This window comes from Pleurodeles waltl, chromosome 1_2 (assembly GCF_031143425.1).
Source record: "Pleurodeles waltl isolate 20211129_DDA chromosome 1_2, aPleWal1.hap1.20221129, whole genome shotgun sequence".
Lineage (NCBI taxonomy): Eukaryota > Metazoa > Chordata > Amphibia > Caudata > Salamandridae > Pleurodeles > Pleurodeles waltl.
Genome location: NC_090437.1, coordinates 1,218,648,787 through 1,218,792,965, shown reverse-complemented (window position 1 = coordinate 1,218,792,965; position 144,179 = coordinate 1,218,648,787).

Sequence of the window (144,179 nt, the reverse complement as noted above, 5' to 3'; positions counted from 1 at the left end):
CCCTAATCAGCACAATGCAGGCCCTATTGTCCCCTAAACACACATAGGCATGAAACAATATACATTACCTCACCTGAAGAGTCCTGATATATCATTGTGTTCATGTTGCTGTAATGTCACTCATACTAAGCATTTGTGTCATCGACAATCATTCCAGCAGTGCTGAATGAGAAACAATGTGTGCAGATGTATGTGTGTTCCTCACACATGTTTTCAACTCCTCCTAGGTACAGACCCTTGTGGCGAGGGAGGGCCCCATTGGTGTACAGACCACTTGTTGATTTGTGGACCATGGTGGAGTGTCACATCATTATCAATTACAGACTCACTCATGCTACTATTCATGAACTTTGTGCATTACTGGATCCAGCACTGAGACCGGCTAATCGGAACCAGTATGCCATCCCTACTGAAGTACAGGTGCTCTCTGCACTCTATTTCCTGGCCACGGGCTCATTTCAAGTGACAGTGGGCATGGGTGCAGGTTTTTCACAGCCAATAATTAGCATTATACTGTCCAGATTCCTGAATGCATTTGTATGACACCTGCAGTCCTCTGTGAGTTTTCCCCACAGTGCTGATCTCCCTGCATAAAGTCGGACTTCTATACCTTTGCCAACATACCCCATGTGATAGGTGCCATCGATGGCACGCCCATAGCTATCATCCTCCCAAGAGTCAGTGAACAGGTGTACAGAAACAGGAAGAACTTTCATTCCATGAACATTCAATTAGTGTGTACTGCAGACCAGTACATCTCACATGTGAATGCCATGTTCCCTGGACCTGGATCAGTCCATGATTCCTTTGTGCTAAGGAACAGTAGTGTGCAACACAAGATGGAACAACTACAAGGGGATAGAGGATGGATCATAGGTAGGTGTTTCTGACACTTATTGCCACATAGCAGACAGCCAGGCTGTCTGCGACTGAGGGTTGTCATTGACAGTCCTGTTTTGCCCCCTTTTTTAGGTGATTCTGGCTATCCCAACATGCGTTGGCTCCTGACACCCGTGAGGAATCCTGGAAAAGATGCAGAGAGGAATTACAATGAGGCCCATGGACGGACTAGGAGGGTGATAGAGCGCACAATAGGTCTCCTGAAGGCTAGATTTTGTTGCCTCAGTATCTCTGGCAGTTCCCTTGCCTATGGGCCTGAAAAGGTGTGTAGAATGGTGGTGGCATGCTGCACAACGTGGCTGTGAGGAATTCTATCCCCCTCTTGGAGGAGGAGGGTGCTGTATATCCAGACCTGCTTCCTCAGAGAGGGGATGAAAGTGATGGTGATGATGAGGAGGGGGAAGATGTACATTCCAGAACCCAACTGATACAACTCTACTTCCAGTATCTATGTGGGACTAATCGATGAGATTGCTGTCTGTGCAGCATACTGTCAGTGAGCCTTTTCATCTAGGGGGGTGTTGTGTCAATAGTCATTGCCACTGTGACCAGGTCTGCATAGGACAGGTAACATTATAGTATAATAGTTTGACACATCTGTAGGCACAACAACATGTTATGTGTGTGGTGCATTTCCTGCTACTCAGATAATAATAAATGATTTATAATACAGTTGCATCCATACTACACTTTGTTTAAACATAATGACATCGGACATTGTAATAGGTGAACAGGTGTTTTATTTGGTGCAGGGACTACATCGTGCAGATTACAGTGATGGGAGTGGGCTACTGGTGGTTGCACAATATGGCAATATGGTTGCAGCATTTGTTGGCAGTAGTGGTATGTCCATCTATGTTTACAAGTGTTTGTTGTTGTTTTCACACGGTTTGGTCGTTGATTCAGTGGGACACTTGGAGGACAGTTCTTGCCAGAGTCACTTCTTTGAGGGGGTCTTGGTCTTGGCAGGTGTTCCAGTGCCATATCTGGGCCTGTGGGACCGTTTGGGTGCCTGGTGTTGGCCTGCACGGGTTGAGATGCATGTCTCCTGTGTGTCCTGAGAGGGTGGAACATGTCCAGTTGCTGCTGATGCTGTTGTTGTCTGGTCTGTAGCTTGGCCTGTAGTAGGGGCTTCCTGGTCTGTGTGGGCCTCAGCCTGTGTTGGGACAAGGTGTAGTAGCGCACCTGCTATGGTGGCCATTGTGGCATTGTGCGGTTTCCATTGCTCCATGGCCTCTTGGTGGTGTGCTAGCTGCATCCTTTGACTATGCTCCAGGATGGATACTATCTGGGCTAGTCTGTCCTGGGTATGATGATATGCTCCCAGGACCTCAGAGATCACGTCCTGGGCTGCAGCATCAATCCTGTGGCCTCCCCCCTGGGCCACTGATGCCCTCCCACTGCGCCTAGCCCCCTGTGCCTGTGTCCCCTGCACAGGTCGGGCGGTACCACTTGTACTGGGGCCATCGTCTTCCTGCCTGTTGGCAGGGGGTGACTGTGGCCTCTGTCCATGTGTTCCACCAGTCTGTGGCCTGGATACACAGGTGTATGGATGGTTGCCCTGAGCTGATGTTGTTGGCTGGGTGGTAGGGGTGTCAGTGGTGTCCTGGGTGGGGCTGCTGGATGATGACAGTCCAGGACTGTGTGAGGAGCCAGGGTGATCATCAATGTCCAGGGTTCCATCTCCAGTGTCCTGGGCGGTGCCTCTGTCTCTCTGTGGGGCACTGCCACTCCTTGTCGTGTCCGTCAGGTGGCATGGGTGGTGGTGCCTGATGGGGGGAATGGACATGTCTGTTACAATTGCATGATCGGATGGGGTGCAGAGGACTGGGCAGATTTGCGCAGGTTTTCATACTTTGGGGCCATGCAGGGTGCTTTTGTGAGGGTTGCATTGCATTTTGCTTTGGATGTGGAGGTGCATTGTGGGTGCAGAAGGCCATTGTGATTCCTTCCAAGGGTAGGTGGCTGTACAAAGGGAGAGGGATGTGGTCCTGTTAGTGGGTTTGTGGGCATGCATGGGGACTGGATGTAGTGATTGTGGCCTGGGTGGGGTAGTGGTCCTGGTGGGTGTTGGAGGGGTGGGGTGGTGCATGCATTACAGGTGTGATGGATATGGGGTAAATGTAGATGACTTAACCAAGTCCATTCCTCCAGTGAGTCCAGTGAGTCCCACAGGGTGCAGGATGGCCAGTACCTTTTCCTCCCAGTCAGTGTAGTCGGGTGGTGTTGGTGGTGGTCCTCCCCCAGTCTTCTGGACTGCAATGTGGTGCCTGAATGCCATGGACCTGACCTTCCCAGGCAGGTCATTCCATCTCTTGCGGATATCGTCCCTGGTGCATGGATGGTGTCCCACTGCATTGACCTTGTTGACTATTGTCTGCTATAGCTCCATCTTCCTGGCGATGGGTGTGTGCTAGACCTGTGCCCCGAATAATTGTGGCTCGACCTTCAGCATCTCGTCCACCATGGTCTCTAGCTCCCTTTCTGTGAAGCGTGGGTGTTTGGGGGGTGCCATGGTGTGTGTTGTGAATGGTGTATTGGGTGGCTCAAGGTGAGGGTGTTCTTGTGTGGTTGGGTGTGTAAGTCGTGTGATGTGGCGTTCAGTGTCTGCCTGTAGTGTTGTCCATCTGGCTTCTCCTATTGGCGATGCAAAGGATTGTGGGGTGTGTCTGTGAGTGTTTTATAGTGTTGTGGATGTGTGTTAGGTATGTGGGTTTCAAACTTGCCAATGTATGCATTTCTTACTGTTGGGTCCACTTGCCGGCAGTGGCGGTCTGTACCGCCAATGGTCGTTCGGCTTCCACTGAATGCCACAGTGATTTGTGCTTCATTATTTGGAGGGCAGGGTGTTTGTGTGCTCGGTGGTGGCAGGGTGGGAGGTCCAGCATTTCCGCAGACATGGTCCTGGCGGTGACTGGTGGCAGGGAGATTTTTGTTGGTTTCAGATTTTTCCATCATTATATGGCGGGTTTCTGGTCACAGCCAATGGCGGTCTTCTGTTCGCCGTCACCACGGCTGTCGACGGTGTTTACCGCCATGTTCATAATGAGGGCCTAAGTGTGAAAGGGCCAACCACCTTCGGGCAAAATCACCCATCAGGTCCCAAATTTTGCAAATCATAAAAATCAAGTTTACAAATTAGTTGAAATACCTTCCCTTACTGTCTTCCACCACATGAATCATCAATCATCACTCACAATCATTCAATAATATATCAATTATTGGTGCAATAAATACCTGTTCCAATCCAATCACAGTGGTACACACTTGTATCTCGTCTTTTGATAGAAGCACTACATTGGCATTCTTGTAAATCAAATGATCTTTACTGGGAAACTCTGCAGGGGAATGAAAAAAAGAAAGATAGGCATGGGACAGAGGTAGGCATTGTCTTCAAAGTCTTTGAAGGGGAGGCTACTTTACTGCACATTGGTCCAACTGCAATTCAGCCATACATGGGCGTAAAATGACAAGGCTACCATAATAGACAGGGTAACCCAATATTCCCCCAAGAATTGGGTGCTTGGAATTCGAATGTAACAAATGTTCAAGGAGGACTCATTTTGCTAATTAACTCAATATAGATGAATAACAACATTTAGGTGGTCATTACAACCCTGGCGGTCGGTGTTAAAGCAGCGGTAAGACTGCCAACAGGCCGGCGGTAAACATTTTGCAATTACGACTGTGGCGGAAACCGCCAACAAAGACAGCCACTTTAACACTCAGACCGCCACAGCGGTACAAACAAACAGCTTGGCGGTCACCGCCAACAGACAGGCGGGAGACAATGTACCGCCCACACCATTATGACAGGTCAATTTGCCACCGAAGGGAAAACGCTCACCTCTACACACCCCACGAGGACGCCATGGACCCGGAACTCCAAATTCTACCTGCAATAGGCTTCCTGCTCCTCTACCAGGAGCACGAACGCCGGCGGCGAAGACCACGGTGAGTACTGCAGCTACGACACAGGGGAGGGGGGATGGAAAAAACAGTGACACACACATGCAACACGCAACACCCCCACCCACTACAACACACACACTAATGCATATCAATACATCACAGTTACACCCCCAAACCCCCTGGAAGAATGCAAAGACAATAGAAAATGAGTGTAACCATTGTAATATATTAAAAACAAGTAGGCAGAAATATATATGTACACCATGTACATAATATATACCAAGCATATATATCCTATCCAGGTCAATGGCCTCCTCACTGAGGGCAACAGGGGTGACTGGGGCAGGGCCTGAGGTGCCTGGGGCGAAGGTGATGCCCACCCTCCTGGGTGAGCGGGCACGGGGCAAAGGCTGAGGGGCTGCTGGGGGGGCGGTGCTGGTAGGGTGGGTGGCGGCTGTACTTGTAGATGCAGGGGGCAAAGATGTTTCCGCCACCACAAGGGAGCTCCCATCAGAGGGCGAGTCCGTGCCGCTGGTGTCAGCTCCTGTCCCCTCCGTGGAGCTCCCCTCACCCTCCGTCCCACTGGTGAACTCTGAGTCCGTAGTCTCTCCCTCCAGGGCCATGTGGGATGCAGCTCCCGCGTGCTCCGCTGCTACTGCTCCTCCGCCTGATGATGCTAATTCACACAAGAACAGGGAGACCACAAAAAGGGGGGGGACAGAAGAAAGACATGTTGAGTGCATGCATTACCGATACCGTTGGCAGACACAACAGACACAGAAGCCCCCTGCACTACGCCACGCTCTTAGGCTCCACTGTTCTATTCCTGGGAAATGGCCTACAAGGCTATGGACGACATCTAGACACATAGATGACACAGGGGCATGACTAGGTGTATTTGGCACTCTACAGAGATGGGGTGGGGTGCCACATGGCCTGTCTTACGGAGGGGCCTTGCCTACGGAAGCCGCCCTGGCCTAGGGAAACCCACAGCCCACCTCCCCCACCCAGACACCTCAACTGCGCGCAAAGTCAGCAGAATGAGAGTGTACTCACCCCCTTGTGTCTGGTGTGATGCCCTCAAGCGCCCATCCAACTCCGGGTCGGCCACCGCCAGGATCCTGAACATCAGGGGGGTCATGGTGCGATGGGCACTCCTCCCACATTGGGAGGCCATCCCCATCTGAGCCTCCGCCGTCTTCTTGCTCCAGCGGCGAATGTCCTCCCATCTTTTCCGGCAGTGGGCGCTCTGTCTGTGATAGACCCCCAGGGTCCGGATATCCTTGGCGATGGCACGGCAAATATCTTTTTTCTGGTGGGCGCTGACCTACATGAAATGTACAGGGGAAAAAGAGAAGTTATTACCAAGTGCACCGTCACACTGATTGGCCCCCATCGCTACCCTTGCCATGTGGCACATGCATTCACAGTCTTTCATGCACGCAGAACTCTCCCCCCTTCCTTCTTATATCCAGCCCTCTCCACACAGGCATAGCCCATATAACATGCTCCCTGTGTACTTACCTGTTTGTCTGGAGGACCGTAGAGTAGCGTGTACTGGGGAGGACCCCATCCACGAGTTTCTCCAACTCCTCCGATGTGAAGGCAGGGGCCCTTTCCCCAGACACTCGAGCAATTGTCTCTTCCAGACCGAGGTCACAGCAGCACTTGCAGTGTGGGTCCTCTCCTGTCGAAGATCAGGTATTGAGTGATTGAACAGATAGAAAATGGCCGTCACGTCTGCGGCGGTGCATACCGTCACCGCGGGCGTACATCGTCATTGGCTCCTAGGACCCATAGGGTCCAATGTTAACCAATGCAGCATTGCGTCACGGTCTTCGACCGCCTACCGCTACGGTGTACAACGCCAGCGCAGTTACCTCACATCTCATTGTTCCACTTTAGAGGTCAGGCAGCCGCCATTTCAAGGGCCCACATGGCTTAATTTTTAACTGCGTCACACATACCTAGGCCTAGCCTCAACACACATACAGGCCACTTTTCGGATTATGATTCGTGTACTGTGTAAGCTGTGTGTACGTACCTCTAAGTTGTTTGACTCTGTGCTCGCTGTTGTCCTTCATAGGCACCGTCCGCTGGGACATGTGAGGAGATGGCGGCATTCTCCGGTGTACCGACCGTTGGTGGACCTGTCGACAATGGAGGAGCGACATGTGATTATCACATACAGGCTTGACCATGCCACAATCCAGGAACTGTGTACCCAGTTGGAGCAGACCTGATGTCAGCAATCCGCCATCCCACAAGAATCCCCCCTCAAGTGCAGGTGCTGTCAGTGCTCCATTTCCTTGCAAGTGGGTCTTTTCAAACAACAGTGGCCATTGCATCAGGGATGTCCCAGCCTATGTTTACCAACGCATTGTCCAGAGTGTTGTCTGCCCTTCTGAAACACATGCGGAGCTACATCGTTTTTCCTCAGGTGGAGGATTTGCCTACAGTGAAAGGTGATTTCTATGCCCTGGGAAACATCCCCAACATCATAGGTGCCATTGATGGGACCCATGTGGCTTTGGTCCCCCCCCACAGGAGTGAACAGGTGTACCGAAACCGGAAGAGTTATCATTCCATGAATGTACAGATGGTATGTTTGGCAGACCAGTACATCTCCCATGTGAATGCCATCCCTGGCTCAGTGCATGACGCCTACATCCTGCGGAATAGCAGCATCCCTTATGTGATGGGTCAACTCCAGAGGCACTGTGTGTGGCTATTAGGTGAGCACCTGAAAGAAAGACAGTGGGAATGGTTGTCTGGGTCTGGGGATATCCCTCCAGGTTAGTGCGTGTCTAACAGTTGTCCCTCACCATTTGCAGGTGACTCTGGTTACCCCAACCTGTCATGGCTACTGACCCCAGTGAGGAATCCCAGGACAAAGGCAGAGGAATGCTACAATAAGGCCCATGGGCGAACTAGGAGGGTGATCAAGCGGACCTTCGGCCTCCTGAAGGCCAGGTTCCGGTGCCTCCATATGACAGGTGGATCCCTATTCTACTCACCAAAGAAGGTGTGCCAGATCATTGTGGCCTGCTGTATGCTTCACAACTTGGCTTTGCGACGACAGGTGCCTTTTCTGCAGGAGGATGGTCCAGATGGCGGTGTTGTGGCAGCTGTGGAGCCTGTGGACAGTGAAGAGGAGGAAGCAGAGGAAGAATACATGAACAACAGGGACTCAGTGATCCAGCAATATTTCCAGTGAGACACAGGTAAGAGTACAGATCTGCCTACTACATGTACTTTAACACTACTACCTCTCTCCTGTCTGTCGTTTTCACCCAGTGTATGGTCACTGAGTTGTCACTTTCTCTTACGATTTCACAGATGTGGGTCCCACTGTGTGACATCTGCTTAGATTCCTCATGGACTAGAGCTGTGTGACATAGGTATGTTGACATTACTATTTAAAAAACATTTTGTCACTGTAATTGCTAATACACTATTTCGAAATCACAGACAGACTCCAGATTGTTTTGTGCTTTAAGTGTGTTTATTTAAGTCCTCAATTTTGGAATGGGTAGTGAAATGGTGAGGGGTGATGGCGAAGGAATGTCCATGGCAGAGTCCAGTCTATTAGTCTCACAAGTGCATTGCCCAATGGGCATAGGAAGTGGAGCTGGGGCAGTTTAAGTATGGACAGGGTGACAAAGTGGGACAGTAGGATGACAAACAGGGTGGTCTCATTTCTTGGCGGGGGTCTTGGCATTGTGCTCTGTCTTTGTCCTGGATCTCAGGGACCGTTTGCGTGGTGGTTCTCCCTCTGCAGGGGGTAGGGTGCTGGTGTGGTGGTCCTGTGGCGGGGCGTCCTGTCCACTAGCGCCGGCAGAGGTGGTGGGAAGTTCATCGTCCATGCTAGTGTCAGGGGCCCCTTGTAGTGCAACAGTGTCCCTCCTGGTGTTGAGTACTTCCTTCAGCACCCTTACGATGGTGCCCAGGGTGGAGCTGATGGTTCTGAGTTCCTCCCTGAAGCCCATATACTGTTCCTCCGGCAGGCGCTGGGTCTCCTGAAACTTGGCCAGTACCGTTGCCATCGTCTCCTGGGAGTGGTGGTAGGCTCCCATGATGGAGGAGTGGGCCTCGTGGAGAGTGGGTTCCCTTGGCCTGTCCGCCCCCTGTCGCACAGCAGCCCTCCCAGTTCCCCTGTGTTCCTGGGCCTCCATCCCCTGGACCATGTGCCCACTGCCACTGCCCCCAGGTCCCTGTTGTTGTTGGGGTGGTGGGTTATCCTGGGTTCCCTGTAGTGGTGGACACACAGCTGATTGACGTGTCCTGGGGACGGAGGTATGGGCCCGCTGGGTGGGTGCTGTGCTGGTGTTTCCAGAGGGGGGAAGGTCTGTGGTGGCCTGTGACTGTGTGAGGGGAAAAGACTGTCCAGAGGTCCCCGATGGGCCGGGCTGCTCATCTAGATCCAGTTGGACAGAGGTGCTGACATCACTGTGGGCCTCTTCTGTTGGTGGTGTGGACATGTGTGGACCCTACTGTCCGGTGACGTTGGGTAGGGGTCCTGCAGGGGTATAAAAGGATGGTTATTACGTCTGTGTGTGTCATGGTGTGCAATGGGTGGGTGACCGTGTACCCCAGTGCTTGCATTCCTGTGTGGGACCTTGTGTGATGATGGTTTAGGGGGTTGTATGGGTATGTGCAGTGGGCATGCTTTAGTGATGGGTGTCCCTGCTTTGTTGTTGCATGCAGGGCTTGGTGTTGGGATGTGTGGTTTGTGATGTTGGGACATATGTGAGGAGTTGGGGTACTGGGGGTGAGGGTGAGGGTGGGGGTATGTGCTGGCATGCAGGTAGGGTGGGGGATGTAATAGTTAAGATTTGTCTTACCAGAGTCCATTCCTCCACCTACTCCTGCGAGGCCCTCAGGATGCAGAATCGGCAAGACCTGCTCCTCCAATGTTGTTAGTTGTGGGGGAGGAGATGGGGGTCCGCCGCCAGTCCGCTGAACCGCCTGGTGGTGTCTTGAGACCACGGAACGCACCTTCCCCCATAGGTCGTTCCACCTCTTCCTGATGTCCTCCCGATTTCTTGGGTGCTGTCCCACTGCGTTGACCCTGTCCACTATTCTTCGCCATAGCTCCATCTTCCTTGCTATTGAGGTGTGCTGCACCTGTGCTCCGAATAGCTGTGGCTCTACCCGGACGATTTCCTCCACCATGACCCTGAGCTCTTCCTCCGAGAACCTGGGGTGTCTTTGCCGTGCCATGGGGTGGTGTGGGTGATGTGTGGGGTGGAGTGTGTGGTGATAAGTGTGCTGATCTGTAGTGGTGTGTTGTGTGAGGTGAGTGGAAGTTCTGTGGGTGATGGTGTTTTGTGCCTGTGGATGCTGTTGTTCTTGCTGGTGCTGACTCTCTCTGCCCTTCTTTCTGAATTTTTTGTCATAGGGCTTTGTGGGTGATGTGGGTGTGTGTTTTATATTGTAATGGGAGTGGTGTGTGTATGTGTATCAGGTGTGTGTATTTGGAATTGTCCAATGTGGCTGTGTTTTGTAGGAGTGTGTGTATTTTGAGCGCGACGGTGTGTACCGCCAATGGAATACCGCGGTTGAAAGACCGCCGCGTGGATTCGTGTGTCGTGATAGTGTGGGCGTTATCTGTTGGCGCGACGGTGGAGGTTTTGTTTTCGCCAGTTTATCACTGACCTTTGGTGTGGCGGACTTGTGTGGTTGTCTGAATATTGGCAGATTCCGAAATGTGGGTCGTAATAGCTGTTGTGGTTTTCCACGGCCGCGGCGGTGTGTTGGCGGAATTCTGCACTGCGGTAAGCGGCTTTTATCGCCAATGTTGTAATGACCACCTTAATGTTCTAGTCCAAGCATGTGCTAATTCTATATTTGAATAGACCCACATAAGGCGTGATTTAAGAGGGATGTCAATTTTAGATGATCATCAAGTTTATACAAGAAATTAGAGCAGCAACAACACTGATTAATCATGCATACAAGCACAGGTAACCTACTCCATTCCCACTAACTCCACATCTAGGGGACACAAGGAGGGCACCAAGACACCGAGGTGAGAAGCTGGTCTTTCTGACTGTGCAACTGTGCAAGTTGCACTGAACACATGCTCAGCAGATACATTGGCTAGCCAATTATTTTATTGCCAGCCTGCTGAGCTCTGGCCATTGGCACACCTTCCCATAACAGTAGACTAATTGCTGTTGATTGATAGAGACCTCTTTTAGGTAATTCAGGTAGTGCTGGAAAAACCTCTGAATGGTCATTGGTGCTGCACTTGCTAGACCTCTTTTGCATTTGCATCTGCCCTTGACTTAAGCCCTGCCACTTGAAACCAAGCCATTACAGAGGTTGGATCTAATTCTTGTGTTGCTGTTGTTGTTGCTGGTGTTGTTGTTGCTGATGTTGGCTGCTGTGAGAAAACAGCATTGCCCTCTCGGGATGTTGAAGGCTGCAAACTAAAATTTCTGCACAGCATTCTCATTTTCAGTCATTCTTCTCCAGGTCTCTCGCTTGATCAATAAACCATGTCTTTTTTAGTGAAACATCCCTTCTGAAAAAGGAATGAAAGTGTCCAGCATTTTTTTGTTTCATGGATCAAGTAGTGTGGCACAGATGTACTCTTTGGACAACAAAATGGGCCTCATTATGACTTTGGCGGTCTTTTCGGAAGACCGCCACTGTGTGACTGCCAAAAGACCGCCATGTTGGTGGTAATCCGACTGCCCTATTAAGAGTCAAACACTGAAGATCACCAGAAAACAGCCACAAATCCGACACCACCAGGACACAGGAGGGTGGGAAAGAGGCTGTTCCACCACCAGCACCGCCAGCCCAACACAATTCCACCCACCAGATTACGAGCCACAAATCACCACAGCGGTTCTTTCACAGCGGTAAAACCACTGGTGGTGCGAACGGGCGTGCTCAGAACCCACTACTGTCAGAACACAACACCACATTGGACAGTTTGAATATCCCACACCTGACACACATCCACACCTTCTCACTGCCCTATATAACACACCCCCACAAAATCCACAATCCTTTGCTACAAAATCGATTTTCACATACACCGAGAGCGGGCAAATACACTCATATAGCACCATTACCCCATAGGCATACAAACACATCTCACTCAGCACACACAACACATTTGCACTACCAACACAAAATACAAATAATGATCACACACACACACCAAAAGCATCCATCACTCACAACGCACCACACACCATCAATTACCCTACACTGTACCCTTGCACACACATCACCTCCCCACTCAACAAAACCACTACCATGTCCCCTCAAAAGCACCCACGGTTCACAAAGGAGTAGTTGAGGGTCATGGTGGATGAAATCATCAGGGTAGAGCCACAACTGTTTGGAGCACATGTCCAGCAAACCTCGATAGCCAGAAAAATTGAGTTGTGGCAGAGAATAGTCAACAGGGTCAACTCAGTAGGCAACCATGCACGCACAAGGGAGGACATCAGGAAGAGGTGGAACAACCTTAGGGGGAAGGTGCATTCCATGGCATCATGACAACAGATCGCTGAGCACAAGACTAACGGTGGGGCCCCACCTCCTTCCCCACAGTTTACATCTTGGGAGGAGAGGTTCTTGGACTTTCTGCATCCTGAGGGCCTGACTGGAATACCTGGGGGACTGGGCTCTGGTAAGTACCCACAACTTCCATGACACACAATTGTCATGTCCTGCATGCTTCCTCACCACCCAAATACTCCCCTAGTTACTGTATGTCACACTACACCTACCACCTATTCACCTAATGACCCTCTCCTATGTGCCACACCTCCACCCATCCCAACTGCCCACACAGCCCTTGGCAAAGGCATGGATAGCATTGGCTAATACTATCACTATGACTCCCCAATGCACTAGACCATCTACTTGGAAACCTGGAATGTGTACTTCACATCACATCTCTTGCATGTATGACTATTGGACTACCTATACCAACTAGATGGTACGACTTAGGACCACTATATGGCAATGACAGCAATGTAAACGCATACCACAATAGCAACCAAAGCTAAACACAGCTACAGCACTGTGACTAGTCCGATTGGCCACTAATCAGGATCCACAACCCAGAATTTGACCCACTGTAGTATGGAATGTAAGATGGCAGACTCCATGCAAATGCACAACATGCACAGTCAGGACAATTAACCTTGCATACTCACATAATCTCCTCCCACTGGGGCACCATGCTGCAATGTCCAGCCATTACCTCTCACAACTAGCAAGCCTGAATAGTCACTAGCTAACAGTGCAGAACAGTCATGTGAACTATCAGACAGTACCAGAACCTATCCACAGAGCCAAAGTTACAAAACCTGAATGACACCAACCTAAAGGTAGTATGTTACACATGTCACAGTCTACTATCTACTACCAGTGGTATGCTGTGCAGTATCTGTCATTGTCATTGCTGGGAATTATATCAAGCCACTATATGCATTTGATAAAGAGATAACCAAACACATGTTCAATATTTAACTCTGTCTCTCACTCCATCCACAGGTACCCCTGCCAGTGCCACCATGAATAGGATACCAGAGACTGCAGCCCTCCTCAGGATGAATGCTACTCCTGGATGTCTGGATAATGATAACCTACCTGGCCCATCTGGGACACCTGGTCAGTCTACGACTCCGTGCCTCACCCTGCCCACATTAATCTCCCCCAACCCTGTGGCTTCAACATCACAGCCAATCCTTCGTCCCCAAACCTGTGCCCCAAGGACTGTTCAAACTATTGTGTGCACCCCAGTACAGGCACCCTGAGTTGACCCCTCCCATCCATAATGAAGGTCCTTCAAACATTGGTAGTGGGCACATTGGGCCAGGGGCACAGGCACATGCGGCAGGGGGTGGGGGAGGGAAGGAGTAGGTCAGAGGATGGGGCCCCCAAGGGACTCTACTGACCAAGAAACAATCTCCCTAATTCTGGTGTCGCGTACGCTCTCATTATCCTACTGAGACTACTGGATTTGAGCTACAGAACTGACTGTGGTGTGGGAGACTGAGTCTAACCCACTACAGGTGACACCTGTCGCCCCAATCTGGGTTTCTGGTTCCGGCTAACTAGCAGTGCCTCATCTCTACCCAAGAACAGGGATGATTTGGGAGCGGAACGCATGACACAATTGACTCCTCAGGGAAATCGTAGTCACTCAGATCTCATCCGTTTCACTCAGTTACATTAGTCTCACATATACAAGGACAAGCAGAGGCAGTATATGTTTTAATATGGTTTTAATGAAGCAACTGCATCTTAGATAGTAAAGCATGTCATGCAATAACCAGGACGATAAAACATGGCAGGATTAAAATTGTGACAAGGAGAGTGAAGCATAGAAATAACACTACCATATTGTCACTAGAGCCAATAGACTAATTCCAACCTGGGTGATATTAGAGCACAGCACAGGATGCTAATCTCTAGTTCAGCCCTTCAGGTTCCCCTGGGAAGACATCATCCCTCATTCCTGAGCAAAGGCTTGAAGTCTGCATAAGCATCTGTAGCGAAGCGTTCAGCAATCAGCATACAGTCATGGTCATCTGGCTGGAATCTCACCTCTAACGTGTATGGGACAGGAAAGTGTTTTATAATAAAACAGTTGATGTTCTGAGAAAATGTCCCTACGTAAGGATGTGTATGTTTCTATGAATACCAGAGAAAAAGCGTTCCCACGTTTATCTGCAACCTATCTTACTGCAGCCTTGAGAGAAGCACAGAGTGATCAAAATGTCTTGTTTAAGAAAGCAGTGCTGGCCTAGGCAAAGAACAGCTAGATAGAGAGAAATTAAACAAGACCGCAAAATGTGGCTATTGTTAAAATAATAAACAAAGCTCAATAAAATATATCTAGGTTAAAGTGCACAGCTGCAGGCCTGGTTTTGCTAAAATAACGTGCATGAAGCTATAACTAAAATGGCTACACAACACTGTCCCCTTGCTGGTTTAAAGCCTGATTATGTATAAAAGCTACTAAAACTCAACATAAAATATATATACAAAATGTCAATAATGACAAGTTAAAAAAGACACTTAAGCATAGATAAAAGGACAATTTAAAAATATGAACTTGTGGCGTAAAGAGGCCGAATTTCAAGAGTCAGAGTCATTTTGGAAGTTGCTAATAAAATTCGGGACAATTGAAGACAGGAAATCTTCCACTTCGGCAGGTGGTAAAGTAGGAAACTCGTCGCCAAGAAGTACCAAGGAGCATTCCTGTTCCATAGCTTGAGCTTCAGCCAAGGCAGCAGCATTACGTGGTGTGCCCAATAATAAGTTCAGAGCTGCATCCTCCATAAAGGGCAACTCATAAGCAGCTTCCTGTAGCAAACGCACCCTCAACGCACATGTCTGGTAATGAGCCCTCAGCGAGAACATCAACAGATCAGCGTCCAATGAAAGCAAGCGCTGCGTAGAAAGACAAACTTACAGTGCATGTTCGAACAAGCACTAGAGGTATCGAAACACGGACTTCCCACAATGCAAAACCGGTCTGAATGACAGAGACCAGTCACACTCCAATTGCTCCAGGAGTGTTGCTCCGAAGTACTGCATCATGCGTTCAAGACACAGCTGCACTGGTAGGAGCGCTTTCATTCCTCCTTGTTGCGATGGAACAGCCATTGCGCAGAAAAAGTAGCAATAGCAAAATGCCACCTACTATAGCCAAAGTTATCGGAAATCCACAAAAAATACTGGAGAATATTGAGTGGATGGCTGATGGTATTAAACCGCATACATAGAAGAGGGGGTGTGGACAAAACCAGAAACAACAGCCTTAAATAAACTTGCGATTCCAGTAGTACTGGACGCATTAAATATTCGTCCCACGAGCTCACCAAAGTGTCTCGGAAAGTTGGTACTTAAAAGGGACTGTATCTCTGCTGATGACCTTGCCACCTGAAGTGCGTAGGTCTTGCGTGCAGATTTGAGCGCCACATGTTTTTGGACCAATAAAGCCTTGAGTCTGCTCAACTTGTCAAAATTCACATTTGAAGTAGCAATATGGGGCCAAATGTCAGCTTCTTCTCTTTGTCTTGTGGGAGAAAAAAGTATGTTCCCGCAGCATGTAACAATCTTAGAGACCGAAACAACATAAACTATTCTGGCTCGCATCCCACAACAGTTTTCACTATTGAGGAGAACATAGCTTCCATTTGAAAGCACCTGGAACGCAGGTCTAATTAAAGGGACTGGAACTCCCTTCAGATAACAAGCCAAGTTCGCTGCCAAAGCGTTACACGCCCCATGCAAGGACAGCTGTTTACAAACCATTGAATGACTGACAGAAGTCTTGCATTCACTACCGCTAAGAAAGACCTCTTTCATGCCACTGAGACATCTGTACGAGAAGGGCAGCTCCCTCACCTCATGGATGTAACTATCTCCCAGCCTTTCATATCTGCCTACTGGAATGTGTTTTAAACAGGGCATGATTTGTAGTGTTGAAATAGGCAGATTAATGACCCCATGCATTAACCACTCAGCAGATGGTATTTCAGCCACAGTAAAAGGCAACTTTTTAAACTTTTCGATGTTTAACCTGACATAAGTTGCTTCTTTCTTAGCCATTAGTTGTTGTTGTCGCGTTAAATAAAATGTAGAAAATATATCCCTTGCGCTAACTTGTTGCCAGGGAACGCGACCCGCCTTCAATGTTTGAAGTGTCCAACCCAACTGCATAATGGACCTTAGTGGACTTTATCCATGGTGTAACGAGGAGATATCACTTTGTATTATGTCTACTGCAGAAGAGACGATGTTATTTAGGGTGTATATCCGGTCGGACAGGGTATTAATCCCATTATCTACAACAGCTAATGCCTTCTGTAAGTTTTCCTGGTCTATTTTCCTCAACAGGGCAGCAGCTTCTTGTTGGGAAAGCTTCCAAATTTCATTATATACTGCGTATAAGAAGCGCTTTCTGCATTGTTTTCTGGGGCCTAACAGGAAGTCCTGTAAGTCAGTGTTATTAGACAGGACACTGAGGTGTTCTCTAACAGCATCTAGTGAGGAACTCTTCAACCATTGCTGGCATAGTTTCCCAACACTGTATGTTGTTACTATACCCGCATGTTCGGATGACACATAGCGAGGGTCCGGCCTACTAAGTCTAAAACCCTCTGTGGAGTTTATAAAACGTATATGACACCCATTCGTATCTATTGGCCACAATAACCACCCACCAAGACATGACAGTGAAGCATTAAACGTGCCATTCTGGACCCATTCATTGAGCTGATCTTCTGTTACATTTACATATTTTTGACATTTGTGAAATTTTGCAGGGGCAGGATTGCTGGGCGCATTCAAATCCTTAATCTTTGCTAAGCCTAAACAACTAATTAGTTGTACAGTTTCATTTAAAAATATCATTAGAACAAGCATCAGGCATGCTCTAAATAAAGCTCCCTTGCGCTTTATTTGCCAATTTCGTGTTCCCCACACACTTTTTAAGTCAATCGACTTCAGCCAATATTCATAACCTTCTATAGCCAACCGGGAAACAAAGGAATCCGAATAAATGAATTTCGTGTCTGTCAATAATATATGTGCATCTTCCATTGATGGCAATTTGAAATAATATGACTCAGCATTTTTAACATTGTGCCCAGAAAAATATGCAAACATTTCAGAATACGTTTTAGAACTCCCTTGTGATGGAGTTGGACAATGTTCTTTGGGGTACTTGCTCTATGAATGAAATGGTGCCCATAATAATTATAGCAAAACATATCTCCATAATTCCCTTTAGATTGATAAACATCTTCACTTTCAAATAGAGTATAATACTGCAATTCAGTCATCATGGAATCAACTGTTTTCACATCCCAGTCAACAGAAACAATTCCGGGTATTATTACATTGTTCATTGAAAGTTTAAACACATACGGTATTTGTATGACCTCTGCGGGGCCGTATATATCAAATGTGACTTTATCCCAAACAATCCCATCAAGAATTGGTATAGCGGAAATGCTCACGAAAGACAAGTCTCTGCGGACCTTCTGAGGAGAAAAATGGGTTTTAGGACCTCATCCACCAGTTCAACTGTTGATCTTTCAGGAAGAAAATGACCATGTATTAATAAAAAGAATGTTATGACAAAACCAATCCAAAGGAGGAAAGCTAGTACAGTCAAAGAAAGCCACAGATAGTTCCATGGGAAAATAAAGTAATTTCCTTTAAGCCAGTTTATCAGCTTACGTGTTTATGACAGTTCAGATGTAGAAGAGGCGAATGAGTCTGAGAAGGTGTCGTTGACGTTGGCGAGGTATCCAGAAGCAGCTTGTGCAAAAGCAGGAGCCGTATTTGTAGGAGGCGAACTGGTAGGGGTCTCCTGCGGTGGTTCACAGTAAATGACACCATCCGTCTGTGTTGAAGTAGTGTCAAATGGATTAGTACTTTCAGTATTCTTTGTTGTAACAGATGTTAGTGGAACTAATGCAAGATCATTTTCCACCCTCCCCAAGCTCGGAGAGGTGTCAATGTTGCTGCTCACAACTTGTAGAGGGGCTTCTTGACCAGTAGTGAGAGGGATTCGGGAACTACTGACTGCTCCTCTTGGTCTGCTGTGCAGGATCGGCCACATGGTGTAACTTGACACTGTTGATAGATACAATGCGGTTTTCTTTAGCACCAGCCAACGGTGGTAGAATGACAGTTCTGGTACCGTGTAGTCCCAAGACTGGGACCGGTGCACAATAAGAAGGACCGAACTCCTTTTTTACAGCAACCTTGTCACTTTCCAGATCCCCAACTTTAGGAATCCAGCCGGTAGGTGTTATTGGCACATCCTTAATTCCTGTGGAGGCAGCACTGGCAGAACGTTGTCATCACAGAACTGTTGTAATTCCTGCAGGACAGTGACACGTTCATTTATGTCAAAAGGTGTTTCTGCCGCCTCCACGCCAGGACCATCAAGATGTGGAACATACATTTGAGTTCTGAACAGGCACTCGTATGAAGTACGACCCCCCCCAGGGACCTTCTAGGCAGATTGCTTAGTGCTCTCTGGACTCCATACAGGTGGTTAAGCCAACTACGACCTGTACCTAAGACTCTGGCTGTTAAGGCTTGCTTTAAATCACGGTTTCGTCGCTCCACAACACTATTTCGCTCTGAATGAAATGGAGACGAGTAATGGAGTTGGACCCCTAACGAAGCCATGGTGTCCCTGAATGCCCTGGAGGCGAAAGCAGGGCCCTGGTCCGAGTGGAAGGCCGCAACTTCATATGTACCAATAAAGACTCATAAATCTTTAATAACAGACCGAGCGTCAGCCGAGCATTGTGGCCACACCCATAGAAATCTGGAGCAGGAGCTGACAGCAACTAAAATGTATTTGTATGTACTATGCGGTGTTAGGGGACCACAATGGTCCAAGTACACACATTGCAATGGTCTGTTGGAAATTAGTAGGGGTGTCTGCAATGGGCGTTTGACGGTGGAAGCCTTAACTTGTTGGCAGATGTCACAACAAAGGACATAGTGCCTGGCCTGTTTGTATAGACCTGCCCACCAGTAATGTGCTTGCAACAATGATATTGTAGCCGCCACACCAGCATGGGCAGATGCTACCCCCTTCAAGAGCTGCTTTACTTAACTCTGATCCTATGTCTTGGGAATTACTCTAACCCCCACTCCTGGTATTTTTACTTAGGCGCCTAGGCAGCCTCCCATTCGAATATTTAGCAGGAAATGCTTTTGGGTAGGGCGTGCCTTCAGCCGTGGCTTTCACGGCAGCCCATATATCATCGTCCGGTTTTGCTCCTGAGCGTGTTACTGCAGCAACAGCAACCAGAGCTACTTCTGATTTGGCGGCTTCATCAGCCAGTGTATTTCCAGCAATGTGTATTCCAAGGCGCTGGTGTCCAAGTGTATGTACAACATGGACATTTGGTAGGGTTTCCTTCAGATCCGATACTTTCCCCCACAGAAGTCTGTGTTTGATGGTGTTGCCTTTAGAATCTCTGAACCCATTCTGGTGCCAGTAATGCAGGTATTCATTGAAGGACTGGACCCAGTAGTACGAATCATAAACAATCAATGTTAACTGTGCAGGATCCGTATGTTCTAGTGCCATCACCAGAGCCGTTAGCTCGGCTAATTGTGCTGTGCAATCCCCCAGGAGTTGCGTAAATGTGTGTTGGGGACAAAATTTGTTATCCTCCATATAGCTGCTTAAGACTGCGCAAGCAGCAGACTATTGATGTTTTGTGCCAATTGCAGGTTGCGCTGAGCCATTGGTGTACATGAGTCTTTAATGTTGATCAATAGGCACTGTATTTGCTGGAACTGGGTATTCTAGTTCATATTGCAGAAATTCTTGAGTTTGTAATTTTGGGTAAAAAATATAGTCATCATCAGTGGCTGTCAAAGACGTTGCCCATTGAATCCAACGTAGATGTAATGCTTTAGCGTTTGGAACGCTCGCTTTGGTAACAGCCTCAAGGGCTGGAATTGGAGAAACGACAATAATGCTTTTGCCTTGGGCTAGAGGTCTTAATTTAATGTCGGCCATCTGAACAGCCGTGAGAATTTTCACAGTGAGAGCAAAGCGTTGTTCTGCTGCTGAATACAAGTGTGATTTGTATGCAATCGGGACTGTCTCACCCTCATGGAAAGTTACATAGGTGAAACCAATGGCACCAGCAATTACTCTGATGACCAACTGTGTTTTATTGTCCCTTGTGTGTAGGTGCTGTGCTGAAAGCATGTCTGTTTGCAAAGCTCTGAGAATGCGTAGGTGATCGACTGTTCAAAATGTACTTGAAAAGTCGGGAAGGATTAAGTCGTATGAAGGTTTTATGCGTGATGCATAATCGGGAATGTAAGTTCTGCCAAAATTCAGAAAACCGATTAAGGATTGGAGATTTTTTATAGTATTTGGAGGTTGTAATTGTGCGCATTCCTTTGCTTGATAGCTCATATCCCAGAAACAGGATGCTAAGGAAGACTATTTTCATTTTTTTTAAATTGAATTTGTACAACAATGTGGGCTACCCGTCTTAAATGTTGCAGTAATTTATCATCCGTGAGATAGATATCATCTACATAAGACAATGCTTCAGGGTCTATGTCGTGCAATATTGAAGTCACACGAGCTGCGAACTGTCCTGAACTGTTCTTGTACCCCTAAAGTAAATGACAGAATTTTTTCTGGGAGCATAGTGCTCTGAAATTGGTTAAGTCTCTACTCTCAGGTGCTATATTTTGACAGAAGAAACCATTGGACATGTCCAGTGTTGTTTTGTATTTTTTGCGCACTATGTTGTTCATGAGTGCTGTGCTATATGAGTTTTGTATCGCGTATGTGTGTGTGTGACTGTTTAAATGTCTGTAGTCTAAGACTATTCTGTATGAATGGTTCGGTTTAGCTACTTGGAATAATGGATTATTCATGGGTCAGACACAGGGTTCGATTACGCCCTGGTACTCCAGTTGTGTGAGGATTTCCCTCGGGGGTGCTTTAGCATCAAGTTTTATTGGATACTGAGGTTGTGGTTGGAGTTGATTTTTAATAGGGATTACATGATAGGGGGAATATTTATCCCATCCTACGTGGTTGCGATATATATCGCGGGTGCCTGCGCCAATGCACAATCAATGGCGTAGGATTCTGCGAGCTCCTCGGGAACAAGAGGCGAGAAAGAAGGTTTAATGACATCTTCCCCATATGGGCAGGTATGGACAAATTCAGGTGGCCAATCCCTCTCGGCCAGTAGAATATCATATATGTTGATGACGCGGTCCAAGAAGATTGCGTCGATTATGCGCTCAATGTCTCCTTCTAACTGTAGTGTTACTTTATACACCCTATCAGGCGTGGAGACACGCATGTCCACAGTTTCTACTTGTAGGAATTCATCAGTTGCTTTCACTTCCAGATGCTCTAGAAGATTCCGGCAAACTATTGTGACCTCTGCCGCGCTGTCTAATAGTACTTATGACCACTTCTTGTTCTTCAATAGAGCCCTCTTCTTGAGTGGCATGTCAAACTGCAATTACTGCCACTTTTTCCCTTTTGAATTGTGGTTTTTGTTGGGGAAGTTTCTCTTATTTTTTAACAGAAAGTTCTGTTGAGGGTAGTGATTCCTGTCTTGGGTTCACGTACTCAGTTTTTCGCTCTGACTACCCACCTCTCTCATTGCGTTTTTCCAGCGAGTCCTGAAAGGAACTAGATTGGCGTGTATCAATATATTAATATCTGTCAGGTGTTTTTATGTTATCTCTATTTCTGAGATTATATTTATTCTGTGGGGTTTCCGTATGCGGAGATCCTCCCTTTTCTTTTTTAGGTGTTTGTTGTTTTCTATCCCAGTGTTTCTTAGTACCCTCAGGAGCTTGCTTGGTAGAATCTTTATTAGATGTACCTTGAAATTGTGGTTTTGTTGGTCTGGCCTCCAAACTATCTTGACCGATGCTAGAGTAGGTCTCCGCGATAATCTTTAGCAGCTCACGTTCTTGATCCTGTGGAGGAACGTCCCAGAGCCGCATGCGCACCGTTAATGCGACTGCTTCCCCTTTCAGGTTACTTAATATAATGGAAGATACTGTGGCAAAATTGCTCATTAGTTGCATCCCCAAGTCCAGGGCCGGGGAAGCCCTGTATTCATCTTGAATTTGTTTCAACACTTCTGTTAAGTTGGCAAGTGTCGGCGTGCTGGATGCGGTAGTATAGAGCGTGGCAAATACCGTGCTCCATGTATTAGAATTATCTGCAGTGGGAACCATCCCAAATGCCAAGCACATAGTTAATATTCTGTGTTTATCCTGACTTCCCGTATGGGGAAATACTGCTTCCAGCACATTTATTTCTTGAGCTAACCAAAACAGAATTTCTTCTCGGTTGGCAGGTACTTTACCTATGATCGAATGTACAGTCACAGGGTTAATGCCTGGCGTTACTGCATGTGGTTACGCTGGTTCAACACGTGTTGGGTTTGTGTTTAATGCTTGCATTACAAACTGTACTAATCGTCTGTATATTGCCGGCAGCTCAGCATATAAGCGACGTACTTCAGCTACCGTTTGGTTCGCTGCAGCAGGGTGAGGTGTATAAGTGGCCAATAAAGGCCACATTGGACCATCATTACTTAGAGGACATAACCCAACATGTAAAGTTGTGTAGGGCGCCATCAAGCCAATTATTATGTTCTTGATAAGATAGAGGTATATATAAATATGTATATGCTCTGTATTGTACAGGTACTTTGCAGGTATATAGTGATGAAATGTATTGGCGTTCCCATCAACTGCTGGAAATGTGGCCCAAGAATAAAAAAGTTCTGTTCTATTGGCTGGGTGAGCCTCAACAACAAATGTGACTGGACCCCTCTGGGCCATTAGGCCATGTGCCAGTAAATGTGCAGTAAGGGGTGGTCTCATATTGACTGCAATTGCTACCTGTTGTGGATTCGCCATAATGAATGGTAAGTTTTGTTCAGAGATAAGCACACCAAATGGGGATTATCCTTTTAGAAATCAAGCTTGAACAACCTACAGCATTAGTTAGGTACTCCCTACTTAGCTGAGGAGGAAGTCCTCAATACCATGGACGTCTCTGTATATAGTACTGAGGTGTCGTTGTATATAGTGAGACAAAGATACCCAGGAGGACCCGAAAATTAGAGCCTGACCAAAAGTTGGTGGCGTCATGTCGCGTAGGCTCTCATTATCCTAATGAGACTACTGGATTTGAGCTACAGAATCGCCTGCGGTTTGGGAGATTGAGTCTAACCCACTACAGGTGACACCTGTCACCCCGATCCGGGTTTCTGGTTCCGGCTAACTAGAAGTGCCTCATCTCTACCCAACAGCAGGGATGATTTGGCAGCCGAGCGCATAACACAATTGGCTCCTCAGGGAAATCGTGGCCACTCAGATCTCATCCATTTCTCTCAGTTACATTAGTCTCACATACACAAGGACAAGCAGAGGCAGTATATGTTTCAATATGGTTTTAATGAAGCAACTGCATCTTAGATAGTAAAGCATGTACTGCAATAACCAGGACGATAAAACATGACAGGATTAAAACTGTGACAAGTAGAGTGAAGCATAGAAATAATGCTACCATATTGTCACTAGAGTCAATAGACAAATTCCTACCTAGGCTATATTAGAGCACAGAATGTTAAGCTCTCGTTCTCCCCTTCAGGTTCACCTGGGAAGACATCATCCCCCATACCTGAGCAAAGGCCTGAAGTCTGCATAAGCAGCTGTAGCAAAGCATTCAGCAATCAGCATACAGTCGTGGTCATTTGGCTGGAATCTCCCTATAATGTGTATGGGACAGGAAAGTGTTTTCATAACAATACAGTTGATGTTCTGAGAAAATGTCCCTATGTAAGGATGTGTGTGTTTCTATGAATCCCAGAGACAAAGTGTTACCATGTTTACCGGCAACCTATCTTACTGCAGCCTTGAGAGAAGCACAGAGTGATCAAAATGTCTTGTTTAAAAATGCAGTGCTGGCCTAGCAACGAACAGCTAGATAGAGAGAAATAAAACAAGACCGCAAAATGTGGCTATTGTTAAAATAATAAACAAAGCTGAATAAAATATATCTAGGTTAAAGTGCACAGCTGCAGGTCTGGTTTTGCTAAAATAACATGCATGGAGCTATACCTAAAATGGCTACATATCACTGGGAGCATACCAAAGTTCCCAGGACAGGATGGGCCAGATCATCACCATGTTGGTGGAAAACGAAAGGCTGCAGAGGTATTACCACCAGGAGGTCATGCAGCAGTGTCAGGCCCACATTGCCACCATGGCCTCTGTTGCAGGGGTGCTGAGGGACATCAACACCACCAAAGCTTCCTTGCCCCTTATTTGCCAATTTCGTGTTCCCCTCACACTTTTTAAGTCAATCAACTTCAGCCAATATTCATAACCTTCTATAGCCAACCGGGAAACAAAGGAATCCGTATAAATTAATTTCGTGTCTGTCAATAATATATGTGCGTCTTCCATTGATGGCAATTTGAAATAATATGACGCAGCATTTTTAACATTGTGCCCAGAAAAATATGCAAACTTTTCAGGATACGTTTTAGAACTCCCCCTGTGATGGAGTTGGACAATGTTCTTTGGGGTACTTGCTCTATGAATGAAATGGTGCCCATACTAATTATAGCAAAACATATCACCATAATTTTCTTTAGATTGATAAACATCTTCACTTTCAAATACAGTATAATACTGCAATTCAGTCATCATGGAATCAACTGTTTTCACATCCCAGTCAACAGAAACAATTCCGGGTATTATTACATTGTTCATTGAAAGTTTAAACACATACGGTATTTGTATGACCTCCGCGGGGCCGTATATATCAAATGTGACTTTATCCCAAACAATCCCATAAGGAATTGGTATAGTAGAAATGCTCACGAAAGACAAGTCTCTGCGGACCTTGTGAGAAGAAAAATGGGTTTTAGGACCTCATCCATCAGTTCAACTGTTGATCTTTCAGGAAGAAAATAACCCTGTATTAATAAAAAGAATGTTATGACAAAACCAATCCAAAGGATGAAAGCTAGTACAGTCAAAGAAAGCCACAGATAGTTCCATGGGAAAATAAAGTAATTTATTTTAAGCCAGTTTATCAGCTTACGTGTTTATGACAGTTCAGATGTAGAAGAGGCGAATGAGTCTGAGAAGGTGTCGTTGACGTTGGCGAAGTATCCAGAAGCAGCTCGTGCAAAAGCAGGAGCGTATTTGTAGGAGGCGAACTGGTAGGGGTCTCCCGCGGTGGTTCACAGTAAATGACACCATCCGTCTGTGTTGAAGTTGTGTCAAATGGATTAGTACTTTCAGTATTCTTTGTTGAAACAGATGTTAGTGGAACTAATGCAAGATCATTTTCCACCCTCCCCAAGCTCGGAGAGGTGTCAATGTTGCTGCTCACAACTTGTAGAGGGGCTTCTTGACCAGTAGTGAGAGGGATTCAGGAACTACTGACTGCTCCTCTTGGTCTGCTGTGCTGGATCGGCCACATGGTGTAACTTGACACTGTTAATAGATACAAAGTGGTATTCTTTAGCACCAGCCAACGGTGGTAGAATGACAGTTCTGGTACCGTTTTGTCCCAAGACTGGGACCGGTGCACAATAAGAAGGACCAAACTCCTTTTTTACAGCAACCTTGTCACTTACTAGATCCCCAACTTTAGGAATCCAGCCGGTAGGTGTTATTGTCACATCCTTAATTCCTGTGGAGGCAGCACTGACAGAAGCGTTGTCATCACAGAACTGTTGTAATTCCTGCAGGACAGTGACACGTTCATTTATGTCAAAAGGTGTTTCTGCCGCCTCCACGCCAGGACCATCAAGATCTGGAACATACATTTGAGTTCCGAACAGGCACTCGTATGAAGTACGACCCCCCCAGGGACCTTCTAGGCAGATTGCTAAGTGCTCTCTGGACTCCATACAGGTGGTTAAGCCAACTACTACCCGTACCTAAGACTCTGGCTGTCAAGGCTTGCTTTAAATCACGGTTTCGTCGCTCCACAACACTATTTCCCTCTGAATGAAATGGAGACGAGTAATGGAGTTGGACCCCAAACAAAGCCATGGCGTCCCTGAATGCCCTTGAGGCGAAAGCAGGGCCCTGGTCCGAGTGGAAGGCCGCAACTTCATATGTACCAATAAAGACTCACAAATCTTTAATAACAGACCGAGCGTCAGCTGAGCATTGTGGCCACACCCATAGAAATCTGGAGCAGGAGCTCACAGCAACTAAAATGTATTTGTATGTACTATGCAGTGTTAGGGGACCACAATGGTCCAAGTACACACATTGCAATGGTCTGTTGGAAATTAGTAGGGGTGTCTGCGATGGGCGTTTGACGGTGGTAGCCTTAATTTGTTGGCAGATGTCACAACAAAGGACATAGTGCTTGGCCTGTTTGTATAGACCTGCCCACCAATAATGTGCTTGCAACAATGATATTGTAGCCGCCACACCAGCATGGGCAAATGCTACCCCCTTCAAGAGCTGCTTTACTTAACTCTGATCCTATGTCTTGGGAATTACTCTAACCCCCACTCCTGGTATTTTTACTTAGGTGCCTAGGCAGCCTCCCATTCGATAGGAATATTTAGCAGGAAATGCTTTTGGGTAGGGCGTGCCTTCAGCCGTGGCTTTCACGGCAGCCCATATATCATCGTCCTGTTTTGCTCCTGAGCGTGTTACTGCAGCAACAGCAGCCGGAGCTACTGCTGATTTGGCGGCTTCATCAGCCAGTGTATTTCCAGCAACGTGTATTCCAATGCGCTGGTGTCCAAGTCCTTCAGATCCGTTAATTTCCCCCACAGAAGTCTGTGTTTGATGGTGTTGCCTTTAGAATCTCTGAACCCATTCTGGCGCCAGTAATGCAGGTATTCATTGAAGGACTGGACACAGTAGAACGAATCACAAACAATCAGTGTTAACTGTGCAGGATCCGTATGTTCTAGTGCCATCACCAGAGCCGTTAGCTCTGCTAATTGTGCTGTGCAATCCCCCAGGGTTTTGGTGAATGTGTGTTGGGGACAACATTTGTTATCCTCCATATAGCTGCTTAAGACTGCGCAAGCAGCAGAGTATTGATCTTTTGTGCCAATTGCAGGTTGCGCTGAGCCATTGGTGTATATGAGTCTTTAATGTTGATCAATAGGCACTGTATTTGCTGGAACTGGGTATTCTAGTTCATATTGCAGAAATTCTTGAGTTTGTAATTTTGGGTCAAAAATATAGTCAACATCAGTGGCTGTCAAAGACGTTGCCCATTGAATCCAACGTAGATGTAATGCTTTAGCGTTTGGAACGCTGGCTTTGGTAACAGCCTCAAGGGCTGGAATTGGAGAAACAACAATAATGCTTTTGCCTTGGGCTAGAGGTCTTCCTTTAATGTCGGCCATCTGAACAGCTGTGAGAATTGTCTCAGTGAGAGCAAAGCGTTGTTCTGCTGCTGAATACAAGTGTGATTTGTATGCAATCGGGACTGTCTCACCCTCATTGAAAGTTACATAGGTGAAACCAATGGCACCAGCAATTACTCTGATGACCAAATGTGTTTTATTGTCCATTGTGTGTAGGTGTTGTGCTGAAAGCATGTCTGTTTGCAAAGCTCTGAGAATGCGTAGGTGATCGACTGTTCAAAATTTCCCTGAAAAGTCAGGACATATTAAGTCGTATGAAGGTTTTATGCGTGATGCATGATCGGGAATGTAAGTTCTGCCAAAATTCAGAAAACCTATTAAGGATTGGAGATTTTTTATAGTATTTGGAGGTTGTAATTGTGCGCATTTTTTCAAAAATTGTGGCGCTAGGCTTTTTCCTTCGCTTGATAGCTCATATCCCAGAAACAGGATGCTAAGGAAGACAATTTTCATTTTTTTAAAATTGAATTTGTACAACAATGCGGGCTACCCGTCTTAAATGTTGCAGTAATTTATAATAAGAGAGGTAGATTGCATCTACATAAGACAATGCTTCGGGGTCTATGTCGTGCAATATTGAAGTCACACGAGCTGCGAACGGTCCTGAACTGTTCTTGTACCCCTAAGGTAAATGACAGAATTTTTTCTGGGAGCCTAGTGCGCTGAAATTGGTTAAGTCTCTACTCTCAGGTGCTATATCTTGACAGAAGAAACCATTGGACATGTCCAGTGTTGTTTTGTATTTTTTGCGCACTATGTTGTTCATGAGTGCTGTGCTATGTGAGTTTTGTATCGCGTATGTGCGTGTGTGACTGTTTAAATGTCTGTAGTCTAAGACTATTCTGTATGAATGGTTCGGTTTAGCTACTTGGAATAATGGATTATTCATGGGTCAGACACAGGGTTCGATTACGCCCTGGTATTCCAGTTGAGTGAGGATTTCCCTCAGGGGTGCTTTAGCATCAAGTTTTATTGGATACTGAGGTTGTGGTTGGAGTTGATTTTTAATAGGGATTACATGATAGGGGGAATCTTTATCCCATCCTACGTGGTTGCGATATATCGCGGGTGCCTGCGCCAATGCACAATCAATGGCGTAGAATTCTGCGAGCTCCTGGGGAACAAGAGGCGAGAAAGAAGGTTTAATAACATCTTCCCCATTTGGGCAGGTACGGACAAATTCAGGTGGCCAATCCCTTTCGGCCAGTAGAATATCATATATGTTGATGACGCGGTCCAAGAAGATTGCACCGATTATGCTCTCAATGTCTCCTTCTAACTGTAGTGTTACTTTATACACCCTATCAGGCGTGGAGACACGCATGTCCACAGTCTCTACTTGTAGGAATTCATCAGTTGCTTTCACCTCCAGATGCTCTAGAAGATTCCGGCAAACTATTGTGACCTCTGCCGCGCTGTCTAATAGCATAATGCCCACTTCTTGTTCTTCAATAGAGCCCTCTTCTTGAGTGGCATGTCAAACTGCAATTGCTGACACTTTTTTCCTGTTGAATTGTGGTTTTTGTTGGGGAAGTTTCTCTTCTTTTTTAACAGAAACTTCTGTTGAGCATAGTGATTCCTGTCTTGGGTTCACTTACTCAGTTTTTTGCTCTAACCACCCACCCCTCTCACTGCGTTTTTCCAGCGAGTCCTGAAAGGAACGAGATTGGCGTGTATCAATATATTGATATCTGTCAGGTGTTTTTATGTTATCTCTATTTCTGAGATTATATTTATTTTGTGCGGTCTCCATATGCGGAGATCCTCCCTTTTCTTTTTTAGGTGTTTGTTGTTTTTTATCCCAGTGTTTCTTAGTACCCTCAGGAGCTTGCTTGGTAGAATCTTTATTAGATGTACCTTGAAATTGTGGTTTTGTTGGTCTGGCCTCCAAACTATCTTGACCGATGCTAGAGTAGGTCTCCGCGATAATCTTTAGCAGCTCGTATTCTTGATCCTGTGGAGGAACGTCCCAGAGCCGCATGCGCACCGTTAATGCGACTGCTTCCCCTTTCAGGTTACTTAATATAATGGAAGATACTGTGGCAAAATTGCTCATTAGTTGCATCCCCAAGTCCAGGGCCGGGGAAGCCCTGTATTCATCTTGAATTTGTTTCAACACTTCTGTTAAGTTGGCAAGTGTCGGCGTGCTGGATGCGGTAGTATAGAGCGTGGCAAATACCGTGCTCCATGTATTAGAATTATCTGCAGTGGGAACCATCCCAAATGCCAAGCACATAGTTAATATTCTGTGTTTATCCTGAGGTCCCGTATGGGGAAATACTGCTTCCAGCACATTTATTTCTTGAGCTAACCAAAACAGAATTTCTTCTCGGTTGGCAGGTACTTTACCTATGATCGAATGTACAGTCACAGGGTTGATGCCTGGCGTTACTGCATGTGGTTACGCTGGTTCAACACGTGTTGGGTTTGTGTTTAATGCTTGCATTACAAACTGTACTAATCGTCTGTATATTGCCGGCAGCTCAGCATATAAGCGACGTACTTCAGCTACCATTAGGTTCGCTGCAGCAGGGTGAGGTGTATAAGTGGCCAATAAAGGCCACATTGGACCATCATTACTTAGAGGACATAACCCAACATGTAAAGTTGTGTAGGGCGCCATCAAGCCAATTATTATGTTCTTGATAAGATAGAGGTATATATAAATATGTATATGCTCTGTATTGTGCAGGTACGTTTGCAGGTATATAGTGATGAAATGTATTGGCGTTCCCATCAAGTGCTGGAAATGTGGCCCAAGAATAAAAAAGTTATGTTCTATTGGCTGGGTGAGCCTCAACAACAAATGTGACTGGACCCCTCTGGGCCATTAGGCCATGTGCCAGTAAATGTGCAGTAAGGGGTGGTCTCATATTGACTGCAATTGCTACCTGTTGTGGATTCGCCATAATGAATGGTAAGTTTTGTTCAGAGATAAGCACACCAAATGGGGATTATCCTTTTAAAAATCAAGCTTGAACAACCTACAGCATTAGTTAGGTACTCCCTACTTAGCTGAGGAGGAAATCCTCAATACCATGGACGTCTCTGTATATAGTACTGAGGTGTCGTTGTATATAGTGAGACAAAGATACCCAGGAGGACCCGAAAATTAGAGCCTGACCAAAAGTTGGTGGCGTCATGTCGCGTAGGCTCTCATTATCCTAATGAGACTACTGGATTTGAGCTACAGAATCGCCTGCGGTTTGGGAGATTGAGTCTAACCCACTACAGGTGACACCTGTCACCCCGATCCGGGTTTCTGGTTCCGGCTAACTAGAAGTGCCTCATCTCTACCCAACAGCAGGGATGATTTGGCAGCCGAGCGCATAACACAATTGGCTCCTCAGGGAAATCGTGGCCACTCAGATCTCATCCATTTCTCTCAGTTACATTAGTCTCACATACACAAGGACAAGCAGAGGCAGTATATGTTTCAATATGGTTTTAATGAAGCAACTGCATCTTAGGTAGTAAAGCATCTACTGCAATAACCAGGACGATAAAACATGACAGGATTAAAACTGTGACAAGTAGAGTGAAGCATAGAAATAATGCTACCATATTGTCACTAGAGTCAATAGACAAATTCCTACCTAGGCTATATTAGAGCACAGAATGTTAAGCTCTCGTTCTGCCCTTCAGGTTCACCTGGGAAGACATCATCCCCCATACCTGAGCAAAGGCCTGAAGTCTGCATAAGCAGCTGTAGCAAAGCATTCAGCAATCAGCATACAGTCGTGGTCATTTGGCTAGAATCTCCCTATAATGTGTATGGGACAGGAAAGTGTTTTCATAACAACACAGTTGATGTTCTGAGAAAATGTCCCTATGTAAGGATGTGTATGTTTCTATGAATCCCAGAGACAAAGTTTTACCATGTTTACCGGCAACCTATCTTACTGCAGCCTTGAGAGAAGCACAGAGTGATCAAAATGTCTTGTTTAAAAATGCAGTGTTTGCCTAGCAACGAACAGCTAGATAGAGAGAAATAAAACAAGACCGCAAAATGTGGCTATTGTTAAAATAATAAACAAAGCTGAATAAAATATATCTAGGTTAAAGTGCACAGCTGCAGGTCTGGTTTTGCTAAAATAACATGCATGGAGCTATACCTAAAATGGCTACATATCACTGGGAGCATACCAAAGTTCCCAGGACAGGATGGGCCAGATCATCACCATGTTGGTGGAAAACGAAAGGCTGCAGAGGTATTACCACCAGGAGGTCATGCAGCAGTGTCAGGCCCACATTGCCACCATGGCCTCTGTTGCAGGGGTGCTGAGGGACATCAACACCACCAAAGCTTCCTTGCCCCTTATTTGCCAATTTCGTGTTCCCCACACACTTTTTAAGTCAATCAACTTCAGCCAATATTCATAACCTTCTATAGCCAACTGGGAAACAAAGGAATCCGTATAAATTAATTTTGTGTCTGTCAATAATATATGTGCGTCTTCCATCGATGGCAATTTGAAATAATATGACGCAGCATTTTTAACATTGTGCCCAGAAAAATATGCAAACTTTTCAGGATACGTTTTAGAACTCCCCCTGTGATGGAGTTGGACAATGTTCTTTGGGGTACTTGCTCTATGAATGAAATGGTGCCCATACTAATTATAGCAAAACATATCACCATAATTCTCTTTAGATTGATAAACATCTTCACTTTCAAATACAGTATAATACTGCAATTCAGTCATCATGGAATCAACTGTTTTCACATCCCAGTCAACAGAAACAATTCCGGGTATTATTACATTGTTCATTGAAAGTTTAAACACATACGGTATTTGTATGACCTCCGCGGGGCCGTATATATCAAATGTGACTTTATCCCAAACAATCCCATCAGGAATTGGTATAGTAGAAATGCTCACGAAAGACAAGTCTCTGCGGACCTTGTGAGAAGAAAAATGGGTTTTAGGACCTCATCCACCAGTTCAACTGTTGATCTTTCAGGAAGAAAATAACCATGTATTAATAAAAAGAATGTTATGACAAAACCAATCCAAAGGATGAAAGCTAGTACAGTCAAAGAAAGCCACAGATAGTTCCATGGGAAAATAAAGTAATTTCTTTTAAGCCAGTTTATCAGCTTACGTGTTTATGACAGTTCAGATGTAGAAGAGGCGAATGAGTCTGAAAAGGTGTTGTTGACGTTGGCGAAGTATCCAGAAGCAGCTCGTGCAAAAGCAGGAGCGTATTTGTAGGAGGCGAACTGGTAGGGGTCTCCCGCGGTGGTTCACAGTAAATGACACCATCCGTCTGTGTTGAAGTTGTGTCAAATGGATTAGTACTTTCAGTATTCTTTGTTGAAACAGATGTTAGTGGAACTAATGCAAGATCATTTTCCACCCTCCCGAAGCTCGGAGAGGTGTCAATGTTGCTGCTCACAACTTGTAGAGGGGCTTCTTGACCAGTAGTGAGAGGGATTCAGGAACTACTGACTGCTCCTCTTGGTCTGCTGTGCTGGATCGGCCACATGGTGTAACTTGACACTGTTAATAGATACAAAGTGGTATTCTTTAGCACCAGCCAACGGTGGTAGAATGACAGTTCTGGTACCGTGTTGTCCCAAGACTGGGACCGGTGCACAATAAGAAGGACCAAACTCCTTTTTTACAGCAACCTTGTCACTTACTAGATCCCCAACTTTAGGAATCCAGCCGGTAGGTGTTATTGTCACATCCTTAATTCCTGTGGAGGCAGCACTGACAGAAGCGTTGTCATCACAGAACTGTTGTAATTCCTGCAGGACAGTGACACGTTCATTTATGTCAAAAGGTGTTTCTGCCACCTCCACGCCAGGACCATCAAGATCTGGAACATACATTTGAGTTCCGAACAGGCACTCGTATGAAGTACGACCCCCCCAGGGACCTTGTAGGCAGATTGCTAAGTGCTCTCTGGACTCCATACAGGTGGTTAAGCCAACTACGACCCGTACCTAAGACTCTGGCTGTTAAGGCTTGCTTTAAATCACGGTTTCGTCGCTCCACAACACTATTTCCCTCTGAATGAAATGGAGACGAGTAATGGAGTTGGACCCCAAACAAAGCCATGGCGTCCCTGAATGCCCTTGAGGCGAAAGCAGGGCCCTGGTCCGAGTGGAAGGCCGCAACTTCATATGTACCAATAAAGACTCATAAATCTTTAATAACAGACCGAGCGTCAGCTGAGCATTGTGGCCACACCCATAGAAATCTGGAGCAGGAGCTGACAGCAACTGAAATGTATTTGTATGTACTATGCAGTGTTAGGGGACCACAATGGTCCAAGTACACACATTGCAATGGTCTGTTGGAAATTAGTAGGGGTGTCTGCGACGGGCGCTTGACGGTGGTAGCCTTAATTTGTTGGCAGATGTCACAACAAAGGACATAGTGCTTGGCCTGTTTGTATAGACCTGCCCACCAATAATGTGCTTGCAACAATGATATTGTAGCCGACACACCAGCATGGGCAAATGCTACCCCCTTCAAGAGCTGCTTTACTTAACTCTGATCCTATGTCTTGGGAATTACTCTAACCCCCACTCCTGGTATTTTTACTTAGGCACCTAGGCAGCCTCCCATTCGATAGGAATATTTAGCAGGAAATGCTTTTGGGTAGGGCGTGCCTTCAGCCGTGGCTTTCACGGCAGCCCATATATCATCGTCCTGTTTTGCTCCTGAGCGTGTTACTGCAGTAACAGCAGCCGGAGCTACTGCTGATTTGGCGGCTTCATCAGCCAGTGTATTTCCAGCAACGTGTATTCCAATGCGCTGGTGTCCAAGTCCTTCAGATCCGTTAATTTCCCCCACAGAAGTCTGTGTTTGATGGTGTTGCCTTTAGAATCTCTGAACCCATTCTGGTGCCAGTAATGCAGGTATTCATTGAAGGACTGGACACAGTAGAACGAATCACAAACAATCAGTGTTATCTGTGCAGGATCCGTATGTTCTAGTGCCATCACCAGAGCCGTTAGCTCTGCTAATTGTGCTGTGCAATCCCCCAGGGTTTTGGTGAATGTGTGTTGGGGACAACATTTGTTATCCTCCATATAGCTGCTTAAGACTGCGCAAGCAGCAGAGTATTGATCTTTTGTGCCAATTGCAGGTTGCGCTGAGCCATTGGTGTATATGAGGCTTTAATGTTGATCAATAGGCACTGTATTTGCTGGAACTGGGTATTCTAGTTCATATTGCAGAAATTCTTGAGTTTGTAATTTTGGGTCAAAAATATAGTCAACATCAGTGGCTGTCAAAGACGTTGCCCATTGAATCCAACGTAGATGTAATGCTTTAGCATTTGGAACGCTGGCTTTGGTAACAGCCTCAAGGGCTGGAATTGGAGAAACAACAATAATGCTTTTGCCTTGGGCTAGAGGTCTTCCTTTAATGTCGGCCATCTGAACAGCTGTGAGAATTGTCTCAGTGAGAGCAAAGCGTTGTTCTGCTGCTGAATACAAGTGTGATTTGTATGCAATCGGGACTGTCTCACCCTCATTGAAAGTTACATAGGTGAAACCAATGGCACCAGCAATTACTCTGATGACCCAATGTGTTTTATTGTCCCTTGTGTGTAGGTGTTGTGCTGAAAGCATGTCTGTTTGCAAAGCTCTGAGAATGCGTAGGTGATCGACTGTTCAAAATTTCCCTGAAAAGTCGGGACATATTAAGTCGTATGAAGGTTTTATGCGTGATGCATAATCGGGAATGTAAGTTCTGCCAAAATTCAGAAAACCTATTAAGGATTGGAGATTTTTTATAGTATTTGGAGGTTGTAATTGTGCGCATTTTTTCAAAAATTGTGGCGCTAGGCTTTTTCCTTCGCTTGATAGCTCATATCCCAGAAACAGGATGCTAAGGAAGACTATTTTCATTTTTTTTTTATTGAATTTGTACAACAATGCGGGCTACCAGTCTTAAATGTTGCAGTAATTTATAATAAGAGAGGTAGATAGCATCTACATAAGACAATGCTTCAGGGTCTATGTCGTGCAATATTGAAGTCACACGAGCTGCGAACGGTCCTGAACTGTTCTTGTACCCCTAAGGTAAATGACAGAATTTTATCTGGGAGCCTAGTGCGCTGAAATTGGTTAAGTCTCTACTCTCAGGTGCTATATCTTGACAGAAGAAACCATTGGACATGTCCAGTGTTGTTTTGTATTTTTTGCGCACTATGTTGTTCATGAGTGCTGTGCTATGTGAGTTTTGTATCGCGTATGTGCGTGTGTGACTGTTTAAATGTCTGTAGTCTAAGACTATTCTGTATGAATGGTTCGGTTTAGCTACTTGGAATAATGGATTATTCATGGGTCAGACACAGGGTTCGATTACGCCCTGGTATTCCAGTTGAGTGAGGATTTCCCTCAGGGGTGCTTTAGCATCAAGTTTTATTGGATACTGAGGTTGTGGTTGGAGTTGATTTTTAATAGGGATTACATGATAGGGGGAATCTTTATCCCATCCTACGTGGTTGCGATATATCGCGGGTGCCTGCGCCAATGCACAATCAATGGCGTAGAATTCTGAGAGCTCCTGGGGAACAAGAGGCGAGAAAGAAGGTTTAATAACATCTTCCCCATTTGGGCAGGTACGGACAAATTCAGGTGGCCAATCCCTTTCGGCCAGTAGAATATCATATATGTTGATGACGCGGTCCAAGAAGATTGCACCGATTATGCTCTCAATGTCTCCTTCTAACTGTAGTGTTACTTTATACACCCTATCAGGTGTGGAGACACGCATGTCCACAGTCTCTACTTGTAGGAATTCATCAGTTGCTTTCACCTCCAGATGCTCTAGAAGATTCCGGCAAACTATTGTGACCTCTGCCGCGCTGTCTAATAGCATAATGCCCACTTCTTGTTCTTCAATAGAGCCCTCTTCTTGAGTGGCATGTCAAACTGCAATTGCTGACACTTTTTTCCTGTTGAATTGTGGTTTTTGTTGGGGAAGTTTCTCTTCTTTTTTAACAGAAACTTCTGTTGAGCGTAGTGATTCCTGTCTTGGGTTCACGTACTCAGTTTTTTGCTCTAACCACCCACCCCTCTCACTGCGTTTTTCCAGCGAGTCCTGAAAGGAACGAGATTGGCGTGTATCAATATATTGATATCTGTCAGGTGTTTTTATGTTATCTCTATTTCTGAGATTATATTTATTTTGTGCGGTCTCCGTATGCGGAGATCCTCCCTTTTCTTTTTTAGGTGTTTGTTGTTTTTTATCCCAGTGTTTCTTAGTACCCTCAGGAGCTTGTTTGGTAGAATCTTTATTAGATGTACCTTGAAATTGTGGTTTTGTTGGTCTGGCCTCCAAACTATCTTGACCGATGCTAGAGTAAGTCTCTGCGATAATCCTTAGCAGCTCGTATTCTTGATCCTGTGGAGGAAAGTCCCAGAGCCGCATGCGGACCGTTAATGCGACTGCTTTCCCTTTCAGGTTACTTAATATAATGGAAGATATCGTGGCAAAATTGCTCATTAGTTGCATCCCCAAGTCCAGGGCCGGGGAAGCCCAGTTTTCATCTTGAATTTGTTTCAACACTTCTGTTAAGTTGGCAATTGTTGGCGTGCTGGATGCGGTAGTATAGAGCGTGGCAAATACCGTGCTCCATGTATTACAATTATCTACAGTGGGAACCATCCCAAATGCCAAGCACATAGTTAATATTCTGTGTTTATCCTGAGGTCCTGTATGGGGAAATGCTGCTTCCAGCACGTTTATTTCTTGAGCTAACCAAAACAGAATTTCTTCTCGTTTGGCAGGTACTTTACCTATGATCGAATGTACAGTCACAGGGTTGATGCCTGGCGTTACTGCATGTGGTTGCGCTGGTTCAGCACGTGCTGGGTTTGTGTTTAATGCTTGCATTACAAAATGTACTAATCATCTGTATATTGCCGTCAGCTCAGCATATAAGCGACGGACTTCAGCTACCGTTTGGTTCGCTGCAGCAGGGTGAGGTGTAGAAGTGGCCAATAAAGGCCACGTTGGACCATCATTACTTAGAGGACCTTACCCAACATGTAAAGTTGTGTGGGTAGGGCGCCATCAAGCCAATTATTATGTTCTTGATAAGATAGAGGTATACATAAATATGCATATGCTCTGTATTGTGCAGGTACGTTTGCAGGTATATAGTGATGAAATGTATTGGTGTTCCCATCAACTGCTGGAAATGTGACCCAAGAATAAAAAAGTTCTGTTCTATTGGCTGGGTGAGCCTCAACAACAAATGTGACTGGACCCCTCTGGGCCATTAGGCTATGTTAATAAGAAAGAGGGACTGGGAGAATTAAAGGTCCAGTATACGTGCTCCCTACATATAAGCCTATAAAACAAAAAGTATACTGTTCCAAGAATGTCTGCCTATGTTAATCGTCACGGGCAATTAGTGTCATCAGGAGTACCCTCAAGCATCAATTACGATTCTGAGCATCATCATCGGGTTGACTCCTCGCCGGACCGGCACTGCAATATCCGACGGGCCACTACTCGAAGGTGGTAGGCTCTATGACCGAAAATGATGTTACTGATCAAGTAGAGTCAGTGAAATGTGATAATGTATGGTGATAAGAAAGGAGAGTAAACGGTGTATTAAAATTGGCTCTGAACACCAAATGTCTTTAATACTATATGTAGGAGTCAGGCCAAGATTAAAAAATTAAATCAAGGAGTCTAAAGGGGAGTAATGTGCCCCACACTCCTTAACATAAAGTGAGGAAATAAGTGCTGGAAGGTCACTTACAGTGTATGCGCGTCCCCGGGTAGATGCAGTGCTGACCAGTGACCATTCCCAAAGCGGTTCCGTCTCTGGTCGGGATTTTAGCGTCCTCATGAGGCCCTTTCTCAAAATGGGATGGGCGACCTAATAGACGACTGACAGCGACTATTTAATGCATAAACTGTAAGTGACCTTCCAGCACTTATTGTTATTTGTTTTTAAGGAGAAGTTATCTTTTCTAAGGTCCTGAAGAAACGCCGCTGGATCTTTGACAGACCATTTAGGCATGAAACATGTCGACCCCTTAATGTTAGGATCGAGTAGTTCTCCTCCTTTCCTCACTTTATGTTAAGGAGTGTGGGGCACATTACTCCCCTTTAGACTCCTTGATTTAATTTTTTAATCTTGGCCTGACTCCTACATATAGTATTAAAGACATTTGGTGTTCAGAGCCAATTTTAATACACCGTTTACTCTCCTTTCTTATCACCATACATTATCACATTTCACTGACTCTACTTGATCAGTAACATCATTTTCGGTCATAGAGCCTACCACCTTCGAGTAGTGGCCCGTCGGATATTGCAGTGCCGGTCCGGCGAGGAGTCAACCCGATGATGATGCTCAGCATCGTAATTGATGCTTGAGGGTACTCCTGATGACACTAATTGCCCGTGACGATTAACATAGGCAGACATTCTTGGAACAGTATACTTTTTGTTCCATTAGGCTATGTGCCAGTAAATGTGCAGTAAGGGGTAGTTTCATATTGACTGCAACTGCTACCTGTTGTGGATTCGCCATAATGAATGGTACGTTTTGTTCAGAGATAAGCACACCAAATGGTGATTATCCTTTTAGAAATCAAGCTTGAACAACCTACAGCATTAGTTAGGTACTCCCTACTTAGCTGAGGAGGAAATCCTCCATACCATGGACGTCTCTGTATATAGTACTGAGGTGTCTCTGTATATAGTGAGACAAAGATACCCTGGAGGACCCGAAAATTAGAGCCTGACCAAACGTTGGTGGCATCATGTCGCGTAGGCTCTCATTATCCTAATGAGACTACTGGATTTGAGCTACAGAATCGCCTTCGGTGTGGGAGACTGAGTCTAACCCACTACAGGTGACACCTGTCACCCCAATCCGGGTTTCTGGTTCCGGCTAACTAGCAGTGCCTCATCTCTACCCAACAGCAGGGATTATTTGGCAGCCGAGCGCATGACACAATTGACTCCTCAGGGAAATCGTGGCCACTCAGATCTCATCCATTTCTCTCAGTTCATTAGTCTCACATACACAAGGACAAGCAGAGGCAGTATATGTTTCAATATGGTTTTAATGAAGCAACTGCATCTTAGATAGTAAAGCATGTACTTCAATAACCAGGACGATAAAACATGACAGGATCAAAACTGTGACAAGTAGAGTGAAGCATAGAAATAATGCTACCATATTGTCACTAGAGTCAATAGACTAATTCCTACCTAGGCTATATTAGAGCACAGAATGTTAAGCTCTCGTTCTGCCCTTCGGGTTCCCCTGGGAAGACATCATTCCCCATACCTGAGCAAAGGCCTGAAGTCTGCATAAGCAGCTGTAGCAAAGCGTTCAGCAATCAGCATACAGTCGTGGTCATTTGGCTGGAATCTCACTATAACGTGTATGGGACAGGAAATTGTTTTCATAACACAGTTGATGTTCTGAGAAAATGTCCCTATGTAAGGATGTGTATGTTTCTATGAATCCCAGAGACAAAGTGTTACCATGTTTACCGGCAACCTATCTTACTGCATCCTTGAGAGAAGCACAGAGTGATCAAAATGTCTTGTTTAAAAATGCAGTGCTGGCCTAGCAACAAACAGCTAGATAGAGAGAAATAAAACAAGACCGCAAAATGTGGCTATTGTTAAAATAATAAACAAAGCTGAATAAAATATATCTAGGTTAAAGTGCACAGCTGCAGGTCTGGCTTTGCTAAAATAACATGCATGGAGCTATACCTAAAATGGCTACATATCACTGGGAGCATACCAAAGTTCCCAGGACAGAATGGGCCAGATCATCACCATGTTGGTGGAAAACGAAAGGCTGCAGAGGTATTACCACCAGGAGGTCATGCAGCAGTGTCAGGCCCACAATGCCACCATGGCCTCTGTTGCAGGGGTGCTGAGGGACATCAAGACCACCCTGAGTGCTTCCTCCACCCAACACCAGGCCCCTTCCGCTAGCACCCTAACATCTGAGCCATCCACATCAGTGGCAGCTAGTGTAATGGAGGCCCTGCCAGGGGACCCACAGCCTCAGACACCTCTCCCTCTGTAGCTGAAGAACCCCCCGCTAATGTGGATGTCCATCCCGACATCCAGCTGGAGAAGATGCCAAGACCCAACGCACTGCCAGGAAGTGAACCTTACCCAATTTGTCTCCCTTGTGTGCCACTGAGCCACCCTGTTGACTGTTCAATGACATAGCTCCATCTTCCCATTGGCACATGGAAACTGGACTTGTGCAAGCAACAGCTGTACCACCTACTCTGATGATTCCATCTACCATGACCCCACTTATCACCTGTTGGATAATGCATGCACCATATATTTTTTAGTCACAATTTCATAAGATGCACAATAAATACCATGGAAGACAGCTACTGTATATGTGTCTTCATTAAAACATCTACACATTGTCAACACCAGGGCAGTGCGCGCTCTATTGGCGACTAGAATGCAAAAACCCAGCACTCTCAAAACAACGTAGTTTATGCATTGTGCTGATAAGTTGTTGTTTAACCTTTTGCATTGCAGAGTTCAATCCTGAAGACTTATTTTTAATGTGCTTACAAATGCTGTTCATTTGCAATGTATTGCTGCAGGCTTTCAGAGTGTGTTAGGGTGTGGTCCCTTTCCAGGGCCGTCTAGAGACTTTCCCTGCAACATGCCTGGGTGTGGTTGTGGGCTGGGCCAAGACTCTATAAAAAGGAGCCAGCCCAGCTCCAAGTGCTCACTATTCAGAGGTCCTGGTGCAGAGCAGCAGCTATTTCCTGAGCTCCTGTCCCGGTGGCCTATTTGATCTTCCAGACATCTGACTTTCATTCTTCATTTGGAGATCCTTGTTCTGGGCAGTAAGAAGGTGGTTGGGCTGGCCTCCCGACGCCGTTATCGAGAACTCTCATGTTATTGGGCCTAATTCTTTTATGATTTGACAGATTACTTTGCACGTGTGAAATATGCGCTTGAGTGTTTGTGTCATTTGCAGGGTGACTTGCGAATCGGCAAGACGCGCGATTCGTTTCATGATAATTTAATCTTGTTATTCATTGCATGCTACCATTTCTTGACATTTGCATGGTGGCTTAAGAATCGGCAAGACGTACAATTCGTTTTAGGGTGTTTTAACTTTGTTGTTCATTGCGCGCTACCATTTCTTGACATTTACATGGTGGCTTAAGAATCGGCAAAAGCCGCGCGATTCGTTTCATTGTACTTTGATCTTGTTATTCATTGTGAGCTGTTATTTCTTGGCATTTACATTGTGGTTTACATTGTGGTTTACGAATCGGCAAGACTCGCGATTCGTTTAATGATGATTTGACTTTGATATTCATTGCGTACTACCATTTCTTGGCATTTTACATGGTGACACTCGAATCGGCAAGACGCACGATTCTCTCCCCGAGTTTAATTCATGTTGTTTATTGTGTGCCACTATTCTAAGATATTTATCATGTAATATTCAAGTTGACAAGTTATATGATTTATTTTCCTGAATCCATATTGTGTTATTCATGGTGCACAATCCTTTTATGGTGTTTAATATATATATATATATATATATATACATATATATATATATATAAATCTACAATATGCGCAATTTGTGTTGAAACATTTTAAGAGTACAAAGAAGATCAGATTTTCTAGATGCAATATTGTATGGTCCTAGTATGCATTCTCAAAAAAGGATTTATATGACTGGTTTAAAATTTAGTCAGAATGTTTTTCTGATTCTCATGTAAAGGAAAGTACTTGAAAAATAAAGTTTTCATTTAATCCATCTTGATTCCCTTACAGGTATCTGGCCTTCTTGAAACTTAGTCATTTTAAACTTCATTCTTAGATTGTTCATGTTTTCAGAATGACTATGCTTAGAATCATAGTCTAGTATTGATTTCAGGAGATATAATTTTCATATTGTGTGTTCTAACCTTTTTCTTGCTACAGGTCTCCTTCCCAGCTGTTTCCCTTCCTAACCCCCTCTTCCCCTCTTGAACTCTCTTAGCATCTGTGATTTATCTATCAGAGTCTTGGAGCTGTTCAGTGGTGGGCGTGTTGGGAACATGCGCAGACACCGAGGATCTGGTGACTCTGACAGAATAGTGAGCCCACAAATTATTATCCTCCTGGTTTGTGTATGTTCTCAGCATGGCCTCGCTGGACGAGTTAGTCAAGGCTATCACCCAGCTCCAGGCAGAGGTGGTATCATCCAAAGAATTGACAACTAGCTTAGCTGAGAGAGTGATTCAGTTGCAAGATAAGGTAGAGAAGAAGGAACAAAGTCCCACAGGTGTGTCCTGCCAAGTACTTCTTCTCAGGCTTCTGGAAGTAATCAGACAAACATTTCCCTAAATGTTCCTTCCGCAATTCCTTTAGCTCCCCCAGAACGTTTCTCAGGTGACCCTTTGAAAGTGCAATCTTTCCTGGTTCAAGTGGGACTACACTTCACCTGCAGACCACATACTTTCCCCGATGCCCAGTCCAAAGTAGCTTTCTTGTTATCATATTTGGCTGGGGATGCAGCTACTTGGGCAATTCCTCTTGTGCGTAAAAATAGTCCCTTGTTGTACAACTGGAGAAATTTTGTTCGTGAGTTTGAGAGAGTTTTTGATCGTAGAACTGTAACATAGTCAGCAAATTGTGAATTATTAGATTTACGCAAAGGGAATCAAGACCTAGTGTCGTATTTAGCCAATTTTAACCGGCTGGTTGCCGAGACATCCTGGCCTGAAGAAAAACAAGCGGTCTTGTTTTACAAGGGACTTAAAGAGGAACTAAAAGATATCTTAGCGCAAATCGACCCACAACCTACAGACTGTCAAGAATTAATAAACCTTGTCTTGAGGCTTGATCATCGTTTAGCAGAACGTAAAGGAACGTGCAACAAGATTGAAAAATATTCATGGCGTGTTCATGATAACAGAGACTCAAGAACTCCGAAAGAGAGAACGCCGGAACCGATGGAAATTGGAACCATCAGAAGACCTTTGACCAAAGATGAAAAGGACCTACGCAGAAAAAATGGACAATATCTTTATTGTGGGCGGAAGGGTCATTTTGCCAAAGATTGTCCAATCAAACCAAAGAACAAGCAAGGTACAGTTCAGAAGGTCGCAGCCAATGCACCAGTCGAGTTTGGAAAACTAAAACACCCGAGATGCAGAGAAGGGTTGCTCTTGGGTGTCACCGTGGACCCTTCACAATCTAGACATCTTAAACTGGAAATAAGAGTTCAGGTCAAGAAAAAGATCTATTTAAAAAAATCTCTAGTCGATTCTGGGGCTACAGGGAACTTTGTTGATGTCCAATTGGTTCGTGCACGTGGGATCCCATGTATTGAAAAATCGTGTTCTCATCTGCGCTATGTAATGAACAATGTCTCCAAAAGATTCAAGTACCAAAAGTTTGTAACTCTTACATAGCTACTGCCGCAGAGAAAGAAATTCAGCTGCCCAAACAGTATTCATCTTACAAAGATGTATTTGATGAGAAAGGAGCAGAGACTCTACCTCCTCACAGATCTTATGACTGTCAAATTGATCTAGCCCCAGGTGCGATACTTCCCAACTGTCGTGTATATGCCCTGTCAGAACATGAAAATCAACATTTAAAAAAATACCTAGATCAATTTTTGGAGAATGGCTTCATTCGCCCCTCTAAGTCTCCTGCAGCTTCGCCTTTGCTTTTTGTTCCAAAAGCTAATGGAGAACTTCGAACTTGCATCGACTATAGGTGTTTGAACAAAGTCACCATCAAGAATAAATATCCTTTACCCCTAATTCTGGTATTATTGGAACAAGTAAAGAGAGCAAAAATCTACACGAAGCTTGACCTTCGAGGTGCTTATCATTTGGTCAGAATGAGACAGGGTGACGAATGGAAAACAGCGTTCAAGACAAGATATGGCCTTTTTGAATACACCGTCATGCCTTTTGGTCTGTGTAATGCTCCAGCACCATTTCAATTTTTCTTGAATGACGTTCTTAGAGAGTACCTCGACATATCTGCCATAGTCTACATCAATGACATTTTGATCTACTCTGACAATGAAAACGAACATCTCCAACATGTCAAGAAAATTCTTGCAGCCCTTCGAAAGCACCATTTATATTGCAAACTTACCAAGTGTGAGTTTCATGTTACCACAGTTGAGTTTTTAGGGGTTATTCTTACCCCTCAAGGTATGGTGATGGCAGAAAAGAAAGTAAAAGCTGTATCTGATTGGCCCACCCTAAAGACTGTTCGTGATGTACAATGTTTCCTGGGGTTTGCAAATTTTTACCGGAGATTCATAAATCATTTCTCCCAGACAGTGGCTCCAATCAGTAAGCTACTAAGAAAGAAAGAAAAGTTTGTATGGTCCCCAGAAGCTGATCAAGCCTTCTCGACTTTGAAGAAAGCTTTCTCCACTGCCCCAGTCTTGACTCATCCTGATGCGAATCGACCTTTCATAGTGGAAGCTGATGCTTCAGATGTAGCAATAGGAGCCGTCTTATCACAATGAAATAAAGACACTGGTCAACTTCATCCTGTAGCTTATATGTCTCGGAAGTTGAACGAAGCCGAACAAAACTATGTCATTGCTGAAAAAGAGCTTCTGGCGATTCGTGACGCCTTTAAAGAATGGAGACATAATTTGTTGGGTGCCAAATACACTGTCACAGTATATACTGATCATCGTAATCTTCAATTCATGAGTTCTGCCAGACTTTTGAGCCCTCGGCAATTACGCTGGATGCTGTTTTTTGCCGAATTTGATTTTGTAGTAACCTTCCAGCCTAGTAAAGATAATCGCAAAGCTGATGCCTTGTCCCGTCAAGAGTCTACCACGGTGCCTGCATTTCAAGCCTCTAGAGCTATCATTGCTCCTGACAAGGTTCTATGTATCATAAAAACTGAAGATTTCTTTGAAGGAATTCACAACTCTTTCACTGTTGAAAAATGGCAAACATGGGCCCAAGCAGATCCCAAAAGGTCAATCAAGCAAGGACTACCCTTTCATGACGCTCGTTTGTTCGTACCCACTACCAAACTTCGCAAGATAGTGTTTCATTGGTTGCATGTTATTCCGACATAGGTACTCCTAAAACTCTTGAACTGATCCAACGCAATTTTTGGTGGCCTACCCTAACAAAAGATGTAAAAGCAATGGTAAACAACTGTGAAGTTTGTGCTCGCATTAAAACAAGTCATTCAAAACCAAAAGGGTTGTTACATCCACTTCCAACCCCAAGTCGTCCATGGGAGCACATTTCTTCAGACTTTATTACCGGTCTGCCAGTGGTTCAACAGCATTCAGTAATTCTGGTGGCAGTAGATAGTCTCACGAAATATGGACATTTCATTGCCTGTAAAAAATTGCCCACTTCTAGTGAACTGGCAACTATTTTACTGAACAGAGTGGTTCGTTATCATGGACTGCCAAAAGTTATCCTCTCCGATCGGGGGTCGCAATTTACCTCCAATTTCTGGAAGACATGGTGTAAAACACTCCAAGTGACATCTACGCTATCTACTAGTCACCATCCTCAAACAGATGGTCAAATGGAGAGACTAAATCAGACTTTGAAACAATACCTACTTGCCTACGCTGAAAGGGGCACTTCATTCTTGGACATCTATGCTCTGGTTAGCTGAGTTAGCTTACAATAACTCATTCCACACTTTGTCGCGTGGGCTCTCATTATCCTAAATAAGACTACTGGATTTCTAGGCAGCAGGATCGATAACGGTGTGGGGGACTGAGTCTGACCCACGTGTAAGGAACTCTGTCACCCTAAATCCGGTGTTTGCTCCGGCTAACTAGCAGTGCCTCATTTCTCCCACGGGGAAGAGATGATTGGGCATCCGAGCGCATGACATCTTTGGAACTTCTCAGGGAAGTCGTGGTCACTCAGATCCAAACCAACTCTCTCATTTACAATATGATCTCATATACAAATGACTAAGACAGTATAAGTTTTATATAATGTTTTAATAAAACGACTGTATTTTAGATAATAAGGCGTGAGCCGCAATAACCAGAACAATACAACACAGTAGGATTGAAGTAGACACCAGGAGAGTAAAACATAAGAACAAAGCTATCATAGTGCCTAACAGTTTCTACTCTCCCTCTGCTTGTTCTATTTAGAGCACAGCTTATTAAGCTTCTAGCTTGCCTTTCTGAATCACTGGGGAGACATCAGCCCTCATACCTGAGCAAAGGCCTGTGATCTGGTTCAGCATCTGCAACGAGGCAGTCAGCGTCTAGTTGTGGTTCCCTGGTCGGAATCTCCCTCTTGCGTGTATTGGGACAAGGAAGTGTTTTTATAACTAACATGTCAGCGTGATCACAAAATGTCCCTACGCAGGAATGCCAAAGACTAAACTCCTACCACGTCTATCGGCAATGTACCAGACTGTATTCTTGACTGAAGCACAGAGTGAATGTGTTAGGGAGAACTCCAGTGCTGAAGTAGGCTAAACAGTGTGATATGAATAAAAAACAAGACCGTAGAACTGGCTATTTGAAAAATAACAGTACGAAGCCTAATTAAAAGCATTTAGAGCAAAGTGCACAGAGGCTCTAAGCTGCAAGCAAATGAATAAAATACATCCAGGGCAAAGTGCACAAAGGCCTAAAGCCTGAAGCTAATGCGCAAATTATACGTGAAACTAACCACACTACAACTTCTATTGGCGTTACACCCTTTTTTGGTTTATTTGGCTATCATCCTGATACCCTGCCCATCACAATTCCTCAAGAAAGTTCTCTTACTCCAGCTGTGTCAGAAACTATTCAGCATTTGCATCAAACCCAGAAACTGATTCAACAGCATTTAGAAAAAGCCAATCAAAAATACAAAAGGCATTATGACAAGAAACATTGTGAGGGACCGCAATATCAACCAGGTGACAAAGTGTGGCTTTCCACAAAACATATAGACTTCAAGAAGAAGCACATGTTTAATCCCAAATTTATAGGTCCTTACACAGTCCTTCAGCAAATCAATCCAGGAACCTATAAACTACAATTGCCCAGATCCTTACGGATTCATCTAGTGTTCCACACTTCCCTATTGAAAAGGGCAGTCCAAAAGGTCCACCCTCATCCAGCTCCTGTTCTAGTACAGGGAGAAGAAGAATATGAAGTTAAGAAAGTGTTGGATTCTAAACTACGAGGGCGTAATCTATGGTACTTAATCTCATGGAAAGGTTATGGTCCTGAAAGTAACTAATGGGTTTCCGCATTTGATGTTCATGCTCCAGTACTTGTGAGACGCTTTCATCATCTTAATCCAGGCAAACCAGGCCCTAGAGCGCGTCTGGGAGAGGGGAGTACTGTCAACACCAGGGCAGTGCGCGCTCTATTGGCGACTAGAATGCAAAAACCCAGCACTCTCAAAACAACGCAATTTATGTATTGTGCTGATAGGTTGTTGTTTAACCTTTTGCATTGCAGAGTTCAATCCTGAAGACTTATTTTTAATGTGCTTACAAATGCTGTTCATTTGCAATGTATTGCTGCAGGCTTTCAGAGTGTGTTTGGGTGTGGTCCCTTTCCAGGGCCTTCTAGAGACTTTCCTTGCAACATGCCTGGGTGTGGTTGTGGGCTGGGCCAAGACTCTATAAAAAGGAGCCAGCCCAGCTCCAAGTGCTCACTATTCAGAGGTCTCGGTGCAGAGCAGCAGCTACTTCCTGAGCTCCTGTCCCGGTGGCCTATTTGATCTTCCAGACATCTGACTTTCATTCTTCATTTGGAGATCCTTGTTTTGGGCGGTAAGAAGGTGGTTGGGCTGGCCTCCGATGCCGTTATCGAGAACTCTCATGTTCTTGGGCCTAATTTTTTTATGATGTGACAGAGTACTTTGCGCGTGTGAAATATGCGCTTGAGTGTTTGTGTCATTTGCAGGGTGAATTGCGAATCGGCAAGACGCGCGATTCGTTTCATGATAATTTAATCTTGTTATTCATTGCACGCTACCATTTCTTGACATTTGCATGGTGGCTTAAGAATCGGCAAGATGCGCAATTCGTTTTATGGTGTTTTAACTTTGTTGTTCATTGCGCGCTACCATTTCTTGACATTTACATGGTGGCTTAAGAATCGGCAAAAGACGCGCAATTCATTTCATCGTACTTTGATCTTGTTATTCATTGTGAGCTGTTATTTCTTGGCATTTACATCGTGGTTTACGAATCGGCAAGACGCGCGATTAGTTAAATGATGATTTGACTTTGATATTCATTGCATACTACCATTTCTTGGCATTTTACATGGTGACACTCGAATTGGCAAGACGCACAATTCTCTCCTCAAGTTTAATTCATGTTGTTTATTGTGTGCCACTATTCTAAGATATTTATCATGTAATATTCGAGTTGACAAGTTATATGATTTATTTTCCTGAATCCATATTGTGTTATTCATGGTGCACAATCCTTTTATGGTGTTTACTATATATATATATATATATATATATATATATATATATATATATATATATATATAAATCTACAATATGCGCAATTTGTGTTGAAACATTTTAAGAGTACACAGAAGATCAGAGTTTCTAGATGCAATATTGTATGGTCCTAGTATGCATTCTCAAAAAAGGATTTATATGACTGGTTTAAAATTTAGTCAGAATGTTTTTCTGATTCTCATGTAAAGGAAAGTACTTGAATAAGAAAGTTTTCATTTAATCCATCTTGATTCCCTTACAGTTATCCGGCCATCTTTAAACTTAGCCATTTTAAACTTAATTCTTAGATTGTTCATGTTTTCAGAATGACTGTGCTTAGAATCATAGTCTAGTATTGATTTAAGGAGATATAATTTTCATATTGTGTGTTCTAACCTTTTTCGTACTACAGGTCTCCTTCCCAGCTGTTTCCCTTCCAAATCCCATCTTCCCCTCTTGAACTCTCTTAGCCTCTGTGATTTATCTATCAGAGTCTTGGAGCTGTTCAGTGGTGGACGTGTTGGGAACGTGCGCAGACCCTGAGGATCTGGTGACTCTGACACACATATCATGATTGCTAAATGAGATCTGGTTATGCCCCCCTACATCAAACAGGCGGTCTAATGGACAGCAGAGGGAGGCAGCCTCAGCAGGAACCACAGTATGACAGATATCCCAGGACAGATGTCAGAGAGTAAAAAATCATGGGCCACACAAGAGTATAGTCAGTATTCCAACCTGCAAAAAGACAATGGCAGAGAGTACCATCAGGATGGAAGGCATTAAGCCACACAAGGCACATATGCAGCTCATAGATGTTGTGCACAGTGTATGTGGGCCCCCAGATATTACCTATACATCACCAGTCACTGATTATTCTGCGCAAATCACTTTCGCTGCCATCTGTCATTTACAACCCTCAATTCTATGAATGCCTCAAGCCATAGGTAGCAGAGGCACACATTGAAATACCACAATCAGTGGGTGGAATGACATGAGAACAGTAGAATGCAGCAAACATAGCTCACTGCTGGTATGTACATTTTAGATGTGAATGTAGGAAACTGCAGTGAAAACACTTGTTAGAGTTGAGACACTTTTACTGTGCACCTTACAATCAATCAGTCTGCTCCCCCAACACACACATAGGGATAGGACTGATGATTCAACTCAGGCCGAATATTGTCAGAAATTCATGTGGATACATAACACTTGCAAACCCATACTCAACATACCTATATGTCACTGGAAGTACTGATCGATGAGCTCAGTCCTAGAGTAAGTTGCACCTTCCTCTGCCTCCTCATCACTTGCCCTGTCAGCATTACCAGCCACTGGTCCAGCTGCCTCAACCTCATCAGCTATCAATGGTATCTGACGTCTCAGGGCTAGATTGTGGAGCATGCAGCAGGCTATCTGGCATACCTTTTGGGGCGAGTAGAGAAGGGCACCTCCAGATAGGTCCAGGCACCTGAATCTGGCCTTCAGGAGGCCAAATGTTCTTTCTATTACACGCCTTGTCCTCCCGTGGGCCTCATTGAAATGGAGTTCCCCTTCCATGGCAGGATACCTCACTAGTGTCAAAGGCCAGGGAAGGTTAGGATAGCCAGAGTTACCTGTGTTAAAATGTGTGGGCCAGTGAAATTACAGGTACAGCGACAGGGAAGAATGTGATGACAGGTGCCATAACAGTCAAACACCTTCATAAACATACATACCAAGGAGCCAGGCCCTCTCTGTGTGTAGTTGTGCCAACATGTGTGGGACATTGCTGTTCCTCAAAATGTAGGAGTCATGCACAGATCCTGGAAACTTGGCTATGACTTGTGAGATGTACTGGTCTGCAAGACACACCACCTGAACATTAATGGAGTGGTAGTTCTTCCTATTCTTATACACCTGTTCATTGGCACTGGGAGGGACCAGGGCTATATGGGTTCTATCTATGGCCTCTATCACATGAGGGAAGTGTCCAATATCATTGAATCTGTCTTCACCTAGGCCAAATCCACATGTTTGGGGAACCTGATGTAGCTGTCCAGGTGTTTCAACAATGCACACAGTACATCCTTCAAGACAAGACTGAACATTGGCAGAGACATCCCTGCTGTCAAGCCCAATAAATTCTGAAAAGAGCCTGTGACAAGAAAGTGTAGCACTGTCAGGTCTTGTACAGTGGGAGGGATACAATAGGGATTGCATATGGCTGGTAAGAGATTAAGCTCCAACTGTGTACATAGATCCATGATGGTCTGACGATTCAGACGATAGGTTTGGATGAAATGCCAGTCCTCCATGGTTGCAAGGTCAACTAGTGGATGGTACACTGGTGGTTGTCTCAATCTCCTCATGGCAACTTATCTAGGTAGAGAGGAGAGAATGTACATTGAGAAAAGCATTTGACGCATGTAAGCAGAACATGTCAAAATAGCACACATCTAACACTGTGGGACATGTGTAGCACTGCTGACATACTATTATGGCCATGCTGAAACGCTTTGGACACCATCCTTGCAGCACATTGCTGTCCATGTAAGTCGTATAGGACACATATCACATGTGTAATGTACCATGTGTGGCAGACTGAGCTGTCCTGCACTGATCAAAAGAATACTTATGGGATATACCAATATAGTGTCATCGCCTATGTGCCTCCGAGTATCTAAACATGCCCATCATCAGATATCCTGCCACATCACGTCACTGTGTCATGCATGTCACATTTCTTTGCACTACCATGATAGCACAACTTAGACTTACTCCGCCATTTGGGTGAATATGTATATGGCACACTTATTTTGGCTCATCAATGCATTTTATGTGCATGAAATGGCAGCCGCATGTCCTGCTGCACTGAACAGTTGGAAGTGACATCAGTCCGCCAGCTTATGTCGTCATGGCGGTCGCAACCGCTGTGCTACTTGTCATTGGTTAACATGTCTGCTTATGGCGGACTGGGGCAAACGGCGATGACCGCCTGCAGTGATGGTCCTGTATGAGGTGGCCGTGACTGCCATTTTCTGCAGTCTTGCTCACTTGACTCCTGAAACTGTTGCTTGAAAGACCTCCACGACCTGAGCTTCTATGTACTGTCTCTGGAGCCATCATGCCATATCCTGCAGGTGATAGGGCCCCAGCCTTCACTCTAGAAGAGCTGGACAAGCTTGTGGCAGAGGTCCTACCCCTGTATTAACAGCTATATGGGGAACCAGAGGAGCAGGTGAGTGGAATGCCATAGTCATATGTGATAGGGGATGCGTGTGACGGTAAATCGGGCAAGTGTACCAGTGAGGGAGTATATGCATACAGAGGGCATAAAGTGAAGGCATGTGAGCAGAGAGGATGGGTATGTGTGGGCACTTGGTGAAAAAGATGTGCATAGGCCACTCCTGTTGGTATGTTGCCAGTGTACATGACTTTCTCCTTTTGCCTGTTTCATCCATGCAGGTAAACGGGCATCAGAAGAAAGGGATCTGACGTGCCATCGTCAAGCAAGTGCAGACTCTGGGGGTCCACAGTGGGCGGAGCACCCATTGTCGCAAGCGGTGGGAGGACCAAAGACACTGGGCCCAGAAGACCGCGAAGGCCCAGCTGGGGAGGTCCTCCCAATGAGGGAGGGGTACCTGTTGGATCCTGACCTCCCAATGGCCCGCATTTTGGCGGTGGCTTACCCTGAGGTGGATGGGCATTTGAGAGCAGCACAGCAGCCACAAGGGGGTGAGTACTGACGTATCCTGGGACTTGCCTCGGGTTGTATGGAATTAGCTGCCTCACTGCAGCTTATGTGACAATGTACTCAATACGACATGTAAGTAGACTAGTGGGAATGTGTAGTAACTACCTGACCTGAGTATAATTTGTAGATGTGTTAAGATAGTTTGATGTCAGTGGATGTATATCTCCCATATCAAGACATCTCCATGTCTGCATTGTGGAGATGGTCTAATGACATTGGCACATGCGTGACTCCATCCTGCCTTTTCAATGGATGTGAGCTTGTGTATCACCCTCCCCATTGAGATTGGCCTGCTCCATCCATCTGCATTTGAGCATTTGTGGCTCTCAGGTGTCGGTCCACTCCCATCTGCATAGCACACATGTATAGGTAACTGTGTGACTATATAATTCAAGTACTGGTATTGGTATTGACTCAATGTGAGGAAGCCGTTACATATTCATCACAGATATGGCCTGTATATGCCTTGACTAATGGCTTGATACTTGTATCCCCATATTATAGTAATCTACTATCTATAGGGTATGTGAAGGTTGCTAAAGTAGGATAAATAGAAATGTATTTTTGGTTTAGTCTGATTCCAATCATCATGCATTTCTAAGTGCTAGACTTGTGGAGTTGAAAACTTGAACCCATTGGGATTGCACTAGAGGTGGCTAGTGCCTAGGCAGAACTCGTTGTTGTCAATATGTAATGTAAATGCCATGTATGCCAATGCCCTAGCAATTACAGTGCAACATAGCTTAGCTGATACCTACATCATGTCTCAATGGTTACTTGGGGGCACATCTGAATGAGTGGGACAACTTCTGCTACCCTTGGCCTAGCTGAAGTGGGTGATTAGGACGGGATTCAGTATTGTAACTTATGAGATGTTGATGTGCAATGAGTGTTGTATTTCGTCTCCTGAGGCTGCCCTATGTAGTAGTGGGAGGGTATTGGTGTTGGTCCATGTGTGCATAATGCTCACAAGTATTTACCTTCTGAGATGTGTGTTGTCTGGACTTAGATACAGGTATTCACTATTCTGGAATGGTGTGAGTGAAGGTGGTGTTATCATGTTCTGAAGTCCTACTGATGAAACTGCATGTGTGGTGGTATTGTATGTGGCTCATGATGTCATATGTGTGTTCCTGAACCTTATTAGTTGTGACACTCCACTCATTTATTGAATATGGATGTGTAATATGTGCAATATGGGCTATTGTAGACACATTTAGATGTATGGATAGCTGTGATATATATGTGTTTAGTGTCTGCAGATCTTCCTCTGTGATTGGGTCAGGCTAATCACATGCCTGTACCCCAGACTTGTATTGTACACATCAGATGTCATCTGTATGGGTGTCTAACTTGTAGTGGCTAAATCAGTTTTTAGATCTATATTGGCATTACTGTACAGAGCATTAGGTCAGCCTTGTAATGTGACCGGCAGATGCTGTGTGGTGTGTGAGTGGAGTAGTCTTCACTCTCATGGATATTTAACAAAAGACAAGGACTGATCAGCTCTTGTAACTGTATGAGAATTGTTCAATCAGCTGCACTTCCAATAGGTGATAGGAGTATAGAGAGCTCTGATGTGAAATCAGGGAGTCATGTGTACTTCATCCAGGGCATGATGTGCATGTGGCTTTGGTGGTGATCATGTGGATGAACCCAGTCGTGCTGACTTACTTGGATTTAGATGTAGATGTGAGGCTTGGCATACAGGGGTGGGTAGTAGTGACATGATGTAGGAAATGTGTATTGGCACCTGAGATAGCCAAGCCAGGATATGTATTGTTACAGATATGCATGTGTGTATACAAGGTAAAGGTTGACCCTCTCTTTCCATATCTCTCTCTCTCCCTCCCTCTCTCTCTCTATTTGTGTGCATCAGCATTTGCAGGTGAAGGAGAAGGGGCACAGGTGAGTGGGATGCTGCTGGCCACGGAACCCAGAGTGCTGCTACCAGTGACAGCGAGGGACCCAGTGGCACGGAGGGCAAGGGGAGTGCCACAGGGGAAACCAGATCTTCCATGTCATCTTTGGAATCCTCCTCCAGTGGACACTCCCTGGTGGTGGCAGACCCTTCTAGGACCACCCCAGCACCATCTCAGTCTGCCACCCCCCTTACTACCACTGCCCTCCCTATAGCTCCCCACCCAGTTGCCCGTGCCTGCTCACCCAAGAGGATGGGCGTCTCCTTTGCCACAGGTGTGAGAAAAGGCCTCTTTTTTACATGGTTAGCCCCCCACTTTTTGCCTGATGTTGAAGTGTCCTAGACATTGTAGTGCCCATAGCCCCTGCTAACCAGGATGCCTGGGCCAGAGCTCCTTCCATAAAGCTGTAGTGATGCATTGGCACAATTGAATAGACTCTTAACTACCACTATAAGTCCCTAGTAAGTGGGTACATATGTGCCCAGGGTATGGGGTACTATCAGTAGGCCGTTGAGGGCAGCAGCACTGATTGTGCCACCCTCTTGGGGCATGCATCCAGATGCACCCAGCACTGCATTGCAAGCTGAGTGCTCTGGTGCAAACGTAAAACACAAACTTGACATGGCACACTGCCTGTGTGCCCTGCCCACTATACACTGCATTTAATGTGGGTATGACACCTCTCTGGCAGGCCTTACAGCCCAAGGCAGGGTGCTCCATAATATGTGTGAGGGCATAGCCGTATGAGCAATATGCGCCCACTGTGGCCTTGCCAAACCTGGGGCTTAGTGAGTGAACAGAGCAGCCATTTTTTAATACATATGCTGGACACTGGTCAGCACGAGTTTCCCAGCTACATGATGGCCACTCTGAACCCTGGGTTGTTTGGTATCAAACAACTCAGAATGATAAATCCAAACTGGTGCTAGTATTTGATTTATCCCTAAATTTACCCAGGGGTCACCTTAGAGGTGTCCCCTGCACAAGCTAACTATCCTGGCACGGTTGCTGAGTGGTTCTAACCAGCTGCCACCTCCAGACAGCCAATATATAAACCCTGGAGGAGAGTCCTGTCCCTCCCTCATGAATGTCGACTGTCCTGGCGGTGAGCTTCAAAGGGCTTACTGCCCTTGAAACACGGACCCCAAGCCTACTGCTAGCAGCAGATGGCATCCACCTTTGAAAACCTCCCACTTTTGGCGGGAGCAAAGGCAGGAAACCTAACAAAGGGTAGGAGGAATGGCCTCACCTGGCATGCACCACCCCTAAGGTGATGCCTGTGAGGTGGACCCTCTATTTCATTTTCCTCCATCTTGGATGGAAAAAAATAGCCAATTATGTTTACAGCAGTGACCCTCCCAACAGGAAGTGGTCACTGTAGTGGATGTAGCCACCCAAAAGTAAGTGTCCCATTGGACACTACCAGGTTCCTTCTAAAATGCCCACTAAATTCAGTATTTAGTGGGCATCCCTGAACCAATAAATCATATTTGAAAGGACAAAGAAGACCAGCCCAAAGAAGAACCAAGGCATGAGAACTGTGGACCTGCAGGTCAAGAAAAAGCACCAAACCCTGCCTGCTGCACCCAGGACCCGACAATCGCCACTACGGAGGAGCTGGACGCTGGACTGACCTCAAGAAACCCAGAGGACCTCCAGGCTTCACCAATCACCCAAGATCTCTCTCCAGCTTGGAGGTACCGCTCTGCAACCGGAAAAGAACCAGCAAACCAGTGAGGGTCACGTCACTGACCAGCCAATATCTCTTAAACTGGAGGTCACAGCCAGACCCAACAACACACTAACGACTGCCAGGACAAACTCTGCAAGCGTGCCAAGTTTGGTGGCACTGCGCCCTATGGAGGCCAGACCATATTAATACCCTGGGTCAGCTGATGTCGGGCAACTAGGAAATCAGCTCTCCCAGTGCTGAAAAAGGATCAGGAGGAAACCCTGGTTGGGGGACTTCAGGAATACCCTGGATCTCCCACCAGACTGCCCCCGCTGTCCTGTAAGCTGCCTTCAAAGAGACTTACCTCCAGCTCCAAAGGGCTCCATTGTGCACAGCTTCTGGATCAGCAACTCGCTCTGCACCCGGCCGCCATGTGACCAGCGACAAGGAACCAGCGGTGCCCCAACGGTCCCCTACCCCTTGTGACCTCAAAACCACAAGAGGACCCCAAGGCACCACCTTTAAATCTGCAAGAATCACCCTTTTCTAAGTGGTCCCCCCGCGATGGCCCTGCACTTGCTTCAAGAGGCATTTCAACGCTGCTCTTGCCAGAACCGGGAGCCGCCCAAACCTCTGAGCCCACAGACGAACTCGACCAACCTGCAAAAGCGGAACCTGGTAACACAACAGTGCAATTTTATATGCATTTTTAAAAGTGGCTGCCTATTGATTCCTGTAGTGCTTAATTACGCACAGAAAGGCTGCATTTATTAAAACTTCAAAAATCCATATCTTAAATAGTATTTAACCAATTTTGATAATCGTGGTCTTAAAATTTATCTAAAAATCTGAAGAATTTTTATAAATTGGTCTCAAGTCATTCCTTGAAATGTGTGAGATGCATGATTGATACTGTGAGTACAACAAATACTTTGCACTTCTCAATAATTGGACTAACTGCTCGACCAAGCTTCCTCAAAACTTAGAGCATTAGCTGATCTAGTTTTTGCTTCTGGAAGCCAATGTGTGATTGCCTGGACCCCCTGCACAGTGTGCCTAGCTTTGCACACTACATAGAAGGCCAGCCTCCTACAACATGCTCCTCTGCCCCTGCCCCTATTGACCTCCTGAGGTCGATCTCTGTGGGTCAGTCTACCATCGTAAATGCCATCCAGGGACTGGCAGCTCAAGTCCTGCAGAGCAATGCGTTTCTGGGGGCCACTCACAGTGCACTGGCTGACCTACAGGGATCCTTTCAGGCTCTGCCCTCCACACTGATGGCAGCCTATCATCCTTTCTCTCCCGCCCTCCCTCCACCTACCTCTTCCCAATCCCAACCAAAGCACACAGACACACAAGCATGCATCCTCCTCAACATCCAAGGGTAGTGCAGACAAACACAAGCACCACAAGACCAACCACTGGCATGCACACAAACAACATCCACCTGCAGACACACCAACATCCACTACCTGCACAGACTCCCCCACCACCCCCTCCTTCACATACACTACACCAGACACACTTGTTGCCACCACACCAACATTCACTGATCCAGCCACAACGCCTATCTTACCCACAGTCAGCACAATATCAGACCTGCAGACATCCACCCCAGTCACCACATCCGCAGCCATCACAACCTCCGACACATCCACATGCAACACATCTTCCATACCTGAAGACACCACCCCAACAGACAGTCACCCATCCAGCATGGCATCTCCCAGCACCTCCTCTCTCCCCCCACCACCTCCCAAGACACATAAACGCCAGCACTCACCCACCCAACACACACCCAGCACCCACAAGCATTCCTCGCATGCACTTGCACTCAAGACATCCTCCAATACACCTCCTACAACCACTCCCAAACCTTTTTGCCATGACCACCCCGTGAGTCTAAGAAGCATTTCCCATCAGAGTTTTCCCTGTTCCCTACTTCTCTCCACCCTTTGAAACCCCCAAATGGTCTGTGTCCCTCCCCAAGTCCAGCCCTTTCACCTCCAAGTCCTCCCCTGCCCCCTGCTAGAACCCATGCCCCTCTCCCTGCCTAGAAGTCCACCCCTCCCAAGTGTTCCCAGCCCTCCCCTAAAGCTCGCCCTAAGCCACCCCTCCCAAGCCTAAGCCCACGCCCAAAGACCCACTCCCAAACCCAAGCCCAACTTCCCCACCCACCCCCTCTAATCCCTGAGGTGCAAGCCTTCTCCCTTGATGTCCCTATCCTGTGGAGGTCATATAGCTGTCAGGGGTCATGTAGGGGGTACACAGAAGTGAAATAATCAAATTCCCCCAGGGGAAAGCCAAAACAATCACCCCAGACACACACAATCAATGAATCTCTCTAAAGATCAGTCTAAAAACAAAGGAATCTAAGGTATATATTTAATATAATCCCAAATAAGAACCCAAAATACTAATATACACAAAACTAAACAACCAATCAAAATCATCAATAAAACCAAATAAAATTAGGTAAAAGGGAGACAATAGAAAAGACATATACAATAGTCTATTAAAATCAAACTGTCCCAATTCTGGTAAGCATAGGCCTATCGATTGCTGTCATCAATCCGTATTCGATAGCAGCCTCCTCCTGTGGGTCCAGTAAAAAGATAGCGTTGACGCGTTTCGGTGGACTTCCAGACCTTTTCACCACCTTCTTCAGGACTAAATACTATACTCCCCGAAATTATTCAACCAAACCTCTATTAATGCCAAATCAAAGCATCCACACCAATCCAACTATAAGCATAGATACTTTCCTCGAATTCCGCAATCTCTTGAAAATATATTTAATGGAATCCACATATATGAAAATATATTTATTGTCCATCCGGATCTAGCCTTAATTTGCTCAATCAGCGTTGCTCTGTTTTGTTAACCTCCTTTTATTATTTTACCGGGGGTACACAGAAGTGCCATTTGTGCCTTTAGCACTTTGGACTGGCCAATGGCCTTCTCTTTGTACATAGTTATTTATTTATTGCATATTTATATATGTAATATATGTGGGCCAACCAGTTGTTGGTTCGATGGTAAAATAATTGTCCTGCCTTTCCTTCCACATGGCTGTTTTATTTTTGACGGCTTTGGTTTGTGTGCGTGTGTCATGTGTGTGTGTGTTGGTTGTGCTAGCTGATGTGTCTGGGCAGCATGTGTGGGTGTGGCCCTGCCATTTGTCTTGTTGTGATGGCTGTGTGGTGCGTAGGATATGTCTGTGTTTGTTACATGCATGTATGTTGATACATTGTTCATTGTTTGTGTTGACAGGTGCAATGGTGGTGTTGTGTGCCATTGTGTGGTTGTTGTGTGTGTATGCGTGTGATGGGTAAGTCAAAAGTGTTGTGTGTTGTGTTAGCGTGGTATGACATATGCTTTGTTGTATGGCTGGGTGAATGTGTATATTGGTTGTCAAGTGTTACGTGTTGTTGTAGATAGCTAGTGTCATGTGGAGGTGTGTAATGTGTTTGCTTGCCGAAGCGTTTGTGTAGTTGCAGCTGTGGTGTCATGTGAATTGGTGGTGTTGTGTATTGTTGTGTTGGACTGTGCCGGTGCTGTGTGTCTGCGTGTTGGTGTATGTATAGCACATGTGTGTTGGCCGTGGTGTGTGTAGTATGTATGTGTGTATGTGGATGTGTGGATGTGGGTGTGTGTGCGTATGGGTGTGTGGTTACATGTGTGTGTTGCCAGCCGTCCTGGATGTGTATGTTGTGTGTGTATGCGTACTTTGTTTTTTTCCTACAGTGTCAGGTATGTATGTGTACTCTTGGTTGTTGTCTTTGTTGCCGTCACTGGTTCCGGAGTCGTTGTGCGAGCAGGAGCAGTGGGAGGACGTGCAGTTCAGGTTCCATGCCGGCTCCAAACAGGTATGTGTTCCATAAGGTGAGTGTCTCCCTTTATAGAGTTGGTTCGCGCCAGGGTTTATATGGTGGTGCGACCGGGGCAGAAACCTTGGAGGTGTGCAACCTTGTAATATGTCCTGCGGAAACGTGGTGTCCGATGACCTGAAGGTGGCTACCCCCATCAGTGGCGGCATGACTGCACTGGCGGTACGGGCGGTGGTTTTGCTTTCTTCTGTTGGGAAGACCGCCATGGTCATAATTTGGCAGTCTTGTCCGCCGGCCCGTCGGCAGTACGACGACCACCACCAACATGGTTGTTCTGGTACAGCAAAACTCGTAATGACCCCCGATGTCTCTTTGCAGCCTTGGATTAACAGCCAAGTGAAGGGTTAAGCTCTCAACCAACTCATTTGCTTCCTCATTCTCAAAGGTTAACCTTTGCAATACCTTTTTTTAACTGGTCATGTAGCAGATGCAACAACAGGATAGCTTGGTTCATCATACCATCCTCCTTGCTGACTTCCCGTGTAAAAAACTCAAAAGGAAGTAGCATCTGTGTCAGGCATTTGACAAGGCCCCATTTGCCCACCTCCAAGGTCATGCTTTTCCCAATTGCAGTACCTCCTCTTTGAATGACATAGTCATTGATCGATTTGAACTGCTCAAACAGAGGTTGCAATATTGTATAGGTTGAGTTCTGATGTGCTGGCACCTCCTGTATGAGGGCTTTTACTGGTACTCTAATAGTACGCTGAATGAGCCTCAACTGCTTCCGGGTTTTAAAAGAATGGCTTGAATGAGTGCAGATTCTTCTGCAGGTGCTCAGTATGTTGCTGACTATGTTTTTTTTTTTAGAAAGTCCTGCACAATCAGGCTGATCCAATGTGCCGAACACAGGACCCTGAAATAGCCACCATCTGCCATGGCCTTTAACATAGTTACTGCCACAGTCTGTGGCAACAAAGCCAATTCTGAGATCTCTGGGTTGCAGCCATTCATCTTGCTGTTAAAGTCTTCCAAGATGTTTGCAGCTGTATGGGATTTCTCCAAGGCGAACATAGCTATGGTTGCATGCCGCAGAATGCCCTTAAAAGTTTCTTCAGCACTAAAACCGGTAGATAGCTGCTGCATAATCCCACAAAAGAGATCCAGTGTGCAGTGACACACATGTAATCAGTTGCTTGACAACTGGTCCACATGTCTGTCATCAGATGGATAGTGTGAACAGCATTCTGCTGCAAAGCTTGTCCAACCAATTGCAGCACATCGTGATGGAGCACTGGAACAGCATCTCTGGCAATATAGGTCCGACTGGGAACGTTCCATTTCAGGAAGAACCAAACCTACAAAGCCCTCCACAACCTAGGACCCACCTACCTCAATCACCGCCTTCATCTTCACTAACCATCCAGGAACCTCTGCTCCGCATACCTCACCCTCTCAAAAATACCTCACATATGCTGCTGTCGCACATGAGGACACTCGCCCACCTCACCAACAAGACCTGGAACGCTTTCCCCCTCCACCTCTGCACTGCATCATCACTGACCCACTTCAGAAAGTGGCTAAAAACCTGGCTCTTCGAATAACACCTGCAGCAAATACCTGGATACCCGCTTGGGTGACAAACAGCGCTATACAAATATCGACTGATTGATTGATTGATTGATTGTTCTTGCTGGAGACCGGGAAGCCAATGTTTGAACAGGAGGTACTTCTTTCTCACCAGGGAACTCAACCTCCTGTTCTGCTCCTACTTCTGGAAGATATACTATTGCTGACTGCAGCTCCTGTTGTCCACTTTGCCCAGTTTCCTGCGACGATTGGGTACTAGTTTGCTGCTGAGACAAATCTAGTTCAGTCATCACGATGACTGCAGTGGGTGTCTCGCTGAGAGACATGGCCTTGAGCTTCAGGTTGGGATGGTGCCGTTAATGGGGGAGTGCTTTTCCCAGCTTGCTGCCCGGAGGACAGTGTGGATGCACACGGTTCTTGTAAAAGGTTTGGAGTGGCACGCCAGTGGTGGACATCAACTTCTTCTCCTCCTCCTCATTGGCCACTTTCTTGGCAGCACCATTCTTTGGGGCCATCTTTAAGCTCTGTCAGCAGCACTTAGATGCACAAGCAGGAGAACCTGGAGGACTCAAGTGTTTTGATCACGTCACTTTGTGCCGGCCTTCTGTCTGCAGCACCTAAAAGCAAAAAAGCAAGAAAAACATTTAGTGAAACGTGGTATTTTTGCAACTTAAATTATTCATATTACAGACAATATAAGTTAGTGTGGTTACCATGGCAGGCAGGGGGTGGATGGAGGGAAAATGTAAAAAAATATACTGGTTAAAAACATTTAATAATACTAAACACTGTTAATACATGTACTACGATGAACCTCAAGCATATTAAACTGAAATTAGGGTAAAGTAAAAAAAAATGAGCAAAAACAAAAAGGCACGTGCCTCTCCTGTCAATCTTCCTAGAAAATGGCTTTGAAAGCTGGAAAAAAATGATTTAGACAATGATTGGCTGCACAAAATGGCTGCTGGACACATGGATAAACAACAACTACAGCAAGCAACGAGGCATTTGAGAACAAAGAACACATGTAGGCCCATGGAAGAAGTGCACTAAGGCCCATATTTATACTTTTTAGCACCGCATTTGTGCCACTTTTTGACGCAAAAGCGGCGCAAACTTACAAAATACATTTGTATTTTGTAAGTTTACGCCGCTTTTGCGTCAAACAATGACGCAACTGCGGTGCTAAAAAAGTATAAATTTGGGCCTAACTGCCCACACAAAATGATTTCCGGCCACGTGGTCAACCAACAACAACAAGCAAGGAAGCATGGACAACACAGAACACATGCAATCCTATGGAAAAAGCATACTGACTGGCTCCACAAAATGGCCACCGGCAAGCAAGGAGGCATGGACAACAAAGACGGACACATTCAGGCCTATTGCAAAAGCACACTGACTGGCTGCACAAAATGGCCACTGGCCACATGGTCCAAGGGATCCCTATGGGCTGCAGCAGTTATTCTACCACCCATAGGGAACCCATACAAAGGGTTCTGTAGGTCTTCCATTGCAGTTTGCATGAACCGGGTGCATGCACCCGTTTTCACTATAGGTCACTGCACCAGGTCACTATAAGTCACCTCTATGGTAGGTCCTCTCAGCCCAGAGGGCAGCGTGCATGTACCTGTGTGTGAGGGCACCCCTGCACTAGCAGAGGTACCCCCACAAACTCCAGACCTATTTTCCTGGACTTTGTGAGTGCGGGGACGCCATTTTACACGTGTACTGGACATAGGTCACTACCTATGTCCAGCTACATAATGGTGACTCCGAACCTAGACATGTTTGGGCTCAAACTGTTGGAATTATACCACAATACTTTTGAAAGTATTGGTTGTATGATTCCATGCACTCTGGGGGCTCCTTAGAGGGCCCCCAGCATTGCTCCTACAGCCTTCTGAGCTTTTCCAAACAGCCCAAGCTGCTGCCACCTAACAGACAGGTTTCTGACCTCCTGTTGCTTGAGGAGCTCAAGCCTAGGAAGGTAGAACAAAGGATTTCCTTTGGGAGAGGGGTGTTACACCCTCTCCCTTTGGAAATAGGTGTTACATGGCTTGGGAGGGATAGCCTCCCCAAGCCACTGGTATGCTTTGAAGGGCACATTTTGTGCCCTCCATGCATAAACCAGTCTACACTGGTTCAGGGACCTCCAATCCCTGCTCTGGCACGACAATGGAAAGGGGAGTGACCACTCCCCTGTCCATTACCACCCCAAGGGTGGTGCCCAGAGCTCCTGGATAGGGTCCTTGCGTTCGGCCATCTTGAATCCAAGGTTGGCAGGGCAACTCTGGGAGCATCTGAGTGGCCAGGCCAGGCAAGTGACGTCATAGCCACCTCCTGATAGGTGGTCACCCAGCTAGGTGACCAATCCCCCTTTCAGGACTATTTAGGGGCTCGCTTTTGGGTGGTTCCTCAGATTCAGCTTGCAAGATTCTAGCAGGATTTCTCTTCATCCCTTACTGCGACTTCTGACCAAAGAAACTGCATCTGATCTCTCCAGGACCCGACAATCTACAACAAAGACAAAGCTTTCACCTGCAACATTGTTTTTCTGGCTCCTTGAAGCTTCTGCAACATTTCCCCGGTTGTGCATCCTCTAAGGACAGCCCATCTTCAGTCTGCACAGGAAAGAAGAAGGATTCTCACTTGGAGTGAAGAAGTCACTCCCCTGCATCTGCAGGCACCAACAGCATCAACAACCAGCTGCATGGGTCCCCTCTCTTGCTGAGCTGCGTGGATCCTGCAATACGGGTGGTTGTTGGAAGTGGTCCAGACGGTCCTCTCTACCAGCTGTCCCACTTGGGTGGAGGTAAGCCCTTGCCTGCCCACACAGGACAGTACCCCCATGCATCGTGTCTTTTGCAGCTGCCAAGGCTTGTTGGCACTTTTTCTACGGGGTCTTCAGTCTTCATGTAGCTCCAGCCCCCAGCACTCCTTCCTGTGACGCACAGCTCCCTGAGTGACTCTCCTGCGGCATAGAACTCCTTTTCGTAGTGCTGCATGGGCTCCTTTTGCAGATTCTGTGTCCCCGTTCTGTTGGACTCCTGTGTGTGCTGCCTGTGCTCCTGTGGGCTTTCTGAGACGCTGAGGGCTCCCTCTGACTTCCCCTCCTGGATTGAGTCCTCCTGGGCCTTGCTAGTCCCCGGCAGCACCACTTTACGCCAACCATGAGTTTTGCCTGTGCCAAGGCTTGTTGGTGGGATCCCGAAATGCAAACCTGACTGCAATCTTCCTTACGGCGTGGGACATCACTTGCATCCTCCAGGAACTTGACTCTGATTCCAGGTTTGCAGTGCTGACTCTTAGGCCCTCATTACGACCTTGGCGGGCGACTGAAGCCGCCCACCAAGACCGGACCGCTGGGCGGCCGCCAATGCGGCCGCACCCCCGCCGCGGCCATTTGGAGATCCCCGCTGGGCCGGCGGGCGGAAACCTAGTTTCCGCCCGCCGGCCCAGCGGGGATCTGGGCTGCAACACAGGAGCCAGCTCAAAATTGAGCCGGCGGTGTTGCGGCCATGCGACGGGTGCAGTTGCACCTGCCGCGCTTTTCACTGTCTGCTATGCAGACAGTGAAAAGCTGCACAGGGCCCTGTCAGGGGCCCCCTGTACTGCCCACTCCAGTGGCATGGGCAGTGCAGGGGCCCACAGGGGCCCCGCGACTCCCCGTAACGCCAGCCTTTTCCTGGTGATTCAAACCGCCAGGAAAAGGCTGGCGGTAGGGGGACTCGTAATCCCCTGGGAAGAGCTGCTGGCAGTGCTGCCCTGGTGGATTACTACAATGACCTGGGAAGCACCGCCAGCCTGTTGGCGGTGCTTCCGTCATAACAGCTGGCGGTCTTGTACCGCCAGGGTTGTAATGACCCCCTCATTCCTCACCATCGACTATCTCCTGCACTCCTCAGTTTGGTGAATAGGACTCTGCTGTGTCTTCTGGACTTGGTCTGGTCTTTCCACAGGTCTTCCTCTCCAGAGATCCACATTGGTTTCTTGCAGACATCTCTGGGTTTTGCAATTCTCTTCTTTTCTTCTAAGTGGGTGTTATGGGGAATTTTTTGTAATTTACTCCTGCATTCCTTGTTGCTGGGGGGTGTTGTGGTACTTACCTTTGTGCTTTCCTGGTACCCCGAGCGACCCCGTAAACACTCCATAACCTGGGAGGCGGCGACACTCTTGCATTCCATATTTTTAAATATATGGTTTGTGCTCCCTCTAGGCCTACTATTCTCCATTGTGTTTTACCTATTTGCACTGTTTTCTAACTATTCCTATGCTTATTTCTGACATCTAGTGTATATAACTTGTGTATCACTTACCTTCTAAGGAAGGATTACCTCAATAGTAATTTCGGTGTTGTGTTACCATAGTAAAGTACCTTTATTTTTGTAACACTGAGTGTATTCTTTCATGTGTGTAAATGCTGTGTGACTACAGTGGTATTGCATGCGGTTTGCATGTCTCCTAGATAAGCCGTGGCTACTTATCCACAGCTAACTCTAGAGAGCCTGGCTTCTAGACACTGCCTACACTACACTAATAGGGGATACCTGGTATAAGGTGTAAGTACCTTAGGTACCTAGCACACACCGGGCCAGCTTCCTACAATGGTCCCAGGTCATATGGTCAAATAACAAGCAAGGAGGCATAGACAACAAAGAACACATGCAGGGCTATGGACACTGACTACACAAAATAGCTCCCGACCACTTTCCATGGAGAACAAAGACAAATGGAGGCCTATGGCAAACACACACACATACTGGCTGTACAAAGACAGCATGGTATCAGTGAAGAAGACAATGCCACAAATGAAAATTAAGTGAGCTATAAAAAATTTACAACAACACACATCCTCCCAAGGCATCAAATATTACCCCACCAAAATACACATTTTGCAGAACAAAACGTGAGATACAAAAAAAAAACTTTTTCAATTTCATCATATGCAATCCCTGTTCTAAATGATGGCTTAAATCAATATATATCACAGAAACAGTTGTTTAATGTACATATGACTAGTACTGGCTGGATAGCCAATGGGCAGACTAGATCACATAGTAAAATAAATGAATATTGCAAATTTAACATACATGGGAAAATGGACTGAACTGTATAACATTTTCCCCTTACAAAAGATAAAAAACTAAATGCAAAATAATAACTAGGCTGCTACTGAAACCCCAGGCAACCCACCACAATCACAATCAAATTTAAAAATCGAATACAAGTACAAATAAATACTGGTGCATGCCCTCTATCAAACAAACAACACCCTTATACAAAAGATTTTCAACTTACTTGTGATACCACAAAATCAAGGTCCTTAAAATCCAATGGTATATATGCAGTAAGAATTGCAGACAAAGAGAGTGATCTTTCCACCTCAAAATCCAAATGAAAAGTGACCAGGAAATGGACACTGCATTGGGTGGAAGAGGAAGTTGGAGTCTCTGGGTCACATTTTTTTTGTTGAAAAAAAAATAGAATGAAATAAATTCTGTGGTACCCCCTGTCACGGCTGTCAAGGCTTTCAAGTACACTCATGGACAGTTGTCTGAAAAACCCTCTAAACCAGTGGTTCCCAACCTGTGGGCCGGGGACCCCTGGGGGTCCGCAAAGCCTCCTCAGGGGGTCCGCGGCTGCTTAAAAAAATTAATAATATTAGGTCCCAGCTATCAGTAATGACTACTTGGGGGTCCCCGTGTTCCAATAATGATTCAGTGGGGGTCCCCGGGCTCCAGTATTGATAAAATGGGGGTCCACAGAAGCCAAAAGGTTGGGAACCACTGCTCTAAACAGTTGTTAGTTCATCTTTAATTCATCATCCAATATATAGATGAAGTAAAATTATATTTTTTGTTGAAAAAATAAAATAATGAATAAAAGTCTTGGTTCTAGAGTTTGACACACATGCAAGATGTGTCAGGTACATTACACAAAACACAATTAAAGTGGCACCACTCCAAGACTGACAGCAAGTGTACAGATTGTTTTCAGAAACATTTCATCAGTGGTCAGGTAACTTGCACTGCAGATCTCTTCATAACCAGTATCTGTGCAATACTCCAAAGTATTATCTGCCTATGGCTTGCTAGTGCCCCAGCAGGTGACAGGAGGACATGAAATAGGAACATTATATTGGCATTTATATTTTTAACCATATTTTGATAATCACAAAATCAACAGGTGTAAAATATAAATTGTCACACCACATTCTCATTGATTTATGTAACATTTGGTCACTAAGATTTTGTCATTAAACTGCTGTAGCTTCAAAACATATTTAAAATGCAAACACACTTTGAATCTAGTGAAAAAACCCTGAAAATCATTTAGTGAATTAGTAGCATATATCCTAAAATAGGCTATGTCCACAGGGAATTAAACATGATAACATTTTTCTTCAAGTCACTTACCATCAGGAAAAGATGTTTTCAAGGAGTTCAAGCTTGAAATCAGTGTTTTCATCACCATCCTCATCCCTGTCATCTTACTAACGCATCTTACCAACATCACCCTCATCATCAGGGTTAAATTGCATAGTTACTCACAAGACAATGTTGTGAAGCATACAACATAAAACAACAATCTTGCTGATCTTACCAGGAGAGTAGAGGTGGGCTTATTTGGTCCTCTTCATGCCCCTGAACTAGGCCTTCAAGAGTCCAAAAGCCTGCTGCACAGTAACTCCTATTCGCATGTGGTCCTCACTGAAGCATATTTTTCCCTGGCATTGTTGGGTTTCTCAGTGGTATTAAATGTCATAAAGGTAAGCATAAGTGAAATTGTATTTTTAAGGTCCTAACTCTCAGGCAAAATACCGCATCAGCATAATTGTTTACACTTACCTACAAGCCTGGGCCTCCTGGGAGCAAGGTCTAATATATGTTGCAGTACAGAGTTCTGCAGCACTATGAAGTATGGGTGAAACCTGGGAATCTTACACACACACTGGTGATATAGAGATCTTCTATGCAAACAGCCTGCACATTCATGGAGCGGAAATCCTTCTTATTACTTTTAATCTTACTAGTCAATGCCTGACCAAGAATGAAAATATATACTTTTTATTGGAATGCATATAGCTTGAACATTTTTTAGGTTCTGAGTAATACTTTTATTGCTGTCGGGCGGGACCTAAGATTCTTTGATGCTGATGTGTGAACCTGTTGTGGTTAAGTAACCATGAACTGTTGGTGAATTTTAGCTATCATGTTGTATGAATTGTTGAATATGAAAATCAATAATAATATTTTTTAAAAATATTTTAAAACTTCAGTATGACAAAAAATCTGTACATAATGTACTCCACTAACACTAACTATTGCTGAAAAATTCCTGTACATTTAAGTGTTGTACTTTATCAGCAAGGTATGTTTAAAAAAAAAAAACGCCTGCCATTAATAAGGATAAGCAGGACCATCCTTTAGCATGGGGAAGACGTGCGATCAACCAGGCTAACAGCAATCAAAGTGACAAAATGATTAACACCTATGCTGTCACTAAGCATGTTATGTATAAAGGTCAAGGTAATTTTAATGTAATAACATTTTAGGACAAAGCACTAGGGAGGCCCTGGCTGTGGAATTTAATTTTCAAACGTTTAGGTCAATGGTGAAAGTGTCCTTTAACTATTTACCATTCACTTGACTTTGTCAATGACCAGAAATGTCTTGTATTCTGGACTGGGCACTCCCTGACATTTTAGAATGAGTAACATTTAAATACAACACACTACAACAACAATGGTCTTGAGTTACTTTTAGACAGAATAGCTACTTCATCACAATGTGACATATAGGCCATACTTATATTTAGATGTTCTATAAAATAAAAGTCTCTTGTACTGGGGTGGATGGCCCATCCATCACATTGTCATGTAGTAACCTGGCCTAAAAAAGGAAAAGAAAATCCCTGAATATGGACCTTAATGCCATCATACAATGTTGATGGCCAAAATGAAAGTAGCATACACTTTTCTAAACAATATTACACAAAACCATTTTTCAAGTTGTTTGACGTTGTATTGCCTCACAAGGCAACTGTTATCCAATCTATCAGATACAATTTTACATTTTATATCACACACCTGGAATAAGGTGGATTGAATTTTCTTTGCAGTTGTGATACAGTGCCATCTCACACAAAATGTTAATCCTCACTAATGTATTTTCTTTAAGAGTAAAAATATATGGACAAAATTAAGTTAGATAACTGGTGGGACGTTAGTTAACATTATAAATAATTTCTTGTGTTTTTATTCTCTTACTCTCTGTAGGTGATCCCCAACAACAACAAGAGCATCTGGTGGGCCACTGCCAGGCAAGTGCACATGTTGGGGGGTTTTAAGTACCACACATTCACTGCAATAAACAGTGGATGAACCTTCAGTGGTTATCATGTTAACAAAACTAGGACATTCTTCCTAGCAAAGAAACGTGAGTGTGGCAGTTGCTGACCCCTTGATGTTATGGATTATACCCCGACTTAGATGGGGAGCTGAAGTCCATGGTGAAGTGAGAAGGGGCAAGGTATGTTTACAAGAAAAAATCTGCATGTTGTTTTTAACCAGTCCTTCACTGTTTACGGTTTCAATATAATGTCACAATTCTAAACACTTGGGCCCATATTTATACTTTTTGACGCTAAACTGCGCTAACGCAGTTTAGCGTCAAAAAATTTTGCGCCGTCTAACGCCATTCTGAAGCGCCATGCGGGCGCCGTATTTATGGAATGGCGTTAGACGGCGCAATCAGACCGGCGCTGCCTGGTGTGCGTGGAAAAAAACCACGTAGACCAGGCAGCGCCGGCGTTGGGAAAAAATGACGTTAGGGCGTCTTAAAATGGCGCAAGTCAGGTTGACGCTAAAAAATCGTCTTAACCCGATTTGCGCCATTTTTTCGACGCCCAGACGCCATTTCATGACTCCTGTCTTAGTAAAGACAGGAGTCATGCCCCCTTGCCCAATGGCCATGCCCAGGGGACTTGTGTCTCCCCTGGGCATGGTCATTGGGCATAGTGGCATGTAGGGGGGCACAAATAAGGCCCCCCTATGCCACAAAAAAAATAAAAAAAATAAAAAAGTTATACTTACCTGAACTTACCTGTACTTCACTGGGATGGGTCCCTCCATCCTTGGGTGTCCTCCTGGGGTGGGCAGGGGTGGCAGGGGATGTCCCTGGGGGCAGGGGAGGGCACCTGTGGGCTCATTCTGAGCCCACAGGTCCCTTAACGCCTACCCTGACCCAGGCGTTAAATTCAGGCGCAAATGTGGGTTTTTTGACCCGCCACCTCCCGGGCGTGATTTTTGCCCGGGAGTATAAATACGACGCATTTGCGTCGCCGTCATTTTTTTAGACGGGAACGCCTTCCTTGCATCTCATTAACGCAAGGAAGGCGTTCACGCAAAAAAATGACGCTCTTTCTTCATACTTTGGCGCTAGACGCGTCTAACGCCAAAGTATAAATATGGCGTTAGTTTTGCGCCGAATTTGCGTCGAAAAAAACGACGCAAATTCGGCGCAAATGGAGTATAAATACGGGCCTTGGTTTCAATTTTGGCGGATGGGGTACTCTGTCACAAACATAATGGATGCCCCACAACATTTGTGACAGAGTAATTAATTTACCAAACTCTAAATCAAGCCCCAAAAGTTTAAAAGAAGTTGCAATTACAAGTAGCATAGGATACATTTGATCTACTGGACAGCTATTTCTTCACAATTGTGACAGATATCCCATTCAACTTATGGCCAGTGAAATTACTTATAATACACTCACAAATGCAAACAGGATATCTTTTCCATTTGTGACACAATAAATGAACTGTCAACATATAAATGCAGCACAGTGGGAATAATGTATTTATAAATTTGCTGATGTAACTTCTGTTTTTTTTTTTTTAAAATATTGACATTTTTATCAGTGAGATAACGGAAAACACTACAATCACAGTAAAGTTTGTAGCAGATTGAAAACATCAATGATACATAGGCCCTCCTAGACTAGGAAGGTGACATTGTATCTCAAACATCCTACAACAACTTTGTTCCCCCACCCCACCTCAATCCTCCCCCCGTGAGTCGTGCCCTTGCAGGTTCATGAAGACATAAATTACACTGGGTGACTGGTTCATGGTCAGTGTTCTAGTGTAGGGTGCTACACCTCCCTATTGATCCACAGTATACTGATGGGGAGCGTGAGTGATTTTAATTGTCTGCCACATTTAAGCATTCAGTTTTGTGAAGGGAGTGGCACTGGTGAACCCGCCAGTGATGATGCGTGGGAGTGCTGTTCGGGGTTTTTCAACATGTCTGTTAATGCCTCCCAGGCTCCCGCCACATCTATTGAGTGTAAGCTCCTCTGGGTCTCTTGGAGCAAGACCTCTCCCTCATAGCCAGCCCAGCACTCAAGTTCCCTGCACCACCTAGAGATTCAGGGACCCCCAGGGGTTTCCCAATTTCCCATGAAGTATGCAATGGCCAATTGAACAGTGAACGCCCTTATATATGTTTTCAGCAATCACTGTTGTGACCTGCTCCCAGTAGGTCATCAAGGTGGGGCAGTCCCATTGCATGGGTTTAAGGTCCACCCCTAACTAATCTACATCTCGGACAGGCTGCATCCATTGCATGAAAATATTTGTTGATATGGCCAGGGGTGAGGTAAGCCCTGTGGATAATGTAATAGTGCATTAATCTGAATCAAGCATTTCTGGCTCTCTTAGTTACCCGTTCCATTAGTTCATTCCAGTCTTTTTCAGGTATGGGGACCTCCAGATTTTCTTCCCATTGTGATTTTAGGGTCTCAAGGGGGTCTAATCATGTCTTCTCTGATTGTTCTATAGAGACAGGTAACCGCTTTTATTTTGCCCACTGATAATACTATGGCCCTCATTATGACATTGGCGGTAAATTCCAAATACCGCCATGGTGACTGCCGCCAACATAACGCCGCAGAAGTGAACATCCGTCTGCCAGATTATAACACATACACACAAAACCGACAGAAAACAGCCACAACCACAAATCCGCCAGACCCACTGAACGTGATAAACTGTCGGAACTACCACCCATACCGTTACACCACCAATACTATGCCCTCCAAATAATGACTCACGAATCATCACAGCGGACATTCAATGGTGGTAAACCATTGGCGGTGAACACCTCCAAGGCCTCCCAAATACAAAACAAGACAACATTGGCCAGAGAAAAAAACCCACACCTGACACAAATACACACACCCCAAACACCCATTAATAGCACTATTAAAACACACACCCACGTCACTCAAAATCCTTTGCTAACACGACAAGACGGCTACACTTTGCGACGCTAACACGAAAGAAAACTGTACACACATATCACAACTACCTATTCATCGCACATGCACCACTCACCACACACACCACCACATCGCACATCACCCTCTGCACAACCTACACATACCACACAACACCCATGTCCCCACAAAGGCACCCCTGTTTCACCAATGAGGAGTTGCGGATCATGGTTGAGGAAATAGTCAGGGTAGAGCCACAGCTGTTTGGAGCACAGGTCCAGCAGATATCCATTGCCAGGAAGATGGAGCTATGGCGGAGGATCATGGACAGGGTGAATGCCGTAGGACTACATCCATGCACAAGGGATGGCATTAGGAAGAGGTGGAACGACCTACGGGGGAAGGTGCATTCAATTGCAGCAAGGCACCAGCTCGCCCTCCAGAGGACTGGCGGTGGATACCCACCTCCTCCCCCACAGCTGACAGCATAGGAAGAGCAAGTCTTGGCAATCCTTCATCCTGACGGACTCACTGGAGTAGCTCGCAGACTGGACACTGGCGAGTCAACATTTACTACCTATCACTCCCCATACCTGCATGCCACCACCACCCCTCACCCTGACACCCATCAACCCAATCCATCCTACGGAGTGCACCAACACAATCAACAAACCTAAATGCCAAGCCCTGCATGCAATACCCACTGCATGCACATCCCTTCCAGCCCTGCATGTACACACACCACCAATGCATGCACAGCATGGAGAACTAACTATCCCACAATCCATCACCACACACAAACAAAGGTGGTAGGGCAACAGCAATGGTATAGGGGAAGCTAGTGATGCAGAATATGTCACAGACATGGAGCATAATACACACTTACATCTCCACAGGTGCTCCAGCCCATATTAGCGATGAGGGGGTGCCAATTCTACCCAGTCCTCCACCAGAAGATGCCCCCAGTGATGACAGCAATTCTAGAGCTCTGGATCTGGATGAACTCCCTGGCCTATTGGGGACCACTGGTCAGTCGGCTACCCCAGTCCACACCCAGTCCACTACAGAGCCTACCCCCTCAGAATCCAACACCACAGCAGCCATCTAACGTCCAAAGAACTCTGTCCCCAGGACAAGTCAATCAGTAGTGTGCCCACCTGTACAGGGACCCCAGTCCACACCTCACAGGCAAGACAATGAGGTTCCTGTGGCCAGTGGCAGTGGGTACACCCTTTAGGGGACACAGGCACAGGGGGGCAGGGACGGTCGGAGGACAGCTGTGCGCCAAGGGGAGGACAGGCCCAGGGGACCGACTGCCCAGGAGGTACTCACTAATGTCCTGGGGGCTTACCAAGAATCCCAGGACAAGATGGGTCAGCTGATAAACATCATGCAGGAGAACCAGTGGCTGCAGGGGGAACACCACCAGGAGATCAAGCAAGAATTGCAGGCCCTGAACACCACCATGGTCTCCATTGCAGGTGTGCTGGGTGATATGGCCAACATCATGAGGGATTACACAGCACACCAGTGGGCCCCTTCCACTAGCCAGTGTACTGACCAGCCCTCAACATCTGCTGCAACTAGTTGACAGGTGGCCCTGCCAGAGGACCAACAGGCCACCAGCACCCCTCCCCCTGCAGAAGGTGAACCACCTCGCAAACAGTCCCTGTGACCCAGACAGACACCAGAGACAGTTGCCAAGACCAAGACCACCGCCAGGAAATAAGCCCCTCTTGACTGTCCTTGTGTCACACTGTGTCACCTTTTCCACTTAGAACTGCCATTGCTCCCCTTCCTTTGGCCCCTTGGACACTGGACCTGTGCCACAACCAGACTGGCCCACTATGCTGGACTATTCCCAACCATCACCTCACTCTATTGCACTTTGCATTGTATACAAATTTTCAATAAACACCCTTGGACACAATTTGAGTAACAGTGCTTTATCTGAAGATAATGTACAATGCATCGAACTGTTATGAACTGCATGATCCTGTGTAAATGTCCAGTAATATGTTGATCCATCCTACAAATGGGTCTCAGCAGTCTGTACGCATAACAGCATCACACTGTTGTAACCACAGCAACATCTGCAATAAGGGAAGGCATAGGTGACAGTCAGGTGGGATGCAAAGGTATTGACGAGCATAATGCTACAGCCACACAGCACAACACTGAAATGGAGAAATGTTTAGTTCAAGAGTCTTAGCTGAGTGTCATTTGAAGTACTGCTGGATCATATGTGTCCTGTTGTCCACATCCTCCTCCTCTTCCTACTCCTCACTGTCCTCAGGGGCATATTTATACTCCGTTTGCGCCGAAATTGCGTCGTTTTTTTTGACGCAATTTCGACGCAAAACTAACTCCATATTTATACTTTGGCGTTAGACGCGTCTAGCGCCAAAGTCCATGGAGTTAGCGTCATTTTTTAGCGTGGACACCTACTATGCGTTAATTATATGCAAGGTGGGCGTTCCCGTCTAAAAAATCGACTCCGAGGCATGTGCGTGGGATTTATACTCCCGGGCAAAAATCACGCCCGGGAGTGGGCGGGTCAAAAAAAATGACGTACGGCCGCTTTTGCGCAGTTTTTTAGCGCCTGCAAAAGGCAGGCGTTAAGGGACCTGTGGGCTCTGAAGGAGCCCAGAAGTGCCCTCCCATGCCCCCAGGGACACCCCCTGTCACCCATGCCCACCCCAGGAGGACACCCAAGGCTGGAGGGACCCATACCAGGGACATTAAGGTAAGTTCAGGTAAGTTGTTTATTTTTTATTTTTTTTGTGGCATGGGGGGCCTGATTTGTGCCCCCCTACATGCCACTATACCCAATGACCATGCCCAGGGGACCGAAGTCCCCTGGGCATGGCCATTGGGCAAGGGGGCATGACTCCTGTCTTTGCTAAGACAGGAGTCATTTCTATGGGGGTTGGGAGTGAAAAAAAATGGCGCAAATCGGGTTGAGGCGCAAAAATTGCCTCAACCTGACTTGCCCCATTTCTTGACGCCCAAGCTCCATATCCCCCTACGCCAGTGCTGCCTGGTGTACGTCGTTTTTTTTAACGCACGCCAGACGGCGCCGGCGGCTAACACCGGCTAACGTCATTCAATAAATACGGCGCCCGCATGGCGCTTCAGAATGGCGTTAGCCGGCGCTAATTTTTTGGACGCAAAACTGCGTTGGCGCAGTTTTGCGTCAAAAAGTATAAATATGGGCCTCAGTGTCCACTGTTGCCACAGGTGCATTCTCACCCCCCTCCTCCTGCAGATAGGGCACATGGTGTCTGAGGGCCAAATTATTCAACATGCAGCACACAACAACAATCCTGCAGACCTTCTCAGGGGAGTAGCATTGGGATCCACCTGTCAGATGGAGGCACCTGAACCTAGCCTTCAGGAGCCCGAAGGTCCTTTCAACAATCCTCCTGGTATGAGCATCATTGTACCTATTCTCATCCCCTGTTCTCGGATTCCTTACAGGGGTCAGGAGCCAGGACAGGTCTGGGTAGCCGGAATCACCTGCAAGAAGTCAGGGACACACATTAGTCCTGCACAATGGCATGGGGTATGACTCCTGAAGGCATGCACTGACATACATTGGGTGGGGACTCAGGCTCACCTATAAGCCACACTCTGTGCCTATGTAGTTGTGCCATCAGCTGTGGGATACTGCTATTCCTCAGGACAAAGGCAGCATGTACCGACCCAGGATCTTTGGCAGTGACGTGGGAGACATACTGGTCAGCAAGGCACACCATTTGGACATTGAGTGAGTGGAAACTCTTCCTATTCTTGTACACCTGTTCAATGGCCCTGGGGGGGGACTAAGGCAATATGGGTCCCGTCAATGGCCCAAATTACATGTGATATATGCCCCATCACATAGAATCCAGCCTTCACAGTGGGTAAATCATCTACCTGGGGGGATGCAGTGTAGCTGCACATGTTTTTGAGCAAGGTAGGCAAAACCCTTGCAAGCACAATAGAGAACATTGGCTGTGACATTCCTGCAGCCAAGCCCACTGTCACCTGGAAAGAGCCAGTTGCCAGGAAATGGAGCACTGAGAGTACTTGCACAAGAGGGGGTATTACTGTTGTGCAACGGATAGCAGGTAGCAGATCATGCTCCAATTGTGCACACAGCTCTGTGATTGTGGCCCTGTCCAGACGATAGGCGAATATGATGTGCCTGTCCTCCAGTGTAGCTAAGTCCACAAGGGGTCTGTACACGGGTGCTTGCCTCCTCCTCCTGTTCCTCTGCAGTGGTTGGTACCTAAGGGATCCAAAAGTAAGAAGGGAGCGACAACAGGAACCATGAACACACTACAGCAGTGTACACAGAGCATGCTTGTATGTTGGACACTGGAATTGTATAGCTTAGTACATTCAACTACAATGACGTACTTATTATTCTGTACATATGTACTAGCATTAGAAAATGGCTACCGCCTGCCCTGTTTGTAGGGATAGGTGGAAGTGACCTCACTCCGCCGGCGTTCGCGTCATGGCGGGAGGCGGTCTGCACCGCTGTGCAATTCCTCGTTGGCTAACATGGCCCTCTGGAGTATGGGAACCAATGATGATCAACGCTGGCGGTGACGGTGTTCACCGCCGCAGACGTGACTGCCATTTTATTTCTACCACTTCATTGGATTCCTGACATTCCAAAGGACGACATCTCCACTGCGTGTGCTGCTGTGACCTGTGTCTGGAACCTGCCATGGCACGTGTGACAGGGGAAAGGGCCCCAGCCTTCACGTCAGAAGAGTTGGACAGGCTCGTGGATGGGGGTCCTACCCCTGTATGGGCAGTTGTATGGACCTCCAGACCAACAGGTGAGTACATCATGAGTACGTTGCATGCAACATGGCTGCATGTAGATGTATGAGTCTGCTAGCAGTGTGTCATTTGGGGGGTATGACTGGTGGCAGTGTTGATGCAGGTGTACTGGTCATCTGTGTACCTGATGAGGGACAAATGCAGTTTGTATGCCATATGTGTGACAGGCTGGATTGTCAGGTTCATGGTGTCCCACAGTTTGTGTTTCCTGTGCAGGTCAGCGCCCATCAGAAGAAGGGGTTGTGGCATGCCATCACCAAGGAAGTGCGGACCCTGGGGGTCTATAGCAGGCACAGCACCCACTCCCGGAAGACCACGGAGGCCCAGCTGGGGACAGCCTCCCAATCAGGGAGGGGTGCCAGTCAGAACTTGACCCCCCTGATGGCCCGCATACTGGTGGTGGCCAATCCTGAGTTGGATGGGCGCTTGAGGGCATCACAATAGCCACAAGGGGGTGAGTACTGTGAGTTTGACAACCATCTCTGTTGCCTGGCATGGGATTTCGGTGCAGGGTACTAGTCAGTGGATTCCCCAATATGCCAGTTCCAGCTGAGGTTAATAGGGTGAAATGCATGTTTTTGATAGCTAGGTAGCTGGCTTGCCATGGCAGACAGGGCTTAGTTGGTACCAGTGGGTGTGTAGCTGGCAGAGTTCAGCTCCTACCTGCTGTGGAACCTAGCCAATGGAATGTCATTGTGGTCCAAACTGCCCATTCTCAGTCTCAGTGTCTGGCAGTGATGTGTATGCCATCTGTGCTGTTGGTGTTGTGATTGACCCTGTGCTCCCTTTCTTTCTTCCCCCTCTCTCCTTTTGTCATCCTGTCCATGTGTGTAGTAGCATCATCTGGTGAAGGAGCAGGGGCACCGGCGAGGGAAGGGGCTGCAGACTACGGTACCTGGGAGGCAGAATCCACTGATGCCGAGGGGACCAGTGGGACGGAGGGTGAGGGGAGCACCACGGCAGGGACAGGAGCTGATACCACTGACTCCGATTCCTCCTTCGGTGGGAGCTCCCTGGTGGTGGCAGACCCCTCTGGGACCACCCTAGCTGCAGGTTCTACTGCCACCCCCGCACCAGCACCGCCCTCCCAGTAGCCCCCAACCAAGTTGCCCATGCCTGCTCCCCCAGGAGGGTGGGCATCTCCTGCACCCCAGGCACCTCAGGCCCTGCCCCAGTCGGCCCTGCTGCCCTCAGTGAGGAGGCTATTGACCTCTTGAGATCCATCTCTGTAGGGCAGTCAACCATAATGAATGCCATCCAGGGGCTGGCATCCCAGTTGCAGCAATGCAATGCCTTCCTGGAGGGCATTCACAGTGGCTTGGCGTCCCTACAGAGATAGTTTCAGGCAGCCAGTGTCCCTGTTTCTTCTGTCCCACCTCTAACTACTACTTCCCAGTCCCAGTCTCCTCACCCCCAACCCATCCCACGCACACATTCAGACAAGCATGCACACAAAACATCACACAAGACTCGCACACACAAATACAGGCAGCACACTTCAGTCAACAAGCACTCACACAGCCAACACACAGATGCACACACAAAATCATCCACTGCCTCCACTGTCTCCCCCTCCTCCTCCTCCCTCACAGTCACATCCGCACTCACACCTGCATTCACTGCATCAACAGTCCCTGAACCAGCCACCTACACAATCTTGCCCACAGTCACCACAACAGCAGACTCGCAGACATGCACCCCACACACCACATGCGCAGTTACCACCACCACCATCACTACATCATGCAGTACTCCCACCTCTCTTGCAGACACCACCACAACATCCATCCACCGGTCCTGTTTGTCCTCCCCCACCCTCTCTGCCCCCCTCCAAAAACACAAATGCCCACACTCAGACCCCAACAGCCATCCACCTTACACACGTACACTGTCCATGCACCTGCACCCAAGTCCAGCACACCTCCTCCTCCTACAACCACTCCCTCTACCTCCACTCCCATCCCTCCTCCCACATCCCGCCCCATTGGTCCTAAGAAGCTTTTCCTTGCCCACCTTGACCTCTTCCCTCCCACTGTCCTGCCCGTAAGAGGAAGGTCCCCCCCCAAGCCCAATTCCTCAAGCACACAGTCTGACACTGTACCACCCCCAAAGTCTCCAGCTGCCACTAAGGGGCACATGATTGCGACACTCCTCCGCCCCTAAAACGGAGGGCTAAAGTGTCACCCCCTCCCAAACAGACAATCAAGATCATGGAGACACCTCCAAAACCTAGGGCCAAGGATACCCCTCCCAAAACCAAGGCCAAGGAGGCCCGACAAAAACTAAGCCCAAGGAGGCCCCTACAAAAAGTAAGCCCAAGTATGCCCCTACAAAAAGTGATCCGAAGGAGGCCCCTACAAAATATAAGCCGAAGGAGGACCCCTACAAAATCTAAGCCCAAGGAGTCCCCTACAAACACTAAGCCCAAGGAGGCCCCTACCAAGCCCAAGGAGGCCCCTACAAAACGTAAGCCCAAGGAGGCCCCTACAAATTCTAAGACCAAGGAGGCCCCTACCAAATCTAAGCCCAAGGAGGACCCTACAAATTCTAAGTCCAAGGAGGACCCTACAAAAACAAAGACCAAGGAGGCCCCTCCAGAACCAGTGGGCAAGGAGCCCCCTCCATCACCAGAGGGCAAGGAGCCCCCTCAGTATCCAGTGGGCAAGTCACCCCTGCCATCATCAGTGGGCAGGGACCCCCCTCCAGAACCAGTGGCCAAGGACCCCCCTCCAGAACTAGTGGCCAAGGACCCCCCTCCAGAACCAGTGGGCAAGGAGCCCCCTTCATCACCAGTGGGCAAGGAGCCCCCTCCAGAACCATTGGGCTAGGAGCCCCCTCCCAATGGAAGGCACCCACCAGCCACCCTACCCCCGCCCCCCTGAGGTCCCTGCCCATTTACAACATGATGCCCCTGAACAGTGGAGTACCGATGTTGTCAGGATTCAAGTTGGGGTTTGGACTTTGCCCTGTGGACATTGGAGACTTTGAACTGGCCTTTGGGCCTGCATGTACATATGCAGTTTTTGATTTTTAATTTTCATCCAACATGATTACAGTGGTTGGAACAGAGGTATGTGTCCTGGTTTTCTTTGTTCCTGGGTCCTGTTACAGTCGATTTACTCTGCAGCTGGTTCTGGGTGTGTGGTGTGTATGTGTATGGTGTGTGTTGTGCGTGTGTGTGTCACTCTCCCCTCCCTCTCTCCCTCCTTTGTGTGCTAGGCGGCTGTACTCACCATCGTCGTCTTCGTCAGTGTTGGTGCTCCAGGATGGCCACTGTGTGGTACAGCATTGAGAAGACTTGCAGTTCTGGTTCCATGGCGACCGTTGACTCCTCTGGGTCTCTGGAGGTGAGTGTCTCCTTTTCAATGATGTGTTCCACCAGGCTTTTGGTGTTGTTGCTACCGCCACGGAAATCCTGGCAGTGTGCTATGTTATAATCTGGTGGGTGAATCCATGTCTTCCGCCTGCCTGTAGGTGGCTACCGCCGTGTTCAGTGGTCGTACCGCGCTCTCAGTTGGTGTGGTACATTAGCTGTCTATTTGAGGGATCACCACCAAGGTAATTATTTGGCGGGCATTACTGCTGGCCTGCTGACGGTACTACAGCCATTGCCGGCGTGGCAGTAACCTGACCGCCAAGGTCATAATGACCACCTATGTGTTGACAGGGTCTGTGGAGGAGGGGCTGTTGCATTCCCACTCTCTAGTGGTTGTAGTAAGTCATCATCACAGTTCTAAGCTGTAGGAATTGTACCTGCGGAAGGTTAAACTCTGCCTGGAATTCCTCAAAAGGAAGGAGTACACTGGTTTGGGACAAGTCTCCACCCGTGATGCTCCCACATCTACCCATTCGCTTAAACATTCACAATTTCTGCCATGTGACAGGACCCTCAACAACCAAATAGGTATTTCAGGGGACTATGGGAAACGTGTGTTTTTTGCAAGCATGGTGTCCAGTAATGGCGTATGACCTTAAAATCCTGTGTATCAGGTTCTGCTGGGTGGCTTGTGTGCAGGAGCACTTCTGCCAGACTAGGAAGCCCTGGTACAGACTGTTCGAGCTCTCGGACCGGAGTCTGCTGGCCTGCCATCCACTGGGTGTACCATTGGAGTTGTACCGCCAGATAATAGGACTCAAACTCCGGAACTGCCAACCCACATCACCCAACAGATGCTGCAGCTTGGCTAGGGCCACCCTCCTCAGGCCAGATCCCTCACAGGAACTTTGGGGTCAAGGACTCCAGATATCCATAGGAGCAACGTTGAGAAGAAATGCAACAACCAGGGAGGGCAATCATTTTCATTAATGCTACCCTTCCCATTACTGACAATGGGCGCATCTGCCAGAATCCTACGCTAGTTTGCAGTGATCGGATGGCAGAGCCAATGTTTCCATCAAGTAGGTCCTGTCTATCACGATGAATTTCAACCCCTAAGTATGTGAGGCAGCATGGGTTCTCTCATTCCTTCCAGTGGGTGCACATTCACCAACAAGGGGAACAGGCAGAATTTTGCCAATTTATTCACAGGCATGAATATGAGCCAAGGTTTTCCAAAATGTCTCTATTGCCCACCAAACCAACAGTCAGGTCTTTAAAGAATAGCAAAAGGTCATCAGCACATAGAGCTATGCGGTGGTGATGGTTGCGAACATGAATTCCCTGGTAGTTGTTGTCCCTCGAGTCTGGAAGGCCAGTGGCTCCATCGCCAGGAGAAACAATAGTGGGGACCGAGGGTAGCCATGCCGGCTTCCTCTTCTTACATCATAACTGTTGGAAATAGTGTGCCCTGTGTAGACTCTGGCTGCGGGGTCAGTCTTCAGCAGACAGGGTCACGTCAAGAACACAGGTCCCAGTCCCATCGGGTTCTTAACCTCACAGAGAAACTCCCATTCAAAGCTATTGAAGGCCTTTTCACTGTCTACCACAAATACGGCTGCATTATTGGTGTCATTGGACTCATCATCTATTACCGGATGTTGAGTGCCGTGCTCCAGCCGGGAATGAACCCTGCTTGGTCAGGGTGAATTAGTCTGGGCATCAGAGGGAGAAGTCTAGAGGCCAGTATCCTACTTAGGATCTTATAATCAAGGTTCAACATTGATAGCGGCCTACATGATTTTCAGTGCTCCGCTAGTTTCCCAGACATTAGAAAAGGCACCACTAGCACCTCTCGGTTGGTGATCGGCATATGTCCCTTGGAATTAGCTGCCTTATAGAGTTATACTAGTTTGGGGGCCAATATATCAACATAGTTTTCATGGAATTCCACCAGGATTCCATCCGTCCCTAGCGTCCTCCCATGAACCACGCCTTGTATCGCTGCCAGTATCTCTGGCAGAGTTATATTTCCACCCAATTTGTCAGCCTCTTTCCTTGGGAGGACTGACAGGGGCAGTGGCTCCAGGTATGCATGCAACACCTCTACATCATGAGGTGTGACACTCACATATAGTTTGGCGTAATACTGTAAGAAATTATTATTTATTTCCACTTCCTATACAAATGGGTGCCATCATCAGTCGCATGCTCCACAATGATCGAGCCCCTTCTTGCCGGATTGGCAAGCCAGGCCAGCAAGGAACCCATTCTATCATGTTTAGCATGTGCCTGTGTCATGTATTTTTTGTAGTCAAAGCTGCAGAGTCTCTCTGTGTGGGCTGCTACTTTCTCGTGGCCTTGAGCAGGGTTTACTGTAGTCCAGGGGTTATTGGCCTGTCTGTCTCTACCCTTCTCAATTCCTGTTCAGCATTGACCACTTCCTGCAGAAGTGTACTCCTGATACCCACCAATTCTGCCATGCATTGCCTTTCAATCACAGCCTTGAAAGCGTCCCATTCCAATAGTGGGGAAGAGGCAGTCCCCTGATTATCTTCAAAGTGATTATCTTCAAAGTAATGTGTGATCTCCTCACAGAACAGTGGGCCCTTTATTGGCTCGGTTTTCAGTCTCTATGTGGGAATACATGGTCTGGGGCTTTCCCATCCCACTTGTAAAAGTTCTATGTTATGATTGGAGATTGTGTGAGCCAAATATTCTACTCCACAAGTTAGGCTATGAATGTCAGGGGAGCAGAGAAATGTGTCAAGGTGTGTGTAGTTCGTGAAGGTGGGAGAAGGAGTAATCCCTTGTGCGCAGGTGTGTTTGGTGCCATGTGTCCAGAAGTCCCCTTTGAGTTTACCAATTCACAAAGATCTTGGCTGTTCTCGTCACTGGGGAGTCCTGTAATGGTGGGTGCGAGTGGTCAATCTGGGGATCTGCAACTCAGTTAAAATCTCCCCCTATAATAATCGATTGGGTAAAGTATGGGTCCAAGACCCTGACAAAGTGGCAAAGAAGGCTCCCTGATCCACATTTGGAGCATATACACTCACCGGTGCTATGTCGCATCCCACTAGCCACCCCAGTACTACCACATATCAACTCTCTTGGTCACCAGTGTGTTGAAATGGGACTCCGGATCATATTCAAATCATTGCGACTGGCATATGCCTAATATGTGGAGTAATATGTCTGGCCGCTCCACCTGCAGTGAAACTGTGTAAGCTCACTTGGATCCCCCATCTGTTCAAGTAGGAGAACAGCTGATAACATTTTGTCATGGTATGCATCCCTCTAATGTTCCATGTTTATAACTTATAGGTCATTGGTGATGTCATAGTTTGTGATGCGTGCTCCTTTCGGTGGGCCCCTGTGGATCAGTGAGTGATGGTAGTGCTGCCACCCCAGTATGGTGAGCAAATATAAAAGTAAGTAGGTATTGACTCACGGATTCCCCACTTAACAAAAAACAACTGTCGTCCCAACTCCCTTTCCCCAGGACAAGCAGGCAACGACCCCCCCATCTAAACAGCCAATCAACCAACAATCTTTTGCAGGGAAGCCCACATACAACTCGAGTGTGGGGATACAGTGGAGTCTTTCTCCATGCTTAGGTCTTTTATCCCAAGACTCCCCACCCCAATCAAGCATTAGTGACCATTACTTATTGCAATTGAGGCACTCATTCTGGATGATTTCATCAAATGTCCCTGGAGTCTCCAGAGGAGCTAGATCCATGGTCTGAGCCTGAAGTCCGGTCTCTCTCTTCTTCTGGCAGCGACCTGGGGCTGGCTCTGTTGTTTTTCATCAATGCAACAATGGCCATAACTCTCTGGCACGCCTGTTGCACTTCTGCCTCTGAGGAGGCAGTTCCCCCTGGGAACGCTGGAGGTCAATCCAGTCCGAGACCTCTTCTGGGGATTGGAAGAACTGCGTGCCCTCTTGAGTTACCACCCACAGTGTGGCCGGGAATAACATAGCATAGGGGACATTCCGTTGGCAAAGTCTTTTTCTTACCATCCTGGCAGGTTGAGTGCTGCTTTTGTACATCACGCAAAAAGTTTGTAAAGATCCTGACCATGTTGTTGTCAACCTTGAGGTTCCCCCACTCTTCTTCGCTTGACTAATTATGTGGTCACTGTCCTTATAATAAAGCAACCTGGCAACTACCAGACGTGATGGGCGGGACTCCCAAGAAAGGAGGGCATGCTTGGACGCTATGCGCCCCCTCCAGGGTGAAAAAGGGGGAGGGGCCCCTCCATTGCCACTGTTTCACAGAGTCAGCGTTCCATGTATTCCACCATGCTGGTTCCCTAGATGCGCTCAGGGAGGCCCACCACTTACATATTATTATGTTGTGACCTATTTTCTGCATCTTCAACCCTCGCTTCCAGTAATTGAAATTTCACCTCCAGTGTGGACAAGCGTTCTGTTGCAGCAGTCAGTGTTGGGGATATTTCATGCAGATCTTTTTCAGCTGTGTAGACTCGTTGTGCAGGTTCTGGTGCTCATCGTGCAGTATCCCAATGTCACTTAATAGAGTATCTATTTTAGCCTCTAGCAAGCCTCTAGCACCTCTCAAGAGATCATTATCATATGTAAGATTTTTTGGAGAATGGGGCCCCGTTGATTGTCGTCTACTCCCTCCACATATACCCCACCAATCTCTGGATCTTTTTTTTAGTTGCTTTTCCCATGGTTTAAAGAGAACGGTGGGTCCCCTGAGCAGAAGGACTGGGTACCCCTTTTGCAGCAATCCCCGAGGGGAAAGTAAGCCAGCACTTGTCTCTGCCTGTGTGGGAAACAGCAGCAGGAGCTATAGGGCAGTCCTGTAGAGGTTAGATATATCACCAGTAGGGTGACCACTCCCCCAAGTCTCTATGGTCCCTGCAGCCCCTCACAGCTCACATTCAGCTGTTGAGTAGGCAGGAATGCGCCTGAGCAAGGTATGCACTACCATGCAGAGGACTCGTCTCCTGTGGTCGTTATTGCTTTATTAATGTCCACTGTTTCATGCTACCATCGTATAGAGTATGTCCGGAAGATTCCATCAGATGATTATCATCACAGAGGAGATAACCAGTTAGTGCTGCAGTCAATACTTTTGTGGGCATCCAGCTGCAGGGGCAGATCTCGACAGTGAAGCTGGATTTTTATTGTGACCTGAGGCAGTCTCACTCCCTTCGCCACTTCCAAGAATCCCCCTATCATTCGCTCTTTGGTTCAAGCAGCAGAATTGTATTCTTGGTTAGGGCCGGGGGCCCAGAGTAGCGCCCAGGTTCAGCGATGAGAACTGGGTCATGATTGTGTGGCCCAGAGCAGAGAGGTCAGTTAATCAGCAGTGCAGTCTCAAGAGTCATTGGGCCCAGGGCATGTCACTAGGGTTGTACAAGTGTTACTGCTTCAAAAGAGCTCCTCTTTGCTCACCGTCGTTCATTATATGTTCCTTGGTAGTCCCCATTTGGGCCTTGAGGACCAACTGTCAGCTTTTTCTGAGTTTGGGACCTGGAGCAGCTTGCAGAAGTAGTAGTGTGCCCCAGTACATGATGGTGCGGCCGTTCCAGGTTGCAGCCATGTGGAGTGCTGGGCGCGGCTGCAAGAAGTCACCCCATACCCCTCAACCACTGATTGCAGGCCAATAGCCCCCCAGGTGTCAGAGAGTTGGTTATCAAAGACAATAAGGGGGTGGGGAAAGACACTCAACGCTCCACAGCTGCACTCACCACTCAGTCCTGCACTCTAACAGGGCCTGCCAGGCAGGAGTACCTATCCATTCTTTGCTCCCCTTTGCTGCATGTCTCTCGGGGGCAGGGAGTGGCATTTGCTAAACTAGGCCGCATAGCCTCCCAGGTCGTATGGTCTCCGCTCCTCCATTTTTCAGGGGGCTGCTTGTTCCTCACCACCCAGGCAGCTGTTGGTGGCCTTCAAGGCCAACTCCAATGGCAGCGCTGTGATCTAGTCGGCGCAGCCTGTGGTTGCCATTCTGGGGCAGCACCACTCTAGTGCACACTATTCATGGCCGCTCTCTGCAATGCTCCTCCACAGCGCTCAGTGGCAGACAGGGAAGTTGCAGGGCTGTCGGTCTGACTGCCAAACTTGTAATCAGGCCCAAAATCTGGGCTCTATGAATACCAAGTTATGCCGTTTGGATTGTGTAATGCACCAGCTGCATTCAATATTCATTAATGAGATCCTTTGTAAGTAACATTGATATTTTTGGAATTGTTTACTTCAGTGCCATTCTTGGCTTTTCTGATAATGAACAAGATCACATGCCTTATGTTTAACAGTTATTACAGAGTTGAGAGACAGAAATACTTGTTTGTCAAAACAGAGAAGTGTTCTTTTAATTTTTTAGGCTTAGTCATTTCTCTGAGAGGGCTTCAAAAGGACAACAAGAAATTTAATTTTATTCTAGATTGGCTAACTCCTCAAGACTTGAAGATTTCCAGTGCTTCTTAGAATATGGTACATTTTAGTTACTTTGGGCCAGATGTAGCAAGAAAACATTTTGCGAGTTGCAAATTGCGAGTACTAGCGACTCGCAATTTGCAACTCGCAAAATGTAATGCAGAAAGGTGTCTCAGACACCTTCTGCGACTCGCTATGGGGTCGCAAAGACCCACCTCATGAATATTAATGAGGTGGGTCGCAGTTTGCGACCCCATTGCGAGTCTAGGCACTCACAGGGATGGTGGCCTGCTGGAGACAGCAGACCACCATGTCCGTGACTGCTTTTTGAATAAAGCTGTTTTTTTTTTTCTTTGTGCAGCCCGTTTTCCTTAAAGGATAACGAGCTGCTAGGAGAAAAATACTGAAACCATTTGGCGGTCCTGCTCTGAAAAAATATTTTTATTGGCATTCACAAAGGGGAAGGGGTCCCATGGGGACCCCTTCCCTTTTGCGAATGAGTTACCATCCACTTCAAGTGGATGGTAACTGCGAGTTGCTTTGCGACCGCATTCGCGGTCCCAAAGCAACTCTGCATGGCGATGCGGTCGCAAATAGGAAGGGAACACCCCTTCCCATTAGAGAGTCGCAGCCTCAAATTGCGGTTGTGCATCGCGTTTGGCCTTTTGCGCCTCGCAAACTGCGTTTTTCGCAGTTTGCGAGGCGCAAAAGGCTTGCTACATCTGGCCCCAAATTTCTATAATCTCAAAAGTTAATCATTCCTATCACCAGACTGGTAAAGACGGGGATTCTCTTTCATTAGTCCGAAGAAGCAAATGAAGCTTTTCAACTCACATTTAACAACAGCACTGCGTCATCCAGATCCCAACAATCGTACTTTGTAGAAGCAGATACCTCCGATGTTACCCTTGTAAGAATTCTTTCACAATGGCATCCAGAGACATGTAAGCTACAACCTCTGGCCTATTATTATAGGAAATGAACACCAGCAGAAATAAACTAAATTATTTCAGACAAAGAACTTCTAGCTATTGATTCAGTGTTTGATTAATGGAGGCATTATCATTTATGAGCTACCTCTTCTCATAAAATATGTACTGATCCTTGAAATCTTACTTTCATCAAATCTGCTAAAGCATTTACTGCATGACAATTAAGATTGTTTTTTTCGGAGTATGATTTTTTCATCACCTGTTGACCATGATGTTAAAATAGCAAAGCAGATGCACTGTCACGAAATCATGTTACTGAATTGTCCATAAAGATTACAACTTTTGGTGGTCGGACAGGCAGACCGCCAAGTTGGTGGTCCTGAAAAGACCGTTACGAGTTATACAGGCATGGCCACCGACCGCTAAGTAAAAAAGGTGGACTGCCAGCGGCATGACAGCTTGTATCTAGGCGGTCCAACTTCCAGCACCATCAGAACCGTGGCCAACCACCCAGCATATTACAATCACACAGTCGCCATGGCTAACGTTGTTGCCCGTGGCGGTCGCTGCCTAATGGCTGTGCCCATTGGCAGTGATGACCGCGTATGTGGCATGCGTGTACATGGTGTTGTGCAAAATTAGTCACTTGACTCCTGACACTGCTGGCAGCAAAACCTCCACCACTTCAGCTGCTGTGTGCCACCTATTGGAACAATCATGCCACATCCAGCAGGTGAAAGGGCCCCTGTCTTCTCTCCAGAGGAGCTGGAGAGGCTTGTGAGAGAGGTCCTTCCCCTGTATGGAAAGCTCTATGGCTCACTAGAGGTGCAGGTAAGTACCTCATTGGTACAGTTGACTCTGTTAAACTCCATCCCTTCCCTCCTCACAGATTACAATGTTCCCCTGTGTGCAAGTCAGACTGCTTGTGTGAATGTTGTTGCAGTCTGTGTGGGATCAATGGGATGTACATGGTGCAGGTATTGGTGACCAGTACTATATATTGTGTTCATTCAAATTGTGCTGTGTCCTAGATCCACCTTGTGTTGGATGCACATAACTGGGCAAGGAGACTTTACTGCATTCCAATGACATTTCTTTGTTTATCATGGTTGTAAATGTTAGGCTGCAAGTATGTGCATGACAGCATGAGCTGCGTATGCATCTTGTCTGAGTCATTTGAGGCTCTTGTAAGCAATGTGTATTGTGACAAAATCTTTCACCCCATATCTGGCCTTGCCAAACTGTTGTCTGGAAGGCATATCATAACTCACAGTGCCTTTGCAGTTCCAAAATCTTAGCTCTTCTTTTACTTACTCTACGACTGTTAATATTCCAGGTTAACACCTTATATTGTGGATCTTCTTTACCTCCTTCTCCATCTTTTTTGCTGTTTCAGGACTAACCACCCCCAGCCTAAGTAAGACTTCTTGTCAAGAAAGAGGACTATTATCTTTGTTGCAAAACAAACTCCATATTTATATTTTGACTTTAGACATGTCCAACGTCAAAATATTGGAGTTAGCACCATTTTTTAGATGCGTGAACCTACCTTGCGTCAATGAGATGCAAGGTAGGTGTTCCCATCTAAAAAATTATGCTAACCCCATAGACCAATTTTATCTCCCCGTGCTAAAATGACGCACGGTTTGTGAGGAGGGGCAAAATAACGGTGCAAAGCTTGCTTTGCACCATTATTTAATGCCTGGGTCAGACCAGGCATTAGGGGACCTGTGGACCCATTTCCAGGGTTAAATACCCTGGAATGGGTCCACAGGTGTCCTCCCCAAGCACCAGGAATACCCCCCCCTAAGGGACACCGAAGGATGGAGGACCCCATCCCAGGTAAGTAGGGTAAGTATAGGTAAGTATTCTTTTTTTAAAATAAAGTGCCATGGGGGGTCCACTTTGGGGCCCACTGCATGGCACAGGGTGCAATGGCCATGCCCAGGGAACACTGGTCCCTTGTGCTGGCCATTGGGGTGGTGGGCATGACTCCTGTCTTTTTGCAGGACAGGAGTCATGTGGTATAGATGGTTTTGTGTCAGAAAATAATGCTAGGCTGGTTAGTGGTAACAATGTACGTTTTACATCAACAGGTGAATCTGCCACTGGGCACACAGAGACCACAGAACCCTCCGGATGGAGCCCTCAGTGATGACGACACTCCTGGATGTCTGGGCATGAGGACGGTTTTGGCCCATCTGGGCAACCTGGTCAGACAGCAGCAGTGAGTCACACTGTGGACACAACGTCACCTCCCAGCACTGTTGCTTCAACACCCCAGACAAGCATTCACCCCCCAACCTGTGTACCTAGTACAGTGTCCACCATCTCGTGCCCCCTAGTCCTGGATTCTGAGGTGCAGTGTAATACTTCTGACAATGAGGGTCCAGGAGCAAGTTGGAGAGGGCCCCCTGTGGCAGGGTCACAGGCCAGTGGGGGTAGGGTGTGTGGGAGGGATGTTGTGGGCCAGCGAGGTGAGACCACTGGGGCTACTCTTGTCAAGGACACCATCAGTCACATATTGAGGGTCTATCAGGAGTCCCAAGGCATGAAGGGCCCGGTGTTAACCGAATTCCGGGAAATCAAGCAGTTACAGAGGAACATGCATAGGGACATGTGTGAACAGATGGAGGCCCACAGTTCCAACATGGCCTCCGTAACAGGGATGTTGAGGGACATACACACCACCCTAAGCAGGGCCTTTCAAAACTAGTGTATCCCTTCCTTTGGCTCATCAACAGCAGTACCAGTCACAGGAAGGGAGGCCCTGCCAAAGGAACAAAAGGCCACAGACACCCCTGCCTCTGTAGCAACTGATCCACTCCCGCAAGCAGGGACGTCCAGCAAAGTATCCTAGAGGTGCAGATGGCAAGACACCCTCCACTGCCAGGAATAAACCTCTTCCTTAAAGACCTACTTTGTGTACCACACATTCACTCAGGACTGATCCTGAACCAAGTACCTTTTATAATGGGAGGAGTATTCTGGACTTTGGACTTCCAGTGGTGTAGCATCTACTCCAATTATTTCATTCATCATGACTGACCCCTTGACATTTGAATTTGTGTTGAGTTATGTCATGTATATTTTCTGTTAGTCATAGCTTCACAATAAAATCACCCTTCACTGACTCATTGCCTCCTGATTTTTATTTCAGATTTAGCCATGTAGATATGTCAGACCATGTGAACCATACAATGATGATCCAAGGTACTTGTTCAAGATGGGATATGTTGCATGTACACAGTGTCCAGCTCTGGATTTCCACCCTCCCACACAAACACATACATGCAAATGTCTGGTCAAAGAAAAAAATGCATTACAGTGTTCAGCACAAAGGCTGTCAACATGTCTGAACTATTGGAAATCATAACTGATTGACTCATACTGAGTAAATTAACATATTTACAGGTACAGACCACCAGATCATGGAATGAAGGAATGTGTCAGACACTGTCCTGTAGAATAGGCAAACACTGAAGTAGTTGACGTCACCAGCTTGAACCTTAACACATACCACACTAAAGTTATTCAACATCACATAATCCAAGATACAGACAGATGGCAGTATAACAGTTTCTGATCACAGAGCTATCGTAATCCAATGCTCAGGCATCTGGTGGTCTGACACAAACATATGTCAGTGTTGTGGCACAGGCACTGTGGCCTACAATGATGAAATACTTCCACAGCTACATACAGACTATGCAAAAAAGATGGTTTAGCTAATGTGATGGGAAAATAACTTGGTTGTGGTCTAGGACCACATAATTTATGTCCACATGATGACACAGATGGTGCATCAGGCCCACCATAGCACGCAATACAAGTCCAATGGGCAATTCTAACCTTCCTCCCAAACACTGTGCAAGCTGTCTTGGCACAGGTCCCATACACCCAAACTTTGTGACCTACATTACCTTGAACAATTGATATCCACTTTGCATGTCAGAACAGCATCGCATGCCTGCCAAAGTCACAACTCTGAAATGCCCACATGAAGATGTCATCATGAAGGTACCTGTACAACGAACAAAAAAGTATAGGGTTGAAGCCATTGATATGTCAAATCACATAGCAAGCATCTGGAAAACAAAGTACATTGCAAGGAAACTGACATAAAAAAGCAATATCATCAAGGTGGGGATGTGTCAAGAGCTATCCAATCAATCAGACTTTGGCTGATTATTGCAGACTATCAGCTCCCTAACTGTTTCCAAAACACTGAACTCCACACATTCTCACAACTGCAGTTCATTGTACACACATAACATCACATGACATACACTCATGAAAAGTAGCTGTGGGTGAGATCTTCTCTCAAGTCAGTTCCTTCCTCTTAACCATTGTCATCCTCAGTTGGCATGTCAGGATTCTCTCCTGGTGACACTGCAGGCTCCCTCTTCTCTGGGATGTATGGGATATTCCTCTGCAGGGTGATGTTGTGGAGCATGCAGCATGCCACAGTGATCTGACACATTTTTCCAGGTGAGTATAGGAGGGCTCCCCCAGTCTTGTCCAGACAGCAAAATCTGGCCTTCAGGAGCCCAAAAGCCTGCTCAACTGGCCACCATGTTCTTCTATAGGCCTCATTGAAGCAGACTTCTCCTGGTGTAGTAGGATTCCTCAGTGGCATCAACAACCAAGGACAGTTTGGATATGCAGAGTCTCCTGTTAAGGAATGGGATATAAGTGCAACAATGAGTCACTCACTTCATGATTGTAGCACCTTATATAGCTCACACACAATTGGGAAAGATGTGCATTACCAACCAGCTAGGCCCTCTCTGATTGTGAGATCAGCTGGGGTGTAATGCTTTTACGTATTATGAAAGAATCATGGGTTGATCATGGATCATGGGCTGATCATGGATAACAGGCACACACATTTGAGATGTAGAGATATGCCAAACAGACAACTTGCACGTTGGTGGAATGAAAGTTCTTTCTGTTGTGATAGACTTGTTTAGTGGTCCGTGGTGGAACCAAGCCAACATGTGTGCCATCAAGGCCTCCACCACACGTGGGAGATGTGCAAAACCATAGACGTCAACCTTCACATTGGCTAAATACTCACAACTGAGAAACCTGATATAGCTGTCAGTGTGTTTCAACATTGCTGAGAAGAAATTATTTAACACCAGACTGAACATAGATTGGGACATACCACCAGATAGGGCCACTGTATGTTGGAAGGACCCTGTGACCAGGAAGTGCAATACTTACATGGCTTGTACAATGGGTGACATGCAGGTTGGATGACTGTTAGCTGACATCAGATCTGGCTGCAACTGACAACATAAGTCCCCCATTGTTTGCCTATCCAGAAGGTATAACTGGATGACGTGGCTTTCCTCCATGGTCTGACCATTTTTTAGATGCGTGAACCTACCTTGTGTCAATGAGATGCAAGGTAGGTGTTCCCATCTAAAAAACTGAGGAGGGGCAAAATAATGGTGCAAAGCTTGCTTTGCACCATTATTTAACGCCTGGGTCAGACCAGGCATTAGGGGACCTGTGGACCCACTTCCAGGGTTAAACACCCTGGAATGGGTCCACAGGTGCCCTCCCCAAGTACTAGGAATACCCCCCCACAAGGGACACCGGAGGATGGGGGACCCCATCCCAGGAAAGTAGGGTAAGTATTCTTTTTTTTTTTAAAGTGGCATCGGGGGGGCCGTTGGGGGGCCCCTGCATGGCACAGGGTGCAATGGCCATGCCCAGGGAACACTTCTTCTTTTACTTACTCTCAGACTGTTAATATTCCAGGTTAACACTTTATATTGTGGAGCCTAAGTAAAACTTCTCATCAAGAAAGAAGACCATTATCTTTTTTGTTTTTTTCGCTCATGCTCCCCACCCTGTGCTCAATATAGCGAAAAACAACAGTGAACCCATGTAGCCTTCCCACACACCTTCCTCCCTCACCCTCCCTGGGGAACTCTCCCTGTATCCACATGGGGAAATACGACTCTCGCTCCCCAGTCAATCTCCTAAAAACATTTCTGTTCCTTAATCTGATTGATCAAGCCCTCACCCTCAGTTGTTCTAGATAACTTGTAATGTTGCTGGAAATTTTAATTGAGCAGTGGCCCCCAGTGATTTCAATTCTTGAATATGTCTGGCCAGTTCCCATTGTCAATTTTGAGTTATTTTTGTGATGTCTGACCTTATTTGTAAAGTTCCAATTGTTTTTCCTCAAATACTTTATCTTTAACGCTTCTGTGAGAATAATTCTTTTATGGTATAGGTTCGGAAATATATAAAAAATTTCCTGGGTTTCTCTTTTTTAGGGTTCCTTTTAACTAGAGCTCAATGCACCCTTTGTATGTCCTATTCAAGGTCTAAAGAAATGATTGCTGGGATGTACTCTCTAATCCAATCAACAATAAACCCCTTCAGATTTTTACCTTCTGCTTCCTACAGGAAATTAAGACACCTATTTCTCCCAGATTTATTTTGGAGCGTTTCTAACTTCTCTTCTTTTTTTTCTGCAGCTTTTAGCATTTGAGTCTCTTTGTAATTTGTTTTAACTTCCTCCCATAACGCTCAGAGGAAAGCTTTCTCTTAGACCTGACAGCCTAAGGGTGGTCACCCCCAACTTGTTGCCTGCCTCCCTCCACTTTCTGACACTGTTTTTGCTGGTTTTAGGACTCTGCACACTTTACCACGGCCAACCAGTGGTAAAGTGCATTTACTCTCTCCCTTAAAACATGGTAACATTGGCTCATACCCAATTGGCATATTTAATTTACTTATAAGTCCCTAGTAAAGTGCACTGCATGTGCCCAGGGCCTGTAAATTAAATGCTACTAGTGATCCTGCAGCACTGATTGTGCCACCCACATAAGTAAACGTAAACTTCGCACTTGTATAGCACACTACTCACACATTAGGGTCTCAAAGGGACTGTACACATACTACTGTAGAACCCGTCCTGGCTTTTCCCTGTGAGGCACCCACTCCTGGGCAACTCCCAGAGTGAAGCCAGGCATCCAAGCACTGTCAGGGCCGTTGTGGAGATTAAGCAAGCTATTGCCCAGAGTTACAGAGTGGGACCCATTAATTAGATTAGGCACTGAGGCGAGAATTATCTGGCCCAAGACCCGCCGAGGCGCGAATTGAACCCTGGCCCGGGCCAGATCTCTGCATCAGGGTCTGCCGCTCTAATCATTGTGCCACACATCTCCATAAGTAGCCCCTTAACCATATCTCAGGCCTGCCATTTTAAGGCCTGTATGTGCAGTTTCACTGCCACTTTGACTTGGCATTTAAAAGTACTTGCCAAGCCTTAAACTCCCATTTTTCTACATAAAGGTCACCCCTAAGGTAGGCCCTAGGTAACCCAGAGGGCAGGGTGCTGTGTAGGTAAAAGGCAGGACGTATATCTGTGCGTTTTATATGTCCTGGTAGTGGAAAGCTCCTAAATTCATTTTCCACTGCTGTGAGGCCTGCTCCTTTCATAGGCTAACATTAGGGCTACTCCCATAAACTGTTTGAGTGGTAGATTCTGATCAGAAAGGGGTAAATAGGTCATATTTAGTATGGCCACAATAGTAACACTAAATCCTGCTTATTGGTGAAGTTGGATTTTATCTTACTATTTTAGAGATGCTACTTTTAGAAAGTGAGCATTTCTCTGCAGTTAAAATCCTTATGTGCCTTAAAGCCTGTCTCCAATCCACGTCTGGGCTTGGCTGGTTGACAGCTCCCTTGTGCATTTCACCCAGACAATCACAAACACAGGATGCTCAGGCACACCTGCACACATCTGCATACTGAATGGGTCCTCCTGGGCTGGAAGGGTTGAGGGCCTGACACTTACATTTCAAAGGACAGTGGCTTGCCCTCACACAATGGACTGCCAAACCCCCTACTTGGACCCTGGCAGACAGGGTTGTACTGAAAGGGGACCTTGTGCACTTCTAAACCACTCTTTGAAGTCTCCCTCACTTCAAAGGTACTTTTGGATATATAAACTGGGTCCCTGACCCTACCAACTTAGACACTTCTTGGGACAGACACTCTGCACCAGAACCTGCAACCTGCCAAGAGAAGCTGCCTGGCTGCCCAAAGAACTCAACTGGACTGCTTTGCTGTAAAGGACTGCTGCCTTGCTGGTGCCCTGCTGCCTTGCTGGCCTCTGGCTCTGCTGAGAAGTGTTCTCCAAGGGCTTGGATTGAGCTTTCCTCCTTTTCCTGAAGTCTCAGGAACCAAAAATACTTCATCTCTGCAAAAAAACTCCTTTTGCTGTGAAAATTGACGCACAGCCTGCCGGATTCAATGCACAGCCTGCCCAGCGGTGAGAAATTCACTGCATCGCTGAACCGGATTGAAGCAGCCCGGCTCCCTGTGTGGAGATCGACGCGGCGCCAGCGTGGCGACCGGAACTTTGACGCACAGCCCACCGGATCAATGCATCACCGAGCCAGAATGACACAGCCTGACTTCCTGCATGAGAAATCAATGCAGCACCTGCCGTGCGACAGAAACTCCGAATCTTTGCCCATCGGATCGACTCAGCACCTGTGACTTCGTCCTGCGCACCCAGGATGTCCATGCGTCGTCCCAGTGCATCAAAAGACCTTGCATTGGAAAGAGGATTCAAGCCTGCCCACTGGAATTCGACGCAAAGCCCTTGCCACGTGGAAAAGAATTGACGCATCATCCGCGTGCGCCCGGAAATCTGACGCACACCTACCTTTTCCATGCATCTCCTCTTCTGCGGTCTTCGTGCAGGTCATTTTGACGCAAAGCAGGTACTTTGTGCTTGCAGGAGACAATTGTTGCATTTAAGAACTTAAGACTCTTCTTATTATTACAAAAGTGATATTTTAACTTGCGATTATCAAATCTTGATCGTTTTGACCTTAATTTATTCAGATAAATATCTCCTATTTTTCTAAAACTGTGTGGTGTTTTCATTGTGTTATTGCATGATTTATTGCACAAATACTTTACACATTGCCTTCTAAACTGAGCCTGACTGCTCAATGCCAAGCTACCAGAGGGTGGGGACAGGATAATTTGGATTGTGTGTGATTTACCCTGACTAGGATTGTGGTCCCTACTTAGACAAGGGTGTATACCTGTGCCAACTATAGACCACATTTCTAACACTTCCATAGTAGCTGGTCTATCCTTGATGTCTAACATTTTGGTCTCAAGGTTTCCACAGGCCTCCTGTATTTTGGCTTCATTACTCTCTAAGACTGCAAACTTAGGGCCAGATTGATAAGACTCTAGCGCCTCCTTGCGCCACTTTAGCATCATTTTTTTACACTAATGTGGCTTAACCAGGCAAAAATCGCAGCGCCATATTTACAAAGTGGTGCAATACATGCATTGCGCCACTTTGCGACCCCTTGTGTCACATTATGCCTGCACCAGGCATAATGTATGCAAGGGAACGTACCGGCATTAGGAGTGCTGCAAAAATGGTGCAATGAAATCTACGAGATTTCATTGCGCCATTTTTGGCTTTATTTTTAACACCTGCTCAAATCAGGCATTAAAAGGATGCACCCATTGAAATCAATTGGCCTCCTTGCACTTTGCTTCACTTGTATTAACATTTTTGATGCAAGTGCAGCAAAGCGCACAATAGTGTCAAAAATTCTGTCGCTATTGTCCTAACATGCACCATGGTGCGCCATATTGTAAATAGAGCTCACCCATGGTGTTGTTAGGTGGTGGTGGAGGGTGCAAGAAATCTGGGCCCTAGCTTTAATCTCTTTTGATAAGGTAAGTAGTAGCAAGCTAGTATCTAGTGAATCTGCTCATTGAATTTGTCACTTCGTCTTCGTGAGCTCCGACGGTTCTCCCCTGAATGATCCTGGATAGACCTGAGAACCGAATTGTAAGAGAAAGACTGGGCTCTCCTGCCCTTGCTAACTGAGTAGTAGTAGCTGTATTACCTGACTCCATGCTCACAATGGGTCCAGAAAAAGTCAGCCTGGAAAAGCTATCGCGAGATTCCATTCATCAAACTTTAAACTGATAAACACGTTATGTCTATTGTTGTTCTGGTAACCCTCTTCTTCCCTGCCTGAGTTGGTGCCTGGGCTAGGGGGTTTATAGAAGGGGATACTGTGTGTGTAACAGGTATGGGAGAACTGATCACCCTGTTGGAAAGCTTGCCCCCGAAAATTTAATTGAGTTCTGCAATTGAGGTACAACTATCGGAGCATTCCTGAGTGAATATTTGTCTTTACCTGTAAATCCTGTAAATCCTGGGAGTTCTAACTCAATTGGCGGGTCCCATGTAGTTTTCCACGCTCCAAGGTTGTGGAAAGTGACGTGTTAAATCTCTGTGCTGGAGATACTTGAGCTCCCAACCAACACGCTCTCTGGCCACCATGTTCCCCAGTAGATTCGGTCTTGGAACTGCAGAAACTCTCTGATGATGACATTTTAATAATGCAGGAGACACACCTTAGAAGAGAAGAATGAGGGGAGGTTTTAAATAAGCATAAATGATAAGCCAATTTGTTTGTACCAATGAACCTTGTAAAATAAAGGGGGTGGCAATCCTCTTTAAAAACTGAGTACAAGCAAAGATAGAGAGCTTCCTGGCAGATCCACGTGGTAGGTGGCTAATTGTTAACATCAACAGTCTTAATAGTACCTTCTCAGTTGTAAGATATTATGGCCCTAACACAAATGACCCATCCCCACTTAGGGAACTACATAAGCATCTGCTTGACACCAGGGGGCAAATAATCATGGGAGGGGACTTCAAAGCATTATTTGACCCAGTATTAGATAAATCCTCTACAAGACCAATGGTGAATATGCCAAAAATGAGAAAGGATATACATCGGATGATGAAAAATCTGGGACTGGCGGACATTTGGAGGCAAAGGGACAGCTTGATATCATTAAAAAAAAGTATGCTAATGCATCTAGAATAGATTTTTTTCTTAATAGACACGAAGTTAGGGAACAATGTCAGCAGGATAGCACATCAACCAGAGCACCTTTTGGATCATGCTGCTGTAAAATTGGAGCTCTCATTGAAGTGCTCCCAAATCCCTACCAGCTGGACCTTAGACAGAAGTCAATTAAGGGAGCAAGAAATCATAAGTGCATTACAAAAAGATACAGAAGGGTTTTTTGATCTAAATAAGGACTCCACTCCCTGGCATATTGCGTGGGTGCATTTAAAGCTTTTATTTGTGGCAGACTGATAAACTATGATGCACACAAAAAGAGAGAAAGTAAGACCAAGTTTAGAGAATATGAGAAGAGAATAACGGCAATTCAAAGAGAGTTGGCAGACTGGGTTCATCTCCCTGTAGAGTCAGAGCTTCAAGGCAAATTAATGGAGGCCAAGAAGCAGTTAGCAGACTACTTAGGGGAAATTATGCAGAGTCGGTTGATGGCCAGCGAGTTGGTACATTATGAGTATGGCGAAGGGTGCAGGAAACTTCTGGCCTGGAAAACAAGGCAGGCTAGTGTTTCAAATGTGGTCAAGGAAATAGACATTGACACCACCAAAGAACGTTGCGTAGAGGATCATGACATTGGGAGCTCCTTCGTGGGTTTCTTTAATGATTTGTACACTGATGACTTGAAAGCAACTGAGGCAGAGGTCGAGGACTGGTTGAAACAGGATAGCCTCACTAGGGTTAGTCAGAACAAACAACTCTTGCTTGATCAAGAAATTAGAACATCTGAAGTAGACAGAGTATTAAGAGGGTTAAGTAAGGGGAAGGCCCCAGGCCCTAATGGCATTCCAAATGAGCTATATAAGATCTTAAGGGAAGAACTTACCCCTGCTCTATTCTGCCTAATGGATACCATCTATATAAAACATCTGCCCCTTCCAACGTCATGGAATGAAGCAATAATCACATTGATCTTAAAACCTAATAAAGACCCTAAGAAATGTGAATCGTACACACCAATATCCTTGCTTAATAACGATTACAAGAAATACACCTGTATACTAGCCAGTAGATTAGACAAGGTTTTAGGGGACGTTGTGCACAAAAAGACAAAAGGGCTTTATGAAAATAGAGAGCGCTATGAGTTAATGCATGATCTGGTGAGTGCAATTGATGGAGCCATGACGACCAAAGCTCCTTTGTCTGTTCTAACGGTAGATGCGGCCAATCCCTTTCATAGAGTCAGCTGGCCCTTCCTATTTGAAGTGATTACGCAATATGGTCTAGGAGATAATTTCCTTAAAGCAATAAGCTTTATTTATAATACTCCAATAGCTAGGATATTGGTCAACGGTTTTCTTACACCACAATTCCAAATAGGGAGGGGCACTTGACAAGGGTGTCCATTGTCTCTGGTGCTATTTAACCTTATATAGAGCCACTGGCCAGAAGAATTAGGACTGAACAGAAGATTCTCCCCTTTCAATATTTTGACTGGATTTAAAAAGAACCTCTTTATGCATATGATGTAATAATTTATACTCAAGACTTCAATTTCTCTTTCAGTTCAGTTTCAGGCTATCTGGTTAATAAGGAGAAAACAGAGGTAATGTCCTGGAATGGATCATTGGGAAGCCCATTATAAAAGTCAGAAATTAAATATTTAGGAGTAGGTGTGATGAAAGATCTAGAGGGAATGGTGCATGCTAATTTAAGCAGGCTCATGCTGGAAACTAAGAAGCTGCTGCAATTGTGGATACATCTACCCCTTTCTATTCTAGGAAGAACACATTTGGTGATGATGATGATCCTTCCAAAGTTTACTTTCATTGATAATGCACTTTCCTGAGACTTTAAAACAGAGTGGCTTAAAAGACTCCGTGGAGAACTAAGCAGTTTTATTAGATATATAAAAGTGTAAGGATAGCCTGGAAAAAACTTCACAAAAAGAAGATAGATGGAGAGATACACTCCTGAATTTTCAATTGAACTATTGGGCATTTTTCCCAAAGAACACAAGACTCCTATTAACTAACAGTTTCCAACAGTCATCTCTGAGATATAGAGTGTTAACGAAGGATCTACCCGATGAAGGTAGTCAATTTATGTTCAACTTCGGGCATCCTAAATAGTTGTAGATCAGATTTAGAGTTTTAATTACAGCATGTAAAGTATGGATTCAAGTTCAAAGAGTGTTGGGAATCCCACATTATAGAAGTCTGGCTCCAAAATGGCAATCTCCAGGGCCCCTCAACGCTTACAAGATGCTCTAGCCACTCCATTGCAGTCTGTTGGCTTAGTAAGATGGGGTCAGCTATTTGAAGAAGGATCTCTGATCTCATGGGATTCTGTTTCAGAAGGTACGAACAACAAGCTCTCCAGATTCAAATGTTACCAACTTGTAGGTTGGTCCTGAGGTCAACTTAATATAAGGAGTAGAAGTGAATGGGAGGAAGAACGACAGAATGCTCAGATATACAGGAAGGAAGTGTCCAAGTCGTACTGGGCTTTGGTTCAACGTGAAGATGGCCCTCTCACACTGCCAAAGGAGATATGGAAGGCTGACCTGCTGACGTCAGAAATTCGTCGTCTGTGGCAAGTATCTGTAGCTACATAATGGAGTACGGTGAGATCAACACCTTCAAGGAGAAACCATCTCTTTACTGATGATAAAGGGGATATTGGTCACCCAAGAGGCTCGCAAAGTTGGGGGCATGGAAGAAGAGATGCTGTCTAAAATGTGCCCTGGAAAACGCAGATGACGTACATCTTTTGTGGCAGTGTCCAGTTATCGGCAAGAAGTGGGTAAGTTGCTCACAGAAATCCTGAGGCTAGAAATATCTTTGGGATCTCAGAGGGTGGAGGCCCCATGCAAAAATTGGGGAGGGCACAAGCTCAGCTGGTCTTTATATGAATAATTATTGCACACAGAGAAATGTGTATAAAATGGATCTCTGACACATTAACCTCATGCTCGGATAGGCTGGTCTCTGCAAAACAAATTGCTAGGTTGAACTGCTTTAATAGCTCTGTTAAAAGAAGGGAAATGTGGGCACTTTTTCTTTCTTGCTCAGGATAACTAGTCTTCTTAGAGGGGTGTTTATTCAGTTTATAACGAGTATCTTTTACCATGGTAGTCTACGGATTAAGACATATTTCAGCAGGTAGAGGAGTGTAGCGGGTATGGTAGGGTGGATGTGGTGGATGTGCTTGCGAGTGTTGTGCTGGCGGCTGGAGGTATGGTGTCTGAGGAGGTCCTAGTGTTGTGAACTGTTATCTGAGTGTATGGTGGGTATGGTGGAAGTGTCACTGGCTGTTGTGGTGGTGTCTGTGGGTATGCTGGATGCGGTGTGTGGATCGGTGGGGTGGTGGGGTGGTGGGGATGTCTGGTAAAGTGGTGGCTGATGGTGAATGTTGAGTGCCTGCGTACTAGTGTGTCTTGTGATGTTTGTGTCGATGTGTGCTGCTTCTGTGTGTTGAGGTGGGTGCTTGCAAATGTGTCTATGTGCTTGGGACTGGGAGGGAGAAAGGGGATGTGGATTGGGAAGAGGGAGGTGGGGGGGGAAAGGAATGTGGGGGGTGACTGGCTTCCATCAGTGAGTAGACCAGAGCTTGAAAAGATCTCTGTAGGCCAGACATGGCACTATGAATGCCTACCAGGAGAGCATTGGTCTGCTGAAGGTGACTGGCCAACCCATGGATGGCATTCACAATGGCAGTTTGCCCCACATAGATACTCCTCAGGAAGTCAATAGCCTCCTCACTCAGGGCAGCAGGGGTAAGAGGGGATGGGGCTGAAGTGCCTTTGGCAAAGGAGATGCCCACCCTCTTGGTTGAGCGGGCAACAACAGGGAGGGTAGCAATAGAACTTGGGGTGGTGAACAAAGATGGTACAGGAGTAGGTCCTGATGGCTCCGCCACCACTAGGGAGTGGCCACTGGAGGTAGAATCCAATGATGACGATGTTGATCCTGTCTCCTCCGTGGCACTCCGCTCACCCTCTGGGCCACTGGGTTCCTCTGTGTTAGTGGTGTCATGACTGGAGGTACCATGGGCCGGTTGCTTCCCAACTTGGTTGTGCCCTGTCTCCCTTGCTTGCCTGGGGCTGATGCTGCAAATGCAAAAAAGAAAAGAGTAAGTACATGTTCCTGATCACACTTTAACAACAGCTGTGATTAGCAAACATTACCATGACATCAAGGAGGACCCAGCAACAAAGTATATTTAAGCGCCTGCTACATGTACCATACCATAGGCATGCATGCAATCTGAACTGTCAACAGTTGCCCGCAGGAAAATCAGATCTGACAACTACAATTGCATGGCTGAAGTTGTGCAATCACAGTAACCATTGAACAAATAGGAGACTACATCACCTTCAATGTTTTGCCTCATGGAGCATACCTCAGTTGCCTGTTGTCATACAATAGTAGGCCAATGCCAAGTTCATTCTTACAGATCCTACACAAAGTCATGCAGACATCTGTTTGAAACATGCACAATGACACAACAATAAGAAACGATGCGCAAAAAACCTGACATGTTGCTGTTAGCAGTACAGTAGCCTCAAGAAGGTGACATGGAAATACTCATGTCACACTGGAAACATATCAACAATGCACACTTCAGCATGCGTAATATGCCCTAATAGAGTCATGGAGGTAGTACTGTTGTAGCTCAGATATGCTACATATTCGGCATGGAAATGTACACTGTATACAAAATGTGCAAACTGTCAGGGAGATATGTCTCTAAAATTCACAACACAATGAATCAGCAAGCCCAGGGAAATCACCACTAATGTCTGGCAACCCTAACAGTGCCATACTCTGATTGCATCAGTAGACACATCAGTCCTTTGTATGTTGGAGAGGCCCAGAGATTTGCAAGTACTTGTAGAAGGCCCTCAGCATGCTGGCCAATGGGAAGCTACATCACTGTCTCCATTTTGGTCCTGCGAACCCAGATGTCCATAGATGAATGGCTGTACCCATCAACATAACTGCAAGTCACTCCATGATGCATGCCAACAGTGAGGTAACAACCCTTTCCCATTACCCATTTGCCATGTGATGCCACATCAATGGCATGGCAATGCACATTGTGAGTAAAAACTCTAGTCCTATCCATCATGTCCCTCATTGCTACTGCAGCTGTACATGCCAAATGACATGCTCTGACGGGTGAGGGTACAAGGATCTGTGTGAGCCAACAATAAATGGTGATACACTCCTGTCTGTTGCACCACATGAAATGTAGCCCCGCTGCAAATGTCCTATTCAAACACAGGTTGGCATGCACATATATGTGAGGGAATACAGAAACAGCAGCGTACACATTTTGTCAAAAGAGAAAGGGACACATGCTAACATGTAGGCAAAAGGAATGTTGGCAATAGAGATGGCACATAAATCATGTCAATGGACATTTCCCACTTACCAAGGGAAAATTTTGATCTGTAGCTGCATCCAAAGAACAATGTATGCTCTGTCACATGTATAATGGCCACCTTCACATGACAGACACTAGTGAGCCACCAGCACTCATCACACACTGAAGACAAGTGGCCTCTGGGAGCCAGATGCCAGTTTACTCATTTAACCAGATACATGGCTGAGGACAGTGATCCATCACTTCTTTTTCTTTGGCCTGTAACACTGAGGAGTAGTGGTCTGTAGCACAGAATTTGCACCCACTACAACAACAAACATCACTTGATTGATGAATGTAAACAGCCATGTGTTGTCCCTGGAGAGCAAATTGCTTGTGGATACCCACTTGTGTCCTAGGTCCCTGGAGTAATAGGCAAGGCACATCAGTATGCACCATATTACATATCTACACAAACCTTTACTCATCTACTGTCTCACTCATGGCCCATCCCTAATCGTCAGGGGGAGATGTCAGAATCTTCAACTTGGTAATGTGACAGGCAGGAATATGCCCTGTACTCACTCCCTTGTGGCTGCTGTGCTCCAGTGTCCGGGCATGCCACCGCCAGGATGCAGGACATTAGGAGGGTCATGGTCCGATTTGCACCCCGTCAACGTCGGGAGGACAGCCCCAGCTGGAACTCCGCGATCTTCCGGGCCCAGCATCTCAGGTCCTCCCACCTCTTGCAACAGTGGGCGCTCCACCTGCTTTGGACCCCTAGGGTCCGCACCTTCTGGGCAATGGCTCTCCAAATCTCCTTCTTCTGATGGACATTTACCTGTATGGATGCGAGAGACAAATCAAGCGATTACAATTACAAGTTTTTGCCCAAATGCTTGAGTCACATACCTGTCAGAAACACGAAGCAAAAAGAGGTCAATTTGTCAACACACCACAATTATAATGCACTATAAGCCAATAAGTACAGGGACATGACTACACACTTTTGTATTCATCTGCAGACTAACCCACTACCCTGCTCATGGTTCAAGTTTGAACAAGCTACAGCCTAGTTAGGTACTCCCTATTCAGCTTAGGAGGATTACCCATAGACCACGGACGTCTACATATAATGGTAGTTAGGTTACCTGCTGTGTGTGAGACAGAAATACTCAGGATATCTGTAAATCAGTGTCACCATGTCCTAATTGGACTCTCACTCGTAAGCAAGACTGCTGGTTTAGGGATGATAGCACTTTTTTTTGTAGGGGACTGAGTCACTCCTACAACAAGTCGTAACTGTCGGCCCAACCCTCCCGGCTCACAAGCACTAACTCACCAAAACTCAGACAGCAAAGGTGATTTCTGGCAGCCTTACGCTTCGATGCTTGATAAGACCTCTCATGAAAGTCGTGGTGGAACCTAAGTTACCCTTTTCTCTCATTTGCAATAAGTCTCAGTCACATATAGGCAATGAAGGAGATGCAGGAGCGTTTTCAATATATTTATCAAAAAGAATGCAATCTACGATAAAATACATGTGCTGCAATGATTAGGAAAATAAACAGTAAAAGAAGCAGAAGCAGAATTGTGAAGATGAGAGTTGTGAATATAAAACCCCCCACCATCTTACAATAAACATGAGATATAAAATTCCTAGCAAAGAGAACCTAATCTCTTACCAAATGAGAGCTAGGTATGATAAACCTAATCTGCCAGTACCATGTCCATAGAAGCATCCCCAACCCTTGTTACCGCGGAATGAGGTCTCTAGGTCCTTGCAGAGCGACCGTGGAAGCATGCTTGAAAGGTGAGTGTTCACAGTTGGCAGCTAGATTTATAAAGTTCCTGACAGCGATCTGGGACCTATCATTAAATGCATCAGACACTATGGTGGTCATTACAACCCTGGCGGACGGTGTTAAAGCGGCAGTAAGACCGCCAACAGGCCGGCGGTAAAAACTTTGCAATTACGACTGTGGCGGAAACCGCCAACAAAGACAGCCACTTTAACACTCAGACAGCCTCGGCGGTACAAACAAACAGCGCGGCGGTCACCGCCAACAGACAGGCGGAGGATAATGTACCGCCCACACTATTATGACAGGCCAATCCGCCACCTTTTCCGGGGCGGATTCACCGCGGATAAAAACACGGCGGAAACAGGCATTTCGAAGGGAAAACGCTCACCTCTACACACTCCACGAGGAACGGCGACACCATGGAGCCGGAACTCCATATTCTTCCTGCACTAGTCTTCCTGCTCCTGTACCAGGAGCACCAACGCCGGTGGCGAAGACCACAGTGAGTACTGCACCTACGACACAGGGGAGGGGGGAGGCAAAAAACAGGGACACACACACGCAACAACCCCACCCTCACCCACTACAACACACACACCAATGCATATCCAAACATTACAGTAACACCTCCAACCCCCCCGGAAGAATGCAAAGACAAAAGGAAATGAGTGTAACCATTGTAATATATCAAAATTCAGTAAGCAAATATATACATATATACACTATTTACAAAATGTAAACCAAGATTAGTAGTCCAGGTATTGCACCATTCATAGTCCGTGGACCACTGGGCCCAAAATGCATGGGCGAGGCCCACACAAGATACCTGAACATGACGGAAAGAACACTGCAGGGGCATCAGAAAGAAATACAACAGGCACCTCAGGGGGAATGGAAGGGGGGGCACCTCAGCCGGATGAGTGCACAACGCCAGATCCACGAGGGGGCTCCGTGCCCATCGATGTATCCTGGGGAGAGCAAAGCCACAGTCTTTCAAGTCTATACAGTGGGTGGTCTGCCCACTGTTCAATCCTGGGGAGTGCAAAGCCACAGTCTCTCAAGTCTCTCCAGTGGGTGGTTTGCCCACTGCTGCATCCTGGGGAGTGCAAAGCCACAGTCTCACAAGTCTCTCCAGTGGGTGGTTTGCCCACTGTACCATCCTGGGGAGTGCAAAGCCACAGTCTCTCAAGTCTATACAGTGGGTGGTCTGCCCACTGTTCAATCCTGGGGAGTGCAAAGCCACAGTCTCTCAAGTCTCTAAAGTGGGTGGTGTGCCCACTGCTGCATCCTGGGGAGTGCAAAGTCACAGTCTCTCAAGTCTCTCCAGTGGGTGGTTTGCCCACTGTACCATCCTGGGGAGTGCAAAGCCACAGTCTCTCAAGTCTATACAGTGGGTGGTCTGCCCACTGTTCAATCCTGGGGAGTGCAAAGCCACAGTCTCTCAAGTCTATACAGTGGGTGGTTTGCTCACTGTACCATCCTGGGGAGTGCAAAGCCACAGTGTCTCAAGTGGATAACAGTCTCCACTGGTTCTGGAGGGAAACTGGTGCCCAGAGTGCTTCATCCTGCCAATGACTGAGGTAGTGGATGCATGTCTCCACTGGTTCTGGAGGGGGACTGGTGCCCAGAGTGCTTCATCCTGCCAAGGACTGAGGTAGTGGATGCATGTCTCCACTGGTTCTGGAGGGGGACTGTTGCCCAGAGTGCTTCATCCTGCCAAGGACTGAGGTAGTGGATGCATGTCTCCACTGGTTCTGGAGGGGGACTGGTGCCCAGAGTGCTTCATCCTGTGCAGGACAGACGGAGTGGATGCATGTCTCCACTGGTTCTGAACGGGGACTGGTGCCCAGAGTGCTTCATCCTGCCAAGGACTGAGGTAGTGGATGCATGTCTCCACTGGTTCTGGAGGGGGACTGGTGCCCAGAGTGCTTCATCCTGCCAAGGACTGAGGTAGTGGATGCATGTCTCCACTGGTTCTGGAGGGGGACTGGTGCCCAGAGTGCTTCATCCTGTGCAGGACAGACGGAGTGGATGCATGTCTCCACTGGTTCTGGAGGGGGACTGGTGCCCAGAGTGCTTCACTCACCCCGTGACGTTCCCTGTTGCTTCACTGCCCCTGCCGCTAATGGGTTAGCGGTGCTTGAGTTGGCGGTGCTTGCCCTGTTCAGCGGTGCTTGCCCTGTTCAGCGGTGCTTGCCTTGGCGGTCCTCGCCCTGTTCAGCGGTGCTTGCCTTGGCGGTCCTTGCCCTGTTCAGCAGTGCTTGCCTTGGCGGTCCTTGCCCTGTTCAGCGGTGCTTACCTTGGCGGTCCTTGCCCTGTTCAGCGGTGCTTGCCCTGTTCAGCGGTGCTTGCCTTGGCGGTCCTTGCCCTGTTCAGCGGTGCTTGCCCTGTTCAGTGGTGCTTGCCTTGGCGGTCCTTGCCCTGTTCAGCGGTGCTTGCCCTGTTCAGCAGTGCTTGCATTGGCGGTCCTTCATTGCCCAGCGGGGCTGAGGCTGGCGGTCCTTCATTGCCCAGCGGGGCTGGGGCTGGCGGTCCTTCATTGCCCAGCTGGGCTGTGGCTGGCGGGGCCCTCCTGGGCAGCTGGGCTGTGGCTGACGGGGCCCTCCTGGGCAGCTGGGCTGTGGCTGGCGGGCCCTCCTGGGCAGCTGGGCTGTGGCTGGCAGGGCCCTCCTGGGCTGCGACGATGGGGCTTCCAGGGCCCTCCTGGCCAGCGGGGATGATGGCGGTCTTCTCCGCCATGCTGCTCCTCCCAGACGTTGCGGGTTTCTTCTAACCCTTCCCCACCTTGGGAGGAGTCACAGCAGAATCCACACTCCCCCCGGTACCCCTGTGAGCGGCTTGAGTGGCTGGAGTCTTCCCCCTCTCCCGCCGGGCACTGGCCAACTTCTGGTGCTTCACAGGGGGGGGACTAGCTGTGCTCTGGCTCCGTGATAGACTGGCTGGCCTGGTGGCCGGTGCACTCCACATACCTGTGACAACAGGCACCACTGGTCTCAGTGATTTTGTGGCTGAGGTGCTAGTACGGGACCTATGAGTTGGACGGGGGGTGGTGGGAAATAGGTTAAGGGTGGACAGGAAAAGTTGTTTGGAGACACTGGGACGGGTAGCTGGAGGGGGTTTGGGAGTGGAGGAAGAGGAGGTGGTTGTAGGAGGTGTAACATTTGTGGCTTTGGGTGCAGGTGCATGCGCTGGAGGCTGTCGTGAGGTGGGTGTATTTTGGGTGGGTGTGTGCCTGCGTTTGTGTATCTTGGGAGGGGGCGTCACAGACACACTGGGAGAGGACAGAGGGGACGTGTGGATGGTAGTGGGGGTGGTGACTGCACGTGAGCGGGGTGTGCTGCTGGGTGTGCTGGTGCGGGAAGTAGTGGTTGTAGAGGTAGTGCATGCAGGTGTGAGTGTAGACGAGACTTGGAGGGAGACGAGGAGGAGGGGGACACAGTGGAGGCAGTGGATGTTGGTGTGTCTGTATGTGTGTGATGCTTGCGTGAGTGTCTGTGGGATGTGTGGTGCTCATGTTTGCCAGAGCTTCCCTTGTGTGTTGAGGTGTGTGCAGGCTGGTCTGATGGTGTGCTTGGGATAGGCAGAGGTACAGGGGATTGGGTCTGGGTGGAGGAAGTTGGAGGGGGAGGCTTGACACAGGGACAATGGCTGCCATCAGTGCTGAGGCCAGAGTCTGAACGGTTCGATGAAGGGCAGCCTGACCAGAATGAATGCCCTCCAGGAATGCATTTGTGTGTTGCAACTCCCTTTCTACACCCTGGATGGCATTCAAAATGGTAGACTGCCCAACAGTGAGTGATCTGAGGAGGTCAATGGCCTCCTCACTGAGGGCAGCAGAGGTGACAGGGGCAGGGGCTGAGGTGCCTGGGGTGAAGGTGATGCCCACCCTCCTGGGTGAGCGGGCACGGGGCGAAGGCTGAGGGGCTGCTGCGAGGGCGGTGCTGGTAGGGGGGTGACGGCTGTACCTGTTGAAGTGGGGGGCACAGATGTTGCCGCCACAACAAGGGAGCTCCCATCGGAGGACGAGTCTTTGTCGCTGGTTGCAGATCCTGTGACCGCCGTGGTGCTCCCGTTGCCCTCCGTCCCACTGGTGTATTCTGAGTCTGTAGTGTGGGCCTCCATGCCCATGTGGGATGCAGCTCCCTTGTGCTCCGGTGCCACTGCACCTCCGCCTCATGATGTTAATGCACACAAGAACAGGGAGACCGCAAAAAAAAGGGGGGGAAACAGAAGAAAGACATGTTGAATGCATGGATTACCGCTACCGTTGGCGGACAAGACAGACACAGCAGCACCCTGCACCACATCGCGCTGTTGGGCTCTACACTGCAATTCCTGGGAAATGGCCTACAAGGCTATGTACAACATCTGCACACATAGATGACACAGGGGCATGAATACCTGTACTTGGCACTCTACAGAGGTGGGGTGGGGGGCCACAGGGCCATGCCTTATGAAGGGGCCTAGCCTACAGAACTCGCCCTGGCCTAGGGAAACCCACAGCCCTCCTCCCCCACCCAGACCCCTCCACTGCGCGCAATGTCAGCAGAATGAGAGTGTACTCACCCCTTTGTGTCTGCTGTGATGCCCTCAAGCGCCCATCCAACTCAGGGTAGGCCACCGCCAGGATCCGGAACATCAGGGGGGTCATGGTTTGACGGGCACCCCTCCCACGTTGGGAGGCCAGCCCCAGCTGAGCCTCCGCCGTCTTCTTGCTCCAGCGGCGAATGTCCTCCCATCTCTTCCGGCAGTGGGTGCTCCGTCTGTGGTGGACCCCCAGGGTCCGGACGTCCTTGGCGATGGCACGCCAAATATCCTTCTTCTGGTGGGCGCTGACCTACATGAAATGTACAGGGGAAGAAGAGAAGTCATTACCAACTGCGCTGTCAAAGTGAGTGGCCCCCATCCCTACCCTTGCCATGTGGCACATGCACCCACCGTCTTTCATGTACGCAGAACTCTGCCCCTTTCCTTCTTACAACCAGCCCTCTCCACACACGCATAGCCCATACAGCATGCTCCCTGTGTTCTTACCTGTTGGTCATGAGGACCGTAGAGTAGCGTGTACTGGGGGAGGACCCCATCCACGAGCTTCTCCAACTCCTCCGAAGTGAAGGCAGGGGCCCTTTCCCCAGACACTCAAGCAATTGTCTCTTCCAGACCGAGGTCACAGCAGCACTTGCAGTGTAGGTCCTCTCCTGTCGAAGGTCAGGTATCAAGTGAGTGAACAGACCGAAAATGGCGGTCACGTCCGCGGCGGTGCATACCGTCACCGCTGGCGTACATCGTCATTGGCTCCTGGGACCCATAGGGTCCAATGTTAATCAATGCAGGATTGTGCCGCGGTCTTTGACCGCCTACCGCGACGGTGTACAACGCCAGCGTAGTTACCTCATATCCCCTTGTCCCACCTTACAGGTCAGGCAGCCGCCATTTCAGGGTGCCACATGGCATACATTTTAAATGCGTCACACCTATCTAGGCCTTGCATAGACACAGTGACAGGCACATTGCGGATTGACAAATGTGTGCAATAAATATATTTTTTAATACCTCACTGTTGGCTGAGTCTCTGCTCGCTGTTCTCGACCATAGGGCATGTCCGCTGGGGCTGGTGAGGAGATGGCGGCATCCTCCGGTGTATAGACCGTTGGTGGACCTGTCGACAATGGAAGAGAGACACGCAATAGTCACCTACAGAATTGATCGTGCAACAAGCCATGAACTGTGTGCCCAGTTAGAGCCAGACCTGATGTAAGCTATCCGCCATCCCACAGGAATCCACCCTCTAGTGCAAGTCCTGTCAGTACTCCATTTCCTGGCAAGTGGGTCTTTTCAAACAACAGTGGCCATTGCATCAGGGATGTCCCAGACTATGTTCTCAAACGTGTTGTCCAGAGTGTTGTCTGCCCTGCTGAAACACATGCACAGCTACATCGTGTTCCCTCAGGTGGAGGATTTGCCCACAGTGAAAGGTGATTTCTATGCCCTGAGACATATCCCCAACATCATAGGTGCCATTGATGGGACACATGTGGCCTTGGTACCCCCCGCAGGAGTGAACAAGTGTACAGAAACCGGAAGAGCTACCATTCAATGAATGTGCAGATGGTGTGTTTGGCCGACCAGTACATCTCCCATGTGAATGCCAAGTTTCCAGGCTCAGTGCATTACGCTTACATTTTGAGGAATAGCAGCATCCCTTATTTGATGGGGCAACTCCAGAGGCACTGTGTGTGGCTAATAGGTGAGGACAAGGACCCTCTAACGTGTGAATAGTTGTCTGGATATGGGGTTGTCCCGAAGGGTTAGTGTGTGTCTAACAGTTGTCCTTCGACATTTGCAGGTGACTCTGGGTACCCCAACCTGTCATGGCTACTGACCCCAGTGAGAAATCCCAGGACAAGGGCAGAGGAACGCTACAATGAGGCACATGGGTGAACTAGGAGAGTGATCGAAAGGAACTTCAGCCTCCTGAAGGCCAGGTTCCGGTGCCTCCATATGACAGGTGGTTCTCTCTACTACTCACCAAAGAAGGTGTGCCAGATAATCGTGGCCTTCTGTATGCTGCACAACCTGGCTTTGCGACGACAGGTGCCTTTTCTGCAGGAGGATGGTCCAGAAGGAGGTCTTGTGGCAGCTGTGGAGCCTGTGGACAGTGAAGAAGAGGAGGCAGAAGAAGAGGATATCGACAACGGAAACAACGTTATCCAGCAATACTTCCAGTGAGACACAGGTAAGAAGATGTCACTGGCTCACACATCTCATACAATTGTTAGACCTATCATATGTCGGTCACTTTCACCCAGTGTATGGACCCTGACTTGTCACTTTTCCTTTCCATTTCACAGATATGGGTCCCACTGTGTGACCTCTGCTATATTACCTCATGGACTAGAGCTGTGTGATATAGGTATGTTGACAATACAATCGACATTGCTCTTTTCCTTAGTTATTGCAAATACACATTTGTGAAAGCACAGACTGACTCCAGATTGTTTTGTGATTCAAGGGTGTTTATTTCAGTGCAAAATAGTGGAGGGGTTGTAAAATGGGCAGGGGTGATGGTGGAGGATTGTCCATGGCAGAGTCCAGTCTATTTGTTTTACAGGTGCATTGTCCAAAGGGGCATAGGAAGTGGAGCTAGGGCAGTTGATGGATGGACAGGGTGACGAAGTGGGACAGAAGGATGACATTCACGGTGGTCTCATTTCCTGCCAGGGGTCTTGGCATTGTTCTCTGTCTTTGTCCTGGATCTCAGGGACCATTTGCAGGGTGGTTCTCCATCTGCAGGGGGTGGGGTGCTGGTGTGTGGTCCTGTGGCAGTGCCTCCTGTCCACTAGTGCCGGCGGAGGTGGTGGGCTGTTCATCATCCAGGCTAGTGTCAGGGGCCCCTTGTTGTGCCACAGTGTCCCTCCTGGTGTTCACAAGGTCCTTCATCACCCCTACAATGGTGACCAGGGTGGTGTTGATGGACTTGAGTTCCTCCCTGATCCCCAAATACTGTTCCTCCTGCAGCTACTGGGTCTCCTCAAATTTGGCCAGTACTGTTGCCATTGTCTCCTTCGAATGATGGTACGCTCCCATGATGTTAGAGAGGGCCTCGTGGAGAGTGGGATCCCTGGGCCTGTCCTTCTACTCTCACACAGCAGTCCTCCCAGTTCCCCTGTTTTCCTGTTCCTCTGTCCCCTGAACCGTGTGCCCACTGCCCCCAGGTCCCTGATTTTCTTGGGGTGGTGGGTTTGCCTGGGTTCCCTGTAGTGGTGGACACACTGCTGCTTGACGTGTCCTGGGGACAGAGGGATGGGCCGCTGGGTGGGTGCTGTGCTGGTGTTTCCTGAGGGGGGAGGCTCTGTGGTGGCTTGTGCCAGTGTCAGGGGAACCGACTGTCCCGAGGTCCGAGATGGGCCGGGCTGGTCATCTTGATCCAGTTGAACAGAGCTGTTGTCATCACTGTGGGCCTCTTCTGTGGGGGGAGTGGACATGTCTGGAACCTCCTGTCCGGTGACGTTGGGTAGGGGTCCTGCAGGGGTGTAAAGGCATGATTATTGCATCTGTGTGTGCCATCGTGTGCAATGGTTGGGTGACCCTGTATTCCAGTGCTTGCATTCTTGTGTAGGACCTTGTGTGATAATTGGTTTGGGGTCTGTGTGGGAATCTGTAGTGGACATGCTTTGGTGATGGGTGTCCATGCTTTGTTGTTGCACAGGTGCAGCACACCTCCATAGCTAGGAAGATGGAGCTATGGCGAAAAATCGTGGACAGGGTCAACGCAGTGGGACAGCACCCAAGAAATAGGATGACACCAGGAAGAGGTGGAACGACCTACGGGGGAAGGTGCATTCCGTGGTCTCAAGACATCACATCGCGGTACAGAGGACTGGCGGCGGACCCCCATCTCCTCCCCACAACTAACAACATGGGAGGAGCAGGTCTTGGCTATTCTGCATCCTGAGGGCCTCGCAGGAGCCGGTGGAGGAATGGACTCTGGTAAGGCAAATATTTACTATTACAGCCCCCACCCTACCCGCATGCCATCACATACCCCCACCCTCGCCCTCACCCCCATCACTCCTACTCCTCACACATGTCCCAATATCGCAAACCACGCATCCCAACACCAAGCCCTGCATGTAACACCAAACCATGGACACCCATCACCAAAGCATGGCCACTGCACATACCCATACACCCCCTAAACCATCATCACACAAGGTCCTACACAGGAATGCAAGCACTGGGGTACACGGTCACCCACCCATTGTACACCATGGCACACACAGATGCAATAATCATGCTTTTACACCCCTGCAGGACCACTACCCAACGTCACCGGACAGGAAGGTCCAGACATGTCCACTCCACCCATAGAAGAGGCCCACAGTGATAACAGCAGCTCTGTCCAACTGGATCTAGACGACCAGCCCGGCCCATCTTGGACCTCGGGACAGTCGGTTCCCCTCACACTGGCACAGGCCACTACAGAGCTTCCCCCCTCTGGAAACACCAGCACAGCTCCCACCCAGCGGGCCCAAACCTCTGTCCCCAGGACACGTCAAGCAGCAGTGTGTCCACCACTACAGGGAACCCAGGCTAACCCACCACCCCAACAACACCAGGGACCTGGGGGCAGTGGCAGTGGGCACACGGTTCAGGGGACAGAGGCACAGGATCACAGGGGAACTGGGAGGGCTGCTGTGTGATGGGGGAGGACAGACCCAGGGAACCCACTCTCCACAATGCCCTCTTCAACATCATGGGAGCCTACCACCATTCCCAGGAGACGATGGCAACGGTACTGGCCAAGTATTTGGGCTTCAGGGAGGAACTCAAATCCATCAATTCCACCCTGGGCACCATTGTAGGGGTGCTGAAGGAACTTGTCAACACCAGGAGGGACACTGTGGCACAACAAGGGGACCCTGACACTAGCCTGGATGATGAACTGCCCACCACCTCCGCCGGCGCTAGTGGACTGGAGGCACCGCCACAGGGCCACCACACCAGCACCCCACCCCCTGCAGAGGGAGAACCACCCCGCAAACGTTCCCTGAAATCCAGGACAAAGACAGAGAACGATGCCAATACCCCGCCAAGAAATGAGACCACCCTGATTGTCATCCATTTGTCCCACCTTGTCACCCTGTCCATACTTAAACTGCCCCAGCTCCACTTCCTATGCCCCTTTGGACAATGCACCTGTGAGACTAATAGACTGGACTCTGCCATGGACATTCCTCCACCATCACCCCAGCCCATTTTACAACCCCTCCAATATTGAGCACTTAAATAAACTCCCTTAAAGCACAAAACAATCTGGAGTCTGCCTGTGATTTCGAAATAGTGTATTAGCAATTACAGTGCCAAAATGCTCTTTCAAATGTAATATCAACATACCTATGTCACACAGCTCTAGTCCATGAGGAAACAAAGCAGATGTCATACAGTGGGACCCACATCTGTGAAATCGTAAGGGAAAGTGTCAACTCAGTGACCATACACTGGGTGAAAATGACAGACAGTATAGAGGAAGTAGTTTTAATTAGATGTAGCAGGCATGTTTGTCTTCTTACCTGTGTCTCACTGGAAGTATTGCAGGATGACCGTGTTCCTGTTGTTGATGTCCTATTCTTCTGCTTCCTCGTCTTCACTGTCCACAGGCTCCACAGCTGCCACAACACCTCCATCTGGACCATCCTCCTGCAGAAAAGGCACCTGTTGTCGCAAAGCCAAGTTGTGAAGCATACAGCAGGCCATGATGATCTGGCACACCTTCTTTGGTGAGTAGAATAGGGAACCACCTGTCATGTGGAGGCACCTGAACCTGGCCTTCAGGAGGCCGAAGGTCCGCTCTATAATCCTCCTAGTTCGCCCATGGGCCTCATTGTAGCGTTCCTCTGCCCTTGTCCTGGGATTCCTCACTGGGGTCAGTAGCCATGACAGGTTGGGGTAACCAGAGTCACCTGCAAATGGCGAGGGACAACTGTTAGACACACACTAACTCATAGGGACATCCACAGACCCAGACAACTATTCCCACTGATTTGGGCCCAGATGCTCACCTAATAGCCACACCCGGTGCCTCTGTAGTTGCCCCATCACATAAGGGATGCTGCTATTCCGCAGGATGTAAGCGTCATGCACTGAGCCAGGGAATTTTGCATTGACATGGGAGATGTACTGGTCTGCCAAACACACCATCTGCACATTCATCGAATGGTAACTCTTCCGGTTTCTGTACACCTGTTCACTCCTGCTGGGGGGGTACCAAGGCCACATGTGTCCAGTCAATTGCACCTATGATGTTGGGGATATGTCCCAGGGCATAGAAGTCACCTTTCACTGAAGGCAAATCCTCCACCTGAGGGAAAACGATGTAGCTCCGCATGTGTTTCAGCAGGGCAGACAACACTCTGGACAACACGTTGGAAAACATAGGTTGGGACATCCCTGATGCTATGGCCACTGTAGTTTGAAAAGACCCACTTGCTAGGAAATGGAGTACTGACAGCACCTGCACTTGAGGGGGGATTCCTGTGGGATGGCGGATAGCTGACATCAGGTCTGGCTCCAACTGGGCACACAGTTCCTGGATTGTGGCACAATCAAGCCTGTAGGTGATGATCACATGTCTTTCCTCCATTGTCGATAGGTCCACCAGCGGTCTGTACACCGGAGGATCCTGCCATCTCCTCACATGCCCCAGCGGACGGTGCCTATGGAGGAGAACAGCGAGCACAGAGTCAACCAACTCTGAGGTACGTAAACACAGCTCACTCTGAACATATTCATAAATTGAAATTTGCCTGTATGAGTGGTTAGGCAAGGCCTAGGTATGTGTGACGCAGTCAAAAATAAAGCCATGTGGGCCCCTGAAATGGCGGCTGCCTGACCTGTAGGGTGGGACAAGGGGATATGAGGTAACTGCGTTGGCGTTGTACACCGCCGCGGTAGGCGGTCGAAGACCGCGGTGCAATTCTGCATTGGTTAACATTGGACCCTATGGGTCCCAGGAGCCAATGACGATGTACGCCGGAGGAGACGGTACGCACCGCCGCGGACGTGACCGCAATTTTCTCTCTGGTCAATCACTCGATACCTGACCTTCGACAGGAGAGGACCTACACTGCAAGTGCTGCTGTGACCTCAGTCTGGAAGAGACAATGGCTCGTGTGTCTGGGGAAAGGGCCCCTGCTTTCAGCCCGGAGGAGTTGGAGAAACTCGTGGATGGGGTCCTCCCCCACTACACGCTACTCTATGGTCCTCCAGACAAACAGGTAAGTACACTGTGAGCATGCTGTATGGGCAATGCCTGTGTGGAGTGGGGTGGATGAAAGATAGTGGGGGTGAGAATGAGGCATGCATGAAACGACGGTGAGTGCAGGGGCGTCATAGCAAGGGTAGGGATGCAGGCCAATGACTGTGACGGTGCAGCTGGTAATTACTTCTCTTTTCCCCTCTACAATTCCTCTAGGTCAGTGCCCACCAGAAGAAGGACATCTGGCGTGCCATCGCCAAGGAAGTCTGGACCCTGGGGGTCTACCACAGACGGAGCACCCACTGCCGGAAAAGATGGGAGGACATTCGCTGCTGGAGCAAGAAGATGGTGGCGGGCCAGCTGGGGATGGCCTCCCAACGTGGGAGGGGTGCCCGTTGCACCATGACCCCCCTGATATTCAGGATTTTGGCGGTGGCATATCCGGACTTGGATGGGCGCTTGAGGGCATCACAGCAGCCACAAGGGGGTGAGTACACTCTCATTCTGCTGATTCAGCGCGCATTTTAGGTGTCTGGGTGGGGGAGGTGGGCTGTGGGTTCTCCTAGGCCAGAGCGAGTTTGCTAGGCAAGGTCCCTTCTTCAGGCAGGCCCTGTGGCACCCCACCCCACCTGCGTACAGTGCCAACTACACCTAGTCAGGCTCCTGTGACATCCATGTGTGCAGAAATCAGCCATAGCCTTGTAAGCCATGTCCCTGGGATTGAATAGTGGACCCCAAGTGCGCAGCGTAGTTCAGGGGGCTTCTGTGTCTGTCGTGTCCGCCAACGGTAGCGGTATTGCATGCACTGAACATGTCTTTCTTCTGTCTCCCCCCCCTTTTTGTGGTCTCCCTGTACTTGTGTGCATTAGCATCATCATGCGGAGGAGCAGTGGCACCGGAGCAGGAGGAAACTGCATCCCACATGGCCCTGGAGGGCGACACTACGGACTCCGAATTCACCAGTGGGACGGAGGGTGAGGGGAGCTCCACAGCGGGGACAGGAGCTGACACCTGCGAGACAGACTCCTCCTCTGATGGGAGCTCCCTTGTGGTACAGGTACAGGTACAGCCGCCACCCCCCCACCAGCACCGCCCTCCCAGCAGCCCCTCAGTCTTTGCCCCGTGCCCGCTCACCCAGGAGGGTGGGCATTACCTTCGCCTCAGGCACCTCAGCCCCTGCCCCAGTCACCCCTGCTGCCCTCAGTGAGGAGGCCATTGACCTCCTCAGGTCCCTCACTGTTGGGCAGTCAACCATTTTGAATGCCATCCAGGGTGTAGAGAGGCAGTTGCAACAGACAAATGCATACATGGAGGGCATTCATTCTGGTCAGGCAGCCCTTCAGCGAGCTTTTCAGACTCTGGCCTCAGCACTGATGGCAGCCATTGTCCCTGTCTCTAGCCTCCCCCTCCAACTTCCTCCACCCAGACCCACACCCCTGTACCTCAGCCTATCCCAAGCACACCATCAGACCAGCAAGCACACACCTCAACACACAAGGGAACCTCTGGTAAACATAAGCACCACACATCCCACAGGCACTCATGCAAGCATCAGACACATGCAGACACACCAACATCCACTGCCTCCACTGTGTCCCCCTCCTCCTCATCTCCCTCCTCCCTCCCTGTCTCGTCTCCACTCACACCTGCATGCACTACATCCTCACCCACTATGTCCATCACCAGCACACCCACCACCATACCCCGCACACATGCACTCACCACCCCCACTACCATTCACACATCCCCTGTGTCCTCTCCCAGTGTGTCTGTTAGGCCACCTCCCAAGGTACACAAACGCAGCGACACACCCACCCAACAGCCATCCACCTCACGACAGCCTCCAGCCCATGCACCTTCACCCAAAGTCACCAAACGTACACCTCCTACAACCACAACCTCTTCCTCCACTCCCAAACCCCCTCCAGCTACCCGTCCCAGTGTTCCTAAGAAACTTTTCCTGGCCAGCCTTGACCTCTTTCCCTCACCTCCCTCACCCCGTCAGTCTCCTAGGGCCCGACTCTCCAGGTCCCAACCTAGCACCTCTGCCACAACATCGGCGGGACCAGTGGTGCCAGTAGTCACCGGATTATGGAGTGCACCAGACAGCAGGGCTGCCAGTGTGGCAAGGAGCCACAGCACCGACAGTCCCCCACCTGTCAAGTATCAAAAGTTGGCCAGTGCCCGGCGGGAGAGGGGAAAGAAACCAGCCTCTCCCAGGGGTACAGTTGGGAGTGTGGAGACAGCTGCGACACCATCCAAGGTGGGAAAGGGGCACAGTAAAACCAGCAAGTCAGGGAAGATCAGCACAGCGGACAAGACCGCCAGCAGCCACACTGTACAGGAAGCGACCCCCAGCAGCCACACTGCCCAGGAAGCGACTGCCAGCAGCCACACTGCCCAGGAAAAGACCACCAGCAGCAGCCCCGCTGCCCAGGAAGCGACCGCCAGCACCTACACTGCCCAGGAGAAGACCGCCAGTAGCAGGCCCGCTGCCCAGGAGGCGACCGCCAGCAGCCCTGCTGCCACAGACAAGACCGCCAGCAGCAGCCCCGCTGCCCAGGAGGCGACCGCCAGCAGCCCCGCTGCCACAGACAAGACCGCCAGCAGCAGCCCCGCTGCCCAGGAGGTGACCGCCAGCAGCCCCGCTGCCACAGACAGGACCGCCAGCAGCAACCCCGCTGCCCAGGAGGCGACCGCCAGCAGACTCGCTGCCACAGACAGAACCACCAGCAGCAGCCCCGTTGCCCAGGAGGTGACCGCCAGCAGCCCCGCAGGCCAGGACAAGACCGCCACCAGCTGAACCGCTGCCCAGGACACCGCCGCCAGCAGCCACACTGCCACAGTCAAGACCGCCACCAGCTGAACCGCTGCCCAGGACACCGCTGCCAGCAGCCACACTGCCACAGACAAGACCGCCACCAGCTGAACCGCTGCCCAGGACACTGCCGCCAGCAGCCCCGCAGGCCAGGACAAGACCACCACCAGCTGAACCGCTGCCCAGGACACCGCCGCCAGCAGCCACACTGCCACAGACAAGACCTCCACCAGCTGAACCGCTGCCCAGGACACCACCGCTAGCAGCAAAACTGCCACAGACAAGACCGCCACCAGCTGAACCGCTGCCCAGGACACTGCCGCCAGCAGCCACACTGCCACAGACAAGACCGCCACCAGCTGAACCACTGCCCAGGACACTGCCACCAGCAGCCCCGCAGGCCAGGACAAGACCGCCACCAGCTGAACCGCTGCCCAGGACACTGCCGCCAGCAGCCCCGCAGGCCAGGACAAGACCACCACCAGCTGAACCGCTGCCCAGGACACCGCCGCCAGCAGCCACACTGCCACAGACAAGACCGCCACCAGCTGAACTGCTGCCCAGGACACCGCCGCCAGCAGCAAAACTGCCACAGACAAGACCGCCACCAGCTGAACTGCTGCCCAGGATACCGCCGCCAGCAGCCCCGCAGGCCAGGACAAGACCGCCACCAGCTGAACCGCTGCCCAGGACACCGCCGCCAACAGCCACACTACCACAGACAAGACCGCCACTGGCTGAACCGCTGCCCAGGACACTGCCGCCAGCAGCCCCGCAGGCCAGGACAAGACTGCCACCAGCTGAACCGCTGCCCAGGACACCGCCGCCAGCAGCCACACTGCCACAGACAAGACCGCCACCAGCTGAACCGCTGCCCAGGACACCGCCGCCAGCAGCAAAACTGCCACAGACAAGACCGCCACCAGCTGAACCGCTGCCCAGGACACCGCCGCCAGCAGCCACACTTCCACAAACAAGACCGCCACCAGCTGAACCGTTGCCCAGGACACTGGCGCCAGCAGCCACGCAGGCCAGGACAAGACCGCCACCAGCTGAACCGCTGCCCAGGACACTGCCGCCAGCAGCCCCGCAGGCCAGGACAAGACCGCCACCAGTTGAACCGTTACCCAGGACACCGCCGCCAGCAGCCACACTGCCATAGACAAGACCGCCACCAGCTGAACCGCTGCCCAGGACACCACCGCCAGCAGCAAAACTGCCACAGATAAGACTGCCACCAGCTGAACTGCTGCCCAGGATACCGCCGTCAGCAGCCCCGCAGGCCAGGACAAGACCGCCACCAGCTGAACCGCTGCCCAGGACACCTCCTCCAGCAGCCCCGCAGGCCAGTCAGCGCCAATGATTCCGACGCTACTGAGTCCGCCACGGGCAGGATGAAGCACTCTGGGCACAAGGCCCCCTCCAGAACCAGTGGGGTATCACATCCACTACCTCTGTCCTTGGCAGGATGAAGCACTCTGGGCACAAGGCCCCCTCCAGAACCAGTGGAGTATCACATCCACTACCTCTGTCCTTGGCAGGATGAAGAACTCTGGGCACAAGGCCCCCTCCAGAAACCAGTGGAGACTGTTATCCACTTGAGAGACTGTGGCTTTGCACTCCCCAGGATTGAACAGTGGGCAAACCACCCACTGTAGAGACTTGAGAGACTGTGGCTTTGCACTCCCTAGGATTGAACAGTGGGCAACCCACCCACTGTAGAGACTTGAGAGACTGTGACTTTGCACTCCCCAGGATTGCACAGTGGGCAAACCACCCACTGTAGAGACTTGAGAGACTGTGGCTTTGCACTCCCCAGGACTGAACAGTGGGCAAACCACCCACTGTAGAGACTTGAGAGACTGTGGCTTTGCACTCCCCAGGATTGAACAGTGGGCATGGAGGCCCCTCGTGGAGCTGGCGTCGTGCACTCATCCGGCTGAGGTGCCCCCCCTTCCCTTCCCCCTGAGGTGCCTGTTTTATTTCTATCTGATGCCCCTGCAGTGTTCTCTCCGTTTTGATCGGGTATTGAGTGTGGGCCTCGCCCATGCCTTTTGGTCCCAGTGATCCACGGACTATGATGGTGGAATCCCTTGGACTTGTGTTCTTGGTGTATATAATTGTATATAGTATAAATGTATGTATTTGTAAATATTTTTGATGTATGTTATTGAATATATCACAATTATTCGACTCATTTCCTTTTGTCCTTGCATTCTTCCAGGGGGGTTCGGGGGGTGTAACTGTTATGTATCAATATGTATTAGCGTGTGTGTTGTAGTGGGTGAGGGTGGGGGTGGTGGTGTTGCGTGTATGTGTCACTCTCTTTTCCCTCCCCCCTCCCCTGTGTCGTAGGTGCAGTACTCACCGTTGTCTTCGCCGCCGGCGTTCGTGCTCCCGGTAGAGGAGGAGGAAGATAAAGGCTGGCAGGATCTGGAGCTCGGGTTCCATGGCATCCTGATTCCTCTTGGGTTTGTGTAGAGGTGAGCGTTTTCCCTTCGAAGTCCTGTTTCCGCCGTGTTTTTGTTCACGGTGAATCTGCCCCGGAAAAGGTGGCGGATTGGTGGCTTGTAATAGTGTGGGCGGTGCATTGTCCTCCGCCTGTCTGTTGGCTGTTACCGCCGCAGTGTTTGTTTGTACCGCCGTAGTGGTCGGAGTATTAAAGTGGCTGTCTGTGTTGGCGGTTTCTGCCACGGTCGAAATTCCATTTTGTTTACCGCCGACCTGTTGGCGGTTTTACCGCCGCTTTAATACCGACCGCCAGGGTTGTAATGACCATCAAAGTGTCCCCAAGAAAATTACAGTACTGTCAGAAAGAAGTAAAATATTTGGGTTGGGAACTAGGAAAATCTCCAGAGAAAGAGTCACAGCTACATTGCAGATGAATCCCCCCGCAACACAGAGAGATGACAGAGATGTCAGGATGTTTTTGGTCATGGTGAGCTATTGTCGCCAGTGGATTCCCAACTTTTCAATCATTTCCAAGCCATTGCAGAAGCTGACTCACAAAGACGTTACTGATCCCTTATAGCCTTTACTGAATTGAGTGAGAGTCTGTCCAAAGCCTTGGCTTTGGCTATGCCTGACTACACAAAACCCTTCATGCTGTTTTGTCATAAGCGTTATGCCTGTTCTTTGTCTGTTCTGACTCAAGTCCATGGTGGTGTAAACCGCCCCGTAGCATATTTTTTAGCTACTTTGGACCCAGTTGCACTAGCTTTACCTGGCTGTTTGCACACAGTTGCAGCAACTGGACTGAGCCTCACTCAAAGTGAGAGCACTGTGATGGGACATCCTTTAACTGTTATGGTCCCTCACTCCATTGAAGTTTTACTTACCAGAACCAAGACCCAACACTTGACTAACACTAGACTGACACAATATGAGACCATTATTCTAGGGTCGCCAAATGTATCGCTGAAATGGTGTACAGTGCGTAACCGAGTAACTTTACTTCCAAAAGAGAATATTGAGGTTGACAAATTGAAAGAAGTTGAACATGACTGTCTGGAGGTTACTGATTTGTGTACAAAACTGAGACCTGATATTCGAGATACTCAATTGGAAGAAAATGACCAAATTATTTTTGTTGATGTGATTAGAAAGCACATAAGGAAGACTTGCTTGAAGCCCAGGTGGAAAGGGCCGAACCAAGAAGTACTGGTTACTACTACAACTGTGAAGTGCACTGAAGTTCCAAAGTGGATTCATGCCAGTCATACTCGGAAAGTACCCTGTCCTTTGCACAATGAAGAAGAGTTGTTGAGAGTACCTACAACTTCCAGACAAACTCCAGAAACAGAAAAGGAAAAAGGAGAATCAGAGACTGAATCTGAACAGACCGCAATCAGTGCAAACACTCTTGTGACAGATGAACTGGAAGACCTACAGGAGAGTGACAGCGAACCAACCTCAACTGAGGTAGCAGGAGAGTCAAGTCAGAGGAGAGCTCTCCCAGAAGCAGACAGTCTTGAAAGACAAACAGAGCAAACTACATACCCTGAGAGGGAGAGAGTTGAGGCGGATCAAGCCAAACCGATCTGACTCCTCCTGAACCAGTTGCAGGTACTTCAAGAGAAAACCCTGCAGAACAAAGAGAAATTACAAGTCCAGCACTAAAAAGAGCATTAACAAAAGGTCCACTGAAAGGAGATAAGTGGCCGAGGTCACAAGCCAAAAGAAAAGAAGCGATTACAGTGACAACAATTGAAGAAGAGATAGACACTACAAGAAGAGAAGATTTGAGCGATGGAGAGTTAAATGGAGACCGAAGATTGAAAAGAAAGAGAATTGCAAACAGAAGGTATTCAGGTCCAGAATAGGCGTATGCAACGACAAGTGAATGACAGAGTGAATTTTTGTCTTTTTGTTTTGATCGAGAAATCCCAGGTAAATTTTTTGGCATGTGAAGAGATTAATGAACTGAACTGTGTGAATCTGTGAAACTAAGAAAGTGCATAAGAGACAACTGAAAGTAACTGGAAAGAGACTTTAAATAACCTGATTTGACAAGCTGCTAAACTGATTTTGACAAACTGCCGATTTTTGACACGTTACCTATTTTGGACAAAGGCCCTGGAAGAAAGACTGAAAGCTGTAAATAACTGCTAAGGAAGATTGAAGATTTTTGTTTTGTTTTGCTGCATAGTTGTAATTTTTCTTCTGCTTTCTGATTCTTTACGGATCATGAGTAACCACAACCAACAGGTTAGGGAGAATAGGTGCTGTAAATACATAGGTATTGGTTTGACGATTGTGTGCATGATATTGTGTTTGGTGTTGATTGTGAGTATGACTCTTCTTGACAAGATTGTGGTCAACCATACTTCTGCTTTAGAGACAACTACTGCACTCACAGAAGTAGACAGGTTTAGGATAGATGAAAAGTATTTGCACGAAAACAGTACCCAAGGAGAACTTTCTTCTAATGTTTCCTATCACATATTGCGTGAGTATGTTGAGACAATGAATGTGAGCAAATGTTATGTCTGTACCCAGATTCCCTCATCAGCGGAGGATGGAATTACTTATCATAGTTTGCCCCTTACTTATGGAATAAGTTGTAGTCTAACAAGATTCTATAACCAGGAGTACATTCAGTACTTCTACTCAAATCACGACGTAGTGTTTTCATTTGTTCCTCTTATTAGGTGCCTGAGAAGAGTAGCTAAAGAAAATACCATAGAATTAGTGAAATAATTCTTTGAACCTACATTAACCTTTGGCACAGTTTACGCACACTGAAATAATGCCACATGTTTGCTTACACCTATAGAAAAGAGTTTCTTAGATCAGAATGATGACAGGAGGAAAGCACTAAAGGAGACGTTAGAGAAAGTCTTAGAAAAAGGGACATTTAGAAATGATCATGCATTTAGCGACATAAAGATGCAATTAGCTTTAGATGCACAACAGATAGGAAAGCTTTGTGTATATAGGCCTAAGTCTAGAACTGACACATTGTTTGTGGAAACGAGTGAATGGTGACATGTTTTTGTTTCAGAGTAAATGGACATTTATGTTAAATGGACAGGGCCAGCAATTCCAGGAGTTTATTACATCTGTGGACCAAATGCATATTACCATCATATGTGGAGCAATAATTCCTTCAGTAGGAGTTATTTTGAATTTATGGAAAATGTGAAAATTGTCTACTATTGTCTGCGGTCAGATCTATGACTCTTCGGAACAGCCTTGCGTTAAACATCCTTTTAGCATAGGAGGGCGGGGTTTGTAAAATGATGAACTTGCAACATTGTTTCACATATATACGTGACAATAGCAAATAAATTAGAAGCGTTATTAACAATTGAACTAAGAATAGACCTGATTTAAAAGAGTTGAAAGAACCAGGAATATGGGAAAATGTTGGCAAAGGTTTTGCTTCTGTGGGAAATTGGCTTGGTAACATTGGGAAAGGGATAATACAGATATTGATTATTGTGATTTGTGTAATTGGAGCATGGGGAATTTATAAAATGTATCATGTGATTAAAATGAATAAATTAAAAAGTGATCAGAGGAGGGAAGAGATTAAAATGGAAAAGTACTTCAAAGAAAATTCAAAAGGGACAGAAGAAATAATAGTTACAGAGAAAGCAAATTTTAGGTGAGCAAAAACTTGTATGGGATGATGTAAAGTGTGACAACATATTTAGTCATCAGAGGAGGGATTGTGAAAGCTGAATTAATTACTAATGATTTGTATTTATTATGGGTTAAGAATTTGCATAGAATTAAGCTAACAAAGAAAATAATGTACGTTTTAGAAAAAGTAGCCACTTGAGTGGCCGCCATTAAATACGTAATTCTTTTATTAGATGCATAATATTATTAGTTGAAGTGCATGCATAAAGAAATTTGTAGTAATATGTCACATTAATGATTTTATATTTTGTATTTGGTTTAATTAATTATAGGCCTTAAGTAAGCGAGGTTTAGGCCTAGTCTGCACAGCCTCATATTAAGCTGCAATGTCTAAATAAAATAGTGGGAATTGTATGACTTGAGATTCAATGCCTCCTTTTTTCACACTGTGTTGACCAAGCGTTTAGCAGATGTCTTTAACTTTCTCATGAGAACTGCCTGCTAGAATGTCTTATATTAGAAGCTGTAACTTTGTAGAGTTTGATGCGTGAGACAGCGATGTTCCCAGGAACTAACAATGGATGTACTGACTGGAGTATGAATCACTACAAGAAGGTTACCTGACTAATCTGACGATGGAAACAGGAGAAGAGGAGCCAATCATTGACATATGAAAGACAGTTTTGTTGTATCTTAGATTTGGGTTTTTATTTATATTGGATTAACTGTAAATGTACAATGTCCTGACCAATGACGATGTGGAAAGTTCTTTAGGACGTTCTAACTTAGCCCGATTGCACAGAGAAGGAGGCTCATTCTATTCTAATTGTTCTGTTTGAGGAGTTGAACAGTTCCTGATGACTTTATTTTCTATCTTTGACTTTATTGCTAAATTTCTGGTGCTGGATACTAATCCCCTAGATATTGTTCCTTAAATGGTTCAGATAGTTTAGAGTCCCCTTGTCTGAGCCATTCCCTTTCACTGCCCGTTGCTGAAGCTGATCAGATGGATGCCCAACTGACGAAGAGAATTGCAGCTTGCTGATCCATAATTGAGGAGAGGTATAACAAAATGCTATTGCCAATGTTATAGATTTGTTCTTTGTTTCTAGGAAACAACTGCTATTTGATAGAGCCAGTTAGATGTTTTTCCAAATTAACTTTAACTAAATTGTTTTGCATGAAATCCAAACACGCTGCTCTAATCAGAAGGTTAGTTAGGGAACCCTGAAATGTTAACTTACAAATTAACAAAGAATTGATGTTATTCACATGCTGAATCTAGATGTATGCCATTTTCTACCACACAATTATTTTTGTTCATAATTTGTACTGTGATTCTTGAATGCTTAATTGCTAATGTTTTAGTTAAGTTGAGATTCTTTAGAAGATTTAATCAACCAGCGTTATTAGTGTATGTTTACCGTTTGATTTTGAGACTGAATTACGTGACATTAGCATGGTTAGTACAGGGAAATAAACTTTCTAACTTATACATAAAGGTGTGGTTATTCATGGCCAAACGGGTCATGGTGCGTGAAGATTACTGACTCCAGATGAAATGTTTGTTTAATTGATTGTGTTAAAGGGATTTATATTTAAAGGCTAAGCCTCTAGTGGAATCACTCCAAGCGTAGTCAAAAGGTCAGCTGAACTACTAACATGTTCCCTTATAAATTAAATCATAAAAGGCCAAATAAGGTCAGACGCGCTCACACTCACCTTACCCTAAAACATTTTGCTTGTGGTTCATAAACTTGATGTTTTTTTGTCTAAGCACCTATTCATTGACCTGACATGAAAGGTTCAATATGTTAGGGTTTTAAACATTTATTGTCAGGTGAGTATATATTCCTTACTGAAGTGAATTTGCTTTTAACTGACTGTTTCCCGCAGTTTGTTAGAGAAGTGTTTTGGATATTTATTGGGAGGTATCATAATTTAGAGCCAATAAGATGTTTAGTCCTTCAATTGTATTTACTGCTTCAAGCTTTGGCTGAACAAAATGTTAGTACAACTGTTTATGGTATCAGTTCCTCTACTGGATGTTGTGATGCTGCTATATGCCCCTTGAAAATAATCTATTGTGCTCGACTAAAATCTTCCAATATTCTTTGATCAAATTTTTACTGAGTGGTTGATATGTCTTTCTACCCTTAAACTTACTTACACCAGGCCTTATTTACAATAATACAGCAAAATACCACTGTAATTACTTCTTCAGCCTCTTTCCATTAAAAAATGTGATTGTGTTATTGTTAATGCTTCTGTACAAAGGTTTGCAATGAGCTGTGAACTAACTGATCAGAAGCTGATGGATTGAGTATAATTGAGTTTTAGAGGAATCAATGGTTTGAAGTCGTGGGGAGTGGCAAGGTGATTTATATAGTTTGATCTTCACATGCCCTGCAGCACGGTGTCCACCTATGCACCATCAGGACTACCCCAATGCTACTCTAATTTAGGAAAGTGTAGAAGAAATAATACTTTAAAGTACGCTACATCACAATGTAGTTAAAATCTAATAACCAGCTACCACTCCCATCGCTTGTTGACTGTATGCTTACAGCACGATGCACAGTGAATCGCCTCTGTTGAAGCAATTTCAGGATGGAGACCACGTCTCTCAATTTATTGCACTATTTGAACTTTGCAGCCTTTTGCAGTCTTATTTGCTGAGGGTATTCTGAGGGTTGACTCTGGGATTTTATATTCTGGCTAAACTGAGGGAATTTTTTTAAGTTATTTTAATGTTTGACTGTTTTATATGGCGACAATGTTGTGAATGTGGTTTTATTTGTCTGTACATTTTTTAATACTTAATCAGGCATTCTGGTTGGAGCCTGTCAGAGCTCACCTAATTTCAGTCCCTCGATTGTCTTCTGAGGAAGTGTGTATTTTTTTTTAGCTGGCCATTTTTGGGACATGAGAGGAGGTAGTTAGCGAACTAGCGGTTACAATGCGTGCCCAACTGCACATAAAAAGCAGGCTGATGTGCAGACACGCCAATGGCAAGCTTCTCTTGTTCGCACCTGGATGGCTCCAGGGGCCATGGGTGCTTCCCTGCAAGTAAGGAAATTCACTACTCCAAAGAGGAGCTCTTGAGTTGGTGCCCTAAAAGGGGAAAGAAACTTACAATATTTCCAACACTGACCATGATTTGAATTTTAAATGTTCTAAATGTGATTGGTACTTGAGATAGGTGCAGTATCTTATAGCCACATGTACAGTGCTTAATTTGTAAATAAAAACATGCCGGTGCCCAAAGCCCTCCTCATAAACACGTGGCTGCTGCAATTAAATGTGCGAACACAGAATTTTGAGGCAGCGTAATCCTGAAGCCATCTCAGGCCTCTTCAATCCATTTAAAGCTACTCCCTGCCCCTTCAGCTCACTCTTGCAGCTTTCTGCTTTCTCCCATTGTGACGCTTTTGAGTTTTTCTCTTCCTCTGTCTTTCTCATATGTGTCTTTTCCTTTCAGTAAATGCTTGAGGCAGAAAAATAAGTGCCGGCCCTCAAAATAAGTGATGGTGCTCCACACCGGAAACAGCAAGCACAAATTAAGCACTGCACATGTATTACAAAGAAAGAACCCAGGAGGGTAAGGGGGGGATACCAAAAGAGAAGTTTGCAAGTGCAATACTACATTTTCGCTTCCCGATTAAACATAATTTGGAGATTCATGATTCGATTGAACTCCATAAGCTTGATTATTTTTTATTACTGAGTCCTGGAGTAAGGAGGACTCAGGTCCCAGCCTAGCTGCAGCTGAACCAAAGGGGTGTTTAATAACCACTCTTGATCGTCCTTTGGGTAGAGGAGGGGGTGTGGCTAATATTTTTAAAGACTCTTTCACCTGCACTTTGCAGGTGATTACAGTTGAGTCAACAGATATTTGTGAGATAGGTCATTTCAGTTTGAAAGCTAATCTGATACCTATTCTCACTAGCCTTTTGGTGTATTGTCCTCCTGGGTCCTGAATCAAAATTATGGAAGAATGGGATTCTGTTTTTGAATCTTTGAGCACCAAATCACTATACACTTCACTTGCTGATTTAAATTTTTACTTTGAAGACAAGAAAAACAACAATGCAGCCATTTATCTTGATTTTATGAATAAATGTGATTTTTCCTAAGTAGTCTAGGGCCCTGCTTATAAGGATGGACACACTATTGATGGGATTTTTGTAAATCACACAGTGGTAAAGGTTGAGAGTATCTACCCGCTCAGCTGGTCAAACCACTTCCTAATCACCTTTTCAGTGATACCCCAGAAAAATCAGCAACCCACAGGCCTATTACCTACAGAAGCTGGAACACAGTATCACACTTTGAGTTTTCAGCTGCATTACAGGAAACCTTAATGAGAAAGTATAATTTCCCTAATCCTATTCCAGAAAGATTTAACACTTGGGTATTGAAAGCAGTTGAAAATATAGCTACTCTAAAACTAAAAAAGAGCAGTAGGGCTAAGGCATCGGAACCGTGGTTTTCTGAGGAGTTAAAAGCTCTTAGAAGAACATGTTGCAGGCAAGAACGAAAATGGAGGCTGGCCCTAACAGATGAGGATAAGAACAAGCATAGAGCATTAATTGGCACATAAAAACAAGTGATTATAGGGGCTAAATCAACTTATTATTAGAATAAAATAAGCTTGGCAAACAATAGACCCAATGAGCTATTCAAGGTGGTTAAACAATTGTCACAACCACCAGTTCAGCAATCACTTGAAAACTCCCAACAATTTTGCAATAAGGTAGCTGAATGTTTCAAAGAGAAAATTCTAAAAGATATCTACAGGATTTAACGTAGATGAGATGGATTATATAGAAGAGACTGAGATTTGCACTTGTGGGGAATCCTTTGCAACACTACCCACCTTGCCCCTTATGTCACAGTCAGAGATTAGGCAATTATTGATGAAACTGACATCTGGCTCCCCAGATGACCCCCGCCCCCTTAGAATTCCCCAGCTGACCCCAGACTTTATATCCCCCTTCTTAGAAAAGGTTTTTAATCAAATAATTATGACAGGATTGTTTCACCAGAGCTGGAAGGAGGCTATTGTATTACCCCTTAAGAAGAACTTCAATGGTGCTCTGGATGATCTTACAAATTTGAACCCTATTTCACTGCTTCCTACCCCATCCAAAATGCTGGAGAAGTACATGAATCGGATCTTGGCGGACATTTTTTCCAACAAGGATCTTTTGGACCCATCACAAAATGGGTTCCGTAGTGGGCACAGTACAGAATCTGCCCTGGTGGTGGCGACAGATTACATCCGAAGGCAAGTAGACCTGGGTGAGTCAGTCATATTGGTGATGCTGGATCTATCGCCAGCATTCAATACTGTATCGCCTTCCCTACTGAAGCATAGGCAGTGCCAGGTAGGGATTAAGGATAAGCCCTTTTGCCTTATTGAGTAATTTCCTTTTGGGCATAGCCAGATTGTTAGCTGTGGCAATTTTTGATCTGCCCCATTTCAGCTACCATGTGGGGTACCACAAGGGCCCTCACGCAGTCCCACAGGGTTTACTATCTAAGTTACCCACTTGCCTCTCTGATTCACTGGCTTCCAGGTTTTGTCAGATGCAGGTGACACTCAGATACTGATCTCTATCTCTGAGGATTTGCCAGTTGCAGCAAAGAGGTTCAAACTGTGCATGACTAACATTGGGATCTGAATGAAGGGCAACTGCCTGAAATTAAATGCAGAAAAAACAGAGGTCTTGGTCTTTGGAGCTCGAGAATCAGTGTGGTCAGTTACATGGTGGCCAGAGATGTGTGGCCCCCTTCCAACACCTGTTGAATCGGCAAAAAATTTAGGAGTGACATTTGACAATACTCTTTTCACCGACAGGTTAATAAGACTACTAGCTCCTGCTAGTATAATAGTATATATAATTAGGATCATCAAGAAAGTCCTGCCTTTTATTGCCTTAGAACTAAGAACGACAGTAGTCGTGGCATTGATCACTTCTCGCCTTGGCTAATGCAATGCATTATACTTGAACATCAAAAAATCATCCCTCGGGAAATTGTAGATGAAACAGAACATGGTGCCTCAGCTGGTACTCAACATACCTAAATACTCCACGATTACAGCAGGTCTGTGTTCCCTTCACTGGCTCCCAATCCCAAAGCGTATCAACTACAAAGTCCTGTGTATTGTGCATAAGGCCTTTCAGCAGCAGGGTTTCAAATCCTTGAGATCGATTTTTCAGAGGTATACATTCAAGATCTTCTGGTCGGAATAAATTCACTGTTCCTAAGGTTAGAAGAGCCTGATGGGGAGGCTATTCTTTCTCAGCAGCGACAGCCGAACTCTGGAATACAATACCAGACAATATGGCAGGTTTAGGCTACCACATTGATTTTTGCAAACAACTTAAGACCTGGCTCTTCTCTCACCCCTAATGGTCCTTTGTGAGCTGGACATTGTTTTTGTGCCTCCGCCATAGGTAGCACTTTGACGCCTCAGGGCATAATGTGCTTTATAATTAACAAATACAAATATGACCCCGTACAGTGCTTCATTGCTTTTTTTGGCTAGGTTTCCACTAAACACATATCACATGCATATATACATTTAACTACTGCTTACTTATACCTATGTGCAATATGGCTGTTTTCTATACTTTCATACTTAGCTGTAATTGTTTTCCAGACTCTTGCCCTTGGACTACAGAGGCAAATCAGATGCAGATGTTGAGTGTAGTAAAACTGTTTGTCAGTCTCCACTCCTTCAATTAGAATCCCACCTTTCTTTTCCTGTGGTATCCTCATTAGCCCTTCAGTTTTACATTCTCAGGAATGTGTCACCAAGCCCACCAAGAGCAGAGAATTAGGTGGGTGTCAAAAAGAGTGGGCAAATAGGGCTAATAGAAAGTTACCGGATCCCACATCATTACAACCACATAATGCCTATATATGGATAAGTCATCCGATAACAGCATTCCTTCCTTAATTTCCATCACCTTAAGTCATAACCTTACTCAGACAGCCAAGTTAACTCTTGTGCACGAGCAGGCTCAAACTGATATGCCAAAACATAGTTTTTGTAAAGTTTTAGATAACCATAATTAATCTAGAATGCTTCCATTAGCCATTGAGGGGAATAATAATATATAAAGTTGAGATGCAGGTATTAAAAGAATACATCAGTCATGGGCCCTGAAGCCCCAAGTTACGGTGTCTTCTACATGGTTGCCATCTTTTTACTCCATTATTGATCTCCTTATCGTAGTACCAAGCAATTCCCAAAATGTCTCCAGCCTCTCACTGGCAGTTATGTATCATGTGCAGGGCTAGTCATCCTAGTCATCCTTGAGTCCGGCACTGCCGTGCTGATCACGACCTGCCATTCTGCTGAGCTATTCATGGTATGGGCTCTGCCATGAAAAGCTCGGCAGAAAGGCAGGAAAGGGGACCCAAACAATTTTGTCCATTAGGCAGTGTGGCTGGGGAACACGTTGTGCTCCCCTATGCCACAACTGTTGATGCACACTGTTTGCCATGCACAACATTGTGCATGGCAACAGTGTGCCCGAGGTGCATCTTGCACTGCACTGCAGCAGTTTGTGCTGCAGGCTCACTTTATGAGCTGAAGCATGCCAGCTTAGTGGCGCCTTCCTGACCACCGCATTGGCGGTCTTGCGGTCCAACTGCCAGATCCGAAATCGGGGCCTTAGTTTGTGGCAGCGTGTTGTTTTATAACAAAACGTGTTGTTCTTAGAACCACCCTAATGTGATAATGTGTCTTTTCTGGATAGGGCAGACATCACACTCTTGGACATGCAATACTTAGCATGTACAGCCTTGGAAATAGCACAAGATGAAATGTACAAAAGAACTAATAAATTCTCTGTAGAACAGCAGTTGATAAAAAATAATAAAAACATCTCTGCTATAATTAAGCCATGCTAAAATATTAAAAAAGAATAAATGAAATGAACTAGATAAAAGGGTACAGACCACAGTCCCAGAGCGAAAGTGAATGCGCCCAAGCAAAGCTCTAAAAATACCCCATGACCCCACCATCTTGCAGTTCCTTCTTCTTGTTTAAAGATGGGCATGGACAGAGTTTTAACAATGGTGCGTCAGCTGATTTCATTGTCAGAAACCTCAGACGCCACGGCCCATTCTCAGTGGGGCCATCAGGTTACTGAGGCAGTCATCCCACCCTATTCAGCCACGTTAGTAACCGTCAGGTGCAGTGAGAAAACGCCCTGCGCCTCCGCTATAGATGTTTTTTTTTTCAATAAACAAAAGCTTGCTTTGGGAGTTTGTTTCTTATCTTTTTCGTGAAAACAAAAAACTTGGCTGAGTGGGTGGAACAAACATGGAACCTGCGTGGCAAAGGTTTGGTGCCTTCACCAAAGCCCCACACTGGCACAGAAGTACAGGGACGTCACCTACCGGACGAGGGTCACTAAATTTGGGGGCATATTTATAATGCCCTAGCATCACCTTGTGCCGCATTAACGTCATTGTTTTTTATGTTAATTTGGCCCAACGAGGCCGAAATCCCCGCACCTTATTTACAGGGAGGCACAATGCATGCATTGCATCACTCTGTAACCCTTTGCGCTACATTATTCCTGAGCCATGAATAATGTACTGTATGCAAAGGGGGCGTTCCCCCATTAGGGGAGCTGGAAAAATGAGATTTCCTTGCACCATCTTTTACTGCACTTTTAACGCCTGCTCAAGAGCATGCGTTAAAAGGGCCTTTCATTCTTTAGAATGAGGCCCTATGTACTCTGCAGGGGTAGCGCCAATATTTTGGCGCTACTCCTGCAGACTACATCAATGGAATCATGAAAAATTACACTATTACCCCCTTCCCTGCACCATGGGGCGCTGTATTTCAAATATGACACACACATGGTGGTGGTAGGGGGGGGCTAAGGGGCGCAGGGAAAGTGGCGCTGCACTCGGTGCAGCGCCACTTTCCATAAATCAGCCCCTAAGTGTGCGATCCATCACTGGGAGATTTGAGTTCATGGCTTCTGCTGACTTGATATGCCAGTGGGGCTGCCCACGTAAGTTTACCTAATTAGAATTTTAACCTTAACTTGCAGACTGCGCACAGATTCAAGTTGTAGGGTTGTTAAAGCATTGACCTCTCAGATCGTCTACATGGTGAAAATACCTCTTTACTATTTTTAGTTTTATAAAGCCTATAACAGTTACATCGACCTTTCAGATTTTTTTCAAATTATTATGGGTAATATTTTGTGAGTTTTTGTAACGTGGTATAATGTTCTGTATTTCGAAATTGACTTGTATTAAACGCTAAGCACCATTCATTAAGCTGTTTTTCCTACTGAAACAGCTCAATAAGTGTGTTTTCTTCTACATTTCCTGCAGTGACTGTGGTGCAAGCAGAGGAGACCTCATAAAATGTTACTCTGTTAAGAAGTAATCTTAAGAAAACAACCCTCTACATAGACGTGGGAGTAAATTATCAAATGTATGACGACTGGTACTATACATTTAATTTAGTGGACCCTGAGTACTGCAACTGTAAGTCTGGGTATTCTGTTGTGCATCATAAGTATTTCCCATACTTAGTTTATGAATAATTGTACTTACGGTCGTGTTGAGTCTTTATCACCACACTGCACTGACTACCCTGTTTTGATCTGAGTGTTTAGTAAAAAGACAATAAGATACCTGAGGATGCTAGCAGTGTCTCAGATCTACTGTTGTGCCTGTATGTACGGAGACTAGGCAAGGGCAGCTTCCCAGTTGTATTAAAAAATAACACAACATCCATCTCAGAAGTAATGGAATTTGTTTCTTATCACACTCTGTCTAAATGTCTTATTTATACTTTTTGCCACTATCTCTTCTCTAACCACTTTGACCCTATTTCCTAACACTTAGGCTTGTGGTCTTCCATATTCAAAGCCATAAAATAATTGGACATGAACAAGCAGTCACTCACCCTACTATAGCATTTCCCAGTCCATCCACTGTTCCTCTTCTGCTTCCTCCGCCCATTGTCTCCATATTAAAATCCTTTCTAGCACCTCTCCGAGCTCAGTGGGCAACACCTTAGTACTTGAAGCCAACCCCCTTTTGTGTAAGTCACTCTACTCAACACCACCCATACCCAGTGGTGGCATCAATAGACTCCAGGTTTCATCTCACAATCACTGTTTCCTGGATGAAAAAGGTTCTTGGGTGGTATAACAGTCTCAATGGATTGCTCCTTGGTAATCCCTTAATTGCCCCCATTTAATATCTCATGATGACCTAGCTTGTTCACCAAAAGCTCGGTTTCTGGTGTATCCTATTTTGACACCATATAGGATTTCAATGGCACCACCACTTCTAGCTGGGACATATACACTTGTAAAGGGACATGGCAGAGCTGCTTGTATGGCCGTACCATAAGTGCCTGCATGATCATTACACAAGAGCACATGTAATTGCCTTATTGATCATTTACACACTAGATTGCCTAACCCCATCAGGATATACTACGTGACAGACTGCATGTCTTTTTCACCTAAGATTACACTATAAATTCCATGACATCTGCTTCAAAGGGTTGTGATAACTGAGTGACGAAGAGCATGAAGAAATAGCTCAATATGCATGGCAAACGCCTTTGAAAGATTGAACATTGTCAGTAATCACAGTAACTTCAACATGGAACATCAGCTAGCTAATGCAATTTGAGTGCACCCTATCTCTCAGTTACTCTTATTCCATCACACTGTAAGAACAACCAGAACAACATTCTGGTCACTCATGCACAACACTAAAATAATTTTCCCATAGGCCAGAAGCAAGTACATGAACCTTCATGCCTGGCATTCCTCCATAGCACAGCATGCTGCCCATCAAAGAAAGTGCTTCAGTGCATTGCAATGGGGTATAAAGTGCTATATAAACATGTAAGAATGTGTCTTTTTTGTCTTGATCACCTCTATTTTTAAATGCTGCTGCTGTTTTTCCCCTCTCCTAGCCAGACCCTAATGCATGTGCTCTGAACCCTTAAACATATTGAAATTGCTGCAGTCATAATGCATATTTAACTTATCTGTAAATCCCTAGAATATTGTATAAAATGTACTCAGAACCTGTAAAGTGAATGTCACTAGTGGAGTGCAGCTTTTGTTGTACCATCTCTAAAGGGACACTGCAAAACATGACTGTAGGTCTGTCATCATTACCTAGCTCTTCAGATTTAAACTGCAAATTTGACCTGTCAAAATAACCCCTTTTGACAGGCCTGAACCCTCCCTTTAAATATTAATATATCTTTCTTTACTTAGCCTTAAATGCTCATAAGGCAGGGTGAATGATATTTAAAAGTAAGATATGCAAACATGGGGAGCAGGGTCAAGACTGATTTGCATATGGCTGGGACCAAAGTGGGGTGGCATGGTGAGCAAAATAACAATGGATTTAGACCAAATCTGTGGGGGTGAGTGTTTGAAAAGTTTCAGCAATCTGCCCATCATACTTTTGTGTTGCTAAAGTCGCTCTAAGTGGCCAGGTTATGTCCAGCTGTGGGTCCCTTGCACACTGTGCCACTAGATTCAAGCTAGCCCGGATGATGATGGGTAATATTGGCTAGGTCCAAACCAGTGTGGCATGGTGAGAAAAAACCCACAATGGATTTAACCCAGATATGTGACTGGGTGAGTGTTTGAAAAGTTTCAGCACTTTGTCCATCATCCTTTTGTGTTGCTAACATTTAATATTAAACATGTCTTCACAGTGGTGATTCCCTAAATGCTATTTTCATTGTAGTAGATGTAGCTTTTCTATAGGAAAGGATTGGGATACCGTATTAAATTTAAAGGTAATTAAATTATCTCCACATAAGAATCCGATAAACTGTACATTCTTGGACGTTTTAAAAATATTTATTGCACATCTAATTCATTGGCAAAGTCAGATTTGTAAGACATATTTCACAAAAGGTACTTTCAAAAAGTTAGCCTGCCTCAAGCCTCTAGAAGCCCATTTGCCTGAGCTTCCAAATGCCACAGAGGAACAAAATAGCTTCTTCATTACATGTGAATTGGCACCTATAGCTGAGACAACGTCCTTAGATGTGGGAAAGGGTCCTGTTTTTCCGACATAATTACCATCTGGACTGTTCACAGGAGCAATGCAGTAAAGATAGAAGAGTTCTTGGTTTTAGGTGAAGATGGGCCCTGTGGGATTGCTTGCAGTAGGGCACACAGGATCTGCTGCAAAAGTGGGAAAGGGTGAAGTTTTTCCCTATTATTTAGGGAGGGGTCAGGGCTGAACCCTACCCACAGGCTAGTGCCAGGCATAAAAAAGCACCCCTGGGTGCCCTCTACAGAACACTACTTGGCCTTGAAAGACTGCACCTGCTGTTGTGAACTGTGAGGAGAATCCTAAGGGCTGGACCTGCTCCCAGAACTAAGAAGTGGACTCCAAGGGTCATTTGAATGACCTCCTATTAAGCTTTAGGGACACAAATACTGCAAGAGACCCACTTTCCTTAAAGAACCCAGCTGACCAGTTTCAACTGCACCTGGCCTGAGCTTCTGTTGGATAGAATCCTGACCCCCAAGTGCGGCTCCTGAGGTCCTGGGACCCTTGGATAGTGGCAGAGTGTTCTCCTCCTACATAAAACTCAAAATGTAGGAGTTAGAAACTTTTCGAAGACTTTTGCCTGGAGAACGGAGAGAAGACCGGAATGAACCTACCAAGCCGATCTGCAGAGGGCGAACTGCAGGTGGGCCTACTCCATCGCCAGCACCCTTGAAGCTGCCATTGAAGAGGACTCCAATTGACTCCTGAGAATTCCAGGGCGTGAAAATACAAACATCTCCCACCTTCGCTGACGACCACAAAAGCCCTGCCGTTCTCCTGGAACCCACCACTGTTGAACCCAGCTTCGACATCTGTCTGTTGCGGTCAACTCTAACAAACCGATCAATAACCCTTCCATATCCGAAAAAGAAGGTAACTCCTGACCAGGACGAACCCAGTCCTTATATCCAAGAAGCAATTGACTGCAGTTGACCTTAAATTTTGACGTTGCCCGAGTCTGCGGTGATGGAGCATTTTGCATGCTCTAATTCTGAGGCTGATGAATCTTTGGTGACGTGCAAAGGGTTTAACTAGGGAATCAGGCAACAATCAGTAGACATTTAATTTACAGTGTAGCCGATTTGGCCACACAATAAAAACCCAAGTCTGAAATTAAATTAAAGAGTTTTATTACAAATTAACACTTAGATTAATGTAGAAAAATCTCAAGAATGTATGGTAAAGATACAAAATCACCATAGGGTAGCTGAAATGTTTAAAAAAATGTAAACAAATTAACATGAGGCAAACCAGAAATTCAATTACAGCAATACAAAATATCAAAAAAGGATCTGATGTTCTGAAAACAAATTCTGGGCATTTCTCTTACACATGAATGCAAGTTAAATAATAGCTAAGTTAAACTACTGGCAGTTAAAGTAAATCCCTTAAAGAATCAATTGACAAACATGAAAAACCCAACTAAGGAAATAAGGACACAACACAAGCTGAGGAATAAGATTAGGACAAAAAGGATTTGGAAAAATGAAAAATAAGTTATCAGCATTTCAGAAACTTGATCAAGAGTCTTCTTATTGAATAAAGTGTAGCCTAAGCCACACTCAGCAAAGCATGGAGGTAAAAGGTAAAATCCGAGGTCTATATGTCTCAAAGTCTAAAGGTATCTGCTTCTAACATCAATTAGTAAAAGTCCTAGTCAATACTTCAAAAGTCGATTAGGTAATGCCTTCTTGGTCACCCCACTCCTTTGTATTCTCCTTTCTCACAGTGTAACTTGCAACATCACTTATAGCTGCCACAGAAGTCCTGAAAACACTGTTGTCCTTGGTCTCCTGGACATCTTTTGCAACATGTATGAATGAGGGACAGTCATCCTAAACTCAAACTCCTCACTTTCTCCCTTCAAAAACTTTTTCTCAGACATTCTAATAGTAAAACAATAGTACATTTATTTCCAAACTAACATTTCATGAGAATGCACCTCTAATGAAAATGAAACTAGCAAAATGGAAAACAGTTTTTCAAGTTAACAAAATTCAGGCCTAGTCAAACTAACATTAAACGAATGCACATACAAATGATACGTGCACTTACACTCTCTCAATCAAGGTACAATTAATATGAAAACAAACTTTACCAATACATGAACATAAATGTGATGTAGATGTCAAATTTAAACATTAAACTTCAAACATTACTGTACACATTACATAAATTGTTATGAACTTAAATGCAAATACATTCAAATAATATGAGGATGGTTATATAAATACATTAATTGATTATATTTCATTTTAACAAAGTGAAGGCTCATAATACAAGATTTTCCCTAACACGACGGTGAACACACTTTATTATTGACCTTGAGTGCACCACGTTACATATATGGTCTGTTAAAACACACAGTTTAAACTGCACAATGGATAAATATAGATCATGATTGTGACATCAGGGGAGGCGGAAATTCTACGCTGCTCCGAGGGTGACCAGTTGACTGTAGTTGGTGCTTTGCACTTTTTGGTGCTATTTCTGTATAAAACCTTATAAGGTCATATCCTGTTCCATTTAGTTGATTTTTCGTTGTTTTGGTGTAATTTTGGTCTTTAAAATATTCTCTAGCTTTATAAATTGGAGTGGGATTTTATAGTGTTTTGATGCTTCTAAATGCTTTATGTATTTTCTTGAATTAAGCCTGTCTGCTCTGTGCTGTAGCTACCAAAGACTGAGCTCAGATTTATATAACTGAAACTTTTACTGGACCTAAAAAGAATTGTAACTTTATTGCTTGTGGTGGACTACCATTTACCCCATCTAATACTCCACATTCTCACAAAACACAATTACAATTTTCTTGCTCTGGCACTGTGTATCTTGACTGTCCCCTCTCCCTCAAGTGTGTCCTAAATTCTCCCTTGCACATTGTGCTCCCACAAAATGAACACAATAAAGCAAAAGCAAATTCCAAATACTGAAATCTCACTGGTGCAAATAATTTCAGTGATTTTTATTGTAGCAGATATCCAGTGAGGGATACCAAGTGTTGCAAAAATGTTTCACCCCAAAAACACTAGAGGTGACATATTTTGTTTTTTCAGTTAAATATTGTTTATTGGGAATTCAACAATGAATAATAAAACGCTTGTTTAGAAGAAATATAAGATACAGAATACAAATGTGTAGAATTAAAACTGGTAATTAGGAATATTGAAGTACAAAAAGTCAACACATTAATAATAAGCAAAATCATGTCATACATTTTTATATATAAAAAGGAAAGAAAAGAAAAGTGGGGAATAGCAAGAAAAAAGATAGAAGAAGATGAGTGAGGAAAGATTAGAGTATAGAGAAAGGGGAAGATCTATAGGTAGTGAAAGGAAACCAGTAAAGATCAGATTTGATCTTTTGGTGAGTAGTCAATGAAGATACACTGGATATTCGATGGTCATCACATATAAAATTCCACCATGTTGAAACAGATATTTTGGTGTCTTTCCAGCATGAAAGTATAACCTTAAAAGCAATAGCAACGAAGAGGTCAAACAACTTTGGTTTAGGAGACATATTCATAAAATTAGGAGACTGTGGGGCATATTTATACTCTGTATGCGCTGGATTTGCATAATTCTTTTTTACGCAAATCCAGAGCAAACTTAACTCCATATTTATATTTTGATGCTAGACCTGTCTATCGTCAAAATATTGGAGTTAACGTCATTTTTTTACTGTGGAAACCTACCTTGCGACAATGAGATGCAAGGTAGGCATTCCCAGGCAAAGAATGACTCTAAGGCCTTTGTGCCTTACTTATCCTCCCATGCAAAAATCACGCATGGGAGGAGGAGGGCCTTAAATAATGCTGCTATGCCTGTTTAGCGCCATTTTTTAACGCCTTGGTCAGGGCAAGCGTTAGGGGACCTGTGGGCTCATTTCCATGGTCAGAGACCATGGAAGCATTCCACAGGTGACCTTCCCTCCCCCCAGGGACACCCCAGCCACCCCCATCCACACCTGGAGGACACCCAAGGATGGGGGGACCCATCCAAGGTAAGTCAAGGTAATTGTTTTTGTTAAGTGCCACAGAGGGGCCTAACTTGCCCCCCCCCTACATGGCACTGTGCCCAATGGCCATGCCCAGGGAACATGGGTCCCCTGGGCATGGCCATTTGGCAGGGGGGTATGACTCCTGTCTTTGCTAAGACAGTAGTCATGTCCATGGGGTTGTGCGTCAAAAAATTATGCACAACTTTCAGTCTCCCTTACGCCTCCCCTACCCAGTTACTGTCATTTATTTTGATGCTAACTGGGCCTTAGCGCCTGCTAGCATCATTCCATAAATATGACACCCAGCTGGCATCTAGGAATGGCGGTAGCCGGCAGTAAACATTTTGACGCAAACCTGCGATAGCACAGGTTTGCGTCAAAAAGTATAAATCAGGGCCTGTGTTTGAATATGTATGTGCATTTAATCCAAATATCTTTCCAAAAATGTAAGACATGAGGGCAATAATATAGTAAATGAATTACAGTGCCATTAGAGATAGAACAAGACCAACATAATGATGAGGAATTTTGATCAAATTTAGCGATACATTCAGGAGTCATAACAGCTCTATTGGAAATAAAAAATAAAGATTGTGTAATACTAGCAG